General features: G+C 39.4%; 8 protein-coding genes and 1 pseudogene across 9 annotated transcripts in view; 7 read left to right on the top strand and 2 right to left on the bottom strand.

The window, feature by feature from the left end:
- Nucleotides 1-1,002, top strand: part of LOC137291205 (uncharacterized) — a 6,848-nt gene extending 5,846 nt beyond the window's left edge. The window contains exon 3 of the mRNA XM_067822493.1: nucleotides 1-1,002. This exon is cut by the window's left edge and continues 542 nt beyond it. Within this exon, the coding sequence (XP_067678594.1) occupies nucleotides 1-9 (9 nt within the window). The 3' untranslated portion in view covers nucleotides 10-1,002.
- A 5,050-nt stretch (nucleotides 1,003-6,052) lies between these two features.
- On the top strand, nucleotides 6,053-7,849 carry LOC137291745 (uncharacterized). Its single transcript, XM_067823244.1, has 2 exons — nucleotides 6,053-6,740; nucleotides 7,299-7,849. Exons 1-2 carry the CDS (start codon nucleotides 6,053-6,055, stop codon nucleotides 7,847-7,849), a joined length of 1,239 nt encoding a protein of 412 aa, XP_067679345.1.
- Nucleotides 7,850-30,361: 22,512 nt separating this feature from the next.
- LOC137291939 (uncharacterized) lies at nucleotides 30,362-32,582 on the top strand (annotated as a pseudogene).
- Nucleotides 32,583-45,730: 13,148 nt separating this feature from the next.
- Nucleotides 45,731-47,676, top strand: LOC137291367 (uncharacterized). Its single transcript, XM_067822684.1, has 2 exons — nucleotides 45,731-46,448; nucleotides 47,120-47,676. The coding sequence occupies exons 1-2, from the start codon at nucleotides 45,731-45,733 to the stop codon at nucleotides 47,668-47,670; spliced, it is 1,269 nt and encodes a 422-aa protein (XP_067678785.1). The 3' UTR covers nucleotides 47,671-47,676.
- Nucleotides 47,677-61,849: 14,173 nt separating this feature from the next.
- On the top strand, nucleotides 61,850-67,412 carry LOC137292208 (uncharacterized). Its single transcript, XM_067823774.1, has 3 exons — nucleotides 61,850-61,938; nucleotides 65,578-66,270; nucleotides 66,613-67,412. Exons 2-3 carry the CDS (start codon nucleotides 65,628-65,630, stop codon nucleotides 67,161-67,163), a joined length of 1,194 nt encoding a protein of 397 aa, XP_067679875.1. The 5' UTR covers nucleotides 61,850-61,938; nucleotides 65,578-65,627; the 3' UTR covers nucleotides 67,164-67,412.
- Nucleotides 66,664-79,517, bottom strand: LOC137292210 (uncharacterized). Of its 2 annotated transcripts, XM_067823778.1 has the most exons (6): nucleotides 79,347-79,517; nucleotides 78,527-78,614; nucleotides 76,451-76,585; nucleotides 75,390-75,480; nucleotides 74,367-74,782; nucleotides 66,664-66,752 (listed from the first exon to the last, which is right to left on the bottom strand). In XM_067823778.1, the coding sequence occupies exons 1-6, from the start codon at nucleotides 79,350-79,352 to the stop codon at nucleotides 66,706-66,708; spliced, it is 783 nt and encodes a 260-aa protein (XP_067679879.1). In that variant the 5' UTR covers nucleotides 79,353-79,517; the 3' UTR covers nucleotides 66,664-66,705. The 2 variants fall into 2 exon arrangements, with proteins under 2 accessions (XP_067679879.1, XP_067679878.1); XM_067823777.1 differs by lacking the exon at nucleotides 66,664-66,752 and having other exon boundaries at nucleotides 73,888-74,782.
- An 18,852-nt stretch (nucleotides 79,518-98,369) lies between these two features.
- Nucleotides 98,370-118,998, top strand: LOC137291938 (uncharacterized). Its single transcript, XM_067823493.1, has 6 exons — nucleotides 98,370-98,432; nucleotides 99,886-100,536; nucleotides 100,591-100,789; nucleotides 101,856-101,923; nucleotides 116,552-117,341; nucleotides 118,907-118,998. The coding sequence occupies exons 1-6, from the start codon at nucleotides 98,370-98,372 to the stop codon at nucleotides 118,996-118,998; spliced, it is 1,863 nt and encodes a 620-aa protein (XP_067679594.1).
- A 5,860-nt stretch (nucleotides 118,999-124,858) lies between these two features.
- On the top strand, nucleotides 124,859-126,052 carry LOC137291937 (opine dehydrogenase-like). The gene has a single exon (XM_067823492.1). The coding sequence runs from the start codon at nucleotides 124,859-124,861 to the stop codon at nucleotides 126,050-126,052; it is 1,194 nt and encodes a 397-aa protein (XP_067679593.1).
- A 2,171-nt stretch (nucleotides 126,053-128,223) lies between these two features.
- Nucleotides 128,224-142,110, bottom strand: LOC137291936 (high affinity choline transporter 1-like). Its single transcript, XM_067823491.1, has 8 exons — nucleotides 141,954-142,110; nucleotides 137,729-137,836; nucleotides 136,572-136,727; nucleotides 134,318-134,466; nucleotides 133,070-133,216; nucleotides 130,628-130,757; nucleotides 129,576-129,793; nucleotides 128,224-128,727 (listed from the first exon to the last, which is right to left on the bottom strand). The coding sequence occupies exons 1-8, from the start codon at nucleotides 142,108-142,110 to the stop codon at nucleotides 128,224-128,226; spliced, it is 1,569 nt and encodes a 522-aa protein (XP_067679592.1).
- Between the last annotated feature and the right edge of the window lie 2,069 nt (nucleotides 142,111-144,179).

The raw sequence follows: 144,179 nt of genomic DNA, 5'->3' as shown, positions 1-144,179 counted from the left end.
TTGTGGTAAAGCCTTGTTATGGTGTCATGTTTCCTATTTATTTATCTATAGTAATGGATGAGAAGCTCCGGTATACATTTGATGTGTAGTAATGTGAGATCATCGATATTACAGGAGTATTGCGTTTTGTATGAAAAAAGACGAGTACTTTCAGGAACTCATAGAATATATTCTCTCTGTTCGAAAGGGGAAATATTTATAGTGTACCCTGACACATAGCGAACGACTAAAACATCAGGTAACACGAGATTGGGTTTTACCTGAGTTTGGTGAATAGCTCAAGTGAGTGGTGAAATAGAAATAAAAACAGAAATTAATTTTAAGTGAGGCATGCGTCCATTGCCCATGTTCACCGGACCATGAACACATGGTTGAACCATCTCAATTTGTGTGACGCGTTGTGCACATCTATAGATACGCGTTCATTACTGTTGGATATTTGAATTTCAAGGTTTGGTGAATGGACACATTGAATATATTTATTTTGATTGTGGAATCAGGACATTGAATGTAGATTTATGGTTTGATCACATAACCATCTGATTGCATAGGAGTTATATAGGAGAATGACGCTGGTCCACATAACATCGTTTACAAACATCGATCATTGTACAGCTGTAATACTGCTGAAAGACATAGGTACTCATGATATAGTCATAATTGTGCAAAGGTCACTGCCTTTAGCGGGGATTTGTTCTGTAAAAGTCTTCTGTATGTACAGATATTATGGATTGCAAAATTCAAATAGAACCAAAACTATACATGGTGGCACATTTTGAGAAAAAAACTCAATATGAATATTCTAATCCTATTTCCGATGTTTATGATGTGGTTTAAAAATACGTACAGGTTAAATACATTAGCAAATCGCATGATCTATAAAAAGACATAAATGATGAACACTTGAAGTCAAGCAGAGAGATGTTGTTATACTACCATTGATGATGTCCATCAAGACAGAAACTCGTAGAACTTATGTCAACAAGAAAATAAATAACAAAATCTATCTAAAAGCCTTCTGTTGTACAGGCAGTTTTATAATAAATGATATTATCACATGTTGTAGTCATATGCTGCAAAAGATACAACACCATGCAACCTGTCCTATTCAACCTTTGATCACGGGGCTTCAAACATTAAATCACAGTCCGTACGTCCGTCACACCATTTGGAATAATTTGGGCAGTTCAAATATTTTTTCAAACGTTCGAACTGACACGTTGCCGTTCAATTTCCGGAAAAGGAGATTTGCATTTTTAAAATGTTTTGTGCATGTTTCGTATATATGCGATGCAATTTGCAAGTATCTGCATGTATTTGCATGCAATTTGTACATACCCATGGGCTCTGTATTTCCCGAAGCAGTGAGCTGTGTGTCACTGTATTTCTCTTCAAGACCATAACAAGCATGAATGCGTAATCAAACCAATATGGATGCTTTCGAAATATTAGGACATTTAACTTCGTGTATTTGCAACCTTAGTCACAGCTTATTGACGCAGACAAAGTACATAAGCGAGGAACATCTGATTTCATGGATTAGTCTAAACATAGTTATTTTATCACAGAGGAATCTTTGACGAAAACCTATTTCAACAAAAGTGTGTCATACATAATTTGCTTAGACAGCAAAACACTAAGTGCCAACTTTTATGGACAACTCACAAATATTTTAGATAATTTTTTATTAACATTTCACTTTTACTGTAACGTTCATAAACGTATGCAGGTGTCTAATCTAATTATATACTCAAATCTAATTTAATCTAATTATCTGCACAAAATATTTACACTTAACCTCGTCATGACATTATGAGCATTTATCAAGTGGTATATACCGCGTATGTTCCTTTTATGTCACCATGGATTACTGCAGAGTAATCTGACCCAGATTGTTTTATCTCTCACCATATGTGTGAACCTGCGAGAATGGTTAGTGAATACGTGCATAGTCGATCTCATGATATGGATTGTACGTCACACACCGTGGATATCAACTGGTCTCTGCATAAGTCGTACGGAAGGAATTGACAAATTAGATATTTTCACTATCAGCTATTAAATACACGCACATACGTTGGTATCGACATTGGCAAATGTGTAAGGTGCATAAGAAGTTTTAGTTAGGATATGGCTGAAATATTGCCGGTGTGACTTCAAATCTTAACTCACTTGTTACGGTTAATAAATTGCCGTGACAAAAGGTATAAGAAATCCCCCTTGAACCAGCAAAATATCACACAGACAGGTCTAAAATATTCAATAATATATTCAACAAACAATGAGCAAGTTACTGTGAATCGCAACACAGATTTCTAGTACAACTCTAAGGTAATGGGTCATATATATCACATATATGTCATATATATCACCAGAGTCTTGGCATTTTACAGTCAGATCAGATATATTAACTGAAACTTGTTTCCCCAGTGAGCAGTCAGGCACGGAGTGTCAATCTTGAATGTAGCGTCAGATGTTTATAAGACAGACGATGTCGATAGGCAGAGGCTTACAACTCCGGTTTAATATCCAAGTATAAGGCCGTGCTTCCCGTCAACACAACCAGCCTTTATATATACTGACACAGTGTCGTGGACATTCGAGCAAAAAGTGTCTGTATCGCCATTCACTCAGATTTTTTTCGATAGGCGGAAGTCAATTAAATAACCATCCAGTCAAGGGAGGCAACTCTGAAGCGATATTAAAAAAGACGTCCCGCTAAAATATTGTTGCCATTGAACACATGTGCCAAAGGTGACCCATACCAACTATCACCTAATAAATAATTATACAAATTACAAAATGCACACTCTCGTAACACACTCACTCATTTCTCATTTCAGTATGTCAGTGACTACGTTGAGTCTATCTATAATTATCCTCTCTGAAGGTCACATGCAACGTAAAACACAACTTTGCAGATACTGATACCTTTCGGTATGCACTTACCGGAACAAGTCATCAAAACTGCCAATTCTGCTTATAAAGTTGACAAAGAACGCTATGACGAAAAGCCTGAGGAATCAGAGTTCTAACGATGCAGTGGGGAAAAAAGTGGTTTCAACAGCTATTCAGCGCTGCGCTCATAACGCATGAAACAGCATGCCTGCCCGGAGTATGAGCAGCAATCTAATCTTTGTTGTGTACACAGATAAGTAAATAATCTACTCGTTACAATAATAAAGCACACGTTGAGAGTGATAAGCAGACTCTGTCACAGAGAAATATCAATGTCTGCCTCCTAATGACGAAATGCAATGCACAACTTCAATCTTTGACCACATGCAATTTGAAATTAAACACCCATCGGGCTTTTAAGCCACAAATAAAGAGCCCGCAAAGAGTATCGGCAAATGAACCAGTGGCCAATGAAAAGGCTTCTTTACACACCCACTGGCACTGACTGGGTTCAGTATCGCGGCTGCTTCGTTTCGAGGGAAGTAAACCCAAGTACAAAATATTGCACTTTGATTTGCGGTTGTACGCTAATAATTTTGTTTATTTGCTTTTTCTTAATCAGCAAGGCAAGGCATTTCATATGCCATGAATAAGTAATAACTGTGTTTTAATCATGTTTGATTTTTTATGGCATGTGACCTTTAACTATCTACAACTAATACAGACGCTGAAGCTACATGGACGTGTAAAGGATTAGTATGGTCAGTAAGATTCTCAGGAAGGTTCGACATGCAAGTCGTCTGTCACTTAGCCTCAGAACCTCGCTAGGTTGCCTTTACCCGAAATCCTTCCTGAAATTCAAAAGTCAAAAGTGGAGCAAGTCAAGACTCAAGCTGTTCTGAATCATCCAGCTCACTGGGACTAATTCAGCAGAAATGGAGTTATCTTTTCCCGTCAAAACGTCCTATTTTCAGAGACTTGCTGGGAACTTGTAATTATGGATCATAGCTTGAGTTGTTAAGTATGAGTGAGTGAGTACTCACGGTGGGTGACACCAGAAATAGGCTTCATGTATTGTACCCATGTGATCAAGAGTAATCGAACCCGGCCTTTTTGCTTGATGAGTGAGCGCTTTACCAACTGGTCTACATCAAAACCTGTGTGCATGTCTCATGTATTTTTCTTCCAAATATTATGAAATAATCTCAATGAACAGATGCTCGTATCCATCGACTTTTCGCTAACGCGTCCGGCTTTTAAATTACATTTAGCGGTCAAAAATCAACGACCGCAAGGATGGACCGCAAAAGTGTAAACAGAGTAACTTTACCTTCTAAATATGTCGTGGTGGGCGTGACAAGGTATGGGTGAGTGACAGGTCGCATATCTGCGTTTAACGTGGCCTGCATTGTTTGTTGGTGGGCAGGCATACAGCTTTGAAATAGACAGACACACCATACGGAACTGTTGTTTGAAAGGTGTGTTAGAAGTTGTGAGGAGGTAGGAAAACCAACTTCGGAAAGTCAACTTCTTTATTGCAATGACTGTGACGCTACCGTGTGGAAACTGTGTTCACAGGTGAGAATACTGACTATGTTTTAACAGTCCAGCTAGCATTACTTTGTACCTTTAAATGTTTGGTAAATACCAAAAGAGAATTTCTTAGCAGTTAAACTGTATGCTTTGAACACTTAAGGGGAACTATATCATGGCTGCAACCACTATATCATGGACGCTAAGCAAAGAGTATAATGAAGCAATATGTATCGTGCTACCGCTACAATTACAGATATTTCCAACAAAACAATAACCAAGTGACTATTCACACGTTTTACAAAGGTGAGTATTAAGCATAAGTATTTACTAACACCATAGTTTTTTACAATATAACATGCTTTACAAAGTGTAACGAAAGCACACACATTCAGAGCACGTTGAACCGAAATACTGACGTATGGCGACATCTAGAACGTGTGATGTCTGTACGTGGGAATACTTTCCTCATTCTATTGCATCTGCCTGCTATTGAAACAAACCAGTGGGCGGAAGATGGGATGTTTAAATTTGGTTCCTTGAGACATACTTATTGTCAAAATTTAAACGGACAGAACGAAATGCATAAAAATGTATTAAGTACACGTTAAGGTGGATTTCAGTAACATTTCGGACAAATGAAGAAGAAAAAATGAAAACGAGAGCTTTTGGGTTGTTCTTTTGGAGTGTTCTGGCAATTGATCCAGGTATAACTGCAATAAAGTAAGATTATACCTTTTGGGGGCATTGTTTCTACCACTTTACGTATACGGGTTTAGCGATACTTAAAACTACGAATACGGTCAATTATTGGGCTGACCTTAGGATCTAGGTCAATTTGTGGCTGGAGAGCAAGCTTATAGTGCTGATCATGAGAACTGCTCTTCAACAACCCTTATTTATCATGAGAGGCTACTAACTGATCTGGTGGTCAGGTTCTCTGACTTTGCTGACATGCCACTGTATCCCAATTGCCTAGATCGATACTCATGGTTTTGATCACCCTATTCTCTAGTCCAGATTTGATTATTTATAGACCGCTGCCATGTAGCTGGAATTTTGATGAAGTATGGCGTTGAACAACGCTGAAACACAGCAAAGAGGTGTGTATTACTATTGTAACACAACGTGTTTAGCAACAATTTGGTGTTTAGAGAAACCCATTACGTTGAAACTTACCACTAAACATTTTGAAGCAGTGTAATCCACAAAGAAAACGGAGGAAAGAGATTTACGCAGAGTACTGTTGTTATATGAAAAAGGTAGTTTATTGCTAAATAGTTTTGCTATTTCAACACACAAAGCTTGACGTATGTTTTGTGCAAAGTGTTTGAGCGATTAACAGGTAGGGCAGGGCAAGTTTCCCCTTTCCGGGAGTATTTAGTGCCATCGCTGGTTTTCAATTATCCATGACTGTACATATAATTGCCACCACCATTCTGCCTTTCTCATCCTATGGAAACTTTTGGCTTGATAAAATCAACACGACATATCAGTGAGATTGGACAATCTTTACAGAATCTATTGCAAATGCACAAATGTTCTAATTACATTACTGTCTGTGTATTTAGAATTTCCATTAAGTTTGGCTTGTTTTTATCTTGGTTTCAGAATCAGCACCATGAGTTCATACAAGAAGATATTCGTAGTAATGGTCCTGGTTGCGTCCTTTCTAGCTCTTGCTACAAACAAAAGCGGCTCTCAAGTGATGACTTTGAGCAACACATCGAGACATATTTTCCAAAAGTATATTCCAGCCAGCGGTAAAGCTTCACCTAAACCGATACCACCATGTGATCAGCATTCATGTATCCTGTCTCACTTGTTGAACGGACACTGGAAAACAAGACCTTTGACTAAAAAGGAAAATGAAGATATACTGAAATTCCTTTCGAACGTAAGTGTCCGCCTAAAATTTCCTTCGAATTATCAAAGGAGTGACGGTCTCTGTGGAAACGTCACCCACACGGGATCTAAAACTGCGGAGTGGATAAGGGCCTTGTGCGACCCTAAAGGAACAACCCCTTGCTGCTTCAACAACAAGTGTGTTTTGAAGTCTGTAGAGGAATGTGTGTGTCCGGATTGTTTTGACATGAGGATCCAGAAACATGCTGAATATTCCACCTGGATCCCATCAGACCCAAGACATGGCTACAAGGAACACAGCCCCCAAGAAGCTTGCACAATTCTCAAAGGCAGCACCATTCTGTTTGTTGGGGATTCCCTTGTTCGCCATGTATATACAGCTCTGTTGCTGGTTGTGACAGGGAATATGAAAGATGGAGCCATGAATGATAACGTACCACAGAGTAAGTACAAATGATTCACTGAGTAACTACTTGAGGTTTGAATTTGAGGAACATATGCATCTATATGGTCCAGGCAACGTTGGAATCACTGAATATTTTTTACTTACATTTGTATACATTATACGGCATTCATGTAATTAAGACTTTCACGTATTACATTTGACCATCGATGTGCTTGTGTTGAAATGAATTGAACTGATATTGTTTTGTAAATGGTATTTGAGATTACATTCATTCTTCTTTGATTATGTATTGCAAACGTCAACCTTGTTGTGGAAATATGCTGTGCGAGCATTTCACTGACCCACAATGCCTGCAACATATATTTACCAAAGAAACGTCCAAGAGCGGGCGGTACAGCTTGTATCACATAATAGAAAAACTATATGTCTCCACAATAACGCACATTTCTGCCTGGGTCAGTGAAGCCCAAACGCAGCTTACCGAGAGAACCGGGATATAAGGGGTATGAGCTATTTGCTTATAGCCAGCTGCTCAGCAATTAACCAAAATATATGTCAAGTGTATTATTGCCTTGACGTTAGTTTTGTGTTTCAGATGTTCGAAACGAGTGCAGTGGAATGTATATGTTCACGGAAACATCGTGTCGACTCCAGCTGAAGTATAGCGTCCGTCTTTGCAATGGCACTGTTCATCTGGAACTGAAGTACTTCTTCGCTGCATCATATGGAACAAAGTTAAAACAAATAGTTACAAAATTAAAAAGCAAATCAATCATTTTTGCAGGCATAGGCATACACAATAACTTTAATCATACGGAAGTTCAAAAGAAGTTCTTACTACCGACACTGTCCTACATAAGCAACAACAAAAGACCTTGGCCACAATTTCTGTGGGCAGCAAGTCACGCTCCGAGTAGCCTGAAGTCACCAAAAGTTTTATCGCAGTCGTATGAGAGTGTAAAACGCTACAATGGCAAAATGGAAACATTCCTTAGTCCTTGGAAAGTTCCCATTTTCAACACTTTTAACATGACTGCGGGAATGATGAGTTTTGATGGTCAACATTATGGTCTTGGAATGAATGTAGTGAAAGCAAATATAATTCTCAGCTACCTAAATGAATTGAAAAAGAAAGGATTGTGGTGAAAGCCTTGCTAGGGTGTCACAATTACTTTTTGTGTACCTTTACAAATTTGATACCAAGTTCATATATACATTTATTGGGTAGTTGTGTGAAATTATGAATGTTACAGGAGTATTACGTTCTGTATGGAAAAATGAACTCATGAAATATATTCTCAGTGTTGAAATGATGAGAGTATACACACACACGCGTGCTTAAATGTAGATTTACTCTCCCGAAGTCAACTGGACATCAAACTGTAAATAAAGAAACAAAGCAGGGAGAAACGTGTTATAATTAACAAATGCATTCTAACATTATAAAGCAATCATCAATAAAATCACGACATCGGAATTACACTGGCAGAACAAAATAGAGCGGCAGTACAAATCCAATAATCTTACAAATATTGTTTAAAAGCTGTAATTATAACAATAACGACACTGACGATAATATATAATCACACTGCCTAATTTTGAAGTTCAGAGAACTGTCCAGTTGAGACAGGCTGATGATTGAGCATTCCACGTGAAGACTGACATAGTCCACTTCGTGTTTAAAACGTTGTTGGAGTTTCATTTCTTGTTTAGATGTGAAACTCGCCTCCAACTGCGATATCAGTTTCTGAATGACAAATGCGTAGAATTTCCAAATACATGTATGTCTATCTTGAAGTAACTCTTATCCACTACCAGCAAAAGGCATCTTAAAGGCATTTCTAAATTACTGAATCACGTATTTAGTTCATTTTAAAAACGAAGTACAGGGTATTGTTGTTTATAAGCTGTTATATTGTATATTATACAAATGCATGAATGTATGTATCATGTGCCTACGTTGGCGTTGGTGGTCTCTCGAGAATAATGAGCTGCGTTTGGGTTGACAGAACAAAACAGAATGTGTATTACGCTCAGGCCAGGATACTCGGCATAAGAGGTACATGTACAAATATACACTAGAGAATACTTTGGATGGCTGGATGGTTCACATGGAATATTGTACAGTTTTCATGATGTATTACTATGTAGATTTTTTAGAAAACCCTTTTTACAGTAAAACTTAACACACTGGGCTCTTTAGAATAATCCTTCAATACACATGACGTTTCAAGAAAGGGGAGAAAAAAACGTAATGCCATTCATCGCCAGCATCGCACATGTCGCAAAGGTTACACATTCCATTTGGAGAATTATGTTCCACCTGTCTAATTCAATACGTAAACGATGACGCGGAGTTCTTACCAAGAGGAATTTGAGAGCCAAGGGGAAAGGGATATATGTCAAGAAGTTTTCAAAGACAAGTTCAGATTTGAATATTCGATAAGTAGTAAATTTCAGCATTGTACTATATGTACTTAGAATATTTGAATATGATTTATGAAATACAACAAACAATTAATTAGCAAATTAATTATGTACAGCATAGCGGTTATCAGTAGTGAATGTACTTATAGTGCATGCATTGGCAATTGTATAAATGTGGCAAATGCGGCTTACAGGTGCCAAAAGGGTACAGATAATAACACTCCAGATCGCCGCCATATAGTTAGGATATTGTTGAGAGCAGCAATGAAAAGAATTAAAACAAAATGTCTCCTTCAGACACCGTTCCAAATATCAATACTCTCTTACGCCCGTCACACATGCAAGGGCATATTCATCTTGAGCAATCACTGAGTCAAGTTTGAGATAAAAAGTTACATTTCTTTAGTTTTCGTTCAGAAGGTCGGTGTGACTTTATGACTGGGTAATAGCCAAGTCAGATAAGGTGTGGTAGAAAGCAGCCAGGCAACGGCGGTGTGCAGTGATACATGAGGCGTTGTTGACTGACGCTGTTGGGTGCAACAGGTACATATCGTAAATTAATAACTAAGGCTCCTTCCTGTTGCTTCCTTGTGTGTGTCACAGTCCCGAAACTGCATTATTATCATTATTTACTCAATTCACTAAAATAAACCTCCATTTTGACAATGTCACGACACCGACGCATTTGTAATACTCTGTGACAGTGCAGGAAGAAGAGGAGTCACAACACAAAATGACTAACGTTAGGAAATCCGTTTCATCCGGCGGCCACGTGAACAACGTTTGAAATCTACGTATCATGTGGCTGTCAGATTTACACATATTTAAAGATGTTTTAAAATAACTCAACTCTGCATGTACATGTATCTCGCTGGTGTGTAAATCTGGACATTGTTTTCATGTGTTTTCTAGCATTTATAACATATGAGTGAGTTAATATTTAACGTCATATGGGCAATATCTCAGCCATATCGTGACGAAAACAAGTGTATAGCATATGTAAATGCTGTGATTGTTAAGCACACATTTCACTACCTTCAAAATCTCATACGACCAGGGCTAGGCTTGTCATAAATTTCCGCCCGTTTTCACTAATGAGGTGCAAATGGGTTATAAGTAAAAAATCAATTACACAAAATCTGGCAAACACATTTTATTTAGAAATTTTTAGAAGACCCATGACTAATCCAAATGTTTTACACATATTTTTGTCTGATAAGCTACTAAAGTATCTTTCATTTGTAGATCACTCACCCCGTTAAACCATTATTCAAATCAACATCCATATCATCCAGAGGAGACCATGTCCGTACCAACACAAAGCTCATTTTGTCAAAATAAAACAAAATTAAATAACACTGATAGCCAGTTTAAGTCTTAATGTTTTGAAAAAATATATAAAGTTTCTAGCTTCAAATGATATGACATTTTCGTTTTAAACCTTCAGCAATTATTGTTACCTACGTACCTTACCATCGTTAACGTATGTGACAGTTGCTTTTGGATGCCTTGATGAAAACTGGGCCACGTGGCATCGTATCCCAGTTTGTTATGGTGGTAGTTAATACACATACTGACAATTTGACAGAATATATCTCACTTGCTTGACAACGATACAAGGAGCTGTATGGAAACGTCGCTCCACCTAATTAAAGAAGTTGCTCATCCATAAAATCTTGTCCTTATCTGATTCACCAGCTTCTAAACAGGCCTCTCAAAGGATTTGAAAGGATTAGACTTTGTAACATGTTTTGCGTGACATCTTAAATCATGCATGCTATCACCTAAATTGTATACAGCATTAACTCATAAAACTGATTTGGTTCTCTCTCAAAATGTATCTACTGTTCGATGACTGTCGCCACAAGAGGTAGGTATAGCAAAAAATAATCTTATTGTTTCGAACACTTAATTCGATAACGTATGTATTGCTTGCTTTCTACGCATCTTGTTTATGGTGTTGAAAGGCATTGTTTTCCAATATTGAACTGTATGTATAGTGAAAACCTATTCTAATTAAATTGGTAAATGTTTTGAGTATAAATAAGTCATATGGTACGTATACTCACCTTACGCTAGAAAGGTATGCTGCTACACTGTCATTCAGAAAAAAACACAACGTATGCATCCAAAGATCGACGACAACGTTTCAACACTCTGTAACTATTCCGATTTGGATGGTTTGCCTTCTTATTCAAATGAATGTTTCGTAAAGAGTATACTGTTTATAAATACTTAATCTGAAACCCAAAGTGCCATATCAAAATAGCAGTATTAACTTAAGTAGCGTTTTGACAACGTTGACCTTTCCTGCATTGCCAATATAAGCATAGGAAACCTGAAACTCTTTATTCGGTAGGACGAGTGTATGATTTTGTGAATAATGCAAATACTGGGCACAATGTTTGGTGGATTTTGAACAAATGGCTAGCGACATCAGTTGCACCTCATTGGTGAGAATGGGTGTTTAATGCATGCGTAAATGGTTGATATTGGGTAAATAGGGAGTTACAAGTTTGACACTACTTTAAAATGCATGTCAATGGTTGTGCAATATAGCTGTCACACGGGGTTCGTTACGTGTCCGACCACGCCATAATGTACTGAGATAAATAGAAACATATGGTGAAGTGATACCCATGATTGAGCACCATTAACGGGCGTTTCTTTCTTGACATAAACGTCATGTCTGTTTGAAAGGTTCAGATATCGGTCAGCAGGTCAAAGCGATGTGTATGTTATTGAGTGTGTTCGTATGTGTGTGAGAGAGGGTGTGGGATGTGGTAGGCCTTGGGTTTGGTTGTGGCGGTGTTGGGGTACTGATAGGTCTTTCTGATCAGTAGGTAGTATCGTTTATACTTGTTGTAATGGAAATTGCATTACTGTATAAATAACTTACCTTAGGTACACTTCTTACATGTGAATAAATCCAAGCCCTTAATTGTGGTGCTCAGTTATATGTATATACAACGGATCATAACCTCACAAATTTCATTATCTATAATTTCAAGAAAGATGATTACAACGTATTAATAATTCCCGCTGTAAATTACTGTTGTACATGCTTTGACCTCTTTGTGATTCGGAATACAGATACTATCCCACACGGACGTTCTCTCAAATGTTTGTTACCCGACGGAATATAATCCAAACAAATTGCCTTTTGATTGAAGTAGCGATGTGTTTGGATACTTGCAGTGACACCAATACCAACCCATCTAACCGCTTTGGGCACATAACCACTTGATATAAGAGCCATCAAATGTAACTGGACACTGGCGGAACGGAAGCCATGGAGATAGATTCCTAAGAATCCTCATATCACCGTGGACAGGCTGTCTCATTGTCACTAAACCACATTATCTTCCCACCAGCCCAGACCTTAACTTTTTTTCAGTATGCAGAAACCCTAAAGGACACAGGTAACTACATATCCAATTTCGACATACCCCGCATTTCGAATACTTGACGGACGGCAAGCGGTCAATTCCCGCGTACCACCCAACAAGCTGCAGGTATATGCTATAAGTAGGGTTAGGTCAGATCTTTGGTTGGATGTGAAAATAAACTGGTCGGTTTGCGGGGTTAATTACATAAATAAGTCGTCCAGGCCTGTTCTGGACAAAGGTCAATTTCAGTGTTTAATGTACATCGTAAAAACTGAACACGCTGTAACATGTAATTTTTATTTATGCATTCACTTGGACAGTAATTTCCATTATCTACGTGATAAGCAATGCATATATAAAAAACATAACACAAGAAGAAGGCAATAGTCCATGTTTGTTTTATATGGAATATTGTTATATGGCACATATCTTAAAATTAATAAATGTTGACACTGAACTATGTTCTTCACATTACTTTTATTTTGGGGTGGGAATTGTCCGGGTGGCAATTGTCCTAGACCCATAAAATGTTTATAGCACTACGAAAACCATTACCTTTTGAACATCAATGATCATTTCACCTAAATTAAATAAATGCAATTCATACATGTTACAACGTTTAATCTGCTTCACTCACTACAAGCAACACAGTTGTGCCAGAATCAAGAACCATAAGTTCAGCAACTTCACAGAATAGGATGTCGAGATACCCCATCAATGTCAGGTTGCTATTTTCGACCCTGAACTGGTTGTCTGGTCCTCTCTCCAAGCCCCTGGTTTTTTTTAGAGATTCACTCACATGCTGATGCACATGTATTTCGTTTCCTGAGAGAACATTTTGAAGAAAACCTGTGTCTTAATCCCTTTAAACAACACCGTTGTCACAACACCAAAACAATTTTATCTAGATACGAGTCACGGAAATAGAGCAGTAAGGGAAAATATCGGGTAAATAATAATTTACATATCCAGAATCTAAAACTATATCGTATACACCCATAAGGGATCAGTGAAGCGTTTCATGCGAGAAATGACAGATATAGTGATGTACAGAGCAAGGATTGGGTCTTTTTCATACCCACACACCAGTCTTGTTAACAGGTATACACCGTTCACGGTTGGATCTGATATGCCGCCCTGACTCAACGCATGTTTTGTGTTCTTGTCTGTACATCTCAACATATCATTCTCCCTGATTCGATATGTTGAGCAGTGTGTGAGTTACAAAGACAACCCGAGTGAGTTTTTCCATCCAGAAACTGTTTGTTTTAATTTAGACCAGGTACAGGGGGAAATCCGGAAAATAGACTTTGTAAAGATATTTACTAGGTTAAAAAGAACAAAAAAAAAACTATGAAATTTGACATCACTGAACTTATACCGAGAGACACTGAGGGAACCTGTAGGGTCGGCAAAAAGAATGATGAGTCATGACCGAAAATCGTTCGTATGAACCACTGGGAGGGTAAGTGGCACTCTGTCAAACCAGGGATACTCTATAACTCTCTATATAGGCTCCCTGGTCAAACTTAGGAGCGCGCTTAAAAAGCAGGGAGTGAATAGAATTCAGCCGATTGAGTGCTGCACACCCCGACATCCGCTTCTACTATACGGGTATAAGGGGAGCAAGATTAAGCAGGCTCGTAAGGAAGACCACAGCAGATGTGGAGACTCTCGGAGTAAACCAAGTCGGACACTCGCGGAGACCGAGACCGTGGGGGTAACAGGCGGGGTTTGAGATGGTCATCGCGACCCACCTTTTTTTCTTTTTCTTTTTTTTTTGTATAACTGAAAGTTGGTCGCTTGACTTAGACCTAGAAAATATTTTCAGTGATTTTAAGTTCATTTTATTAAAAACTTCCACAAAAAGTATCTAATAAAGGGAGAGCTTCCGGAGGCATCGTAGTACTGATAAAGGAACAGTTATATGATTACGCGAAATGGTCAAAAATATACAGACAACGCTATATTTATCATGTTTGACCATACACTTTTTGGCCTCGATAAAGATATTTTGTACTCTTGTGTATATGAACAACCTGAAACATTCACTCGGTATGATAAATACTCACCCCTATGTATTATATCAATGGTGTAAAATTATTTCAGGACAATCTGTTATCAACTGTTTCTTCTGCACCAAACTGCTCTATCTTGTGTGGCGGAGATATCAATGCCCGCACCGGAACTGATCCCGAGGATGATTTACTGGAATACACTGAAACCCCAAAACATTCGCACTGGGACCTTCTTACAGACTATTTCCATCTTAAACGGTTCTCCGTCGACAAGGTTATGAACAGGTTTGGTAAACACTTCTTTTTCATGTTTTTTAATATTCCTTTCATGACTTGTCCTTGTGACGGTGATTTTACTTTCATAGGTCTGAATGGTCTTGATTTTGCTATTTTGTCAGCAGCATTATTTAACTAAGTAAATGATCTTAGTATTTAATCGCGCATAGAATCAGACCATCTACCCATTATATTACCAATAAAATCAAATCATAATAGAATAATACTTACAGGTTTGATTGGGATAATGATAAGTCAAGACAGTTCAGGGAAAATTTGCTATCTGAACCATTCATGAATTGCTAGATAAATCTGTTGATTGTGCTTCACTGGTATAGATGAAAGTATAGCATATATGACAGATGTTATCTGTTCAGCGGGTTCATGTATTAGACAAAAAAGGTGATTGCATCTAAGACATACTTGAAAGGTTGATTTGACACAGATTACGAAAAACATAAAACCATAAAATTTAAACTTCTCAATAAGTTCCGTAAAAATAGAGTCAAGTATTCATTTGATCAACATAATACACTTTGCAAAAGAAAAGAATAAACATAAAAAAAATAACGTCTCGACTATTTTAGAGAAAAACCAATAACAAATAGAAAATACCATATTTAAATGCAAACATTTCTGGTCTGAACCTAAAGGTTTAAATAGCCATCAAGTAAGGCAAACAATATTCAGATAGAAGATTGGTTGGCACACTTTAGGCAACTCTTTTGTGGTGTTCATACAGTAGATCATAACAGTGACCACAATTATCATGACATGACAGAGCATGCCAACCTGAATCGGCAAAATTCAGAAATTACAGCAGCTATACTTGTTCCATCGATCAATAGAGAAGAGATATTTGAAAGTACTGACAATTTTAAATCAAACAAATCACCAGGAGTTGAAGGCGTGATTTCAGAATTCTAACAACACTCAGTGGACAATTTGTGGACAGTGTGGCTCACTTCTTGGTGACCTGAAGTGATCTTGTTTCTGAATGTGAAAGACTGATATCTTCTTTTGTTGCTTGAAATATGGAAATGTATCTGAACTATTAAACTGCTGACAAATTATTACTCATAACTTATTTTTAAAATTGTTGATATATATTTAATTTGTCTTGTGTTATTTATTATTTGACATGTGATACACCCCTCTCATGTCTCAAGATGGACTCTCCAATTCCCACACTGCCGAAAATATGTTAGTCTGTTAATCAACCGTGAACATCCCCTACCACCTACTTGTAATTACTTACCTGTACCTTATCTAAAATTTTTAAACAGTATGGGAGGACACCGCAGACATGGACATATCTCTACTGACAACATGGTTATTTTACAAAGTATAATTCAAAGATATTTGAATTCAAAAGGAGAAAAAATATATGCCCTATTTACAGATTTTGCGAATGGCTTTGATTCTGTCCAAAACAAGAAACTTTGGTCTCTGTTTCAATGTTATGGTCTCAGCAGCAAAATGAATACACTTTTGTCTAATATGTATGAGAACGTGAAGGCATGAGTTAAACATAATCAAGAATTTTCAGAAACGTTCGAATTACAAGTTGGTGTACGGCAAGGATGTATATTTAGCCCGTTCCTGTTTCATTCTTTATCAATGAGCTTGCTGTTCAGATCGAAACTAATTGCTCAGGTGGCACACAACTTCACTCAGAAGTAGTCAAAATCTTCCTTCTGTTGTTTGCAGACGATGTTGTGTTGTTTTCAAGCACCGTTAGTGGCCTCCAAAATCAAATAAACAACATTGAACGTTATTGCGACAAATGGGAATTAACGGTAAATAGAGAGAAAACAAAACTCGTAGTCTATAAAAAGGGAGGTAAACTTTCTAAGTAAGAAACGTGTATACATCTAGACTGCGTTAACTATTATAAATATTTGGGATTGTATTTTACCAATGATTTGTCTTGGGCCGTGCATGTCAAATGTGCTTCGCTCAAAGCCCTAAAGGCACTTGTCGGTGTTGTGAAGACAATAAATACACTTGGAGAAATAGGGTTACAAAACCTTTTTTAACATTTTTGATGCAAAAGTAAACCCAGTCTTGACGTATGGGGCAGAAATCTGCTGATTAGTAGACTTTTATCAATAGAAAGAATGCACCTGTATGTATGCACGAAATATCTTGATGGTAAATTGAATACAGTTAATGCAGTGGTTTACAGTGAATGTGGGAGATCTCCATTGCACTTGCAATTGTTTACAGACATAACTTTGTCAAATATTTTTTTTAAACTGCCTCTATATCGGTTACTGAAAAATGTCATAATATGTTGTTATTGTATGATGAAATTGGATATCTCATGTTAAGAACTTTTTATTCTCTACTGGCTTTGGAAACGCTTGGAATGCACAATCTGTAGAATCTCATACGTCATTCATTCAGCCGCTAACCACAAGACATACAGATACGTATCTTCAAACATGGTGTGAGAAAATACTGTTGTCAAGTAAATGTTTCTACCATTGAAAATGTGAAAAAAATCTATTCAGTGAAACATACTTACCATGTCTTAATATGAAGAAATTAAGGCAATCACTAGCAAGATTCTGATGTTCATCTCACGATTTGTTGATTTAAAACGGCAGATATAAATATTATAAAAAAGAGGATGGAATCTGTACACTTTTTAATTTAAAGGGGGTTGGGGTGGAGAGGGTGAATGTGCAAAGATAACAATATGATTACGAAGCCAATAAGATAAGATTCATGCACAAAGATAACTATGCGTTGTAAAATCAAGGCATTTTAGAAGTTTCCTTCAAACAATCAATTCGTTTGTCCATGAGGTTGTTGAACCCCATGCACGGCAATACTGCGGCTGTCTTCAAATGGTTGGTTCTGGAGCAGACTATTGACTGACATTATGGCCATCGATCTCAGGGATACGATCACCAAGTCAGCGAACCTGACCGTCCGATTCCGTTAGTCGCCTCTTTCGACAAGGACAAGCTGCTGAAGATCGATTGTAACGGAGTTACGGGCCTACAATCTGCTGTCATAAACATGTATGTATAACAGTACCAAATGAATAACATTAACATGCGGATTATCATGGTTACGTATTATGTTGTATCTTCACCATTCCTGGAATATTGCTAAAAACAGTGCATCAACATACTCACTTACTCATATTTAACGAGAAGAGCTCCGTGCATTTACTCCTAAAATACCAATACAAACACAGTTGTCTCGAAGCAAAACTCTACAATGCCACTCAAACAAATAATTCTGGTTTTGCGTATTCCTTATTAGTTATCTTGAGATTATGGCGACCTTGAATAACTCGAAGCATATTTGTAGGTCCCTTCTAATTCGACACAGATGTATATGACAAAAGCACAGTTTAGGTTATGCCGCGGAGGATTTAACAGAGAGCTTGTCACGAGATTGACAAAGAAGCAGGAACAGTAGGCAGTATCTCGAATATTCAGCCATACAGGATCAGCGCAGTCCATATCACCTGACTGGGCCAAATTAGCTAAACATGTCTCGACCAAGAAGTCTAAATGACCCGAGAATCAGATCAGCACGAACGCGACAAACGATCCATACACGCAGGTATCGAACGGCGACAGTTTGGAGCTATCTGAAAGCATATAGTCATACCCAAGCCTGGGCTTCGCTGAAACAAGTTGGCTGCTGTGTGGACACAATTTTGAAGGTCAGTACGTACAACTTCATGCACAAATTCTACCTTTTCCGAAGCATACATCCAAATAGATGTGGAAGATTTTTCCGGTGTCGGCACCCGAGTCGGCACCCGAGTCTTAGTCGTGAGTTCTCGAAAAGAATGATAACTTGAAGTTAATATGGTTAGGACGCTTGATGATAGGTATGTCTCAGGTATCGCTGAATTCTGAACCGAGTACATATTCCAACAATACGACGGCGGGGACACCAGATATGGGCTCCACACATTGAACCCATGTGTTGAATAAATCATATTTTACGTTCATGTGTATAGATACATGAAAATGATCAGTATCGATCAGTATATTGTTGTAACAAATGGTTTACTCTGTGGTATAAAATAACAATAATAGTGCCTTGATACAGTGACTGAGTTTAGTTTACGCCTCTTTTGGCAATAAGTCAGCGATATCACGGCGATCGAAGAGCGAACGTTTAACCACTAGGCTGCCACACCGCCCCATTCTGATGAGTTTAATTATTTCTTTAGTTTTTAACTAAATTTTTAACCAGAAATTTATCTATTTCTGTGTTTAGCTATTGTTCACGAACACTCAAGACAAAAACATTCCATAACTCATTCCAGACAAAACCAAAAACATGTCATTTCTTCTATTATAATATTGCTTATTGTTTATTATCATATTTGTCTTTGAAAGAGGATATGTGTTTTGTAGTTACTCAATTAGGTGCTTTTGTCCTCAAAGTATGTTTCACGTCGCATTAAATATGTCAATTTTTACGTTATTTTGCACGCACGCACGCACGCACGCACGCACGCACGCACGCACGCACGCACGCACATACATACATAACTTCCTACCCAACCTCCTCAATTACATACCCCTAACAACACATCCGTATGCTCACATCAGATCATACCCTCGGGCACCGTTGGCAGCTGTTGTATCGTTTAGATGCATTTACATACTATATGCGACCATGATATCTAATCCATGGAGACGATAAGGTTGTGCGAATCGTGGGAATATTAATATTCTTAATGACTAGTTCACATTTGGCCTGCGATGGGTCTATGGCTCCCATAAACTAGCTAAAAAATCCGACAGGTAGCGGCCATGCGATTTTCGCGTGATCTACGAACGACGTAGCCTCTACGATAATGTCATTTTTTTCAAATCGTAATTCCGCAGCCAGAGGGTTTTTGCACTCTAAAAAGTAGTACTCCGATAGTAGGATCATGGGATATCCGCACGGACATCACACAGCTTACCGACCTCCCCTCAGCCTAGATCTAGATTCCTTTGGATATCCGTGTGATTCCTGCTGAGCCACCATGCAATTTTGCCTTGGCCTGTCCCCAAGAAACCCGCACGATGCCCGTAGACGATGTGAACACAAACGGTGGCCACCTACGATGCCTACAAAATCGTGCTGAAAATCGTTGATGACTCTGTCGTGCGATGCGCGTGGCGAATGTGATCTGTTCTTCAGCCTTCAACAACCCATGCTTGCCGCAAAAGGCGACTCTGCTTGTCGTGGGAGGTGACTAACAGGATCGGGTGGTCAGGCTCGCTGACTTGGTTGACACATGTCATCGATTCCCAAATGCGCAGATGTATGTTCATGTTGTTGATCACTGGATTGTCTGGTCCAGACTCGACTATTTACAGATCGTCGCCATATAGGTGGAATATTGCTGAGTGCGGCGTAAAACTAAACTCACTCACTCACTCACTCATGATTACAACTAGTAATACATGATCATCATTACACAGTATACATAAGAGGAATAGTACTTGGTGCTATATCGCATACTTTCTTACCACATACTTCATTCGAGACCCGTGAAGGTCCCGGGTTAGAATAGGCCTTCAGCAACCCATGTTTGCCATAAAAGGCGACTCAGCTTGTCGTAGGAGGCGACTAACGGGATCGGGTGGTCAGGCTCGCTGACTTGGTTGACACATGTCATCGGTTCCCAATTGCGCAGATCGATGCTCATGTTGTTGATCACTGGATTGTCTGGTCCAGACTCGATTATTTACAGACCGCCGCCATATAGCTGGAATATTGCTGAGTGCGGCGTAAAACTAAACTCACTCACTCACTCACTCATTCGAGTTTATTCCTTGGCTGAATGGAACATGATATAATAGTTAGGACAAATTAACTATAATATGAGTCAATGTAAAATAGGTATATTTTAAACAACGTGTTTGTTTTGAAAACTTTGTTGATAGTATAGACTAAAGGACTCTCTTTGAGCCTCTTAAAAGCACCGACAGAAGGAATGTTAATTACATGGAAGAATTGCGCTTCACCCTTACCATGTCCTTTCGTATTTTTCAATAACGGCGAAAAGTGACATTATAAAGTGGCATTTGCTTAGGTTAGTATTTCACAATAAATGCAAATGCTACCTAGTAAAAAATGACGAACTCATATTTCGTTTGATGACTCACTTTACATGTAAGGCAGTTACTCTCACAGACCGTTTCAAGCTGTTTACAGAGACGTGTGTGGTAAGTACAATAAACATGTTGGTACGGCTGTCAGTAGTGAAGTGTTTAGCGAAACACACCGTTAGAGTGTCTTGACCCGATCCTCTTTTTGTACAACCCTAATTCGATAGCAATATTCAAGAGGCTTTGCATTCAATATGACCACGTTGAAAAGCATATTAATTATGAATCATCCCCTTGAAATGAAGGGATCAACCATCTGACGTTGCAATGTTTGGTTTATATAGACAATGTTTCCTCTTTTGTGCGCTTTGAGCATGTCACGGAAATGGCTATATGCTCTATATAGATAGTTTATTATTAGTATGTTTTACAGATTAAACTAAATATGCAGCAGAGAGGTTTCGGGTGATTCTGGCACAATCAGGCTGGTGCTACTCATCATCAGTTCATGGTCCCTGCCCGCTGTACACACAGCCCAGACTGCGAATGGGATTTGTCCCAGGAAACGCTGACTAGTCTCACCCACCAAACACTTTCCGGAGAATATGTATTCTCCCCAACACTGCAGCCTCCTGCATTACCCATTGAGATATGTTGTTTGTACAAAGGTAGGGCATCCACTGACAAGGTGTTGGGCAGTCTCTGTGAATTCATTACACAGTCGACATTTCATGTTAGTGTTTTGATTAAGAATCACATTCTGGCGACTGCGGGGGCAATGACTGGTCCTGAGCAGCAAAAAGGAAGCCCTCAGTTTCACAATTTAGACCAGCCGACTTCATCCAGGCAAAGGAGTCGGATGGATCGCTCTTCTGTTCCACACATTGCATGTACACACGACGCAAAGGCTTCTCAGAAAGCTTCTTCACAAATGACCGGCGTTTTATGACAGATCGAAAATATAGGGAGGGAATGCATTTGAATGGAGCGACCATTGTTTGTTCCCTTTAACTCACATATTTGAAGATAAGTGTGGTGCATAAGAGTGATAAGAGAGTGAGGCCAGTCCCCATACCCAGCATACTTGACTCTTATCTAGAAAATCATATTTTCTTTGTTTAGTGAGACATCTAGGCGTCCCCATTTTTCCATTGATCGCAATGTTAGATGTATTGGGTGACACACCTACGATAAATCTGCAAGCGCTATTTTATGTGTTGTAGATCTCACGATCTCCATACATTATGGAATCCTAGAAGGGACCTTGTCGCGTTGTCGCATCGTCGCCCTCTCACATTACATAACCCAAAACGGTGCACTATACAACAGAATGGACTCAAAAGTCGATTCGTACAGTTTCCTCTACACGTCATAGGCCATATCACCGCACATCCTGTACTTCGCAATAAGCAATAATAGGGCTCTACTTACACTTTTTGCCAGTTCCATCACAGCATGCTTCATATTTAAATGCTCGTGAAACCAAAGCCATAAATGTTTCTAGGCTTCAACATAACAAATCATATGATTATAACATCTGAATTGAACATCTGAACTAAATACTTCAGACTATTTGTCTGTACATTTTATACAAAGATTCACCAATGTACTTACGTTAAATAAAAACTACAAATGTAGTTTCAATGTGCACTACGTCTAGATACGAAAGTTTGTACAATACGAATGTTACCGGAGGCCACACATGCGGAATATACAACTGAAACTGGAGTCCACATAGCTTTTGTAGCGCTTCGACGTCCGTAAGCCTATAATGAACTATGGAGTCACGACAGATCGTAACTTTACGAAAGCTTTGTGGATCTGGATACTAAAAGTTATTATAGCTGCTCTGTGATTTAAAAACTCACTTCATGAATTTTTCAATTCCTAAATCGATTTCTGCATGACTATTCTGATTGTGGTTTGTATACATCACAACAAAGAATATCATTAACATTCGCTTTGCAGTGTGTATGTACTAAAATGAATCATATTTTTTTCAATTTGAATTCTTGATGTCAACCTGTTTGGTATAAGATAAGGGCTACTTCAGTTTATATTGAGGTGGCCTAGTGGGTAAGGCGTTCGTCTGTGCCGTGCCGTCTTCATCCTCTCTCGCACACCTGGCTTTTCCTTTCTGGATGTTTTCATTATGATCAGCGTTTCATTGAGTATTTTATGTTTATTAGTGATAAGGATTGCAATTCATCGGTCCACTTTTGAGTCACACGGGCAGTAGATATGGTTATAGATAGTTATATCATATACATCAACATGACAACACAACATATTCTTTACCGGATTCACAACATCGTACTTTCATGATTAGATTGCAACAAAAAGGGTTATTGTTTATCCGTAAGAAAAGTATCGTTAACATATGAAATAGACTGAACTAGACTTAATATAAAACTATACGTGTAGTTTCCCAAACGACTGTTCCGGGCCCTTGATGTAGTTACAAATGTAGAAATTCTTTTTTCAACATTAATATAGTTTTAGCGACACTATTTGGGATAATTGTAACAAAGAACAAGTAAGGATGGTAGAAAACCTGCACTTCGAACAATAAGTGGCGCAGTACGAGAAACCAGTCATGAAACACTTTATGGGGAAACGGTTTATTACTCATTGTCTGAGGGGCGGTGGGGTAGCGTAGTGGTTAAGGCGTTCGCTCGTCACGCCGGAGACCTGGGTCCGATTCCCCACATGGGTACAATGTGTGGAGCCCATTTTCTGGTGTCACCCGCCGTGATATTGCTGGAATATTGCTAAAAGCGGCGTAAAACTTAACTCACTCACTCACTCACTCATTGTCTAACAGGCGACATTACCAGAAACTGTGTATATATTATATAATGGTCAAGGTGCTGACTTCTAAATACCTTATATGTCCACCATAACAAGTTACAATCTTCGTTACGACTTTCACACAAATGCAGGGCGCTTATCCCAGTATAACCGATCTCTCCTGCCGCCTGTTGTTCAAGCATGGAATGCTCTTGATATTAATATTAGAGATGTAGATTCCTTATCTAAGTTTAAGCTTTCTTCAATTTTCACGTACATTGCTAGTTACGACCAGCGACGAGATCATGTTATTCTATCCAGAATTCGGCTACGTTACTTAAAAACACACTTATTTCACAGATTCATGGTTGATGATCCCACGCGTACGTGTTCATGTGGTCATAACAGAGAATTCGAAGATACTATCCATTACTTTCTGTCATGTCCCCATCATGCCCACTGTCGACTTGACAAATACTCTAATGTTAATCACTTCAACAAACGTGCCCGAAACATTTAGCAAGTTTTTATGCAGACTAAATCATAAATCCATATCCTACAAGCTGGCAAAAATATATGGTTAAATTCGGACACTCTCAGAGATGTGGTAGGTGAAATTAATCTCAGGTCAGGTTCAATACCATGTTTATCTTAAGATAGTAGGCTTGCATGTAAGTTGTTGTATATCAGTATTCCATAGAAATCTGTATACCCCCAGTTGATAGACAGTCCAATATTAAACAAAATATGGTACAGAGAACAGAAAAGCAGAGCTTGATCACTAATCATTCTTTGTTTCAAGCAGCTAAAATTACTTTTTATTTTACACACGGAACTCAAACAACACTCCACAAGACAGTTTGTTAAAACAATCTTGTTGTGAACACATTTTGACAAACAGAACTCAAGCTAAGTCCTGGATTAGATCTGCCCAGTTATCATTGTTCTTGGTTAATCAAGAGAATGGAATAGTGCAACTACCAGTGATGACGTCAGACACGTTGAACTATTAAGTGAAACTAATAGGGAGGCAGCGGTGCATTTTGTTTATATAATTACACAATAAAACATGTATTTTGATAATACTAAGTACAGCAGGGGAATATTTTAGTCATTTATTTATGAAATAATAAAAACACATGTATATTAATGAGCCTAGGTTTCTCTGCAGATACCAACACTGTAATTAATCAAATGATGAGCAGCATAATGCTCAGTGAGTAAGTGAGTTTAGTTTTACGCCTCACTCAGCGATATTCAAGTCTGTAAATAATCGTGAGCTTGCGCTTTTAACGACGTTTATGTAAATGGAAGGTTGCATTATTTAATTCGCATGGGAGTAACTTTGTGGTCGAGACATCTGGAAACATTGCTTGAGGCGAAAGTGGAATCCCTCCAAAAACAACCTACTCTCACCATTTAGTCCCCATTGACTTAAATATACTTTAATCCCTTACAACAACACCCTGATGTCACGAACTCAAAGGAATTTCATCGGAGACCGAAGAGCCTTGTTCAAGGAAATACCCCCATAACACCTAGTATTACTCACAGTGAATACAATGAATACAGTGAATACAATGTATTTGTATTCTGGATTTCCGTTTTTGAGGTGTGTTATTACAACATTCACAATGTGGTCTACAAATATAGAGATCCACTACAAGAGTTAATAGGTCTGCCGACATGCCAACCGGCGAAGGCGACCTCAAAAGCACTAAACTAACGAACGAACAAGAGTTAATTTGTTCACCCTTTGATACAGACCCCATAGAGAGTGCGGGCACATAGAACAGTGGCGAAGGATCGAGTTGATTGGGTAGGTGTAAACGTTAACGGTCTTTATAGTTTAAATTTTTAGTCAAATGTGACACTTCCATATATCATGCATAAGAAACAAAATGTGTATTTTGGGGCCGCGTTTATTTGATTCAATATCACGATAGTGGAAGTCAGAAAATGACTTCACCCAGAAAATACTGGCATGACAACTCTGTTGTAATGACAGCGCAAATATCTGTATTTTGGTTGAGATACATATGAACATTTGCTAAGTTTACAGCTATTCTATGTTATAATGAACGTGAAAGTCACTATCTTAGATTCAAACTTTGTGAGATGTGTATTCAAGGTGGGGTAGTCTAGTGGTTAAAGCGTCATGCCTAAGGGGCGACGGGGCAGCCTCGTGGTTAGGAAGCGTCCGCTCTTCACGCACGTATGAGTAGTCTCGTTTACGGATCACTGTTTCTGAATAGTCCCACGTCTTCATTTGTGTGACAATACCTTTCCAATCCTTCTCTGCAACATAAGCGTTTAACAACACATTCAAGTCCTCTCTCCTTGTAAATTTATTGTTTGTATTGCATATATGTATATAGCATGTACACTCTCATGGCCAGATGTAAATGTAGAATGGGCTTTTGGCAAGAAATCCAAATTGATTGATTGCCTAAAATAATTACTCATTTGCCTTGTTGCAACATCACCCGTACACTAAACATAGCCTGATTCGCATTACTTTGTTGAGCAACTCATTCAACGTCAGTGTTTTAACCTACTGGACACACTGCTAAATGTGTCACTTAGAGCACTATATCAATGAATGCACTTGCAGCGGTTCATTTCCAAGCAAATGAGCCTTTGGGTCTATTAAAATCAGCCGTCTCTTGGAGAATGAACAAACATTTGGAGTGAGTTAATATTTATCGTCACATCGGCAATATTGCATCCATATCGTGACGAGAACAAGTAATAATGCCATTGTAGATCAAGAATATTAGAAACTAAAACCCAGCTGACGACAAACATTAGGAGAGAGGGGGAGAGAAGCGGATTTCTCCCGATGATGTAAAATTCACGCACGTTTTGAAATGAACTTTATATTCTGATCCATCTCTATCTCTTCAACATACCCGTTTAAGTTTTCTTTCCTTTTTCAAGCCAGGTGCGTTGCAAGCTGTTGCACACGACTTTTTTTGGTTTTGTATACTATATCCAAAAAGAAACGCATAGGCGATATGTCTTTTTTCAAAAATCTATTAATTACCTATTGTGTTCAAACAATCGTCAAAATATGTAACAAAAGGGTTGATAACATGATTATACACGTGTAATAGTAAAAAATCAATTTTACCATAAAATTTTGATTTTGTTTAGATTTCTGATTAATTAAAAGGCATAGCCATAGATCAGAAATTACTTTTAGGTGATAGTAAGACCTACGTAGGAGTTCAGTTCTATGCTCCTAAAACTAACAACTGTCCATGGCTCTTTAACGATTATAATGTTGTTGTTTTTTATCATAAGACATGCGTAGTGAATAGGTTCGCGGAGCTTGAAACAGTATGCATGAAAGGAGTATGACGTCGTGAGCAGTAGTCTGATCTTGGTTTTGTACACAAACAAGTAAATAATCTACTCGTTACATTAAAAAAATTGTTGATTGTGGTAAGCAACATCTGTCAGAAAGGTCAATGTCTGGTTTATTGACACCTATATCTCTGCCTGCCTGTCTGCTAAAGACAATATGCAATAATCAGCTTCAATCATTGACCACATGCAATTGGAACTTAACACCTATCAGGCTATACGCCATAAACAAAATAAATTGATTTATGACCCGTGCACACGAGTCCTGTCTCTGCCACATTATGTAATTAGGCAGGTGTGATACATGTACACATGACATGTTTTCATATCTTTGGGTTGCAAACAAACTACATCCATTTTTCTCGGATCTGACGGAAACTGGTGCAAACTTTTGTCTGTTTCAAGTCCTGATAAAGTCCATAAAGAATCTTACTTTCTTGTGACTCGCCATACTTCTAAAATGCCCATCAAACAGATCAGCTTTCTGTACCCACAACCAGCCAATCGGAAGCCCTTCGTTACACTTGAGCGCACACCCACCTGCTATGACTGGGTTCTGTCTCCCGAGGGCTTCGTTTTGAGGGAAGTAAGCCCCAAGTACAAAATATTGCACTTTTGAATCGGAATTGTTCGCTTATAATTTTGTTTCTTTGATTTACAAACAGCAAGGTATATTACATGTCACGAATAAGTGATAATTGTGTTTTGGGTTTTTTTGTTGCATGTGACCTCGTAGTCGTCTACCCAGATTGCAGCTGAACTGAACCTTATTCACTCAGGCTGCAAACTGCAGCATAAGAGGTGCAACAAAGATATTTACATTTATGCAACGTAAAAATATATATAAAAACGGTATAATGGCGCAATGTACATTAAGTAAGTTATATTGTGAGTTATTAAAGTTACTTCTTTTAAATGCCATCATTATTTTACAAAAATGTTTTCTTATAGCTCTTAGATTATTGGTGTTAAATAGGATGTTCATTTTATACATATTTGATCTAATATAATAATATTTCTAACTGTATTTTTCTCTGAACGTGGAGTATAATATACTCTGTAGTGACTGGTAGTGATTGGTCAGTAAAAGTATGGCCATGAGGCCAATAGTACGTCGGCATTCATAATAGTCAAAACATCTACCGAAAGTCAGATATCTACAACAAGAATGTTGTTCGACAGACTTGTATACACTGAAAGTGTGTGAAGTCCACATGCAAACGAAGATCATCAACGTCGGGTGATTTTGTTAGGAATGTCACGGACCACAACCATGCCCTAGACTACAGAACGAGGATACGTCAGAACGACTAAACTCAAGTTTTTGGTACTCTTTTTACCACTGCATATGAAAGATGTCTGGTTAGTCATAAACGGAACTTCTCTCGCCCGCAAACGAAACCACAGACAGGTTACGTAACTGTGTCGCCAGAGCCCTACAGTGACGTCATAGAAGGAACGATTTTCACTTAGTTGTATAGAAAATGTGTAGGAGGCTCGTCATTTTGCTGATTTCTCGACGTCACCAAAGACATGCCGAATTGTTATGTTGCCGTCAGTTGCTCCTTGGGGTCGGGTGATGGTGTCACTACGGGCCCCGTAGTTTGTGCTTAAATTGGTTGTTTGTGTGTGCGAAGCGAGCGGTGTGGTATGCTGTGGTATATACTAAATCGCATGGTTCGCCCCCTACCTCGCTTCCAGGATATAAAACGGAGTTCAAGTTTCATCAAGTTTATAAAATAAAGACTGCTTACTACACATTGCTGACCAAAAGGAATTTGCATGAATATAACACTTTCTTCCTCGGACGCGAGTAATATTATATCGACCTCCGTTAAATTTATTGAGATTATGGTTTGTTTTCATGACACAACCTGTAACATAATGACTTCTTCCACGGAAGCAAGGTGGGGGTCGAAGTGACATTAATATTGCAAGTAATATTATATTGACCTCCACATCGTTTCCAAGAGTGAAATTGTTATGTTATAAGCAATGTCATGCAAAATCCTATTGTTCATCAAGAAAATACATATTTTACTACCAGTAGAAAGAAATTTTGTTTTTGTAAGTCGGTGAAAACAAACTTAAATAGCATTCATTCTCAGACAGGGCGCCGCTTGATTTGAAAATCGTGAAGTCACGGATTAAAGTCCATTTGAATTAATGAGATTATGGTTTGTTTTAATCAAGATAGAAAATCAAAACTACTTTCCACTAGTAGTTAAGTATGTATTTGAATCATGACCAAAAGGAATATGCATGACACAACTTGTTAGCGATCTGCGAATGTATAACAGGAATGTAATATCTAGACATTTTATACTTTGCCTATATGAATCATAATTCGCACGCACGCACGTCCTAGTGTATGTCGTCTGTATCATTACACTTCACGACGAGAACAATGATTCTGTTGAAAGCTACGACATCTTAATAAAAACAAAATGCAAATATTAAAATTAAAACAAATTAAAGTTATAGGAGCAATGCCATGGTCTTACCTTGATCCAGGAATGTATCCATCAATATCCAAACAAGTGATATATAATTCATCTGCATATTTCCCAAGTGATGTGTGTTTAACAGTCTAATATACAAAATGTATCGCTTCACATTCAGGTTTTTCACATTGCTGTATAGTCTCATTGGTCACCCAAGATAGCACACCTGGCAACTAATTGCATAATGTGCGTCATTCTTTTTTAAAAAAGTAATTTAGTCAGCCAATAATGAGCAATCAATCAATGTATTGGCGGTTAATACTTTGAAAGAAGGGTGTTGTAATCTAAGTTGCGTTACCGCTAATTATACCTGTTATAAACTCATTTACTGAGCATAAAGTGAATGCTGACAAATAACGTGTAGGTTTAGACCAGCTAACACGGATCACAACCTAGCGACACCAAGTTATTTTGACAAAATCGTCTATGAAAACAAGGGCTGTAACTCGGACACTAGGCAAAGCAAGAGATAAAATTAAATGATAAGAACATAGATCTTTCAGTTTTCACAACAGTTGTCGCTATTTCAGGGCTGTACAAACCTATAAACGAAATAGTCTACCCCCTGAAATGTAGATGAATTCAGCATAGACCCTCATATCTATACCTACTATTACGTGACAGAGACGCGCCGCTCTTTGATTGGTTGAAATTTCGTTTGCGGCTGAGAATTGTGCACCGTTGTCAAAAAGGTCGATTTAAGGTAATTTAAGATCGAAATGAGCAGTTTTAATGACGGGGTTTCATTTATAACGATGTCAATTAATGATTTATGCATTTGCCCCCACCCCTGGAGTATATGTGATCTTTAAGAAAGAGAGCCAGAGAAGAGACAATCCCGATGTCATCCCTATACAATGGCGAGGTTGCCAGACAGGATGACGTTCGATTCCTGCCATCTTTCCCCTCCATGAGCCGTGCCCTATACAGACAGAAAGAACATCCCAGCACTTCCACAGACAAAATCCGAGGTTGATCTCAATGGCGCCTGGACAGAGGCTTCTGATGGGAGACCTTTCCTTCTGTTTAGTGATGGGGATGACGACAAGATGCTAGTCTTTGCAACAAGTGAGCAGCTCAGCTCAGTCAGCTGAAACCCTGTATATGGACGGAACATTCACCTCTTGCCGTGAACTTTGGAGCCAATGGTACATCATTCATGCAAGGTCTGGATCGTCAAGTTATCCGCTAGTGTTTGCCCTTCTCCTTGACCGCCAGTCCACATCTTACACCAGACTGTTCAGACTTCTCAAGGCTGAAGTGCAAGAAAAGCTGAATCGCCCCCTAGCACCGCCCATATTCAAACTGACTTTGAGATAAGTGCCATCCGTGCTGTAAAAAGTACGTGTCCTGGTATCGAAGTGAAGGGATACTTCTTTCACTATTGCCAGGCCATTTGGCGCAAGACTCAGGACCTCGGACTAGTACAGTGAAAACCTTGCTGTCCAGGCATGGATCAGAAGAGCTGCAGGCCTTGCCCTTCTCCCCGTAGATGTCGTCCAGGACACTGATGCCATGGAGTCTGCTCCAGATGTGCCTCAAGCTAATGCCTTCAACGACTACATTGTCTCCACGTGGGTCGACGATGACGCCAGAACTTTGGAATCATCACCTGACAGTCTGACCCCGCACCAACAACTTGGAGGGATTCCACAGCAGACTGAACCAGACCTTGCCCCATCGCCATCCGAATATCTTCAGATTCACTGAAGTAATTAAGAAGACTGAGTCAGCAGATAAGGCAAAGATTGCTCAACTTGAATGTGGAGTAGCCCCACCCACAAGAAAACGTGTCTACAGGGAGACAGAGAATCGACTTTTGAGACTCACCAGGCAGAAAACACCACTGGAATTTCTAGATGCTGCCCCACCCCCCCACCCCCACCCCCCACCTCCTTAAACTTGCCTGATGACATTAGAATAATATTTTATGAAATCAATACCATGTATTTTTGAATATTGATATATTACATGTTTATGTATAATATTTTTATGCCAATAAACGGTTCATCGTACCTCATGTACTTTTATTCAACTTGATCAACTAGTCGGACTAGTCCATTCAGTGCACTGGGGGAAAGGGTCGGGGGAATAGTTGTGCACTGGACCATGTATTTTGTTGTTTTAGCCTGTAGAAGTTTTGACATGTAGAAGTTATGGCAGGACACCGCTTCAAATGTCCGCTTGCTGGGACGCTTCGGAGTAAGCGCAGAGAGACGACCGTTGTACGTTGTCTGTCACTATGACTACCAATGTCTCGCGGAATGCGGTGACCGATCTGTCGGCTCCACGACTCCACGACAGAGGCAAGAACAAAAGCCACTGAAGCGACCAACAACAGGGGTGTGGAATACACTGAATGTCAAATCAGCCATGAGGCTATTGCCGGATTATTGTTAGAGTTATATTACAAAAAGGATATATAACAAAAATCAAGAACAAAACAAATTATCCCCCCTGCCTAAAGCAAGTAAGGAGTACAAGGGAGTAATGAATAAATACATTAAGGTATTTATTATGTGTTATATGGAATATGCAGACAACGATGTCAGTAAGAACATAACAGAGTCCCTGCGTCAATGCATCTTTAAATCTAAACGGTTTTATAATTATTTTAGACACTTATACGCAAACGATTAATGAAGTGTATCTGCAGACTCGGGGTTTATAAGCACCAACAACGTACATATATAATTAAATACATTTTTTTCTTAACCCGTTCTTGTATAGTATGTTTAATGGCATATGTACTGGTGAGGTATTGATATGAGCAGAGTGTTGCTTGTTTGCCAAACAAGAATCTCTGGGAATAAAAATATATGTGTGTAAACCAAATACATTAAGAAAGAGAATAACTATGTAAGACAGAAGTTGCGTAAAACATATCGCACGTTCTTGGAGTTTGTTGAATAGCGGAGCAAACAATAGGAACTGTCCTGTGTCATTAGAGGAGTTCCACGATTATTTCAAACAGATAGATCAATCAGTTATTAATAAGGATATACAGAGCCAGATATTGACTCACAATATCCCAACTATAATGACAGTATACTAAATGAGGACATATCCCAAGTTGAAATTATTGTAGTTTTACAAAAGTTTAAGAGAAACGACTCATGAAGGTCTCGGGGTAGAATAGGCCTTCAGCAACCTATGCTTGCCATAAAAGGTCGTAAGAGGCGACTAACGGGATCGGGTGGTCAGACTAGCTGACTTGGTTGACACATGTCATCGGTTCCCAATTGTGCAGATCGTTGCTCATGTTGTTGATCACTGGATTGTCTGGTCCAGACTCGATTATTTACAGACCGTCGCCATATAGCTGGAATATTGCGGAGTGCAACGTAAAACTAAACTCACTCACTCAAGAGAAACACATCTCCTGGAATAGAGTTTATTCAAAATTTAACACCTGGCTTCAACCTCGTCAAATCTAATGGACTTTTATAGAGAATGTTTAATGCAGTACTAGAAAGCGGAGTATTGTCTGAACCTGTTTTGAGTGGCATCATTTGACCTGTTGATAAGAAAGGTTTTTGTATGGATCCTGCTTTTTATCGACCGATATCGATTTTAAGTTGTTTTGGTAGATCATTCACCAGCGTTATAAATGACAGGTTCATCAAATTTTGTGACAATAACGAGATAAATTGACAAACTCAATCTGATTTTTAAAAAGGCTTTTCCACGATGGATAATGTTTTCATCATTCGGAATCCTATTCATAAAATGTAACAAACGAATAAGAAATTATTTTGCGTTTTTGTGGCCTTCTCGAAATCTTTGATAAAGCGTGGAGGGAAAACTCACCCTGATTCAAAATGTATATACGATATCAAATCATGTGTGATGGTCCATAACGATAAACCTCCTTCATCTCATCTTTGACTGTTGTCAAGCAAGGGGAAAGTTTGTCTCGTTTACTTTTCTCAATATTCCTTAATGATTTAGAGTTATTCTTAGAAAACGAATCATGGAGAGAAATACAACTTCATTCTTACTCTGGAAATATACACCTAAAGTGTGCTTCTCACTATATATTAGATTATCTCTTGTTTTCCCAGAACAACCGCGTTTGAGGTTTTTGTTTTGAAGGGACAGGGTTTAGTAAGACCGCTTCCCAGGTTTTATTTTTTCTATCCTTATATGAACATTAACATTCAAATGATACATGAGTGTTTGAAATCAACTGAAAAATATTGTTCAAGATTAAACTCATAAAGCAAAGGTTTTCCGAAGCGATATTCGGCAGACGCTCTACCGCACGGCCACCGGGCCGACGAAATTAATGTGCTGGGGTTAAATTATCCACTTATAGTTACTGTCCTTAAATTGATTTTACGCACGCTTCGGTCATTGTTACGCAGCTTCATATAGCGTTATATTTCAAACTGTTTGTACTTCTATATGCTGATGACACAGTCCATCTTGCAAACACACGTGAAGTTTACAAAATGCACTTAATAACTTTTCTGCGTATTGTGCATGTGCAACATGGAAACATAAGTCAATAACACGTCACAATTTAATTCTGGACTCACAATAGTCCAGAAACTCTCATCACTGTGGCCACTCTCGCACAAGGGATTTCGCAAAATTAAACAGGCAGCTGTTATGTATGTGTGCAAAGGATGAAAAAATGAAAAAAAATTTTTTCGAAAACTCAAAATTTAAACTCGCTCGCCCATGGGCACGCCCATGGGCGAACAGTGGCCAATGGGTAGGCCCATGGGCGAAAGTGTTTCATTTCATCTAGAATGAATGTTTTGGAGGTTGTAAATGAATGAAAAAATGTTAATAAGTATCATGACACAAATTTCAGCTTGTTGTGACTTGACTCTGCTAACTGACAGCGATTTTGAAAAATCTCGCCCATGGGTGAAAAACATATTAGCCCATGGACGAGAATAATTAATTTCATTGAAACTACATGGTTTTTTTCCAGGCTGTGCAGTCTTTCAATACATGAACGTGTATTTATTATTGTCTTGACACGAAATTAAGCTTATTTTGACTTAATTCGGCTAATTAAGAGTGATTTTTCAAAAAGACTCGCCCATGGGCGAAAACCATTTGGCCCATGGGTGAGAATATTTACTTTTACTCAAAATACACCTTTTCCCATGTTTTGGAGGTTGTGAATGGATGAAAGTATGTTCATAAGTATCATGTCACAAAATTCAACTAATTTTGAATTAATTCCGTTAATTTAGAGCTATTTAAGAAAATCTCAACCATGGGCGAAAAACATTTTAGCCCATGGTCGAGAATATTTCCTTTTACCCCAAACACATCTTTTCCAGTATTTGGAGGTTGTAAATGAATGAAAGTACATTTATGAGTATCATGACAGAAATTTCAACTCATTTTGACTTAATTCCTCTAAATGAGAGCAATTTTGAAAACTCTCGCCCATGGGAGAAAGACATTTTAGCCTATGGGCGAGAATATTTGCCTTCACTCAAAATACATCTTTTCCTGTGGTTTGGAGGTTGTAAATGAATGAGGATATATATATGAGTATCATGGCACAAAATCCAACTCATTATGACTTAATTCTGCTAATTGAGACCGATTTTCAAAAACATCTCGCCCATGGGCGAAAAACACTGGGCCCATGAGCGAGAATATTTCCTTTTCACTCCAAATACATCTTTTCTAATGTTTTGGAGGATGTAAATGAATGAAAGTGCCATTATGAGTATCACGACACAAACTTCAACTGATTTTGACTTAATTTTGCGAATTCAGGAAGATTTTTTAAAATATGCCAGAATAATCACTTTTACTCAAAATACATCTTTTCCTGTGTTTTGGATTTTGTAAATGAATGAGGATATATTTATATGTATCATGGCACAAAATCCAACTCATTTTAACTTAATTCTGCTAATTTGTAACAAGTACAAGAATCTGGACTTCCACTTAAATTTTCATAGCTTTTCTTATTGTCTTGGAGGTTGTAAATATATGAATGAAAGTGTGTTTATAATTATCACGACCAAAAAAAATGAAATCATTCCGGTCTTAATTCGACTAATCTCTCTCGTGGACGAAAATATATTCGTTTGCTTGTTTTCTTTATTTTGCAAACATATAGATTAAAAATAGATGAAATTCTAATGACAATTCAGTTTAATTTCGTGAGTTTAGTTTTATGTTGCACTCAGTAATATCCCAGCAATATGGCGGCGGTTTGTAGATAATCGAGTTTGGATCAGACAATCCAGTGATTAACAGTATGAGCATCGACCTGCACAATTGGGAACTGATGACATGTGTCAACCAAGTCAGCGAGCCTGACCACCCGATCCCGTTAGTCGCCTCTTACGACAAGCATAGTCGCCTTTTATGGCAAGCATGGGTTGTTTAAGCCCTTTACTTCCAGCAACATATACAATACACTTAGAATACTAAGCCTTGAGATTCTTTTGAATGTAGGTATTCTATAAATATACCAAAATTCAACCTATATCTATGAAGTTGAAGTTATTTATGAAAGCCCTAATCAAGAGTGACCAAACTCCAGTGACTATACTGGGACACAATAGTAAACGGTGTTGTGAGATCTTTAAAGTGTATTGAAATATGTCTTGCCAATTCCGCTGACATTCACCAAATGTACCTACCTAGTAGTTTTAAGTGTACCTACCCAGTTTAGCATGTTTCGTTTGAATAGTGTGGTCTCCATTTTTAGTAATTCCCGTTTGCCCGTCCCGGCTTTTCCTCGTCCGAGGTTTTATGGGGTATTCTCCTATTTGTCAGACCAGAAATTGTCTACAACAGGGGTAGGTCACTCGCTTGTTTTCTTTACCATTTGTACTAATTAGTATGCGCCTCCTCCTGCTCCAATGCACACAGTGACCTGATTCGTCTCCATCGCAACTTAGGCTGCGTTTAACAGTACTTTAGCCAGTTTACTGTATCAGTCGAAATCTTACAATGAATGAATGAATGAATGAATGAATGAAGAGCAAGAAGTATATGTGAATGAATGAAAGAAATGATAAAAGAAAGAAGTGCATATGTGAATGAATGAGAAAGATATAATCAGAGAAAGAAGTACATGTGTGAATGAATGAAAGAATAAATGATACATCACGGCCATCCCTTCCAAAACATGCTAAAGAACGCAAAACTATCGTTAGATCACATGTGTTAACGTCAGCTTGTTATTGTCTCCCTGGTCAGGCGTAACAATTGTCAGACAGGTTAAAACAACAAACTATCTGATTGACTGCACAGCTACCTGTTGACGTAGTATACCCACATCACCTACTTTTCCTGCGTAACCTTCATCTACATCACCACCCTTAATATATTGAGCAGAGAGCAAGGAAGGCCCTATAGCTGTAACCACTGAACCGTGGCGTCTCTCTGCTCCCAAGTTCCCAAGTGGGGGTGTCCTTCTCTACCTCTTCCATTAATCTTAAAACATCTAACAAGCTCAACGCATGCATCTTTTTATTAAAATGTGATGTTATACATAATCATAAAAGTATTTTTATGTATTATTCAGTTGATTATTATTCTAGAATGTATGACACGCTGGACAGGTCTAGGGCATTTTGTGTTAATTTACCATTCCCATTTTCATAATGCTTGAAAAAGACACTCATTAATCTATCGCAGAGTTTTGTCATTCCTTCACTCCAACATGGTTGCTAAATCCCCTATGATCATAGTATATCGACTCTGCCATACCCAATTCACCTAATCCTGAGATATCAACCAGTCATGACATACCCACACCGCCTAATTAATTTTCCGTACCTATCGAGTAAAAAATACATAAAATGGGAGGACGCCTTGTTAACTAATGGGAGTGAGCCTTGCAGGGAGTACCCTCACTCTCACAAACCCACGTATTGAGGAGACGCGGCCGTGTTTGTCGGGGATTGTTCTGGCTTTGCTAAATAAATCGTACATAAACATGTAAAATATTTTGCTTTGATTCTGTAACTACCCACATTATGACATTGAGACCATTTTGGTTTATCGAGTAAAATACGATTGAATAGTTTTGAGTTTGAATCTTGCCACTTTAGCGCTCTATCTTTTTAAATGGGGCGTGCATACTAATATTTAGGTGTTTTTTAGTATTCCGTCTATTTGTTTAAATTAACTGATTTACCTGTTTTTGCTTTGTTTGGGTTTTTTATTGCAAGTGGCCCAGCGAGTGAGTCTGCTTTGATACCTGTAAATTTATTCTGACGTTTGACGAGCGGGACGTAAACAAGAACATATATGGAGCCCCTGCATCAATACGTATTAAAGTGTTTGAAACATTATTCGAGACCATTATTTGTACACAACTGATGAAATGTACCTGAAACATCAAGATTCATAAGAACGTACAGGGCACATTTCTCCTACCCCATTTAAGAATGTTCATTTCTGATTGGTTCACGTGGCCTTGCGAGGGAGAATAGATCATTAAGTTTTACCCCGCCACGTGGGAAAAGCCTGCATCCAGTCAGTGAACTGTAAAGCAGTGGTTCGAATCGACTATAGTTAGTACCATGTTAATATAATACATGGTTTCAGCTTGTTTTGATGCTCTTTGATGATCTTTTTACATAAAGTGATATTTAAACATTCGTTATGGTAAATACGGTGTAGCAATGTGATGAAGAGTATGCGGGTTTTCTTCATCCACCGATGAGAATGGTGGTATCCTCTTTTGGTTCACACCCGGATTGTCGATTGTTTTATCAAATACACAACAGGACTGTCGAAAAGCAGTGGAGTGTGACAGTGGTCAACACTGTTCTAATGACACCCGGAGCGTCGACTACCTTGGAGAACTTGTGCCCGAGAATAGCAGAAGACTCGTCTCTACGCTAATTAACGAGCTAAAACACATACACAAAGACTTCGGTGAAAGAATGAGCTGCGGAACCAATTCCTGAATGATAGTCGTCGCACGAACAGTAGTCGAGAAAGTTGGCGTCATCGGGAATCGAGGGTCTGTGAGCAATGTAAACTGCATATTGTGAGACAGTGGCCACAATAAAGAATATAGAAGAACTTGACAGAAGGCTTCAGCGTCTCAACGAGCAGCTCCAAAGACAAGAGATTTCCGTAATGAGCTGTGCTCATCAGACTGTCTGCCTCGCTCATAGTGACCACATTACTGTACTTTATAACGTATTTGGTTTTCCTTCATGTCCGGAGCGTCGAACGCCATAGTGTTGACACCTGATTACCTCCTTACGTAATACCCGAAACATCGAATTTACAAACATTTCAATTCAATTTTAGACAGCCCAGGCAAGTCGTTTGTTTAAGGAGTAAGAGGATTAGGAGGCATGGTCGACTAGATTTCTTTGTTTAACTAATCCCACACGGCCTTCACCAATAGAGGGAATGATTTCTGTTCAGTTATGACATTGCTGTTCTCCATAGGTCTCTATTTTCTCCACACATCTCCATGTTGTTGTATTTTTGTGTGTTTTGTAACTCTGATAGGGACTGGTGAACAAGCTTTACAGTACCTCACCCATACAGCATATAATACAAAATATAAATGAAGCATGTGTCGTCATCCATATGAACTATCATATAATAACATATGCATACATATCATTACATCAAATACATCTATCATATAAGTAAACATGAAAAATAGAATTATGGTTTGTTGTGTCTGACTAGCTCTTTGTAGAAACACTGAACATTTGTGAGAAGGTTTTTGACAAGTTAATTAGTTTCCTCTTAAAAATTAAAAAATCAAGCTTTGTGTTTTATGATAAAATCGTGGACGGATCAACTGGTTTTCACAGTGAATAAGTTCTTTTCCGTTCACCGAAGTCATCATAGACCACAGTGAGAAAAGGTCGATCTTCAAGCAGTAAGGAAGACCATGATAGCGTATGGAGTACGTGTGTCTTGGTCATCTCCTCCGTTATCCCCTCCCCGAATCCACACCCCACCAGGGCGTGTAGGACTTGTTTCGGTGAATGAAAAGGGACTCCTAAAACCCCATATACCCCTAATCACAATGCTATAATTTGTCGTTTTTGTGTATCCGGTTTTGTGTATTCTGTAATATTGTATAGTACTGGTGAAGCGTTAATCAAAGCAATATTTTGTTTGCTAAACGAACCACATTTTTTTGAGAATCAAAATATGTTTTAAGCACATTTCCAAAATTGAAATGCAGCATGCACACAATAACTAAATTGGAAGGAATATCGTGCCGGACAAGGTTTTCCAGAGCACCTGAACATAAATGTCAATGTCTTTCAAAGACTAATATGTGCAGGTCTTGCAAAAGGACAAAGCAGGTATGCTTGACAAAGTTCTTGCAAAGGAGGTTTATACACAACACCAAAACCAACCGGTCAGCTCGACGCCTTATAGAATAATCAATTCGAGATGTCCTTTGAATGTGAGATATTTGGCTGCGCGTCTTGCGCAATCAGTCTTTTTCATCCATATACACTTACGAACACCTGTTCATTTCAAAGTTGGTGTCTCCTAATGACCTAATGTGATCCATGGATGAATTTTGTATATGACAAGTAAAATACACATGAAAGCGGCAGCTGTTATACTCCAATAAACAAGACCAGCGGACGAGACATGACTTTTTCTGTGCAAATTGTCGTAGGCGCTTTGCGGAAATTACGTAAGTGAACGCGGAAGAAACAGAAAGCGTCATCGTTCCGCTCAGTTTCCATTGTCTTTGCGAGTTATGCTGAGATACTCAACAAACTGCGATAAAAGTCAAAATGATGAAAAAGTGGAAATCAGTGTGTGGATTAGAACTTGAAAATCACTCATGAAGTCTCTGACAAAGTAATATCTGTTCAGGTCATGATCATTTGGAAAAAAATACGAAAGTTCTATGGATATACAACTTCTTATAAGGTAAGCAGCATTTCGGCGTAGCTGTTAAACTCGTTCAAGAAAGGAATATCTTACAGGTAGTCCTGTAAGTTAAACCTTTGTTTTGGGTCGAGGTCAAAATCGTTTGATGTAGTGACAACGGTGTTGTTTTATGGGATTAGACACGGCTTTTCTATAAAAAAAAGTAAAATGTGTGTCCTCAGGAAACGAAATAAGACACGTGTACCAGAATGTAAGTGAATCGATGTTAGCGAGTTCAATCAGTGATTTCAGTTAATAAAATGGGCTTTCAGTTCACTCCTTCCAGTAGTAATGAGTTATTTAGTTTCTTGGTAGAATTGCTTGCAAGGTGAATGTTGAAAATGACAGTTTTCAGGATCATTTTAACAACTTCAGTTATGGCTTCAGTAAAGCTGCTATGCTTCACGTTTCGTCCTACTTATTTTACGGGAAGATACCTTTGTGTAAACAGCTATATGTTCATTCTGAGAACTGGTAAAAAGAGAGAATATATCTCGTGAAAATGAATTTTGGAAGACTGCAGATCAACAGTTCCAGATGTCTCAACAACATAATTTCTAAAATACTTAGAGACCACAATCACGGAAGCCAAAGTAAATCTGTTCGAGTGTAGCAAAAATAGGGAAAATTTATTTCAAAAATAGAAAAGTAAACGCAAAGTCAATCTTGATTACATTACGTATTCCTCATAGCCCGATATAATGATTATACATTAATAGTATGGATACGTTAATGTATAGTTTAAACTAATCTCCTCAAGTAATCGGGACTGGATTGTCAAGCATAAACATACATATCAATGCCGCTCCATACCAATAATATAATTACATAACATACATGATAACACCACTTCATGTTCCGCTCGTCAAACGTCAGAATAAATTTACAGTTATCAAAGCAGACTAACAGGCCCACTAGCAGGAAAAACAAAACAAAAACAAATAAATTAATATATCCAAATGAATAGATGGAATACTAAACACCACCAAAATATGCACACCCCCTTTAAAAAGGTAGAGTGCAAAAGTGGCAAACCAGTAAAATATGCCAAGATTCAAACTCAAAACTATACAATCGTATTTTACTCGATAAATCAGAATGGTCTCAATGTCATAATGTGGGTAGTTACAGAATCGAAGCAAAATATTGTACATATATGTATCATGAAATAATAATTTATCAACTGAATAACACATAAAAATACTCTTATGATATGTATAACATCACATTTGAGTAAAGAAATGCATGCGTTGAGCTTGTTAGATGTTTTGAAGATCAATGGAATAGGTAGAGAAGGACACCCCCACTTGGGAACTTGGGAGCAGAGAGACGCCACGGTTCAGTGGTTACAGCTATAGGGCCTTCTGTGCTCTCTGCTCAATATATTAAGGGTGGTGATTAAGGTTACGCAGGAAAAGTAGGTGATGTGGGTATACTACGTCAACAGGTAGCTGTGCAGTCAACCAGATAGTTTGTTGTTTTAACCTCTCTGACAATTGTTACGCCTGACCAGGGAGACAATAACAAGCTGATGTTAACACATGTGATCTAACGATAGTTTTGCGTCCTTTAGCATGTTTTGGAAATGATGGCCGTGATGTATCATTTATTCTTTCATTCATTCACATATGCACTTCTTTCTTTGATTATTTCTTTCATTCATTCACATATACTTCTTGCTCTTCATTCATTCATTCATTCATTGTAAGATTTCGACTGATACAGTAAACTGGCTGAAGTACTGTTAAACGCAGCCTAAGTTGCGATGGAGACGAATCAGGTCACTGTGTGCATTGGAGCAGGAGGAGGCGCATACTAATTAGTACAAATGGTAAAGAAAACAAGCGAGTGACCTACCCCTGTTGTAGATAATTTCTGGTCTGACAAATAGGAGAATACCCCATAAAACCTCGGACGAGGAAAAGCCGGGACGGGCAAACGGGAATTACTAAAAATGGAGACCACACTATTCAAACGAAACATGCTAAACTGGGTAGGTACACTTAAAACTACTAGGTAGGTACATTTGGTGAATGTCAGCGGAATTGGCAAGACATATTTCAATACACTTTAAAGATCTCACAACACCGTTTACTATTGTGTCCCAGTATAGTCACTGGAGTTTGGTCACTCTTGATTAGGGCTTTCACAAATAACTTCAACTTCATAGATATAGGTTGAATTTTGGTATATTTATAGAATACCTAAATTCAAAAGAATCTCAAGGCTTAGTATTCTAAGTGTATTGTATATGTTGCTGGAAGTAAAGGGCTTAAACAACCCATGCTTGCCATAAAAGGCGACTATGCTTGTCGTAAGAGGCGACTAACGGGATCGGGTGGTCAGGCTCGCTGACTTGGTTGACACATGTCATCAGTTCCCAATTGTGCAGGTCGATGCTCATACTGTTGATCACTGGATTGTCTGATCCAAACTCGATTATCTACAAACCGCATACTAATTAGTACAAATGGTAAAGAAAACAAGCGAGTGACCTACCCCTGTTGTAGATAATTTCTGGTCTGACAAATAGGAGATACCCCATAAAACCTCGGACGAGGAAAAGCCGGGACGGGCAAACGGGAATTACTAAAAATGGAGACCACACTATTCAAACGAAACATGCTAAACTGGGTAGGTACACTTAAAACTACTAGGTAGATACATTTGGCGAATGTCAGTGGAATTGACAAGACATATTTCAATACACTTTAAAGATCTCACAACACCGTTTATTAATGTGTCCCAGTATAGTCACTGGAGTTTGGTCACTCTTGATTAGGGCTTTCACAAACAACTTCAACTTCATGGATATAGGTTGAATTTTGGTATATTTATAGAATACCTAAATTCAAAAGAATCTCAAGGCTTAGTATTCTAAGTGCATTGTATATGTTGCTGGAAGTAAAGCTCTGTGTTCGGGACCCGTGAAGATCTGGAGTAGAAGAGGGCCTCAACAACCCATGCTTGCCATAAAAGGCGACTATGCTTGTCGTAAGAGGCGACTAACGGGATCGGGTGGTCAGGCTCGATGACTTTTGCTGGCACATGTCATCAGTTCCCAGTTGTGCAGGTAGATGCTCATACTGTTGATCACTGGATTGCCGTCGCCATATTTCTCGGATATTGCTGAGTGCGACATAAAACTACACTCACGAAATTAAACTGAATTTTCATTAGAATTTCATCTATTTTTAAACCATATGTTTGCAAAATAAAGAAAACGAGCAAACGAAAATATTTTCGTCCACGGGAGAGATTAGTCGAATTAAGACCGGAATGATTTCATTTTTTTTGGTCGTGATACTTATAAACAAATTTAAGTGGAAATCCAGATCCCATACTTGTTACAAATTAACAGAATTAAGTCAAAATGAGTTGAATTTTGTGTCATGATACTTACAAATATATCCTCATTCATTTACAAAATCCAAAACACAGGAAAAGATATTCTCGCTCATGGGCCCAATGTTTTTCGCCCATGGGCGAGATGTTTTTGAAAATCGGTCTCAATTAGCAGAATTAAGTCATAATGAGTTGGATTTTGTGCCATGATACTCATATATATATCCTCATTCATTTACACCTCCAAACCACAGGAAAAGATGTATTTTGAGTGAAGGCAAATATTCTCGCTCATGGGCCAAAATGTCTTTCTCCCATGGGCGAGAGTTTTCAAAATTGCTCTCATTTAGAGGAATTAAGTCAAAATGAGTTGAAATTTCTGTCATGATGCTCATAAATGTACTTTCATTCATTTACATCCTCCAAATACTGGAAAAGATGTGTTTGGGGTAAAAGGAAATATTCTCGCCCATGGGCTAAAATGTTTTTCGCCCATGGTTGAGATTTTCTTAAATAGCTCTAAATTAACGGAATTAATTCAAAATTAGTTGAATTTTGTGACATGATACTTATGAACATACTTTCATCCATTCACAACCTCCAAAACATGGGAAAAGGTGTATTTTGAGTAAAAGTAAATATTCTCACCCATGGGCCAAATGGTTTTCGCCCATGGGCGAGTCTTTTTGAAAAATCACTCTTAATTAGCCGAATTAAGTCAAAATAAGCTTAATTTCGTGTCAAGACAATAATAAATACACGTTCATTTATTGAAAGACTACACAGCCTGGAAAAAAACATGTAGTTTCAATGAAATTAATTATTCTCGTCCATGGGCTAATATGTTTTTCACCCATGGGCGAGATTTTTCAAAATCAGTTAGCAGTTAGTCAGTTGTCAGTTAGCAGAGTCAAGTCACAACAAGCTGAAATTTGTGTCATGATACTTATTAACATTTTTTCATTCATTTACAACCTCCAAAACATTCATTCTAGATGAAATGAAACACTTTCGCCCATGGGCCTGCCCATGGGCCTACCCATTGGCCACTGTTCGCCCATGGGCGTGCCCATGGGCGAGCGAGTTTAAATTTTGAGTTTTCGAAAAATTTTTTTTTCATTTTTTCATCCTTAGCACACATACATAACAGCTGCCTGTTTAATTTTGCGAAATCCCTTGTGCGAGAGTGGCCACAGTGCTGAGAGTTTCTGGACTATTGTGAGTCCAGAATTAAATTGTGACGTGTTCAATACTGATAAAAATAGTGATAGTGATAGTGACTTTAGCTCTGCAGCAAATTAACTCCCTCCCCCGCCCCGGTTTTTGTGATAATCCAGCATATTCGATCCTCTAGTTAAGTACAATGTGCAAGTCCCATTTTTCGTGTTCCCCGCCATGATACTGTCGGAATATCACTAAAAGTGGAATAACCTTACTCACTTACTCGCCCAGTGTGCGATCAGCACGATGTCAAACTATGTGATAGATCGGGATACCGTGTTCATATATTTTCTGGGGCAATATTGTCGTATGTTGACCATCCGTGAAGATCCGGGTTAGAATTGGTCTTCAAAGCTTGTCGTAAAAGGCGACTGATGGGATCGATGACGTAATTGACACATGTCAACGTATCCCATTTGCGTAGATTTAAGCTCATGCTATTGATCACCAGATCGTCTGATGCAGACCCGATTATTTACAGACCGTATGTTCACATGTGTTGCCGTTTTCATTGCAAATGTCATCGATGGGGCAAGATTGGGTCATCTATTCGCATGGTAATATCACTTACTTATAGCTACAGATGAATGCATGCATTTGATATAATTGTAAAGGATGTGGAACTATTTTGTAGATCATAATATTTCAGTGGGAATGTCAATGTATCTATGGCAAATAATAAATAAGTATTAATAGTTCAGTTTCAATTGGTTTCAGAGCTTACGCCATGGTTTCGTACAAGAGGATATTCGTCGTGACGTTACTGATGACACTGTTTGTAGCTCTTGTTACATACAGACACGGCTCTCATGTAGTGGCATTTGAAATGCTCAGCGATATTGCAGACAGCATTGTCGACATCTGTGAACAATTTCCACCTTCATCAGTTAACCTAACTTATTTTCCTTCATCTGGGAACATCACAATATATAATCAGCATTTGAACATTCTATCGAATTTATTAACTGGACAATGGAAAACAAGACTTTTAACTTCAAAGGAAGATGAGGATATATTGAATTTTCTTTCGAACGTAAATGCCCGCTTTAACTTTCCATCGAATTATCAAAGGAGTGACGGTCTCTGTGGAAACGTCACCCACACGGGATCTAAAACTGCGGAGTGGATAAGAGCCTTGTGTGATCCTAAAGGAACAACCCCTTGCTGCTTCAACAACAAGTGTGTTTTGAAGTCTGTGGAGGAATGTGTGTGTCCGGATTGTTATGACATGAGGAACCAGAAACATGCTGAATATTCCACTTGGGTCCCATCAGACCCAAAACATGGCTACAAGAAACACAGTTCCCAAGAAGCTTGCAGAATCCTCAAAGGCAGCACCATTCTGTTCGTGGGGGATTCACTTGTTCGTCATGTATATACAGCTCTTTTGCTGATTGTGACAGGGAATATGAAAGATGGAGCCATGAATGATAACGTACGACAGGGTAGGTTGAATAGTGGCATTGTTTGAAAACATATAATAGTTTGTGTGATTGAGAATTCATCAGACCTTTCACAGGACGATAGGTAATGATCGGTATATTTATTGATAACAACAAAGAGACCCCTTTTCTTAACAAACTATAAAACCGTAAGTAAACCTGGGACTTTATTTCGGGAATTTCACATACTGGATTGATTTTATACGAATTTTTCGATAGTTTGAATATGAAAGACACCCTATCCTTTGTTAAAACAGGTTCACAGACTCCACCCTCCCAATACACTATTTTGCGTCTTGATAGATACTGCATGAGTAATATTTATTTATGGTGTCTATTGCTGTGTTTAGTATCTGGTCCGCCTGGTATCCGTTGAGTCATTACACATGTAACTCCGTAATTGTACTTTGAACGTTGTAAATACAGATGTTCACTCAGTGCTCTTACCAGGGGACATCGCCCCATAACATTAAAATCAGCATGTAAAATCGGATCACGTGGACTGAATTTCGCATGGACTTATAGAAAATTTCGGTAAACGTGAAGGTAGAAACATATTACAATTTCATTGGTGATTTATATTCAAGTATAAATTTAATTTTATTTTTATGAATGTTTTTTTTCGCTCCTTTTTGCGTGCACAATTATTTTTAAAGGTGTGTCTTACCTTTCAGATGTTAAAGACGAGTGCACTGGAATGTATATGTTCACAGAAAAGGTGTGTCGACTACATCTGAAAATGAGTCTTCAAGCTTGCAATGGAACTGTCAACCTCGAAATGAAATATCTATTCTCAGCGATTTATGGGAAAAAACTAAAACGAATTGTTGCAAACTTAAAAAGCAAGTCACTTCTTTTCACAGGAATAGGAATTCACAATAATTTCAATCATACTGATGTCCAAAGAATGTTTCTGTTACCAACACTTTACTACAAAGACAACAATAAAGGACCATGGCCCCAAATACTGTGGGCCGCAAGTCATGCTCCAGGTATCATGAAGTCCCCGACAGTTTTGGCCCAGGCATATGACAGTGTCAAACGCTACAATGATAACATGGAACCTTTCCTTAAAAGATGGAAAGTTCCAGATTTTAATACATTTAACATGACGGATGGAATGACAAGCTTTGATGGGGAACATTATGGACTTGGGATGAATGTAGCAAAAGCAGATATAATTCTGAGTTACCTGAATGAACTGAAAAATAAAGGGTTGTGGTGAGAGGTGTACCCTTATTTCTGCTTATTTGATTATACACACGTAACAAAGGCCGTTGCAACGACCCATCTTTTTCATAGGAACAATATTCTACCCTTACCTGATGCAAACCTCACATTTCGTAGTGCTGATACCTGTGGTCGTATAAATTCAGTGGTCATGTTTTTCAAGTTTCTGACATACAACCCTAACAAAATTAGTATCAGTATGAGATGATTGTGACATGAATGGATGAAGTCTTACGATTCTGAGATGTATCCCTGCTTGGAGTTGTCACTTGTGGTGGAACTGAACGCTGGCGGTCCTAATTTTCTGGCCAATCAGCCAGTAGGCGATGGAGGACAACCAACAATTTCTAGCAATAACCCACACTGGCATGCCTGTTACTTGCTATTTCTGTGCAGTCATCAACTGAAAAGCCCCACATTTGCTTATTAACATTGAAGTTAATTCATTTTCCAAGTTATCGAGCTTTAAGAATAGTTTTAAAATTTAATGATATTTAGTTAATGATGGTAGCACGTGCATATCTATTGGGTGTTACGATATTTTATTCCACGTGTATACATACTATAAAATCGTTCCCGGTGAAATTACAGATATATACATCAATGTCTGCTGATGAAAGTAATAGAACTTTATGTGTCAAGAACATTTCCTCAAGAGCTTCAAAACACAAATACTTCGGGACTTCTGAATTTGTTCGTTGTAACCGGCAATTCATTGTAGGCGTGTACGTTATAAGTGAACTTTACTGTATGTGACAGTAATGAAGCACGTGACTCTCACCGACAAGCTGACACATTTAGATTCTACCATTCGGTTTTGAGCAGAAATTATGAGTTTGTACTGGTAACTAAGCGCTCAGGCGTATTTAGGCAGTCACCATGTCATGCATCAGGTTTTGATCGCACGACATTTGCGACATTCAAAGTATGAAATATTTATGTTTCCATATTGTCCATTCCCGAGCCACAGTTCAATACTACCCGAACATCTTTGACTCACTCGTGGCAACATTCATGTTGAGCAACGTTTCATCGTTGAAGATGCACGTAGAATTATAACATTCATACCCAAACCGTGGATTTTGCGCAAAATAATTTGTTATATATACATTATGTTAAAATGGATCCTTGTGCAGATTTTTTTCATTTCAACCAATAGGATACGTCGCCCCTCGACCTCCACGTGGATTGGTATTTTACAACACATGACCGAACGTTGCAGATCGTCGACTGCAGTGATCTTTTTAATAACGCATTTGTAGTGTTGAACGACAGAGCATTTAATGCTGAAATATGATTATGCTCACATGAAGCTGTAACGATAAACTCGTAGAAAGTAGATAGTAGAAACTAGAAGATAATGCGTATGTATTTCATTACACAAGGCCCATAACTTTCAAACTTTAACGGAAGTTTGATACTGGCTATTAAGTTATATCTTACTTTTAACAAAACACAGAATGCGAGGGCTTGTCAAAGAGTTCTAAGCCTACATAACTCCTAGACTGGTGATACCAGCTAATATTAAGAGTGTTGTTGGACAGTACCAGTGTTTTTCATCAGCATCATCAGCATTTCCAGTTATTTTACTCAAACAGATCATCTAGTTCGAAAGGAACAGGTCCTTTAAGCATACTGGGGTATACATACGAGTAAAGCAGATTTAAGCTCGTCATTACCGGCATAGCATTTTTAATCGCCCAGGGCCTAGATTTTTTATGCTCTTTTATCGTGAAGACAGTCGTAAGTTAACGTTAGTGTATGGCACTTACGACTATCTTAGCACTAAGAGAGCTTCGAAAATCTAGGCTTAGGATGTTAGCTTGTTTAAGAAGGTTTAATCACAATAAAGTGATCGGATAACATGGAACACTTGTTACATAGGTAGTATACATCATGTTGGACTATTGAAAGAAATTAAAACGAGAAAATGCACACATTTCATTTCAACGACATAATTCCTGACATAGCATACTAACTAGGGTTGATTTTGAATGAATTAACGAAGTGAAACCAAACATATGGAGTCATAAAAATAACCTTTCTTTATTTTTGTTTTAAAATATTTGATGAAAGCATGCTGACAAGGATTCTAAATTTTCTAATGCTGTTCCATTCATCCAATAAGATTTCAGGGGTAACTTGCAAATCCTCTGACGTCCCAATTGTCAGACAGCTTCCACATGGATTGCTCATGGTTGGTGAGCCACGCAACAATAATGAATACACAATGCCATTTAGGAAGTGGCAGTACAGATTTTGGTGTGCTGACGATTAAGTGCCTAACTTAGAGTATGGGTTTGGAGACTCAACCTAAAAAAATTATTAGAATCTGTCCTCTACTGAGAAAGCGTAATGCCAAATACAACTTGTGTTACATTTCCAAAAAGCTCTGTTGTCTTTCTCCCCAGCGATAGTCATCTTCTAGAGGGCAGGTTAGCTCTACCTGAAGCGACTGAAGTACTACAGGAAATCACAGACGTATACACATCTAATAAGAATGAACGAAAACAGCATGAAAACAGCCACTGTTTACTGGAACCCTCACTCCTATTCCAATAGCTACGGACAGTCGACCCCACCAGTATTGGGTGTGGCCTCCATTTCTTCAGTCGACACATATGGAATCCACTCTATTCGCTACCGTCTCTCTTTCGACACATCTCATACCTGTGCAGTCGTATGTGATAAAATAAAACCACTTTCTATCATACTGCTTTAACTGGATCATACTGCTTCATACGGCTTCTTACTGCTTCTAAATGGATTAAACATGGGATTCTCTCCTCAGAGAGTTTACTTCTTCATTTGACAATCACCCTTGATAGCTCTAGAGTATACGTTCCGATAAATCTCCACTATATGCTGAATGCACCTACGGCTGTCTGACTTTTATTTATCAAACTAGGTATCTACGCTGGGTAGCTGATCGTACCAATCACACCACACTTTCGCTTTTTAAATTAATAAATCTAACCCATTACACTTGGCAACACATTTCATGCAGAGGAATTCTGAAAGAGGTAGAAGGAGTTCGTGCATATATGTTTTTAAGCTTTGATATGATTTCACCCAAAACATGAGTGGCACTGCAAACAAACCTTTGTAGCTGCAACAGCTATCTTAGTTGACACTGGCAAGCCTGGTTGTAACGGCGGCGTAGCTGATTGGCTACTGTGAGAATGCGGATCCAGCAGAGAGAAGGAATAACATCATCGGGCCGAGCTATAGATGCATCCAGGGTATAGTGGAGATTTACCGGAACATATATCCTGGAGATATCGAGGATAACTTCTTTGAGTGGCATGTTTAGAAGTTGGTGAATCAGATAAGGACAAACCTTATGTGATGAACAACTTCTTTATTCAGGTGAAGCGACGTTTCAATACAGATTCTTGTATCATTGTCAAGCAAGTATGTATCGAGGATGTTTGACAATATGCATGATGATCGATTGTTTAAATGGAAATCTAGAAAGAGCACCTTTTGTCCCCATCAACTGTTAACAAACAGCTGAGGACACCGAGGAGCTTTATGGGTGCTACTCTATTGGTGTCAACAATTGATAACCCTAAAGGTGGGGTTAACCAGACAAAATGGAACGTATGCAGCTCTGAGGACCTACAGGCACCATCTTTTGCCATTCTGGATCATTTGGTACAGAGCTTAAAGGTCACATGCAACGTCAAACACAACTTTGCAGATTCTGATACCTTTTGGTATGCACTTACTGTAACAAATCATTAAAAATGCCGATTCAACCTATAAAGTTGAAAAAAGCGATGAGAAAAAGCACTCGAAATCGGACTTCATACGATTCACTAATTCTCACCCAGCGCTGAGGAAAATAGTGGTTTCAACAGCTATGCTGCGCTGCGCCTTACGCATGGGCAGTGAACAGGTTCGCAAACTGCCCTGAGTATGAGGTCGTTTGCAGTAGTCTAATCTTGGTTGTGTACACACACAAACAAATAATCTACTCGTTACCTAAAAAACAGGTTGATTGTGATAAGCAGCCGCTGACACAGAGATTTATCGACACCTATGTGTCTGCCTGCTTGCCTGCTAATGACAATATGCAATGCACAACTTCAATTACTGACCACATGCAATTTGAAATCAACACCTATCGGGCCTATACGCAATGAGCAGAGATCGGGCTAAGTGTACCGGCAAATGAGCCAGTCAATGAAAAGATTTCGATACACTTGAGTGCACACCCAGTGGCTCTGACTGGGTTCGGTATCCTGGGTCCTTCGTTTCGAGCATAGTAGACACAAGTACAAAATATAGCACTTTTGATTTGGGAGTGTACTCTTATAATTTTGTGTATTTGTTTTTTCTTAATCATTAATGAATATTATATGTCATGAATAAGTGATAATTGTGTTTTAATTATGTTTGATTTTTTTATTGCATGTGACCTTTAAGGAACAATAATAAACAGGTTTGTATAACATTGAAGCAGGGTAGAAGTGCTGAATAAGGAACTGAACCTCAAGACACTTTCGTAAGCTTGTGAATGTCAATCTCTGTGAGGTCATATACGACGCCACCCAGCGTACATTGATTAACAGGAACGTTCTAGTTCAGCTAGAATACTTGCTGGCCATAATTTCCCAGAGATGGCACAACTTTATGGATGATCAACTTCTTTATTTTGACAATTGCGACGTTTCGGTATAGGTTCTCATATGCTTGAAAACGGTATAAGACTGACCCTATGCCGAAACGTCGAAATTGTTAAAATAAAGAAGTTGATCCATAAAGTTGTGTCATCTCTATACCTGCAACTTCTAGAATGCCACTGAAACAAGTCAGTAATTCCCCTGGCGATGAGATTACATTATCATTGAAAATCAATGTCTAATCGATATTTCAAGAAAGAACCTTTCCTGATATCTGCAGGGAACGTTGTATGTATCATCTTTGAGTCTTGTGCTAATAGGTGGATTACTGACGAAAACGCCGAGTCAAACTGTTGTAGAATGAAATAATTGTATTCTAAATTATAACAGAAATAAAAATAAAATCAGATTTTTCTCTACTCACAACCATAAATATTGGTGCCGATTAATTGTTCTTGATAGAAATAGGCAACCTCGCCCACTTTATGTTAAAAGTTGGATATGGAGGAACCCAGGTTTTATAACCCAAAACTCCACTCGTTTAACATTATCAAGTTTCTCTGAAGTTAGCGTTTCCATATGCGTTTTCTACCCTATGCTGACAAGGTTTACTACACGAGGTAGGTGGTAACAAGATCACCTACCAGTGAACCATTACCAACTTATAATGTGGCTTCATTTTAGGCTTGTTATGTAATGAGCTTCCTCAGTATTTAAATATCATATTTGATTCAGGTGTTGCAATTTTAGAACTAGCCGTGGAAAGGGACAGATATTCTGATATTAACTATAATGAAAGATAATGTTATTTTATTAACTGAAGATGAATGTCATGTATTTTATGTGTGTGATGCATACACTAGTATCAGGAATAAGTATATTAAGAAATATTTTCGTCACTTCCCTACAATTATAAATTTTATATCTATTCTACAAAGTGAAAATATGGATATGATAAGAAACGTATGTTTATTCTTATATCATGTAAACAAGAGACACAAACCGTGCATACGGTGAAATGCGCTGATGTGTTACACATTATCATAATTGTATTCTGGACCGGTGGCCTGTTACTGAATAAAACTGCCTGTCTGTCTGTCTGTCTGTCTGTCTGTCTGTCTTACGAGGAGTGGCGTGGTAGCCTAGTGGTTGAAGCGTTGCTAATCGCACAGATAACTCGAGTTCGATTCCCCACATGGGTATAATATGTGAGTCCCATTTCTGGAGTAATACCGCTTTTGCTGGCGTATTGCTAAACGCGACATAAAACCATACTCACATTCATTTAATGACGAAATGTACATAGAAGATGATAATCATGTTTACTTGTATGTGAAGTAAATATCTCTCGTAGAAATAAATATATGAGAACTGACAAAGCAGCAGAAACATGCATAAATAAACACTCAAGACGCACAAACAACACATCGTATCTGTTTATGTCCATTTTGCATGCAAAAGGTAAGATCTAAGTTTGACAGCATAAAAGCCCCGAGTTTCAAGAATGTTTTGGCTCATATCAATCAATCAATCTTCGATGCCACTGGTCTTTAGTATATAAAATCACGCGTTACCAAAACAAGTTTAAACAACAGTTTATTTATATTCACCACCCATTATTATTTTCTCTTTATTATCATAAACGATCACCATTGTGTAACACATTTTAGGAAATGTATGTGCAGGCATCTTACAAAATCTTAACCAGTATTTCATAGCCTTAACTTGATAAAATATTACGCTGGGAATCTGATACTTTCACAATGAACCATAATAAAAGCTTTCGTACCATAAGGCCAAGACTTTTTTTACTTACATACAAATGAACTTTTTCTATGACATTGAAATGCTGTAAGCCCCAGATTTCAGATCCATACAGTGGTATTGGGCTTATTTTAACATCAAATAGTTTTAAAAGCTACTTCAATGAAGCATTTAAGTGCTTCTTGGTACATATAAAAGGCCTTGAGCTTTTATGGTCTGTATCTATTCAATGAACGGGTTTTGATGAAGCAAACGCTTAGGTATTTGCAGGTCTTTTTGAAAGCTGGGTTCATTGTGATTTTAAGAGTATATTTTATGCCATATATATATAAAGTGTTCCATTATACAATTCCAGTGACCATAGGAGCAATAGAGATACATAAACCATACCAGTCCCAAAGGGACAACTGGACTCATGTCACACATAACTGCATCTTTGTCCAGTGTAACTCATGTAATATAGAGTGTGAATAAATGATGCATAATGAAGTCACCAAATCATTTTATTTTCATTTCGTTTTGTTAAGATATTCCAAGTACGATTTGTGCGACGATCTACTCCTGGGAATCTTCTTCCCTCCAACTTGAAGATGTTTTCAGGAGAAACATCATTTAAAGAAAGTCCATAATAAGTTATCCAATGATAGTCACTAATTTTCCTCAATCAAGATCATTCTGGTTGTGACAATTCTGCCAGAAATTTCTGCAGCAAAAACATGTTCACTTTACATTTTCATAGATCATAGTTTATTTACTTTTCTACTCAAACAATGCAGTCGTAAAAAGGTTTCATAGTTTATTCTATTTACTGAGTCAAGTCAAGTCAAGTCTTTTATTTCGTATGAAGGCCATCGGCCCATATACAGTTATACAGATACATACATATATACGTTGAATGATACACAAGTATACTGTAAACACGCTTATGACAACATATGAGGCACCATGGGATACAAATGTGCTATCCATTAATCAACCGCTGACGTAGCTCAAAGCTCAAACATAAATATTTACAAAGACTATTCAATAACTCAGATGATGTGGAAGACAGCAATTCCTTGAATTTATAGGTAGACAGCAATTCCTTGAATTTATAGGAAGACAGCAATTCCTTGAATTTATAGGAAGACAGCAATTCCTTGAATTTATAGGAAGACAGCAATTCCTTGAATTTATAGGAAGACAGTAATTGCTTGAATTTATAGGTAGACGGATTGTGATTATACATTTGTGGTAAGTAATAGGTTCTTAGATTATTGTTGCATTCACATATAAGTATAAAGTGAAATCTTCTGTTCCCTTATTACATATAGAACAAATGCGTTGAATAGAATCAACTCCCAACCACCGTCCCTCATTAGCCTTTAGTTTTAGAATGCCCGCTCTGATCCTAGTAAAAATATTTCTGTATTTTTTATTTGTTAGCATAGTCAAATATTTTTCCGGCTCTAATAGGCTTTTGTATTGTCTGTATAGCTTATACCTTGAACTTTCTTCCATGGTACTATTCCATGTCTGTATATACATGTCAACTGTGACTCTTTTGAACATTTGAAAAAACTGGGATTCGTTACCAACACCTTGAAATAACCAAACATAACCAAAGCCATATGAAAACAATAAATTACGCACATGTGAAACATAGTTAACATAACCACAGTTATCGTAATACATTAACATATCATAAGCTTTTTTCATTCTTTGTTGATGCATATTTACCAGTTTAAGCCAGTATTTTATAAAACGACACTATGCATTTATATACAGTGGGTAACGTCCACATTCACCACAAACAATCACATTTGGTGTCTGGGGACCAACATTTAGGGACTTCTTACATGCAGTTAAATGTACATTGTCAATCTTATAAAATTTATTCATGCCCCACACTTTGGCACCAAACAAAAGAATTGGCTGAATTTGGGTATCAAATATTTTGAAAAATACAGACTAATCAACATTATCCAGTTTATGTAAGTGGTGTAGTACTTCTAGCAGTGCCCTTTTACCTCGAGATGATAAATCTAATGTACATTTATTGAATTTACAAGAAGATGAAAAAGAATACCTAGATATCGATAAGAGTCAACTGTTAAAACACGTTCACCTTTATAAAACCATTTCTCATTCCTGGCTAAGGGTCCACCTCTCCTGAAAACAACAATCTGGGTTTTCTCTAGGTTGACAGTCAACCCCCACGTGTCAGCATATGATTCTAGAATTGATAATTGCCTTTGTAACCCCGATATAGCGTCAGAAACTAGAACAACATCATCGGCAAATAGTAATAACAGGATTTCTAGCATATCTGGAAATAATTGCATACCACATTTTCCGTGTTGTGTGATTTCTAATGACAATTCATTGATAAAAAAACGAGAAGAGGAGCGGACTTAGAATACATCCCTGCCTTAATCCTATTGGACAATCAAAATAATCTGATAAAATATTATTACTTTTTACACAGGCTTTAACCGAACTATAAATACTTTTCAGTGCTCTAAGCATCTTTCCATTTAAACCAGTTGCATAAAGACAATGCCATAGTTTCTTACGGTCGATAGAGTCAAAGGCCTTTCGGAAATCGACAAAGGCGACATATACCTTCTTTTTCGTCTTCAGTAGGGTTTTCTGAATGATAGCATTTAATGTGAAAATGTGATCTGCTGCTGAATATCCGTTTCTAAAGCCAGCCTGAGTTTCTAGCCCAATTTGTCAATCTTGCATTAAGTATACATGTGTAAATTTTACTCAAAATGCAGAGTATAGATATCCCTCTATAGTTGTCAGGATTGTCTCTATTACCCTTTTTATGTAGAGGGGTGATAATTACCTTTGACCACTGGTCAGGAAATAAAGCATCATTGAACAACTTGTTAAATAATTTGCCCAAGAACGGGATAATAACGGCTTCTGAACATTTTAACATTTCAATTATGATATGATCATTACCTGGGGATTTACCATTCTTTAAGTGCTGGATTTCATCATGAATTTCTTTATTAGTTATGGGTGCTTCAAGAATGTCTAAATCAAGATCTTCAAGTAGATTGTCATCTTGGACGGATGTATCATTATTAGCGGCAAGTAGATCTATGCTTTGGAATACATTCTTAAAATGATTCAACCAGCTATCAAGTTCAATATTACAGTTTCTGTTATCACGTCTGGAAATATTCCTTAACTCCTTCCAAAATCTAGAGGAATTATTAACAGTATTTTTAAGAATATCTTTTTTCTGTTCTGGTAATCACGCTTTGATATTCGACAAACATTTTTATATTTGTTTCTCATCTTGCAGTAGGCACGTTTATTTTCACATGATTTGTGACGTCTAAATCGTCTCAAATGCTGTCGTGCTTCTTGCTTAGCTTTTTTACATTTCAGAGTATAAAATCCTGTGTTATCGCCAACTGACCCACTTTTAAGGGATTTTTTCATACATTCAGATGCGGAATGAACTGCTTTCACAAACATGTCTACACTGTTGTTAAGGTTACCGTCAACTTCATCCCATATATCGTGAAGTGAGGGACATGAGTTACTAAGGGAAATTAAAAATTCCGATGCCTTGAAAGTAAAACTGCCTTCGGCATATGGCATAGGCTTAAAAGATATATCATTCGCAAGTTTACGAGTAGAAGCTGCTACAGAGTCGACACAGAGAATCACCGGCATATGTTTAGATTCAACTATAGAATCGACTATAACATCATGTTGGATATAGAATAAATCAGCAGTACCAATAAAGTAATCAACTACGATACAACCTTGTTGGGATATATAAGTAAATTCTCCTGTATTGTCACTTGGCGTTCTGCCGTTAAAGATATACAAATTATGAGAAAAGCAAAAGTCAATCAGTTTACGACCAAAGGTGTTTACAGAACTGTCGCATGAATGTCTTTCATTTACAGGCACTGAGGGGTCCTCCGGGAATGCAGCTTCGTTTAGACCGTGAAGGTCAAGTGTGTCTGGTGGGTTGTTATGGACACCTACACGAGCGTTCAAATCTCCGCAAATGATGACGTCACATCCGTGGTCTGAATGGTCTATGAGCCACTGGTCAATATCATCGATAGTGTTTGTGCCGTCGGCTGCAACATAAAACGTTGAGCCGATAGGAGGTACATGTGTTGCAAATACAAGGACATCTTTATTGTTGCCAACTGTACTTTTATCTAGTTTGATACAGACAACATTGTCAATTTCTAGAGAAATGTGTTGGCATTTACTAGCTAGAGTGCTTTTCCAGAAAACGATCACTCCGCCAGATAATCTTCCAGCCTTTGCTATTCTATGAGCTTCGGATATGTACAAGTCGTAAGCAGAGAACTGGGTTATTACTGTTAAATTATCGAGAAATGTTTCCACTAGGCAGATAAACTCAAAGTTATGTATATAAGCAATAAAATCGAGGTTGTCGACCTTTGACAGAAAACCTCTATATTCCATGTTAGTAATTTAAAACTGTAGCTGGAACGTAGTACACCTGATATATGCTGTAGATCTTCAATCTGGGCCGGGCCGGCTCCCTAGCTCCCATCCATTGGGACGTTGCGGTCAGCAGATATCCCAGTGTCGGAGGGAGGCATGTCTCCAGGTCGATATACTGACTCCGGTATCGGTGTAGGCGTAGACGGAGATGCAGCTGCAGACCCTAAAGTTCCTTTTCTAGCAGCAAAGGCATATCTGCGAGTCCTGTTCAATCCCGACTTGTCAGGATTGCCTGGTCTCGTGATCAGGTTACCATTCTCGTGGAATGCAATGTGACCCTTGCTTTTCAAATCAGCAAGCGTTTCCCTTTGAAACTTTGTAAGGTCATTTGCATTTCTCTGAGATTATCACGATGCTTCAAAACAGTAATCTTGTCCTCTGTCAGAGAAAACCGAGCTATGAGAGGGCGTGGTCTCTCTTGATTTGTTTGTTTTTTTCCGATTCGACGCGCACGTATAATGTCAGGTCTCACCCAGTGCCTAGTTTTTACGAAGTTGTTAAGCACTGAAACCACCGTATTCTTACATTTATCAAATGACTCGTCTTGTGATTCTGCTTCGAGCTTATCAATAGCAGCATCTTGTTTCTCCATACGAGAATCAATATCATCAACTTTCTGGCTAAGGTCATCAATGTCGCTGTACATTGTAGCCTGTTCATCACTGATTTTCTCTTTGTCCTTGCGTCTGTCGGAAATAGATGTTTCGAGGGCCGTACACGTAGTACTGAGGACAGAGAGCTTAGTTTTAATGTCTCTCATATCTGAGACCATACTTTGTCTGAATTCTCTAATTTCGGACAGAATATCAGCTTTTATTTCAGATGTAACATTGTTCAAGTCTCTCATAGTCACTGTAGGTCCCGGATTAGTCTCCATGTCGTTTGATAGTAAGATTCGTAGTGGGATAGTATGAACAGAACTTTCATACTCACACAGTGAGACTTGCAAGCTCAAAAAACAAGCATCAGTGAACACGGGGTAATGGAGTGTGACGTCACTGATCAAAACAGTCATGTACGCTTGGGATAAGTCGGACAAAGTAGTGTAGATTTTCAGAGATCATATTAGCATTGGCCAAGACAAATGCTGACAACAGAAGATGCACAGTAATCAGTATAGAGCACACAGATAGCCGTAACGGAGTGTCTGAGGTGGATGAACGCGGTGTGTAATCACAGTCAGTGAAAACATGGCTCACCTGTCGTGACCCGGGTGGGTGTACAAATGTGTCGATCCTGGCTCTGTACGTTGCTATATCGATCATCTTGGCAGTGTATGATGTTCCAGGAGACTTTAGGAAACAATTGCGCAATCGAGAAATTCATAGGTCAAGTCACTAAATTGAAGTTTTGAAAAATCAAATACTTGCCACAGAAGACATTTACAAAAAGAGCATAAAATGTACTACTTTCAGTAAATACATATTTTTGTCAAAAAGGAATTGTCAAGCTTCCTGAACCCCGTTTGCTCTTCATTTATTTTATCCATAGTATCTACCCTTAGAATTAGTTTTTTATTTGTGATAAAAGTACCACTTTTACTGAATATTCGCCGGAGGTTTACCTCCTATAATTATACGTAATATTTATATCACCTTTATGGGTTTATGTATGGGCACAATTAGACCAAATGGCAAAGGATGTGGGAAAATACCAGTGTCGAGTATAGCGTTAAATTAGTTCAAAGCATGGCATTAATATATCCGCAGAATTCTTTAAGAAATCAGGAATAGATTGATACATACACAGGATTTGTTGAACTTGAGATGTTGAATGCATTACAGTATCGCTTCCGTGTCTGTGGTATATTAGATTTACCGCCTAGTACTTCATGAGATTATAGCTAAAATGGATAGAATTATCGTTGAAACGTCCACACGTTATGAGAAACGAGCGGGTCACTGTAACTTGATAATGCGCGCAAAAATGCTTTACGACGGGCATTATCAAGCCCATTGTTAGGTGACGTCATAAGTAGTTCAGCTGTTGACGTTTGAACTTGGGTTCATTACTGACGATATATCTGGCTCACATTCGTCACATGTAAATGTGTCAATATGCACTTTCTTGCCTGGTCCAACCATAAAAATTGTACCATAAATTACAACATACAGCAATAAACATATCGACTTGAAGTGTAGTGTTGTTGAGCACTGTAAACAATTGCGGTTGGTAGTATGCGGCTGGTAGTAAGGTTAAATGCATACTGGACACATTAAGTTATATTGGTATTTTTATGATTTGGTATTCCATCAATGAATAATAGATCAGTATTCATAATTTCAACATTTACATATATCCCTGGCTATTTTTGTTCAGTATATGTGCGGAAGAGGGCATGAATCATATTGTACACCAGATCAAAGCGTTTGGCAGGGCCTTCCGCAACATTATTTTTACAAAATGTGATATGTTCACACATCATCACCTGAACAAAGGACTAGAAGTAGCCCAGAAACCTCGTGTTATACAACAAAGAAGACGTTGCCATCGGAAATACTCGTCCTATTTGGAGAATCTGGAATATCGATCTGTCCTTCACTAAACAAACAGCTTAGCGTGTGATCTGGTGAGACACACGTCAGCTGCCGCGGGCTGCACAGTGGCAGGTCATGACAATCACAAAAATATATTTATTTGCAGACCCGTGAAGATCCAGGTCAGAATTGATCTTCAGTACCCGATGCTTGTCGTAAGAGACAACTAACGGCATCGGGTGGTCAGGTTCGCTGACTTAGTTGAAACATGTCATCGTATCCCATTTGCGTCGACCGATGTTCATGAGATTGATCACTGCATTGTCTGGTCCGGATTCGCTGGCATATTAATAGAATATTGCTAAATGCGGGGTTTAACAACAAACAACCATGTGTGTTCTGCAGCCACGAGGACGTCTCCAAATCTTGCCCGCCACTAGTCTGCACCATGTCCGTTTTTCAATGGGCATCACATAAGGTCATCTTAACATACGCGCCAGTTCCAATAACACAGTTGTCCGGTGGTCTTAATCCTCTCAATCTTGTATACTGCATTGCAGTTTACTTCACTGAAATCACTATGACACGGTCATGTTAACATTTAAGAGAGATTTTTCCAAAGTTTCATCGGATGTTCTATTCCATTATTTACTGGCAGGGTGCATGACGACACACCTGATACTCTCACCATGTCTGATTTTTACGAATGCTGACTCGTATCACAATGCAACTTAACGACAGTTGCTACGGAAATAATTGATTCACCCACCCAACCCACGAAGCCATGCCATCCGTATGCTTAGAGTAATATTAGCTCAAAAGGCCACCTAGTGACGTGGTATAGGAAAGACATACAATGAAGGTCTTCGTTTGATTTAAGAATTTTCTTCTGTACAGGTATGTGTTCTTCAATTTCCGTTTATTTTCGATGATACTTATCACCACCCGGACTCACTGTGTGACCTGACAGTGTGGACTGTTTGAAGCAACTGTAATGTCAGGCTAAGATTCAATCATGTCACATATCGCTGTATATCGATCTGCCACACCCATGTTTTCCCATTAAAGTACAAAATATATCGGGCTTTTTATCATGAACAATAACTCGTCAGGTCACGGGTATGTCAACTAAAGCGTGTAAGTTTAGCACTATGGAACAGACACGTCCAGACATTTGCTGGTCTAAGATATACATAGGTGCATGAGGCTAACAAAAGATCACATTGTAACAGACATTTTCCAGAAGACGAAGCGTGAAATGACACTTTCAGGTAAATTTGTCACAATTTCCATTCCGTTTCAAAGCAGTTACTTTCGTATGGTTGTCTCTTTCTATAGACAACTACTGATTTGAGCGCCCTGTTCATACCCAAGAAGGTGATTTTGTTTTGTATATGAAGACTTCTTGTACGGCGTGTCACACACATGTGGTGCATGTCCAATAAATCAAGCTCTTTCGTTGAAATATATTACGGAAAGACGATACTAAATGGCTAATTATAAACATCCAGACTCTCCAAATTCAAAATGACTGAACGGAAAGAGACATAAATCTAATCATTATCCTGTAAAAATGATTATCAAATGAGTAGAAAAATTGTACTTATTTCACTGTATTTGGAACGACGAGGCCAGACAGCGCACCTGTTACTTTCAGCTTCCCAGGCAGACACCATATCCATGGCCATACCCCACAGATGAAGCGTAACTGTTCGCTAGATTGCGGGTATTGTCTGTTATCAGTAGTAGTTGCATGGGCGGATCTAAAATCATGAGCTATTGCAGCTCTTTAGTTCGAACTCATTCATTACAAGGCACCAACTTTTTTTTGAGTGAACTCGATTCTAGTAACTAATTTGATTATATTCAGCTAAACTGAGTGAAACTTATTCAAATGAGTATTTCTGTCTTTGTGCCTGTACATGAAGAATGTAGACATTGATTCTGTCATCGTAAATTGGAGGGGAGGTAGTCCGTTAATCTATCTAGGTCACATATTTGGGGCTAAGAACATAAATGTGACCGAGTTCATTGGAAATGGTGAAAGACAGGTTGTCCTGCAACCGACAACACCGTCAGTGATATTCTCAGCTGTTCCTTGAACATACACAACCATCATCAAAATCAAGTTTAACTTTATTGTCACACAGAAGACCATGACTCTTGTCAGATTTTGCTGAAATAAACTCAGCAAAAATAAAAACTTGACACTCATTATTTTTTACATAGTGTTTTGAAACTTTCTTGAAAGTGTTCTTGTTGTGATTATGGTTAAATGCATTGTCAAGGGCATTACGTCACGCATTCATTCTAATGGTCGGGCCTACGTAGCAAAGGGGAGAGCCGTGCACGCTAAAATCACGTTTCCACGTGCCTCAAGTCACGTGACCTATTGATACACGTGCAATTGCTACACGTCGTATTGATCTCACGGTAGCAGAGTAGAGTGTCATCTCAGAAAAACACGGTTTTAGGGTTAATTATTCGTTAATTTGCTATGCCACGACTGTCCACTATTCAGCGTGAACGTGCCATTGGCATGCTGTCACTGATGTTGGGTTATGGGATGGAGTCGACAGACACGTGTCCATCAAACTGGCACCACGGCTGGCCGCCCCCGTCCTGGTCGACCACGTGTGGGGTGATATCAACTGTCCTGCTCGATCCCGACTCATTGTCATCCAGGGAAACCGTAATGCGGCAGCCTACAGGGATAAAGTGCTCGTTCCAGAGTTTTTGCCATTCATGGCAGCTCATGGCCCAGGTCTGACTTTACAAAAGGATAACGCCAGACCTCATACGGCCAATTAAAGAACGAATTTCCTCAGGAACGCTGGCACCAATATCATGAAGTGGCACTCAAGATCTCCCGACCTCAACCCCATAGAGCATGTGTGGGATGTGTTAGGCAGGCGGCTCCGTCAAGTAAGGAACCCTCCACAGAACTTGCAGGAGCTTGGTGCCATGTTGGTACAAATATGGCGGTGCATTCCCCATCTGTGTTCAGATGCATCATCCAATCCATAAGGAGACGTTGTATCGCAGTTATGAACGCCCATGGAGGACACACCCGAAATTGACATGATTTCATTAAGTTGTGACTCACAGTTTTTGATCAAGGACATTGTAGTCGCATTTCCGGTGGAACCGATTCCATGACAAGCATGATCTGTATGCTATAGCATCTTTAATGGCAACAGAATTTAATGCAATCGTTATTTCAAACCCATTTTCCAAAATGTACAAATTAGTGACTTTGAAACGAGTGTCAGGTTTATATTTTTGCTGAGTTTATAAAACATGAGAAAAATCGAGCACTTGTAGTGTGTGCTTTGATCGACATAGACTATCAAATAGACCATTATTGTTAAAGGGATTATCGCGCAGTGTCAGTGTCTGAGTAAATATCCGGTGGTGTAAAGAACAGTGGCAGCCGACACAAAACCCCCATGTCACTGACAAGATATCTAACGCGACCCTCACCTCACCTCAACTCACCACACCACACCACACCACACCACACCACACCACACCACACCACACCACACCACACCACACCACACCGCACCGCACCACAACACAACACAACACAACACAACACAACACAACACAACAGGGCGACTATGGAATAGAAACCTTCATTCATTATCTTATTAACCTACAACAATCACATACTTATCGTGCCCTATATTGCTGTGCCCCATGTGCCCCATGTTCCGAGACAAATAGGGGAAAAAAGGTTAATATGAAAACATCATAAGGTGCCTACCGGTACTCGGATAACGTGGACTTGAAATTAAAAACGACGAGCCATGAAAGAAGGCATTGTAGTCTCGTGTTCAGTAATGACCAAATCATGACTAAATCGGTAAATACAAACTTTTTTCATAGGACTCTACCTGACTGAAAATGTTCCTTTAGTAAATTGTGTGCAGGGCGTTTTGTGTGCATTGTACGGTGCACTTCTACTTCTACTGGTTAATTTATCACTTTGCACATTGATCGATTATGCTGTATTGTTACGCTGATCGGAACTATTTACCATGCATACATTTTATATCAACCCACCTGTCTACCGTACCGTGTGTGGCAGAACGACTAGCAGTCGTTAATGAATGAATGGAGGTCCTGCAGTTTACATAATTGTTTTGGACCAGAGAGAGTCCGAGTTAAAATACCGACCATCAATAACTCATGCTTGCCGTTAGAGGCGACTGACCATCGGGTGGTCAGGCTCGCTGACTTGATTCACTCGTCATCGGTTCCCAGTTGCACGAATCTTTTCTCATGCTGGTGATCCTGACTCGATTATTTACAAACCGCTTGAAAATAGCTGGAATACTGCTGAGTGCAGCGTAAATCTAAACTCACTCACATAATTGTGTAGCCTCTTAGCACTCTTTCATAGCCCATCTGTTACGATTGTGCTTGCATGTAACATACCAATTACAAATTTCCCTTGTCCATCGAATCTATTGTTTTGAATCTTATTCGAGTACAGCTTGGGCTGGCATTTACAGTTTTATATATTTTCAGAAAGTGACACTATCACCTTGAAGGATGTGTTTAATCTAATCCCGGAAAACATGAGATCCTGCAGGAAACTAGTGACAATTGCGGTGGTGACATCACTGTCAGTGTTTTATGTTACTTGGACCAAATTCTCCACCCACCAGCTTCCATCTGCTGAAAAAGAAAAACATCTCACTCCTTATCAGATGTCTTCCATGATACTCTCTCGTATGATGAATGGTCATTGGAAGACAAGACCTTTGACGAGAAAAGAAGATGATGACATATTGAACTTTCTTTCAAACGCACATGCTCGATTCCGTTTACCATCAAATTATCAAAGGAGTGACGGTCTCTGTGGAAACGTTACCCACATGGGATCTAAAACTGCGGAGTTTATAAGAGCCTTGTGTGATCCTAAAGGAACAACCCCTTGCTGCTTCAACAACAAGTGTGTTTTGAAGTCAGTGGAGGAATGTGTATGTCCAGATTGTTATGACATGAGGAACCAGAAACATGCTGAATATTCCACCTGGATACCATCAGACCCAAGACATGGCTACAAGGAACATAGTCCCCAAGAAGCTTGCAGAGTCCTCAATGGCAGCACCATTCTGTTTGTTGGGGATTCCCTTGTTCGTCATGTATATACAGCTATGGTGCTGGTTGTGACAGGGAATATGAAAGATGGCGCTATGGCAGATAATGTACCAAAGAGTAAGTTAGAATCTGTTGCATTTTAGTCTTGAAACTTTCAAAAGGTAACGTTTACATAATTGTCCGCACAATCATATATTCTCCTGGCACACGTTAACCTAGTGAATAAAACTTGTATATAGTGGGAGTTGTCTAAACCGGCACTCATCTGGACTGAAGAAATGATCCAGTTTAGACAATGTGCCGGATTGTAGACATGATGACAAAGGTACAAAACATGAACGGGACTCAGATTTTATGCCGGTGTTAACAACTTGCCGGATTGGACAGTTGTCGGTTTTAACAGCTTCCACTGTGTTTGCATTAGAATGGTAATCTGTTTAAATGGTGTTTTTTTTTCAGATATAAGAAGCACCTGTGGAGGAATGAATATGTTCACAGAGAAAGTTTGTCGACTGCATCTGAAGTATACTCTTCACGCTTGCAATGGTTCAGTTAGGCTGGAGATGGATTATCTTCATTCCGCGGACCAAGGCCAGCAACTGAAACAACGTATTATTCATTCAAACAGCAAGTCGCTGTTGTTAGTTGGTATTGGAATTCATAACAATTATAATCATAAGGTGGTCCAAACACAGTACCTTTTACCGACACTAACTTACAAGAATGACAGTAAGAGATATTGGCCCAAAGTGCTGTGGGCATCTAGTCATGCCCCGGGTTTAATGAAGTCTCCGAAGATATTAGCTCAGTCTTATGAAAGTGTCAAACGTTACAATGTAAACATGGCTCCTTTCCTTAAAACATGGGAAATTCCAGTTTTCGACACTTTTAATATGACTGACGGAATGACGAGTTTCGATGGTGAGCACTATGGACTTGGGATGAATGTGGCAAAGGCTAATGTTCTTCTGAGTTACCTGAACGAATTGAAATATAGACGGCTGTGGTAAAACAGCTACTTACTTTGTTACGTCTCCAAAGAACCCGCAAAACTGTTGTGTTTTTTTCAAGTTTCCAAATAGAAGACATACACAGCAAAGCTTACCTTTATGAGATTTCATTTTGTTGAAACTTGCGTTTCTTTTGCTGTTCATTACAGGTTGTACCATCGTATTTTCTTCGGCCATGTTCATGTGTCATATGGAGATATTTAACACCATATCTAATTTTCTTTTATGACGATTTGAAAAGCCTTTTGATCAGTCGATTGAATATGAATTGGTGAATAAGGTTAAGCCACGTCAGTTTGTATCAGCCTATGTGTCAATAAATATGAACAACAGTGTGTAATGAGCCAGATCTTACAGCATTACTCTCAAAAATGGAGTACCACAAGGATCTGTTTTGGCCCCTTTTCTGTTAATGCTGTATAATGGTCATGTTGCCAACATCACATCAAGCCACAACAGGTCGCATCATTCTTACGCTGATGGCAGCCAACTCCCTAAGAAAATACCACAGCAGAATCTAAATCAGTCACTTCAAGAAATCTCAACCTGCACAATTGAATGATGGACTCATTCTCAATGACAGTAGGAACTCCTGGTAAGTCACCAAGAAGCTGTCCCATTAAATGTCTAACCATCGTGATGATGTTCCTATAAGCTCATCTGTCAAACATCAAAGGAACGTTACAATGACATTCATGATGAATGTCATTGTAACGCTACTCAATGGGTTTTCTTTCTACCAGACTTCAAAGTTCAGGTTCCCCTGCTTCTTTTGAAAAGTATATATGGAGGAGAAAGACCGTGCTGTACATGTAGGTGAAGCAGAGGATTTTGTAGTCTGTTATGGTGTGATATGGTCATGCTTGAGAATACGTAGGATACGTAGGTGTTCGTCACCTTCTGAAGCTTTCCTTACAGCTTCTGACCGATCCCAAACAGCAAGTCGTTGTAGTAGTAGAATTGAACTAAACGGAGGTTCGTCTTATTACTGAGTATATGTTCATCTATTATGTTCATCATTCAAAAACAATGTAGAAATGGAGCCCCATACTCTTATGATGAGCTTGACTCACTGGTCATACTAATTTTGATCAATTTTGATCAATCAATATAATTACATGTAGTGAGTGACTTTGGTTTTACGCCGCAGTAAGAAATATTTCAGCTGTATGGCGGCGGTCTATAAATAGTCGAGTCTGAACCAGAAAACCCAGTGATGAACAGCATGAGCATCGATCTGCGATAACATGTGCCAGTGAAGTCAGCTTGACCACCCGATTTCGTTAGTTGCCTCTTACGACAAGCATAGTCGCAGTTTATGGAAGCATGGGCTGCTGAAGACCTATTCTACCCCTCATCTTCACTGGACATAAGGATACGTAGTTGAGTAGTGATGATTAGTACTGGACAAAAATAGTTAGGGATAAATGTAAATTTTGAAATTATGAATAATGATCTATTTATCCATTTACACACTAACAAAATATTAATCTAAAAATGCAAATATCCCTAACTTATTTTGTCCAGTATGCATCCACTAAAGTTACAACTGGGTTATAGTAAAACGAAACGGATTAATGCATAATTTTAATTGTAAAAGCAATGATGACAATTGATACAGTTAGTTCCTTATTCTCTGCTACTAATAGGCTTTAAACCAATTTTACCTTATAAAATAGCTTTTGCCAAATACTGAGAGTAATGATTGCTAACATGCACACACATCTATCTGTCTGTATGTATGTATGTCTGTCTGTCTACACACACACACACACAATATTTCTCCGAGAGGATTCATCTCTGAAAACTTTGGACACTCAGAGACAACGGGGCTCATGTCTAAGGTGAAATGAATGTACGTAACTCTGCCCTGTGTAACTCATGTAATACAGAGTGTGAATAAATGATGCACAAAGAAGTCACCAAAATATTTTCATTTTCACTTCGTTTTGTTAAGATATGCCTAGTAAGATTTGTGCCACGATCTACTTCCAGGAATCATTTCCCCTCCAACCTGAAGACGTTTTCAGGAGAGAAAAGAAAGAAAGAAAGTCCGTAAGAAGTTATCCAAAGTTATTCAATTAAGATCATTCTGGTAGTGAAGCGAAATATTCTGCTTGAAATTTCTGCAGGAAACAAAATCTACCAGAAATTTCTGCAGCAAAACAATGTTTCTACCAGAAATTTCAGCAGCAAAACAATGTTTCCGCCAGAAATTTGTGCAGCCAAACAAAATTATGCCAGAAATTTCTGCAGAAATGCATTTTCAGAGCCAATTTGTGAGCTTATTAACCCGTGAACACACTTGAAGGTTTTGTGTTGTTCTCTTCGCGATCTTTCGAATGATATAAAATACGTCTTTGTAGCTGGCCATTCCGAAGTTGTCCCACCCGGCATTGTATGCAACGTCATTTCATGTTATCACCACACGGAAACACAATGCATGGAAGCACGTGCACGTGGGAAGAACGTGGGAGCCTTCTGCACGTGCATGGGGTGTCATTATGAATCTTGTCGTTTCTCAGGCAGGTCGATAAATGTTTAATTGATCTATACAGCTGTCATGCTGGAGTGTGGTGATGTGGTTAATATCGTGTATTTAGAATGAACATTGTATTTTGCGACTTTTGACAATGTCAATCTTAAATGCTGTACCAATATACGGGGCGGTGGGGCACCCTTGCGGTCAAATCGTTCGTTCGTCACGCTGACGACCCGCGTTCCATTCCTCACATGCGTGAAGTCCATTTTGGGTGTCCGCCGCTATGATGTTACTGGAATACTGCCAAGGCTGCGTAAAACCATACTCATCAAATGGATATTTTTATAACATTATCAATACCCCAGTTTCCCTCATCTGATGATCATAATGATTAATATGTAACACGTCATAACGTCAGTGGTTTTCCAGCAGAACCCTCACAAACCACATGAACCTAGAAAATATATTAACGTTACACAATACTGGTTGTGCGGTCAAGGGGAGGCTACTCTAACAAATACACGTTTACTCGACCAACATTGGTTGTCTGGAGGACACGTGAAATGGGCTTTACACACTGTACCCAGGAATCGAACCCAGGTCTTCAGTGTGGCTAGCGAACGTTTTAACCAATAGGCCACCCCACTGCCCCCGGCGGCTAAGTCGTACATGTAGCAGCATATCTGATGCCTTCTACATTGATAGCTCATTAGTGGTAGCTGGACAGGACCACCTTTATCGATGTTGTGTGGTCCAGTGGTTAGGGCGTCCGCCCTGAGAGCGGAAGGTCGTGGGTTTGATCCACAGCCGCGTCATACCAAAAGACGTTAAAATATGGTACTTGTTGGTCCCTGCCTGGCTCTCGGCACTAATGGGTGCAACAAGGACTGGTCGGGTTGTTTTGTTTTTTTTTTTGGGGGGGGGGGTTGTCATTTTCCAAACTGAGTTCATATTTGTTGACAAGAATACGTTCTTTGACATAAAAGCTGACTGGGAATTACATGACGTGACGTAGTCAAATAAGTGAACACTGCGTCACCGAGTTTGTGACGTCACGTATTACTACGCATATATTGTGACGTCATAGATATGCTGGCACATCTCAGGGAAGCTTAGTTTCATGAACTGTGGCAAATGAAATAGCAAGGCTCGCTAAATACAATGTTTTTTTCCCAATGCAGGATATAAACCATCCCAAAACACACTCGCGTGATAACCTATATATATCTTTGTGTTTGTTAATTACTTATCAATATTATGCTGCATCGAAATAGCTAATCAGTTCATGATATGGGAAAACGTTTAACGTTGTTTTCAGTCATGTCTGAGACACCAAGAATGGGTATCATACGTTGTGAGACTTGAACCTGGTTTTAGCTGACTGAGGTGTAACGCCCACTTTGGTTTAACGTGACGGGATGTAAACAAAGTCTGGACCAGACAGTGCGTGATCATTAGCTTGAGCATCGATCTATGCAACTGGGATACGATGACATGTGTCAACCAAGTCGGCCAGCTTGACCACCCGGCCCCGTTAGTGTTCTAGTTACCAAGAGTCACTGAAGATGAATTCTAACCTGGATCTTCACAGGTATGTAGCATTATGAAATTATTCCCTTGGACGCATTGTCCGGTATTCCGTATTTATGTGTTTGCACCCTCATACTTCAAAACAGTAATAAAACGGCCGGGCGGAAAGAAATACATGTATACTTTAAAAAAGAAAATGACTGAATGCTTTTGTAACTTGTGTAAATTTCTTCTATTAAATTTTAAAATCAAAATCACTTGGTAATAGTCTATAAATTATTATATAATGTGGATCGAGAACACATGCATCCCTCTTGTATCGACTACTATAAATCTATTAAACTGAATAGCATGCCCCAGTATCTGTCATATTTCAATAAACATAATGAAAAAATAACATGTATTTACCCTGCATGAAGTTTCTACGCATGCATTTATTAATACTTGAAACTCATATAATTGCCAATGTCGGACAGACATCTGTATCTGTATAACTCTCGTGCATTAGGATTTACAATTTTGACCACGCGATAATAGTCTGTAAATTAGTATTTAAAACTTTGATCACGTCATAATAGTATGCAAATAAGTTTATGACGTAGATCGAGAAATTACTTCGGAAACATTTATGATAAATATAAAAGAATTAAGATCCAGGTGACCTGTATTGTGGTATGTACAAGTGTAAGGGTCTATTTCTGTCACCTTTTGGCACAAACTGTTTGCATAGCGGAAGGACATATTGACATATTGAAAAAAAGACAACTATATGTATTATTTTACACACAAATCCGAACATTATCTTATAATATAGAACAAACTTTATGGATAAGATTTTCTTTAATTGCGTTAACGAGACGTTTCGGTGTAGATTCTTGTACTGTTGTTAAGAATGTGTCAAAACGTCGCCCTCACGAAAGTATAGAAGTATATAGCCATGAAATTTGTTAAAATTGTACGAGCCAACTTTCAAAATGACACTCAAAGTCTTCAGAAGATTATATTACCCAGAAGCAAGATGTGCAAATACACGATGAAATCCTTAAAAATTAAACAGAATTCGTGTAATTTTCATAAAAGACATTATCATCTAACCACAGTATATACATGTATAGCCGTCTCTCTTGGCACCATGCTGTACAGCAACTGCATATATGGCCTCTGTAGAAAACTGTTCACACTTACTTGTCGAGCCTCTAGATATACAAATGTTTGTTTCCAAATACCGAACGGTGTCTTTCGCTACAAAGACGCTTTGAACGGAGCGGCTAGATCAGAACTGGATCCTTATTTGACAAATGTTTGAAAATTGTTTGACTACTTACATATCTGACATAGCGAAAAAAGAATCATTTCAACGTGTTTATCAAAATGATCATAATCACTCACTGACATCAGACATAAGAACATGAGCTGAAACAGTTTTGATGTTACAGTCTGCAGACAAAAGTACATAAATATCGTGTTGGAACGAATTCGAAAGTCGTATGGCAAGCCTTAAGAATCATGACAAGCATGATTGTAGAACACATGGGGAAATGCATTCCATAACGCATACTTTATTTTAGTACCTTCTTGGGAATATACTACCCATCAAAAGTTCAGACTCGCTAAAAGCATTTACTATATGCCATGAATATATGTATGATAACATCAAAGATGAATTTCTCCACTTATTTTTGAGAATCAACTCAAACCTTATGCAGATGAATTGAACTAAGGTGATCAAATTGCTGAAAAGCATTTGCAAACATCACACATGTGAACAGCTGCGTTTAGGTGTAATGTTTTGTAAAGAATGTAAAGAATCACTCCAGTATAAACTGCAATGTCTATAAGTCTGAATAGGATGTTCGTAAGAAGCAACACGTTTTACTTTTCAATACATATGATAAAAATCTACATTTACCCTGCGTGAACTTTCTTCCCTGCATATACATTTATCTGACAGTTTTGTCTGAAATTCTGATTATTGGTCATGTCGAATAGATCGGAAGAAAGCTGACAACCTCAATTGCCACTGACGGAAGTCAAATGATTGACAAAATAGTGAAATTTGTTTCCGGTTGAAGCCTACCTTTAACCATAATATCTTCTGGTATTTGGTTTTGATTTATAAACACATGCACGAAACTATTACAGGGATTATCTTCTCTTTTGGCATCGATTTTTATTAGGTACCAAGAGTTATCATGAAAGTTTGTGATTTAAGTACACTCAAATCCTTGTACTGGTTTAATGTTTGATGAGTTTTCTCGAAGGATTTAGCATTTGTGCAGGAACTCGGTTAACACGAAGTGTTTACGAATGTCCCACCAACTTCGATACAATCATGTTTGACTGTGGGGACATGGTTTTATACCGCTTTTGGCAATATTCCAGCAACATCACAGCAGGGGACACAGAAATTGGCTTCACATATTGCACCAATGCGGGGAATCGAACCCCGGTCGAGACGAGCAAAGACCAAGCTACCCCACTGCCCCAAACATATATCGTAGTGATGACTTAGATGTTTTAGATATACAGGTGTTATAGATGTTATAGATATATGTTATAGATGTTATATATATATATGTTATAGATGTTATATATATGAACTTGGTATATATATATACACGACAACACGGGGGATATATATATATATATATATATATATATATATATATATATATATATATATATATATATATATATATATATATATATATATATATATATATGTCGTAGTGATTTTATAGATATATGAATTATTATGTACTTGGTATAAATATGAATGGAAGAAAGTAGTCAACGTAGAATTAAGAACTTAGTGCATGTGTAGACTAGACAGATTATACTACTGTACAATGTATGCACTTATAAAGGAGGCTGAGCTGCGCTGAGCTCTCCGGACCACCGGGATGACCGGCTGATGACCCGTGAGGGTAAGCGGCGAGGGATATCCAGGGAGGTCCGAACGAAGTTCGGCAGTTGGGCTCTGGCCATGGAATAAACACGAAGCTACATCCCCCGTGTTATCGTAAATATAGAACAATACGATACATATATAGACACAAAGCAGAACAGTATATATGTGCAGGCATAAAATATCTATGGCTTATGGATTGCTGTTAGATAAAGAGGCCCACATTGCCTTGGAGTTGGAACATTCTGGCTTAACCAGTCTGGACTGTCAGAAATACAGTCACCATTTATCTCTATCCCGGATGGAAATGTGTTCAATGAGTCTCCGTTGTCACCGTCCCGTGTGATGCCACTGTTACTTTCCTCGGGGTTAGCGACAGGTTCAAGGTAATTGCTGCCAGAAGACCCAGCATCATCATCTGTGGGACGTTGTAATCTTGTGTAAGCTCCAGCATCTGCATCTTCTGTGTTGCTTCCATCGAAGGCATTAGCGGCTCCAGAGGTTGAATATGCATACTGGATGGTATTATCATCATCTTGGTTGGCACGCAATGTACTCGTACGTACAGTGTAGCCATTATCAACGTTTTCCAGCATCGTGGCGTCGTCTAGTTCGTGGTAGACCTCCTCGCCGTGTTCATCAAACCCATCGTTGGTTTGCTTGTCGTCAGTGTCTGGCTTATACACCTCTTTCCCTTTCCTGTGAAATACAACAAAAATTATATTGTCGTAAATACTTTACGATGTTCGTGGAGGGTTGGTTGGTTTGTTGTTTAACGCGACATTCAGCAATATTCCAGCTATACCACGATGGTCTGTAAACAATCGAGTCTGGACCAGGCATTCAAGTGATCAACAGTATGAACATCGATCTACGCAACTAGAATACCATGACATGGCATTCAACTCAGCGAGCTTGACCACCGGATCCCAATAACCGCCTTTTACGATAAGCATATCATGTTCATGACTTCAAAGACGGTATTACGTTACATCATCCAAACAACAAATAAAACAAACAACAAACGACAATAGCCAACCAGAGATACACAAAATCCTAAAAATGGTAAAGTAAAGTTAACGTTCTTCACAAAGTTTAGAAAATTACCACATTTATTCTCCCTTGTCAGACCGTTCTTTACTCCTTGTTAAAGTTAAAAGCTCTCTAAACAATCAATTCAAGTTTTGGTATGATAAAACAGTTGGTACAGAATAGCATAGCTTGCTGTAGTTCGTGATGTACCATTGCGTGTACCATTGAAAGACACGTAGCAGAATGACATAATTTAATAAACTGAAGTGTTTACCTTGACCTGTAGCAAATACAGGCCACAGTTACGCCAATGAGAAGTACCCCAACAGGAATTACACTGATGTAGATAATCATCCTTGTCAGATCTAGAAACATAACACTGCGTTATAACAACTTTTATGTATGTTAGTTACCTATGTGTGTTGGTCGATACATGACAGGCAGTCATGTTTAAGAAACCGTAACAATAAACAACAAACTTATTTTATATTATTTCTCGCATATAAGAAACAGTATTAAACATATATTGTAAACTGAATCAGATATATCCAGCTTCGTATATATGAGCATAGTATGTATGAATCCTAGCCTTTTGCAAAACCGACACGCTTGTGCAAGCACTGTACGTAGAAATACATATCTGGTGTGTCGAAAAGGCGTTAAATCAGTCTTAAATGATTTTACTACAAATGTTAATCTATTTACGGTAATTAATTACCTGAATGCGTGAGGAAAGGAATGACTGACTGACTGACTGACTGACTGACTGACTGACTGACTGAATGAATGAATGAATGTTTAAGACAAATCAACGGATTCATTTTAATCAATATATTCACCATGAGTGCAACATTCAACCTCATTAATATATATAAAAGAAAATAAACATATGTTGAGTTTATCTGTTTATATGAATCAACGTCTAACCCCATGTCAAAGGAAAGCTGAAATCCATAGGATGCTTATGTGTGCCGTGCACATCCTCCAAATACTTGAACAAACGCTTCATTCATTCAGTTGAAAAAGGAATGAAAGTTCGCGCGTGCTTATGATATAGGTAAGGTATAAGTCATGCTATTTCAAAGCGGAAATTTTACACTCGGTTGTCGACGAATACAATGCAAGCATCCTTTGAAGATGTTAAGCAGGTTTCATTATCTTGTTATTATGATTACTTTGATCTTCATTCTGTAACAATCAGAACAATAACATCACAACGATACTTTGATCATTTGAACGAATGAATCAGAGAGATACCGTGCAGGGGGAACGACAGCCAAGGGACGCAAATGGCGACTTAGTGCCACTTTAAAGTATTCCTGTAACGCTAGATACCTGATAACCCTGATGGTGGTGTCGAAGCATCTACTGGTGAAGCCGTCGTAGTTTGTGATGAGGATTCAGGGAGCGTAGTACTGCTAATAAGTGATGTGGTTGTCGTAGTTGGTGTTGTCGTGACATCAACACAGGCTGAAAGTTGCAGATCCTTTAGTTGTCATTTTTTACATCACATCAGTGCGCATTTAACTGATCCGTTACCCCAAGTAATGATTAGTGGTAAAACTACATCTGTTTGTGTTACAAGTCATTATGTCGAGGCTTTGACTAGAATGGACTTTAATAATATGACCGGAGGTCAGTCTTAGATGAACCTCTCATGGTCCCTAGTATGGTGATCTACCTTCAGTTGTTGGTGATATATAGCCCGTATTTTATATCGTCTTGTCCAAATAGTGATATTAGTTTTACCTTTCCACACTAGTTTTAAATTGTAACTGTGATATTCCAGTTGTTTACTGTCATTTAGCGACAGGTTTTTATGATATACATATATTCCATTTCAGTGTTAAATGTTCTCGCCACGATATGACTGAAATATTGCCAATGTGACGTTAAATATTAACTCGATCACTTACTCACTTAGACGGACCTGGGAGGACTTTCCAAAAAGACACTGAGGATGTAATAATTTCGTTATACTCGGAGGAGCATATCTGACTCAAATACACTTGCCGTTCCGAATAACAAAGGCTGCAATTTGTATGAATCATTGACAGCGTATACACGTGTATTTGAGAGCAATGGCAAAATGTCTGTTACCATGGTGATACGTGTATCCTGCACTTGACTTTTGCTGAGATCGGCCTTTACGAAGTTGTGACAAAATAAAGCCGAATCATTCTCGAAAGCAGTCTTACAGTCTCATGAACTCTTTGGACCCTTCAGTAACCCATGCTTGCCACAAAAGACGACTATGCTTGTCGTAAGAGGCGATCGGGTGGTCAGGCTCACTGACTTAGCCGACACATGTCATCGGTTCCCAAATGCTTATGTTGTTGATCACTGGTTTGTCTGGTCCAGACTCGATTATTTACAGACCACCGCCATATAGCTGGAATATTGCTTATTGCGGCGTAAAACTAAACTCTAGTTGAACATCAGCAGCGGCAGCATGATTTGGGTATACCCTATCATAAGATCGTATAATTACGTGGTTCCACACCTCGATCCGAAGTGATCACATTGATACAATGTACCTAATATTATGGGAGTCTATGTGACTCAAAGATCTAAGATGCCGCAGTCTGATATACGGAATTACGATCCTTTCTCGCGCAAGGATCCTATTAATGTCTGTCCGATTAAAAGACTAGGTGAGCATCGGAACCGTACTTATTGGGTTCGACAAAGTTGATAAACTGATATGACATTGTACTTGAATGTGTAACAAAACCACCTCGGTCAAACCCGCCAACCTGGTTATGGTCCTGATAAACAATGGATAGTAGCACTACTCATGATCAGCGCAGTCAACTCTGCATAGGGAAGGACGACGCCTTACACACCAGGGCCTTATTTCACAAAGCACTAATGTGATAGTAAGTCACTAAGATAACCTTAGTGTAATGTTAAAGAATGGTAGTTAAGGTTAACCTGTAGAAAAAGGCTGCGTCGTGAAAGAAACCCAAGGCCTTAGTTTCAAAAAGCGCTGAGGTGATCGTAAGTCACTAAGGTAACTTCGTGCAATGTTAAAGAATGACCTTAGTAAAGTTTGCTTCATAAAAGGAATCCCAGAACCACAGGTGCGACCCGTGAAGGTCCGGGGTAGAATACGCCTTCAGCAACCCATGCTTGCCTTAAAAGGCGATTAACGGGATCGTGTGGTCAGGCTTGCTGATTTAGTTGACATATATCATTTGGTCCCAATGGCACAGATCGATTCTCATGCTGTTGATCCCTGGTTCAGGCACAATTATTTACAGACCGCCTACATATATCTGGAATATTGCTGAGTGCGACGTAAACCTAAACTCACCACAGGTGCCTATCGCCCAATCTCATTCCAGAAGACACTTATGTATCACCTGTTCCTGTACCTGATGTTGGGGGATGTGATAGCCCTTTACTTACGTTCAGTGCATGCTGCATCTAACAAATTAAGATCATCGATAGCAATATCCCCTTGAATGTTGAAGCCAGACCATGCCGTCAATTGTATCTGAAACAATGCACATCTTTGTCAGTAATCTTGTTAATACAGGGTGATATATGTTCTCAAATTCTAATGAAACAAGTTGTGTTTGACATTGAGACATTGCCGAAGCAGTTTTACTGGATTTGCTTGTAACATCCCACGGTTAGGCGAGTATACTAAAAAGAAATATGTGTAGTTCCCTAGTTCAGATTCCTCGTTTAATAAAATATAAAAAAAAAACAAATACATAAATGTGAAAATTGTGTGCTGGCTAAAGTATACATTTACGCGATCCGAAGTGATCACATTGATACAATGTACCTAATATTATGGAAGTCTAAGTGACTCCAAGATCTAAGATACCACAGTCTGATAAACGAACTTGCGCTCCTTTCTCGCGCAAGGATCCTATTCATGTCTGTTCGATTAAAAGACTAGGTGAGCACCGGTATCGTATTTATTGGGTTCGACAAAGTTGATAAATTGATATATACTTGAATTTGTAACAAAACCTAGCACAACACATACTATAGGACTCACAAAATCAACTAAAAGTCCCCAAATTAAGCTTAGTACAATATATAGGGTTGAACCACTTAGTATTACCCCTTTTATTCAACGGAAGAAAGAAAATGGCGGAACGGGAGGATCTCTTACCAAGTTGTAAATGAGCAGGACTCACCTCTGTTGTGACATCACAAGACACCTGAAATAGCGACCAGTAAACCCAATTCACTCATTTGTTTTGTCATGTACCTTCATGTTATTCTTGTTTCCTTCGAGGGTAAACGATCCGCATTGCCACTCACTACCCTGTGGCCCTCTCCTTTCCCATTTATGGTAGACGATGTTGCTGAATCTTCTTCAACTGTTGCAGAGAGGTTACCGATGCCACTACCTCTCATGTTGTACCAGAACTGGAAACAGCCTCCACCGGAAGTGGTGTTAAAAGACGGACTCAAGAGAACACACCTTCCAGGTTGAACAATGCTGTTATTATTTTTGAAGTCATCTGCATCTAAATATATATAGTAACCTAAAAAGACAAAAGACATCCTACCTGAGAACCAAAACAAACTATATAATGACATTACAAAGTCAAAGTTTATAATGGTAAAACGAGTTGCAGGAATCAGTGATAGTTACACTGTTTTCGCAGTCTTCATAATACTATACAAACTAGCGCAGTGATATACGTGCAGTACTAGTTATCCTGCACAAACCCTGAACGACCCCTTCCCGACCCTTTCCCTCCCCTCCCTCCTCAACATCATGAGCATCGGTCTACGCAACTGGGATGACATGTGTCAACCAGTCAACAGGCCTGACCACCGGATCGCGTTAGTCGCCTGAGCATGGGCTACCGACGATCAATTCTAACCGGATCTTCATGGGTCGGCTGCTAATAGGAGATGATATGAAAGCTTCGAGGCCGAGACCACAAGGCTCCACAGTAAATGGGCAGCCGCAATTCAGAGCAGAAAACTCAAAATATACATTACTGATTCGTACTGGGACATACAGTGTACAGTTGTGGAGGTCACAGTAACACTTTGGTCGAAGATGTCGCATACATGTCAAGAAGTTAGACTTGGGTTGGAAGCGTTATTCATGAATCACCAGCATTATATTTATTTGCTTTTTTATCTATTCAAAGATGTTTTGCAAGTATTCTCGCCGAGTGAACCACTGTGGCTCACTGTGTCAATAAAACCACAGCCACGAAGTCTTTGAATGAATGGAATTAATAAGCCAATAAGTTGGGACCAGTTAAAGAGATACGAGTTTCTCTCACTATTTAGCGTACTGTACCTACCTTTTGTAAGTCATCAACAAACAATGACCCATCAGCTGGGTCTTCTAGCCCCTTTGAAATACAGTTTATTGCAGAGCTGAACAGTGTTATGGTTAACGGGATACATTGTGAGACACCAAAGTGTTGATTGCAAATAACCCAAAAACTTGTACCATCTCACACCCACGTGAAGAGTGCTCACCACACCATGTGTGCAGCTGATACTGTAAGCCTTTACAGCGTCGAATTAAATAGAAGTAGTTGATTTTACATGTGTGTTATGCATCTAAACCACGAACCGTTTCGTCCTGATTCAGGCCCGGTTCCCGGAGTGAGTGTCCCGAATTCAGATCTTTTCCATGGCACTTCTGAAGACTTCCAGCCACAAAAATCATTCTGAGATTCAAAACCACAGTCAATGCTTCCTTTCGCAAGCTGCAAATAACACGAAACTGAACATGAGGAACATATTTACCTTGAGGTTATTATAAACCCTGTCATTTAACACCAAACGATTACTCGTGTATCGTACAAAAACACAGTTTTCAGTTGCGAATACATGAATCAGAATCAGAGGACAATATTTAACATAAAGTTATTATAAACTCAGTCATATATTACCGGTCAGTTATTCGTACATTCGTCAAAAGTCACACTGCTTCCTTGTCAAGTTGCAAATAACATGAAACTGAGTCAGAGGAATATATGGATCATGAGGAGATCATAAACCGTTGGTTGGTTGGTTGGTTGGTCAATAAGCGATATTCCACTGACTGGTGTCAATAGAATATGGAACAGAAAATCCAGGAATTGACATCATGTTTATCGATATGTGCTATAACCACACCGTACAATACATCAACCAAGTCGGCAAGCCTGCTCATTTGATTCTGGGTTGTTGAAGATCAATTCTAACAGGATCTTCATTGGTCGAAAGAAAGCCAGGGAAGATGTGGAGCCACTGAGTTGTCCCCAGAGGGTGAAATTGTGTGTAGTTCGCATCTATGGTTGGTGTTTCCATAGTTTTATTGTCGCAAACATTAATGTATTCGTCACGTAGACGGGATTTGTAAATGTGCTCTTTGTTGCAATTAACATCAGACTGCTGGTATGTGGTATAGATGGTGAAATTTTCAGTCAGCTGACTGAAAAGGGATAGTTTCCAACCTTGTAAAACTAGGCTGAAATTTGGGATTATACACTGTATATTTTGGCTGCCTAACAAGTCTATAAAGAATGAAATTAAACTCGCATAACCAAACCCACAAGCAACACGGCAGCTGCTGTCTACTGACCACAGCAGTATATGAAAAACACGGGTACCTTAAAATCAAATCAGACATTTTCGATATCTTTTCCTCCTCAAATCAACCTGCTCTATTACGGAATGTGGAACGTTTTTCGATGAGATCCGATCTTCCTTAGCGACAGTCACCAATATGTCTGAAGTAAATGGAAGTGATGGTTGGTGAATTGGAGGACACAGGATAATAATTCCGGGCATAATTCGTCACAGCAGTTGATGGCCCTACGATCTAGACACGACAACCCAGCGGATTCATTTATTTTATCATTTGTAATTCACATTATTCTTTCCGTAATGGCATTTACGTGACATATCACGGCATATGTATATGCATATAAATGCATAATTTCATGTTACTACAAATGGGTGACAAATGGTTATGTCTCTCAATGTAAACAATTTTGGATAAAAAAATCCAAAAACCTTGAAGATTGAAAAGGAGCCTCAACTAGAGTAGAGATACAGGGGAAATATATTCTTGCTTCCTAGGGAAGGGAATATGGTGACTCCCTTGGTCGCTTGGCAAGTCGAGGTTTCCACTACATCCCTCCCATGTGCCGTTACACACATTATGTCCAAACCGTCGTCAAATATTGCCTGTTTTCTTACTCTCGCTGTCACTGAGCATCTTTGTTTGTTTGTTTGCTTGCTTGTTGTTTAACGCCGCATTCAGCAATCGTCTAGCTATATACCAGAGTAGAACTAAAACTCACTCACTCATTTATGTATAGGTGTGGTATCCCTTACAACCAGGTGATGGTTTCCCTCAGGGTGAGTGTGTGAGTGTAGATTTACGCACCTTTAACAATATTCCAGCAAAACCACGGAGGATAACACCAAAAACAATCTTTACACATTATACCCATGTGGGGAATTGAACCGAGGTCTTCAGCGTGAAGAGCGGACGCTTTAATCACTAGGCTACACTTCACTCTCTCACGGAGAAGAGAGGTTTGTGTATTTGGATGTCGCGGCTTTCGTACTCTCGGCGAATCTCTCCTTACTAAATGCCCTAGTCTGTAACATACTGTCCAGTTCCACGACAGCCAACAAGCGTGGCATGTTTCCCTAATGTCAGTTCTTTCGGAACCCATGTATGAACATGATACTGATTTTAGATGACTGTACGAATTATTCCCCTGTCCCACTATGTACACTGTTTCCTGTACACATGGTGCTGGTCACCTCTTTTTTTTTGCTGTTTCCTCCCTCGCGGTCTGTCATACCTGGTCACTCTTCCTTGAATGTAACCATCTTCCCGTAGTATTACCGGGTAGTATTTAAAACAACCCCTAAAAGTTCAATAGCAAAAATTTACCATGCTACATCTGTCTGAGGTAACATTATCTAATTTATATCCTTTTTATATCCAAAGACACCAATTTGCGATGGTTTCAATACAAACTCCTGCTCCACCTTTTACCAACAAATAATAAACTTTTTAAGATGAAGTACATTGATCATGACTTGTTCTGATTCTGTAGAGGCTATAACACGCCATTTGTTTATTGTAGCAAGTTTACTTCTATTTGGCAAAATCTTGAAAACTGCATCTGGATGTAAATTAAAAGGTCACTAAAAACAAATCGATGTGATCCTTATCCTTTTCAAAAATATCACCTTAACTGTAAAATGTCTAAATAAATGACAGCCTTTTACTTTTAACAAGGGTTTAAAAGACATTATGAACTGACAAAATGTTCTTGACAAGTTCAAGAATGGATCATTTTCCTCATGCTCGATCTGCCACCCTCTGCCTTCTGAATGATGTTTTAACTTCTACATGATGTGTTCTGTATCATGTTTTCTAACTGAAATCTACAATATGCATTTAAACATAATTAGAGTCCATGTACCAATGTAAAAATAGAATGATAGCACACCATTATATCATCTGTAACATACATATCACACAGTACCCCGGTATTGTCACACCATTATAGCATCTATAACACAAACATATCACACAATATAGCGGCATTTTCACACCAATATCACACCATTACAGCATCTATAACACAAACATATCACACAATATAGCGGCATTTTCACACCAGTATCACACCATTATAGCATCTATAACACAAACATATCACACAATATAGCGGCATTTTCACACCAATATCACACCATTATAGCATCTATAACACAAACATATCACACAATATAGCGGCATTTTCACACCAGTATCACACCATTATAGCATCTATAACACAAACATATCACACAATATAGCGGCATTTTCACACCAGTATCACACCATTATAACACATATACCACACAGAAAATCACACCAGTATATATCCTGCATAAAACTCACACAGTTATAAAACTATTAGCCTCTATTATCACGTCAATGTTACAAAAATGTTGACTAGGCTAGCCACTTTCCGGAATAGCTAGCTCGACTGGCTAGCAAAATTGGGGAACTATTTCACACATTGATTCACATATTACGCTCCACCACACCCTCATCACTTTGAAACATGAACTGTGTTACAGCTGTCACGCACCCACATCTATACCCGCCCTTATCACTGGCCCATTCTGCAACAAATGAACAATAAAAAATGTTCATTAATTACAGGACTAAATGAAGTTCGTCTGGATACACTCTCTTTAAACTATTTTTAAACCCTCCTTTATCTTTCATTTAAATGTTCCACGGTAATTCGACTTATAAAAATACTATACGCTATTCCGGGGAACGTGTTGTAATGATTTTTAAACCTTCCGATCTGACAGATAACTCTCCATAAATCTCCCATACATGTAATGATAAAGAGGAGATCGATAGTGTATTTAACGATCGCATTGTCAATTTACTTCCTGTTTATCTGGTCTATATTTCAATTTACTATTTGCAACTCATACAATTCTCGCCATGCTTTTTATCTGTTAGCTAGACAATCTTATCAATAATAAAGGATTTTTTAACATACTGTGTTTGAAGTATGTGTAACTGATAGGAAAGATACAAATGGGTGGTTTATCTTTGGGTGTGAGAGCGGAATTAGCTCCCTTTACATGTCATGAAATCGGCTTTACACGTTACGCTCTAATAAGAAATGTAAAACGTCGGCCCGACGCAGAAACGTATACGTACATAAGCATTCTTCATACACATTATCCATCTATCTATCCATCTTTAATTAACCTACCAACGTGTGACGTAAATCAGTGTTCAATCCCCACATTCCCACCATGTAGATTAACTTAAAATTTCATGAAATGAATGAAGTATGTTCATTATTGTTACACATAATGACGCAAAGTGACTGATTTCACAATCTGACTGTAACATATACATTATGTAGCCTATCTGTACCTACCTGTCTGATAAACAAGGAGCATGACACCGATCCACCGCGAACACAAGTACTTGCTCGCAGGACCAAATGCTGACATCGTCACACTTTTCCTAAGTCGGGTACCATGTCCTTACTCCAGTTGCTGAACGTTTGTTAACACTAAGACACTATTAAACCTTCAGTAGGTAAAATAACTGACAGTCGGATCTTTGCACCCGGTTATCTTTGCTGTGCATATGGAGGCCTTTTTAACTTCCTTGTTCGCGGGTAGATTACCTGTCACAGCCGGGAAAACACATTACGTTAACAGCGGCAGGGCCTCCAGGGCGAACACCACTGCCCCTGTCGAGTGTATTTATCGCTGGCTTTAGCGTTTGTTCAAAGGAAAATTCTTATCTACTAGCCTACCTCCAAGGCTGTACTGAGTGCTAAGCCCATAGATGTATAAAACTTCTGTGAATTTACACCTGTGTCGAACGTATGGTTGTCTTGAAGTAAAGTCTATGTCCTTGCGTATGTTGAAATGAGTTTATGGGTTGGGTTTTTCGTCGTTCGTAGCAACGGGTCACGGTTCGTTCTCTGTATTATTGAGGATGGACTCTTTACATCAACATTTAAGCGAAACAGAAGCCTCAATGAAGGCCGACAGCAATTGCAACTTACTTGATACAGATGCACGAGTTGTATGTGCCACTTACCTAGTTTGTATCATGTGTTTATTTGTGTTTAAACAACAATTCGGTTTAATCAGCGCCTCGGTAATATCAGATATCATACTGCGTCGCTTGCGTAAATATTTAAACTCTCGCTACATGCTCCACGATTTTATGATTGTAGTATTGAATGTCGAATGTTGGTAGAGCACGAAAGAAAGAGAGCAGCGATATTTGAGACACTGTAAACGTTGTTCCAGTTTATAGTTTCAAGGCTAACTTGATCCTGTTACGGCCTTTCTATGCGTTTTATGGTATATCCTTTCTGTGACGTCACGCACCAATATGCGTTAACATATGTATATTTAATTTACATATGGATATATTATATGTGTGCGGGTGGGTGGGTGTGAATGGGGTTGTCTGTTTGTGCCTGTGTCTTCATATTTGTATACACACACACTTACATCATACGGTTCGTGCATCATATGAATGAACAGGGAAAATACTGTCAATTCTTAACTGATGTTACTCCCCAAATATTTCTTAAATATAGCTGAAGCAAACATTACATCGATACATACGCAGAGCTGAGGGCAACCATACGCCTGAGACAGGAATAAGGTGATTTTCAAAAGAGTCAAGTTGCAAAAGATGAGACATCTGCTGGGTTTCGCCCCCAATCTACTTGAATAACAGCGACAATCGCCTTACACCAGTTTGTCTAATAAAATCATGCGGACACTTTTACCTGGATGACAGAAAGATCATACACATTTTCATAATATTGCACGTAGTATTTCCTCTGTGGGATTCCACACAACAAATGCTGTGTTTTCTATTTAGTTGAGTATATAACTGAAACAGTATTCAAAACTACCTTAAACCATAGAAATGGAGAATGGTTAAACTAAATGTGTTCACCCGTTCACACAGTCACTCAGTTAAAGATAGATATTATACAGCAAAGCAATGTTCTGTACCTAAAGTCGGCAGAGTTGTCTGTCAGATGACCAGGGTGTATAACTACCTTAGCGCTAAGACCACCTTAAGTCTCTGTTAGGGTATAGGAGTCACGGTCACCTTAACGCTAATATCGCTTTATACAAAGGTACCCTAGTAGATGGATTCCATTTGATAGTAGAGGACAGTATCATATTGTGTAATGCATGTTATTTCAGTTATGTTCTTAGTAAGGAAAAACGTTCATTCCTGAAAACAATCAATCTCGCCCAACGTAGATTTGCTTGCAGAATGTACATTCGTGCCACTACCGATTAAGAGAGAAGTTTGTACGTGAAAATACAATGTTACACTAGAATGTCGGTTCAGAAATTCGCTACCATTGCATCATGCATCAAACAGCCGGGTACACTACGAATTCAAATACCATAACTATACATACAGTTTAAAATACCATTACAATACACCCATTTCAAATAATTTTACATTACACCCACTTTGAAATATTATTACAATGCACCCATATTGTTTCATCTTAAAAGATCTCCAACATTTTATAGCGAGCACGGAGTCATCTCTTTTCACATAATCTACCAGTAAGGTTGTCAAGACCAATATTTTTTACAATTTACCAACCTGAACCAGACATGAAACACGCCAGTGAATCCACCTCTACTGTCACATGTTCAGATCTATGTCTTGGATAAAACATAAAAACACCTTCTTTCAACAATATTCCAGCAATTCTCATTCCAACATTTATTTTAAAGTGATCGTGATAATGGAATCTGGAAGGACGCTGAAATCGTGTAAGTTGTCTCTGAAAACTTAATGACAAATTGCCTCTTCTCTCGTTTTCACAAAGCACTACTTTCCCAGCTTGATAAATATGGCATCTACCGGAATTGAATTACACACTGTATTACATCACCTGGCTAAAATCCATATGATTTAATTCCGAAATACGTCGTGCTTGTATTCAATCTTCTCAGTGGTCTTCAATGTTGCGTAATAAGATATGTAAACATCCATTGCGACGTGATGCTTCAATGACCGTTTGCAACTTCTCATTAACGAACTCATAACATATGTTGACTTGGGGCTCTGTCCATTTCAGCATTTTATACAATGAACAATGCACGTCTGAAACCGGAGAGTCATGTTTTAGCTGGCAAAACTGTCTCTATGACAATACAAACAATAACACAGTCATCATTGGTAATTACTGAGATGTAATGAGCAGTCATCTGGATTGGGATTGGAAGCGTATAAAAGCTGTGCTGTTTCGAGACATCAGCATCACTCACATCATGAAGGCTTTCGTTGTACTACTGGCGCTCTCGTGCCTTGCAGTATGTTGGACCTATCCTCAAGGAGGTGGTCCTCCAGGTGGTCGAGGAGGAAATGGAAATGAAGGCCCCGGTGGTCCAGGCGGTCAAAAAAGTCAAGGTCCCGGAGGAGATGAAATTGAAGGCCCCGGAGGTCCAGGAGGTCAAAGAAGACAAGGTCCCGGAGGAGATGAAAATGAAGGCCCCGGTGGTCCAGGAGGTCAAAGAAGACAAGGTCCCGGAGGAGATGAAAATGAAGGCCCCGGTGGTCCAGGAGGTCCAAGAAGACAAGGTCCCGGAGGAGATGAAAACGAAGGCCCCGGTGGTCCAGGAGGTCAAAGAAGACAAGGTCCAGGAGGAGATGAAAATGAAGGCCCCGGTGGTCCAGGAGGTCAAAGAAGACAAGGTCCCGGAGGAGATGAAAATGAAGGCCCCGGTGGTCCAGACGGTCAAAGAAGACAAGGTCCCGGAGGAGATGAAAGTGAAGGCCCCGGTGGTCCAGGAGGTCAAAGAAGACAAGGTCCCGGAGGAGATGGAAATGAAGGCCCTGGTGGTCCAGCAGGTCCAGGAAGACAAGGTCCCGGAGGAGATGAAAATGAAGGTCCCGGTGGTCCAGGAGGTCAAAGAAGACAAGGTCCCGGAGGAGATGAAAATGAAGGCCCCGGTGGTCAAGGAGGTCAAAGAAGACAAGGTCCAGGAGGAGATGAAAATGAAGGTCCAGGAGGTCAAAGAAGACAAGGTCCTGGAGGAAATGAAAATGAAGGCCCCGGTGGTCCAGGAGGTCAAAGAAGACAAGGTCCCGGAGGAGATGAAAATGAAGGCCCCGGTGGTCCAGGAGGTCAAAGAAGACAAGGTCCAGGAGGAGATGAAAATGAAGGTCCAGGAGGTCAAAGAAGACAAGGTCCTGGAGGAAATGAAAATGAAGGCCCCGGTGGTCCAGGAGGTCAAAGAAGACAAGGTCCCGGAGGAGATGAAAATGAAGGCCCCGGTGGTCCAGGAGGTCAAAGAAGACAAGGTCCTGGAGGAAATGAAAATGAAGGTCCCGGTGGTCCAGGTCAAAGAAGACAAGGCCCCAGCCGTCAAGGAGGACAAAGGGACTAAGGACCCAAGTGTGGCGGAGAAAGGAACTAACTTTCAAGGTGGGTTTCTTTTAATTTCATGTCTTCGTTTCTTGGACATAACTTCAAGCAACCTAACAAAACCGTGGTTTTGTTTAACAGATAAGTAACATGAAACTTTATACAGCAAACTAATCTAATTTGTCTCACTTTCAGTTTTGCAAACATAGTTATTTGAAACAGTACCTAAACACAAGCTAATAAAATACCTTTTATCAATGAAAAGGTAACGAATCATAAATAGCAAACCCAATTTTGACGTTACGCAAACACATTTGATTGAAACAGTAGCTATGTTACACTGAACACAATACAACGCAACGCAATGTGTTTGAACGAAAGGTTTCTTTCCTTTTCAGATGACACTTCAGGCTCACTTTAATATGATCAATAAACATGTAGACTGAACCATATCGTTGTACATTTGTTTTGCTTCGTGCTTGATATCGGGGATGTGTGTATAAGTTGATACACGAGAAACGAGTCGAGCGCCTGCAATTGGAATTAGTATTTTCAAAACCAAACGAAGTGAAACTCAGTTTTGCTAACACGGATTGCCTTTGTAATTTCATTTGATGTGGCAGAGACAGGTAATCATGGGTTCAAATTTTAGAATCGCACTGATTTCTTTTCATGATTTGTCAGTGATTACACGATGCCATTTAGAAAGTGGTCAAATGCAACATATGTCATATTTGGGATTTCACTTTCTTAGCAAAGTACAAATTCTAGTACTTTTTTTCGGTTGAGTCCCATCCGGGATTCGAACCCGCACGCTCAGAGCGGGCTAGGCGGCTGACTTTGTGTGCTGGCGATTAGGTGCCTGACTCTGAGGGTGCGGGTTCGAATCCCGGATGGGACTCAACCGAAAAAAAGTACTAGAATTTGTACTTTACTAAGAAAGTGAAATCCCAAATATGACATATGATGATTTGTCAGCTCCGTAAATTCATTCACTGGTTTTGCCAAAGTGGAATCGTCATTTCTAACAATCCAAAAATGTCAAGCTGATACATGGTGGTGTAAAGATAATTGTGAAGTGGAAATTGTTTATGTTTTTCGTCTTTACATACTGCGTGAAATAAAGACAACAGTCATATGAGGGAATATTATTTCTAATCTTGGGCAGTGATACTGAAAATTGGGCATTGATTTGAGAATAACTTACATTGAATCATAATGTTTCTAATGAAACATATATTGCATACAATGCAAATTGTGATTTCTGCCTGATCATGGACTCACATTTAAACATTTAAACGTTCTGACGGGCAACTTGAACCTAGTCATATACCTTTGGGAAGACGAGTAAGAGAGCAGATGACTCAAACCATGACCTTGCAGAAATTTGACCAATCACTCGTTCAACAATGGCGATAACTTGCGTTTGTGCAGCCTGCTTCCCGGAGTCTGTTGTTACTGTCACCGTTGCGGTGTTTATTCGTTTCACCAATGTGGTAATTGTTACTTCGGGCATCAAGTGACCCGTGAAGGTCTCGAGGTAGAATAGGCCCTCAGCACGGGTTCGGGTGGTCAGCCTCGCTCACTTGGTTGACCCATGTCATCGGTTCCCAATTGCGCAGACCGATGCTCATGTTCTTGATCACTGGATTATCCGATCCAGACTCGATTACCTACAGATTGCCGCCATATAGCTGCAATATTGCTGAGTGCGGCCTAAAACTAAACTCACTCACTCACACTCACTCGGGTATCAAGTTGACAAGCTGTGATATACTCAACAAAATCAGAGACTAGCCACACACATTATTGCCAATGATGTTGTATTTCAGTTTTGTGTAATGATCTATGGGCAGTTTCAGCATTGTGTGGAGCACCCTTGTAAAACGGTTGGTCATAAAACACAACAATCACATGATCGCCTTAACAGTTGCATAGAATCGAGCACACACACTGGGCTTAAAAGGAAATGCATGGACATTTGTGATATGTGGTATTGCGACTTGTGGCATCCTTGTTAGACGACCATACACATGGCCTGCATTGACCCATTCTCATCTTCCTCAATGTTTCTAATGTCAGTGATGTGTCTTTTAGTAACGAGGCATGCTTCGCCCATGGTAAGTTACGGAGTGGCGCAGGCATGGGAGAACATCATGCAGATGTTGTGTTCGTGAGGATGCCAAATTTGTAGGGTACAGTTACAGTTTAAGAAGCATAGTGTGTCGGTCTTAACTGATCGTTGTCCAGGGAAATATATGTACCATAGACATTGCCATGGACTGATATTTCAACATAAGAACACCACACCAAATATGCAGTTCTGGTGCGCAGCTCCTTTCGTGCCATACACTTTACTAACAACGAGTGTGATAGCCAAGAAAAGTCCAGAAATTACAAACACCTGGACAAGAACTCGTTGACCAATGGCTGACACTACAAGTTTCAGTTAGAAGGTTTCAGCAGGTTCTCCAGTTGAGGTTCTCCGAGGAATCGCTATATTGCCACAAACATGTCAAAGCTTTGTCAAAACATAATTATCAAAACCTGACGAAAAGAAATGAATGCCTTCGGATGTTTCTGGGTGAGTTAAATCACAGCTTGATATTGTCAGTGATAAACTGCAAACTGAAAAGGGGAAACAATGCCAGACTCCCTTGCGTGTAAATAAAACAGGCTTTAAATAACATATCCATTTTAATGGATTAATTAATCCTCTCAATGCTGCCGTCGAACCCATTCGACAGTAGCCTAATGACGTCCCTAAACATAACTTGCAACAACTATTTACCAAACTTGATTTACGTATGGCTTGAATTACTTATGGAATGAACAATTTCTCAGCTTTCTGAATATATCAAGTTTAAGAAGTTTTTGTACCTCAAAACGAAACGCCCACGAACTAATTTTATCGGCACAAGGCTCCCGCAACGGCCCTTGTTTATGCGACGGCCATTGTTTATGCGAGGCGCTTCACGTTCAGCTACATAAAGTCCGATTTTTTCATCGCAATGTTATAATTTTTTTTTAACTGACCAAAATTTGTTATTTCTTTATAATACAGAGTCAGAAACAAAACTTATTTTCGAAAAGTAATCACTTTATGTGAAGATATTAATCACCAAAACGAGAACGGTTGTTACATCATCGACTGGCTGACACGGAAACTGTCATAGCAACGGTGGTAAACAAACACATCAACATATTTGGAAAATCCGTTTTTCGCCACATTAGAATTTTAATTTTGTTTTCTGATTTCAGATACACATATTTATCAGTTTTCTTCTTAGTGAAGAATAATATTCCCCATTGATTTTTTGACACATTTCGTGAAAACATCGGCAATGACCAGCTGTTGACGTGCGTGGATGACACGTGTGGGCGTGGCAAACTCGCTAATTTGTTGTTTCACACATAACCACATATCCAAGCTAATAAATGAAAACGATTGATAAAATCTAAAACATAGATGCAACGCAATAACGGCTATAGGTTGCAATGACCAAGTGTTACATATATCTAAACGTTATTGCAATACTTGCATTGTTTTCGTCGATTGTGGAAACCGGACCACCACGCCTCTCGCTAAATATGGATGCCTTCGAGAAATTTCCCCAATTATTTTCCCGCCAAATAATTAGGAAATGACGTAATTAGCAATTATATACAGCCTCACTTGTTTACTTTTCATTGACCTGGGTAGTCACGGTTCATAGAAATCTCCCTCAGTCTTAATATTTTTGTATTTTTGTAACCCGCACTTGATCTGGAACTTAGATTTGCATGATGGCTTCAGCGATCGAAGATTTTCGCGAACTTTTCGGAAACTCGGATAGTGAAGGTGAAGAAGACTTTTTCGGGTTCGAGGACATGGATTTAGAAGAAGTTGAAAATTTGGATCTTGGGGACGATGAAGAAGATTTTTTGGAGGACCCCTCAGTCGGAGTGAGTGAAACGCCATGGCTACAAAATTTTGTCGATCGATCTGGGCCAAGAAATACAGGTGAAGATTTGAGTGAGTATGATGCTTTTTCTCTCTTTTTCAGTGATGAAGTGTTTGACTTGCTTGTCACTGAAACGAACACGTTTGCAGCACAATTTATAGCTGAAAAGATGGACACGTTGAAGGTACATTCACGTGCTAAGAATTGGAAAGCGGTTGATACTTCCGAAATGAGGGCTTTCATTTCTATACTTTTAGTGATGGGTTTGTCAAAGAAACCATCGTATGAATCTTACTGGTCAAGTGACCCACTACTCGAATGTAAAGGGTTCAAAGCTATCATGGCAAGGGATGGATTTATTCAGATACTTATGTTTTTTACCCAAATGACAATACCAAAGATTTCCCCAAAGAGCACCCAAAACATGACAAACTTTTCAAAATAAGACCACTCATGAAAATTCTTGTTCCAGGATGGCAGAGGCACTTCCACCCAGGCAGGGAGGTGTCAGTGGACGAGAGTACGATTCATTTCAATGGACGAACAGGTTTGCTGCAGTATATGCCAAATAAACCACATAAGTGGGGTATCAAGTCATGGGGTCTGGCAGACAGCAGTACTGGGTACATGTGGAACTAGCAAATATACACTGGCAGACAGGAGGGAGGGAGACCACATGGTTTGACGTACGAGGTTGTTACGTCATTGTGTCAGCCTCTGTATGGTAAGGGTCACCATGTGTACATGGACAGCTTTTTCACTTCTCTATTCCAGGAACTAAGTGACAACCAGACTGGTGCGTGTGGCACACTGAGGGCCTCCCGACTGGATGTACCACAGCCTGTCAAGGATGCAAGACCAAAAGCTGGTGATGATCCGCATTTATATAGGGATAATGAATTCTTGTATATTGCATGGACTGATAAAAGAAAAGTAAACCTTCTGACCAGCATTCACAATGGTTCTTGTTTTTTGAAAAGAGTAAGATCTAGGGCATCACCAAACAACTTTAGACATGTAAGAAAACCCAAAGCAGTTCAGCTATACAGTCACCACATGGGAGGAGTGGACCAGGCAGACAAGCAGTTGCAATACTACATGGTGCTCCACAGGTGTTGTAAGTGGTGGAAAAAGGTGTTTTTGTACCTGATGGAAGTTTCATTTAGTAATGCTCTGATAATCTTCAAAGCTGCAAGCCCAGGTAAGAGAGTAAGTTCTGAAAAGTTCAGACTGGTCATTGTAACCAAGTGCCTGGAGGGTTATGAGCGACAGGGAAGAGCACGATCTGGACGTCCTGCAACCAACCTGGGGCGTCCTGCAACCAACCTGGAGCGTCCTGCAACCAACCTGGAGCGTCCTGCAACCAACCTGGAGCGTCCTGCAACCAACCTGGAGCGTCCTGCAACCAACCTGGAGCGTCCTGCAACCAACCTGGAGCGTCCTGCTAGACTAACAGCTCGCCATTTCCCAGGTAAGACCCAGGATAAAACTCCTAAAGGTAAGATCTCGTGCAATGACTGTGTGCTTTGTTCGTTCAGAGGTGCCAAAAGACATCAGACCACTTTCATTTGCAAGAGCTGTAATGTTCACATGTGCCCTGTACCATGCTTTGAAAGGTACCATACCTTAATATATTATAAAATCAAGTGCTGTCCAGGTCTCCATGATTACAAATATCAGTCAAAATGTCCAGTACCTATTACTACCTTTGTCGTTGTTGTTGCTGTGAAAACAAATACCAAAAACAATTTCATGCCAAAAGAATGTACATATGTTTAGGGACTGTTCATAATGTGTGTGTGTGAGAGAGAGTGAGAGAGAGAGTGAGTGTGTGAGTGTGTGTGTGTGCGCTCGCGTATATGTGAGAGCGAGAGATATTTATTTGTAAGAGGGATAGGGGTGTCACCAATTTTGTACTGAGGAGGAAGAAAGGTCATCAGTTTTGTGCACATGTACTGGGGATACAGATGTAATCAAACGTTTTACATGTAGTACCTGAAGTTATGTTTAAAAATTGGGAATTGGGGCAGGAGTGTCACTTATTTGGTATGTAAATCATAGGATCGTAGCAGTCACGTTGTTCATGCTCCTCCATGTAAATCATCATCTCCCCACAGCAATAAATTATGAACAGTCCCTCAGTTGGTGTATTTATTCTGTAATTATTTATTTTAGTACTTATTCAATTGTATATAGGACATATATATTTATTTGAAACATATTAGTAAACAATATTTAATTGTTCAAATGTTGTATCATATTACACCAACATGTATAGAAATCCATTCAAACACATTCTGCTTCTTTCGCGCACTTGTCAACAGCTGGTCACCTTGGGTCGTCATGCCGCTCGGTATGAAAATGTTACTTGTTTGGGACAGAATATAATTCAACATATTGTGCAATTGTCTCCTTAACATTATTATCTATAATCAATGATATTCCTATGGGCGTCTTTAGAGTGATCAACATGCGGTATTTCGTCTAATACATCTTCAAACAAATGATACTGACGAACTTCCTTTTCGTGTTGACATATACAAATCAGAACTACCGCTTCCGGGTCACGGGAGCATTGAAGGTCAAACTGGTATAGAAATGTGCGAATTTTATCGCCTGGACCATATCGTTATCCATTATGATTTATCATACTTATATTTTTTGTGTATTCTAAAAGATACAAACGAAATACAGTGCTACAAACATACCTACTTATTTTCTGTAATCAAGGAATGAATCGGTTGACGTCTCCCCGTGAGTGAAATCACATCCGGCAACTTTTGCCTGAACGGTGTCGTGAACATGTTTGATCTTTCCTATCGTTTATGCGTCGTTCTAATAAAATGATTATATCAAATCGAACACCTATCGACTAAGGAGATCATCTGCTTTCTATCGATAACACATAAACGATAGAAACAGCAACTTTACTGAGGATTAAATAACAACATTTTAAATCGTGTACAGCGAAGCACGCCATGTTTGATTTTGGTACGTCTGCTTGCAGTACGAGGCGGGTAAATCTGCTTGAACATGGAATATATGGAACCAAACCCCCCTGAAACTTGAGTTGTAGCGTCCTTAATTGTCGTTTGTTATGTCCTGTATTTTTTATGGCATGACACGTTGAATCAAACTAATTATAGTCATTTGAACATATGGCACGATGACATCGAAAATACAAATGTATTTTGACGACAATTTTCGTACGATATATTCCTGTTACAGTTGATAATTTGCCTTCGCGTCGGTGCCATCCAATGAAAAAATATGAATTTTAAGTCAGCTATATTTGAGATATTGGAGAATTGATGGATGGAAGCAACAAGCGCTGATTTCACGATTTAAACAGATTCCTGATACAAAACGTATTCCACCTACCATCACGTAATTCAGGGAACTTTACGAATATTTACAATTTTCAAGTTCGCGTCGGCCTTAACCTCTGTGTGTTTGAAAATATTTGGAATTTTTTTTATAGTTATGTTCATTTTTCTGTCTATAATTAATGTTCACAATATTGCTTCCCTTGTCACGTTTTTAATGGCACACCATCTGTTTGAAATCACCCACCCTCTTTACAACGCCTTACGCTGAAATTTATTCAGCAGGCTAAAGATTACGCATTGCTTCATTAGGTGTGTTATAAAAGAACTAAGTGTGCACTAAGAGCACGACAGGTTACGTTTTGGAAGAAATTGGCAAAAACGCACACCTCAACACAAACAACTTTTGACATGACTGGAGACACGGCTATTCCTATTTTCATACTGGATTCCATATTTTCTTAAAGGTCCGAAGAAATATAGATGAAAAAGCTAATATCTTTCACGATTTACTAACAAGAAGAAGAAATAGATGCAACCCACGAAAAGGCCACTTTTCTCTCTTACGTAGATCTAGGTATGAGGATTCTGGGTAATATTGTTGCACTGGGAAATGTGTAATGCGGAAAATATTACACAACGTGTTGAGTAGTCAATGCATCTTTTAACCTTCTCAACCTGAAACAATGGGGAAAACCTACAACCTACAAATATCTCTTTAGGTAAGACTCACCGAGTAACAGATTGAAAAACCATTTCTATGTACTGCCACAGCAGCATACTATATACCTACACCCGATATTGTATGTTATACACAAGGGTCATTATTGATATTCACTTACAAGTGGACGGAAGTATAGATATAAATCGACAACTAGTTCAGCTTACAAATAATACAAAGATGAACACTGAGCATTTCAAGATATGGAAATATGACTAGAATTCAAGATACGAAACAACTTTGTTTACTTTTGGACTGACACATATATGACTGCAATGAAAATGAATTTCTATTTTACAGTACAATTAAGAAAAGTACCAACAAATTCTAAAACACTTGTTGATACCAAATTCTGGAATACATATGAATAAACAGTATACTTTACAGACTGATTAAATCAACCCCAGGACACTTGCTCAATAGACATGACAAGCTTGGGTGACATCAGTCACCACGTACTGGTGTTCAAGTTACCTAACAATAACAATAACACAAATACACTACTAGAAGGTTCCAAGCTGGAACAGATACTACAATAGCTAAAGAACAATGATTAGATTTGAAAACAATAAAAACAGAATCCTGAGAAATGAAATGTAAACGTCACATTTTGTCGACCCGAGTATGTTCACATTTCCTACTCTTACTGCCGCCGCATAGCGTGTTGGCAAAAAGGAAGCAACTGATGTGGGCTTCCAACAAAGAAAGGATTCCCTTTTGGCACAAAGATAACTCGGCGACAGTGATACCAAAACACAATATACGTACACTTGGTAGGTGCATGTAAGACAAATCAAAACTCACAAAATGCATCCGTATTACATAAAATAAAATCATGTTAATTCATGACTTGTAGTTCGCATCTTTCACTTGATACTGAGCAATGTACTTTCATCAGCCATTAACACATGCACTACAAATACCAACAAGTAATTTTCATCTCTACAATCTTTGATGAGAAATGACACATACATCAACAGTGTTTCCTGTAATCAATTTACAACATACATATAAAATAGCTCAGGGACTGAACTCACATTGAAATATAGTTGGAACAATGGATGAACGTAAGCGGTAATTTCTTCGCGACCTGACTCGGCAAGAGCATACTTCCTTCTCCCGCATGTCGTGAGGATTTTTCCAACGATAGTTTACGAATGAAATTTAATAGTGAAAGAGGAACCAATTTCCAGCTGAATTATTACAACTGTAAAAGATATGGGAAGAAAACTTGTTGGAATTAACTGCAAACTGACGGAATTTGCCGAAGATGGGCGAAGTCTACAAGCTATTTATAAGACACTTAAAACTCTCTCCACAAATGTCTGTGTCATTCTTCCACAAGTAGATAGAATGGAGAAAGATTTAGTCCTCACACGTCTTGACAAACACGCTAAAGCACAGCCCCTTAGTACGGTCAGAAAAGTATTACAAATGTCCTGTGATGTTAACTTTGGAAGAAATCTGCAAAAGAAACACGCTATCAACATTTGACATGACACTAAACCCGAAAACATGGTCACTTCCGTTTTGTGTTTGATTTTCTATCTCCTTCAGCATATTTACAAACCTAATTCGGAAAAGACACCAGCCAAACTGCCCCTTCTTTATCGTTGACACGGTTACTCACTCAGTTAAAGATAGATATTATACAGCAAAACAACGTCCTGTATCTAAGTTTTCCACTGAGGCTCAACAATTAAACACAGTCATCAAAGCTGTCTGGCACTAAGACCACCTTAAGTCTCTGTTAAGGTATAGGAGTCACGGTCACCTTAACGCTAATATCGCTTTATACAAAGGCACCCTAGTAGATGGATTCCATTTGATAGTAGAGGACAGTATCATAACGTGTAATGCATGTTATTTCAGTTATGTTCTTAGTAAGAGAAAACGTTCATTCCTGAAAACAATCAATCTCGCCAAACGTAGATTTGCCTGCAGAATGTACAAATTCAAATATTATAATTATACATCTAGTTTAAAATACCATTACACTACATCCATTTCAAATAATGTTACAACACACCCACTTTGAAATACTATAAGATGTCCATCATTTTACAGCGAGCACGGGGTCATCTCTTTTCACATAATCTACCAGTAATGTTGTCAAGACCAATATTTTCATACTCGTTTACAATTTACCAACCTGAACCAGACATGAAACACGCCAGTGAATCCACCTCTACTGTCACATATTCAGATCTATGTCTTGAATAAAACATAAAAACGCCTTCTTTCAACAATATTCCAGCAGTTCTCATTCCAACATTTATTTTAAAGTGATCGTGATAATGGAATCTGGAAGGACGCTGAAATCGTGTAAGTTGTCTCTGAAAACTTAATGACAAATTGCCTCTTCTCTCGTTTTCACAAAGCACTACTTTCCCAGCTTGATAAATATGGCATCTACCGGAATTGAATTACACACTGTATTACACCACCGGGCTAAAATCCATATGATTTAATTCCGAAATACGTCGTGCTTGTATTCAATCTTCTTAGTGGTCTTCAATGTTGCGTAATAAGATATGTAAACATCCATTGCGACGTGATGCTTCAATGACCGTTTGCAACTTCTCATTAACGAACTCATAACATATGTTGACTTGGGGCTCTGTCCATTTCAGCATTTTATACAATGAACAATGCACGTCTGAAACCGGAGAGTCATGTTTTAGCTGGCAAAACTGTCTCTATGACAATACAAACAATAACACAGTCATCATTGGTAATTACTGAGATGTAATGAGGAGCCATCTGGATTGGGATTGGAAGCGTATAAAAGCGATGCTGTTTCGAGACATCAGCATCACTCACGCCATGAAGGCTTTCGTTGTACTACTGGTGCTCTCGTGCCTTGCAGTATGTTGGACCTATCCTCAAGGAGGTGGTCCTCCAGGTGGTCGAGGAGGAAATGGAAATGAAGGCCCCGGTGGTCCAGGCGGTCAAAGAAGACAAGGTCCCGGAGGAGATGAAAATGAAGGTCCCGGAGGTCCAGGAGGTCAAAGAAGACAAGGTCCCGGAGGAGATGAAAATGAAGGCCCCAGTGGTCCAGGAGGTCAAAGAAGACAAGGTCCAGGAGGAGATGAAAATGAAGGCCCCGGTGGTCCAGGAGGTCAAAGAAGACAAGGTCCAGGAGGAGATGAAAATGAAGGTCCCGGAGGTCCAGGAGGTCAAAGAAGACAAGGTCCCGGAGGAGATGAAAATGAAGGTCCCGGTGGTCCAGGAGGTCAAAGAAGACAAGGTCCAGGAGGAGATGAAAGTGAAGGCCCCGGAGGTCCAGGAGGTCAAAGAAGACAAGGTCCCGGAGGAGATGAAAATGAAGGCCCCGGTGGTCCAGGAGGTCAAAGAAGACAAGGTCCCGGAGGAGATGAAAATGAAGGTCCCGGAGGTCCAGGAGGTCAAAGAAGACAAGGTCCCGGAGGAGATGAAAATGAAGGCCCCAGTGGTCCAGGAGGTCAAAGAAGACAAGGTCCCGGAGGAGATGAAAATGAAGGCCCCGGTGGTCCAGGAGGTCAAATAAGACAAGGTCCCGGAGGAGATGAAAATGAAGGCCCCGGTGGTCCAGGAGGTCAAAGAAGACAAGGTCCCGGAGGAGATGAAAATGAAGGCCCCGGTGGTCCAGGAGGTCAAAGAAGACAAGGTCCTGGAGGAAATGAAAATGAAGGTCCTGGTGGTCCAGGTCAAAGAAGACAAGGCCCCAGCCGTCAAGGAGGACAAAGGGACTAAGGACTCAAGTGTGGCGGAGAAAGGAACTAACTTTCAAGGTGGGTTTCAAGGTGTATTTTCTTATCTTCGTTTCTTGGACATAACTTCAAGCAAACTAACAAAACCGTGGTTTTGTTTAACAGATAAATAACATGAAACTTTATACAGCAAACTAATCTAGTTTGTCTCACTTTCAGTTTTGCAAACATAGTTATTTGAAACAGTACCTAAACACAAGCTAACAAAAGACCTTTTATCAATGAAAAGGTAACGAATTATAAATAGCAAACCCAATTTTGACGTTACGCAAACACAGTTGATTGAAACAGTAGCTATGTTACACTGAACACAGTACAACGCAACGCAATGTGTTTGAACGAAAGTTTTCTTTCCTTTTCAGATGACACTTCAGGCTCAATTTAATATGATCAATAAACATGTAGACTGAACCATATGGTTGTTCATTTGTTTTGCTTCGTGCTTCATATCGGGCAACTTGAACCTAGTCATATACCTTTGGGAAGACAAGTAAGGCAGCAGATGACTCAACCCAAGACCTTGCAGGAATTTGACCAATCACACGTTGAAAAATGGCGACAACTTGCGTTTAAAGCTCAGTTTGCTTCCAGGCATCTGCTGTTCCTGTCGCCGTTGCGGTGTTTATTCGTTTCACCAATGTGGTAATTGTTACATCGGGCATCAAGCTGACACGCCGTTATATACTCAACAAAATTAGAGACAAGTCACACACCTTATTTTTTGCCAATAATGTTTTATTTTAGTTTTGTGTAATGATCTAGGGTCCGTCTCAGTATTGTCTGGGGCTCACTGTAAAACGGTTAGTCACAAAACACAACAAACACATGATCTCCGTAACGATTGCATTTGAACCGAGCACACACACTGTGCTGAAAAGGAAATGCATGGAAATTGCAGAATAAAAAAAACCCGTTTTATTCTCTTGAACCACGAACTGACTCACATCAAGTCCACCAAATGTACCTGACATTGGATTTGTGGTATCCTTGTTAGACTACCAATATGGCCCGCATTGACCCATTTTCATCTTCCCCAATGTTTCTAATGTCAGTGACGTGTCTTTTAGTGACGAGTCCTGTTTCACAGAGCACTTTGCCAATGGCAAGTTACGGTGTGGCGCAGGCATGGGAGAACGTCATGCAGATGTTGTGTTCGTGAGGATGCCAAATTTGTAGAGTACAGTTACGCTTTTGGGGGGCATAGTGTGTCGATCTTAACTGATCATTGTCCAGGGAACTATATGTACCATTGACATTGCCATGGACTGATATTTTAACATAAGAACACCACACCAAAAATGCAGTTCTGGTGCGCAGCTCCTTAGACGTTAGGAAAAACGAGTGTGATAGCCAAGAAAATTCCAGGAATTACAAACACCTGGACAAGAACTCGTTGGCCAATGGCTGCCACTACAAGTTTCAGTTAGAAGGTTTCAGCAGGTTCTCCAGTTCACGAGGAATCGCCATATTGCCACCAACCTGTCAAAGCATATGCCAAAACTTGACCGAAAGGTACCATGAATGAATTTGCATGTGTCTGAATGAGTTAAATCATAGCTTGATATTGTCACTGGTAAACTGCAAACTGAAAGGAGGAAACAATGCCAGACTACCTTGCGTGAAAATAAGACAGACTTTAAATAACATATCCATTTTACTTAAGCATTGCTTCGTTAGGTGTGTTATAAAAGAACTAAGTGTGCACAAAGAGCCCGGTAAATTACGTTTGGAAGAAATTGGCAAAAACGCACACTTCAACACAAACAACTTTTGACATGACTGGAGACACGGTTATTCCTATTTTCATACTGGATTCCATATTTTCTTAAAGGTCCGAAGAAATATGGATGGAAAAGCTAATCCCTTTCCCGATTTTCCAACCCGAACAAGAAATAGAAGGAACCCACGAAAAGGCCACTTAGATCTAGGTATGAGGATTCTGGGTAATATTGTTGCTCTGGGAAGTGTCTTGTCATTCTTCGACAAACAGTTAGAATAGAGAAAGCCTTAGTCCTGACAAGTCTTGAAGAAAACATTAACGCACAGTACGTTGGTACAGGCAGACAAGTATTGCAAATGTCCTACAATGTTAACTTTGGAAGACATCTACTAAAGAAACACGCTAGCAACATTTGACATGACACTAAAACCAAGAGACACGGTCATTTCCGTTTTGTGATTTGATTTTCTATCTCCTTCCGCATATTTACCAACCTTATCTTGACAAGACACCAGCCAAACTGACTTTTCTGAAGCATATTTAGATCCATATTTAAACATTACAATTGATATTGCAACATCTGAACAATATGAAACAAAAATCGTTTCTCCACATGATGATCTGTTTCTTCTCCAGTTGTCACAAACGTTTCCAAGTTTGAAACTAGCAATACTCACATGCGCTTGTCGACAAATATAACTGCTATGGGAATAGGCGGTCTTTATACACCACCTGTTTAAATCCGTATGTTTTAATTTACAACATGCCACGCTTATATTCAGCGTCTTCTCGTTAATATTTCATGTCGCAGATGAAGAAAATGACATGTTATAAGACCCCGATTGCAACGTGATGCTTCAATAGCAGTTTGCAGCCTAATATTAACGAAACGTTTAATCATAGCCAAGGAAGATTTACATATGATGATAAATAAATGACTGAAACCGGAGAGTCACGTTTTAACGAGCACAACTATCTTAACGACAATGCACAGCCAGCACTGTTAATTACTGCAACGTAATAAGGAATCATCTGTTTTGGGACGGGATGTGTGTACAAGTTGTGATGTTTCGAGACATCGGCATCACGATGAAGGCTTTCTTGGTACTACTGGCGATCTCGTGTCTTGTTGTAACGCCTAGGTTTATACCACATAACACTGATACCAACCTAGCGACACCACGTGATTGTAACAGAATCGGCTATGAAAACAAGGGTTGTAACTCGGAAACTAGGCAAAGCAGGAAACAAAACTAAATGATAGTAGATTGTGAGAACATATAGTTTTCATTTTTCACAACTTTAGCCCGTGACTTCACGATTTTCAAAAATAGCGGCGCCTTGCCTGAGGATAAATGCCGTTTAAGGTAACCGTTGTTTTCACCAACTTTCAAAATCAAATTTACTTTTCACTGGTGGAAAAATATGTATTTTATAGATGGAAATTAGGATTTTACATGACATTGCTTATAACATAACATTCTCACTCTTGGAAGCGAGGCGGGGATCGATATAAGATTACTTCCGATGATATTGTCACTTCGAGGAAGTTCCGTTAAGTTCATGTAAAATCCTTTTGGTCAGCAATGTGTAGTAAGTAGTCTTGATTTTTATAAACCCCAGGAAACTTGAACTCCGTTTCCTATTCTGGAAGCGTGGTAGGGGGCGAACCATCTGATTTAGTATATACCACAGGCTCCCACAACGCTCGCTTTATACACACAAACAACCAGTTTAAGCACAAGCTACGGGGTTCGGTGGAAATCTGTGCATAGTGACACTATCACGCGACCCCAAGGAGCAATTGACGGCAACACAACAATTCGGCATGTCTTTGGTGACATCGAGAAAACAGCAAAATGACGAGCTTCCTACTCATTTTCTATACAACTGAGTGAAAATCGTTCCTTCTATGACGTCACTGCAGGGCACTGGCGACAGAGTTACGTAAGCTGTCTGTGGTTTCGTTGAGGGGCGAGAGTCAAGCAGATGGCTTTTGGGCAACTTTTAATCGCTCGGTATGCATTCGCCACAATTATTTTTTAAGAATGAGTTTGGTGTTCCCCTTAAGACTAACCACATGTCTTTCATATGTAATGGTTAAAAGAGTACAAAAAGTTATGAAAGAGTTTATTCGTCCTGTAATAATATTTGTGAGATGATTATTCGTTAATATAGTTTCTCTTTGAGCCATACACACGACAATGACCAAAATGCCGATGGAACATATTCTTGGCTGCCGCCATGACAATGAAGGCAATCAAGTATAAAATAAACGTGAAACGCACAATCACGTGATCACCTTAGTGGTTTGAACCCAGGCACACAGAAAAAGGGCAAAGTGTCAAACTTGCACAACAGGGCAAAGAAAAACTCTTCAAAAACAGAAAGACATAAGCCATTTTGAATTATTTTGCGTTAGTTTAAGTACAATTCTTTCATGTGATCGTAATGGTGAGAAGGTGGAAATTCATGCGTCTATAGACAGACAGTTGGCCAAGACAATAGCACAGCTGAAGTACACTTCACTAGTGTTTTTCGTGATTTATGCATGGTCATGGACTGGCATCTTAGCACAGATACGATACACCTCACAGTCAAATTCTGACACGCAACTTCTTCCAAAGAGACGGTGTTTCCCAGACTTAAACCGTTATTTCTCATATAGCGTCGGTAGATTTTTTATAAATAGATAACCCTGATCAATGGGCACGGGGTTTAGATGTCCAGAAACTCTGTAATCCGGATAATGTTTCAGAAAATGCCTTTTTACGGATTAGAGAGATTGAGTTTAGTTTTAAATCGATCTAAACAATATTCCAACTATATGGCTGGAAATAATCGAGTCTGGTCCAGATAATCCAGTGATCAACAACATGATCATCGATCTACGCAACTGGGATACGATGACAAGGGAGCGTGATCACCCGATCTCAAGCATGGGTTACTGAAGAGCAACTCTAACCTGCACCTTCACGTGTGGTTTCCATACTATTACACGCACGGGTTGTAAAGTTATCGCAATACAAAATGGTCTAATTTATGAAAACACATAATAAAACATATGACAGCGTCGATTGTAAAGCTTCAAGATTTTCTAAACCTGGATATTAGAATGAGTGTAGCGGTGTAGATGTTAGTAGCATTAATAAGCTGCATGTCCATTCAGTAAATCCTCTTATTCCCCATGTGTAGTCTGGTCCAAAGGGGCAATATAGTAAGCACATGTATATATAATGACGTCCTTTCGTAATAAATGGAAAATAATTATACTATCCAAAAAGAGAAACGCATAGATTTGTATTTACAGAAATCTATTAATTACCTATTGTGTTCAAACAAATACATGTTGTATTTAACAAAAGTGTTTATGACATAATTTTACACAATTGCCCAAGAAGAAAATCGATTTTACCTGAAAACCTGATTTTGATAAGATTTCTTACAAACATTAGAAAGGCATCGCCACAACGCTACAGAAATCACCTTCCGGTTGACATTGTGCAGCAAAGAGCATTCATTGTCTAGCAATAAAAATCCAGATTACTTTCAGACATTGGCATTCGTTTTGAAGGAGTTTCAAGGTGAAATGACTACATCACTGCTTGACTCTGCGACACGGAACATAGCCATTGAAAGAATGCCAGATTGTATCACCTATTGCAGCACGGCTCCCTTGGGAGCTGCATTCGCCGCGCATCCTGCACGTCATTGGATAGCGGGACCCTTGCGCGTCACGTAGAAATTTTCCGTTTCTTTTTTGGCAAATTTATAGCCGAGCAATTAAGGTTTCCGTGATTTTAGGCCGTCTGAATTTCTTCCACAGGAGTCTCGGTGGAAGATTTTTCTTCCACCCAGCCTCCGATGGAAGTCGCTCGCGCCATTGTATTTTGGAAGCCTTTTACTTTGTGATATCTATGCATGTTATACATGGTTGGAAACCCGATCCAACGCTCTATCCAAAAATGCAAACGTGATTCTAATGGTGCCCCTGGTAACCAGTCCAGATTGAATCTCCGACATGATGGTTTGTGTAATTTTGTTGAACTTCAATTCTTCTATATCGCAGTAGTCATCATGCCACCATAGTCTGGTCATGATGTAATGGCAACCACTCTTACGATTCACCTTAGAAAATGCATTTCTATACTGCGTTTGAAAGCCAGTTAAAGCGTGTGTCAGACAGTGTATAAAACGCACACGTTGCGCATTTAGTGGTGGAGCTACATGGGTATTAATGTGCGAAATGCCAAAAATACCCCAGGTGATATAGATTGGCGGAATTTACATGAATCTGTTCACCGGCTATACCGGCGTCGTTAATATTTACAACTACAAAGCATTTGCAAGCTGATTCATGTGGGATTCTGGAAATGTGCAACATGCTGGTGTGCAACATTAGACATTCGCTCTACGCAGGAATCAATATACGTGACAGAGCTAAAGTTGCAACGAATTGGAATAAAGCCATAAAAGCAACGCCTGTGGTCTTAATATATAAACTTTTACTGTGGTTGAAAGCCCTTGAAAGTGCGGTTCTGCCAAAGTGTAATGTGCATTCGAGTCGCGTCTGAGAGTCAAGCAATGCGCCCCATTATGTAAATGCATTTGCGCCAATGGCGGGTAAAGTAGTCGGGGATCCGGCGCTCGTCTCCCGTCAGTGTTACGGCAGCTATAATTTCACAATCCACCATCCAAAATTTAATGTTTAACATGCATCTGAAAGCCCTTGAAAGTGCGGCTCTGCCAAATTATAACGGACATTCGAGGAACATGAGATAATCAGGCAATGCGCGTCATTACGTAACTGTTCTTGTGCGACTGGTAGGTAAAAACGGGGATCTGGCGCGTACCTTCCTCCAGCTATTATTTCATTATCCTTCATCCAAAATGAAAGATTTAAAATGCATTGGAAAGCCATTGAAAGTGCGGTTGTGCCAAGGTGTGACGTGCATTCGTGTCACCTCAGACAGTCAAGCCATGCGCGTCATTATGCAACTGCTAATGGCGGGTAAAGTCGGGGGTCTGACGCACGTCTCCCGTCAGTGTTACGGCACCTATAATTTCACGATCAATCATCCAAAATTTAATGTTTCAAATGCACCTGAAAGCCCTTGAAAGTGCGTCTATGCCAGGTTATAATATGCATTCAAGGAACGTCTGTTAATCAAGGAATGTGCGGCATTATGTAACTGTACTTGTGCGTGTGGCTGGTAGAATTGGGGATCTGGCGCGCATCTTTCCTCAGCTGTTACTTCAGCATCAGAAATCAAAGGTGTAAAAGGGGTCGGTAATACCTTGACAATGTGGATGTGCCAAGGTATACTGTGCATCCGAATAAACGTTCCATTATATAACGACGCGCATCAAACAGACAAGATGGCGCCATGCTCTGACAACTGTAACTTATCACAAAGGCCGCCTCTGTCTGGCCACTTATTTACTGAGTTGCGTTCGCAACTCCTTATCATCATTATTTTCATAACTTCTTTCAGATCTGTCCGCATGGACTGATTATGTATACACGTTCTTCTCTACCTTCCTGTAAACTTAATTATTACCTGATTAGCTGTATATCACTCGTATGTGTTCACATCTTCGTACCCTGGAGATGCTACTTATCAGCAATTGTAATTTCGTCACCTGCCTTGCTCTCTTATGGTTATAATCACTCAGCTTGGGTCACTTCCTTTTGACATGCCGCTACTTTGTGATTTTAAACCTCGTCGCCCCACTGACTTCAACTTTGCGTATAAAATTCCTTTGGCATGGGCAATTCACACCTTTTGGCATGCTCATGTCCCTCCAAATGGACATCACGCGTGGAATGGAGATGGACAATTTCCAGTTCCCTCCTCCCCCGTAGAAACATCCTGCTTGGCCACGTGAACTTCATCTAAACCATTCCATTGGTTGTCTGACCGCGACGTGGTAATATAAGGGAATGCATTTCACTGCAATTTCATCATCACAGACCAAGTGTCTTAGTTGATCACTACCAGTCAGCGCTGGCAATCATCATTGGCAAGTGAACTTTACTTTTATTTCTTCTCGTTTGTTCTTAATTTCTGCATTCTTCAGTCATTTACGTTGCTCACTTTATCAAACTGATACTCAACATTACATTTTTCCCTAAATAGACATATTGTATAAGCAGTTTATTTCTTAATTTGTCCAAGACTGTGACATCCAGACCCTCCTCTGTAGTGCCCAGTCATTCCCAGAAAGTAAGTGTCCCAGCAATATCATAAAGTATGCCTTCCACAAACATTTCGGTCGTTTGTCAAAAGTGTAAAACATATTACAAAGGCATCGCGCATTTAAAGCAATGTTATCCTGGTAGTTCTACTCCTGGTCTACACGCCATACAATCGCCGCCGTAGCGAGTCCTGTATTGCTACACGGCTGGTGTCAATGTCGGCTCTATTGGCATTTTGTGGCACATACAGTGTCAACAAAAATCAAATCCCTGATTACATCAGAGTACTTAAACACTTTGGCCACACAATTCAAGGAGACGACGCATCTGCAGCCTCTCCTTCAACTGGTAATCCAATGCCGAGTACCAGTGCTGGTTTAACTGGGTCTACCAGAAGTGGTATTCGGTATAATTACAAACAAAACACAGTCAGGGCTAATCTTACAAACACTGGCTTATACGATAGGTTCCCTGAAAGTGAGCCGACACTTTCAGGGTTTTATCAATATTTAACCAATATTCTTAAAAAAACATGTTTTCCAAAATTGTAATATGGCTTGTATGAACTTTGATATATTTGAGCACGTAGATGAAATTCATTATTTTAACACGGTCCTTTCACAAAATGGGGTATCTGCAGGTGGCATTAAAAATTACATGTCAGCTGTCAAATCCTTACTCAGTTACTGTCAAACGTGTGTTCAAATGTCACCAAGGGTTTTCGATAATTTGCGTAGGTTTACAAGTGCTACGCATTGTTCATATACAGGTGTCTGTAGCCAGTATAAACGCGAAGAGGTCCGTAAATCTGTTACAGAATTCAGAGATGAAACCAAACAACCGCCGCCCATTTCCGTTGTTCAAAAGGGGTACACCGATCCTGCAACCAGACAAGAGGTGAGGGACATCCTGGACCGGGCCAAGGCAGATCAACTTCCATCTGAGGACGATCAGCGCCTGGTGATGCGGTACTTGTCTTGTGGGATAATTCAACTTGGACATGCCCAAAGACCTTCAGTGGCGTCGTGTATGAAGCTGGCAGATTTCAATAAGGCACGGTGTGTTGCCGGGAGGTACCAACTTTCTTTCATGGACCACAAGACGTCCATGAGCTTCCTGGTCACCCTAAGCTTGTCCAAAGAGGATTACGACATGTTCAGGGATTACCGTCAATATGTACGTGGTGACATGCCTGAAGATGCTCTACCGGACAAATCGCCTTTCTTCAGGAGAGTGGACGGCACTGAAGGGGGGGAATATGTGTCTCGAGTTGGCCCGCTATCAGAGAACAAGAGGTTTCCTTAAACCCAACTTGGAAAACGAACGGAGGACATTTACGGCCACGGATGTTCGGAAAGCTTTGGAGACTGAAGTGGCAAGGCAGCATCCCGATGATGATGCAAAACGTAAGATGGCCAGTGACTATCTTGCACATGGCCAAAAGACTGTCTGTAGGTACAACGCTAAGAAGACTCCCATACAGGCTGCTAGTGAGTGTGCTTTTGTGCAAGATGTTATGCAATAAGCTGCGGGTACATGAAACGCTGAGGAATCTGCATCGGCGTCAGTTCCAACAGATTCCTGCACCCAGCTCCAGCCCTCCCCAACACCCTGAAGGTAAGGGGAAGGGAAAAGGGAAAAGCAAAGGTAAAGGCAAGCTCATAAAGCCCAAAAGGTGAGAAACAAGTAGATGAAAGTGAAAGTAGACCGGAAAGTAGATAAAGCCAAAACCGTAGGATAGAAGTAGTAGGTTATAGCCTGTAATTCCATAACCTTATGTCTCGACCCATTAGGTTTATACAGCAGTAGTAAAGGGGTTCGCTGTTCGAAGTTGCGGTTGTGGGAATGGTGCAGGAGAAGAAAAATGGCACTCTTAAATGAGCAACCTCCACGTGGTGAGTGCTGGTTAACACAAATAGCTCATAGTGTATTTGGTTCAGTTATACAATTCTTTATGTATCTAATGTGTTATGTCTTTTTCAGCTATATTTTTCTTTATCCGTTCTGCAATGCATTTAAAACGATGTTTCGTTCATGTGGTTCCGCAAAAGCCTATTTCATGATATATTTGGTTCAAACATATAATTCTTTATATATCTAATATAGTATATCTTTTTCAGCTATATTTTCTTTCTATATCTATTCTCTGCTTTCAAATGCAAGGCACGAAGTCCACGCACATGTCAAGCTGCAACATCTGCGTATTATGCCGCGTGTCCTGTGCGTCGCCAACACCATCAGTGCATGATTCGTTGGTTAATCATGTGTACATGTCTGATGCGACTTTCAATATCTTATATTCATTAGAAAGAGCATTTCAATTCGCTTCTGGTGGTGTATGGCATGTGCATGTGCGACGTTGAGCAAAGATGCTAGGCATGTCCGTATGTAATGCCGCATGTCAGTTCCGTCGCAACGGCGCCGGTACCGGAAGTAGACTTTCGTTCTAATTTCGTTGTCCCTCATTGGATTTCTAATATCTATGATTCATTTGAAAGGTCTTTTCATGGGGTCTCTGGCGATGCATAACATGCACGTCTGCAATGCTGTGCACAGCTGCAACCGTCTGCATATAGTGCCGCTTTTCTATCCGGCTTGACTTCCGCCGCCGACTCATGTCGACCCCGCCAATAACCCCTTATAATATCTCTCTCCTTTCGAAGATCCCTAACATATAGTGCATGTGAAAGCCCATGGAAATGGGCTTCAAGACGATGTACGACATGCCCATGTGCACTGGCATGTCAAGCTACATAATACAGCTGTAATGTTCACATGTGCCCTGTACCATGCTTTGAAATGTACCATACCTTAATATATTATAAAATCAAGTGCTGCCCAGGTCTCCGTGATTACAAATATCAGTCAAAATGTCCAGTACCTGTTACTACTTTGTCGTTGTTGTTGCTGTGAAAACAAATACCAAAAACAATTTCATGCCAAAAGAATGTACATATGTTTAGGGACTGTTCATAATGTGTGTGTGAGAGAGAGAGAGAGAGTGTGTGTGTGTGAGAGAGAGAGAGAGTGTGTGTGTGTGAGTGTGTGTGTGCGCGCGCGTATATGTGAGAGCGAGAGATATTTATTTGTAAGAGGGATAGGGGTGTCACCAATTTTGTACTGAGGAGGAAGAAAGGTCATCAGTTTTGTGCACATGTACTGGGGATACAGATGTAATCAAACTTTATACATTTAGTACCTAAAGTTATGTTTAAAAATTGGGAATTGGGGCAGGAGTGTCACTTATTTGGTATGTAAATCATAGGATAGGATCGGGGCAGTCACATTGTTCATGCTCCTCCATGTAAATCATCATCTCCCCACAGTTGAACAGTCCCTCAGTTGGTGTATTTATTCTGTAATTATCTATTTTAGTACTTATTCAATTGTATATAGGACATATATATTTATTTGAAACATATTAGTCAACAATATTTAATTGTTGAAATGTTGTATCATATTACACCAACATGTATAGAAATCCATTCAAACACATTCTGCTTCTTTCGCGCACTTGTCAACAGCTGGTCACATTGGGTCGTCATGCCGCTCGGTATGAAAATGTTACTTGTTTGGGGCAGAATATAATTCAACATATTGTGCAATTGTCTCCTTAACATTATTATCTATAATCAATGATATTCCTATGGGCGTCTTTAGAGTGATCAACATGCGGTATTTCGTCTAATACATCTTCAAACAAATGATACTGACGAACTTCCTTTTCGTGTTGACATATACAAATCAGAACTACCGCTTCCGGGTCACGGGAGCATTGAAGGTCAAACTGGTATAGAAATGTGCGAATTTTATCGCCAGGGCCATATCGTTATCCATTATGATTTATCATAATTATATTTTTTGTGTATTCTAAAAGATACAAACGAAATACAGTGCTACAAACATACCTACTTATTTTCTGTAATCAAGGAATGAATCGGTTGACGCCTCCCCGTGAGTGAAATCACATCCGGCAACCTTTGCCTGAACGGTGTCGTGAACATGTTTGATCTTTCCTATCGTTTATGCATCGTTCTAATAAAAACGATAGAAATAGCAACTTTACTGAGGATTAAATAACAACATTTTAAATCGTGTGCAGCGAAGCACGCCATGTTTGATTTTGGTACGTCTGCTTGCAGTACGAGGCGGGTAAATCTGCTTGAACATGGAATATATGGAACCAATCCCCCTGAAACTTGAGTTGTAGCGTCCTTAATTGTCGTTTGTTATGTCCTGTATTTTTTATGGCATGACACGTTAAATCAAACTAATTATAGTCATTTGAACATATGGCACGATGACATCGAAAATACAAATGTATTTTGACGACAATTTTCGTACGATATATTCCTGTTACAGTTGACAATTTGCCTTCGCGTCGGTGCCATCCAATGAAAAAATATGAATATTAAGTCAGCTATATTTGAGATATTGGAGAATCGATGAACGGAAGCAACAAGCGCTGATTTCACGATTTAAACAGATTCTTGATACAAAACGTATTCCACCTACCTTCACGTAATTCAGGGAACTTTACGAATATTTACAAGTTCGCGTCGGCCTTAACCCCTATTTGGAATTTTTTTTTGATGGTTATGTTCATTTTTCTGTCTATAATTAATGTTCAAAATATTGGTTCCCTTGTCACGTTTTTAATGGCACACCATCTGTTTGAAATCACCCACCCTCTTTACAACGTCTTATGCTGAAATTTATTCAGCAGGCTAAAGATTACGCATTGCTTCATTAGGTGTCTTTTAAAAGAACTAAGTGTGCACTAAGAGCACGACAGGCTACGTTTGGAAGAAATTGGCAAAAACGCACACCTCAACACAAACAACTTTTGACATGACTGGAGACACGGCTATTCCTATTTTCATACTGGATTCCATATTTTCTTAAAGGTCCGAAGAAATATAGATGAAAAAGCTAATATCTTTCACGATTTACTAACAAGAAGAAGAAATAGAAGCAACCCACGAAAAGGCCACTTTTCTCTCTTACGTAGATCTAGGTATGAGGATTCTGGGTAATATTGTTGCACTGGGAAATGTGTAGTGCGGAAAATATTACACAACGTGTTGAGTAGTCAATGCATCTTTTAACCTTCTCAACCTGAAACAATGGGGAAAACCTACAACCTACAAATATCTCTTTAGGTAAGACTCACCGAGTAACAGATTGAAAAACCATTTCTATGTACTGCCACAGCAGCATACTATATACCTACACCCGATATTGTATGTTATACACAAGGGTCATTATTGATATTCACTTACAAGTGGACGGAAGTATAGATATAAATCGACAACTAGTTCAGCTTACAAATAATACAAAGATGAACACTGAGCATTTCAAGATATGGAAATATGACTAGAATTCAAGATACGAAACAACTTTGTTTACTTTTGGACTGACATATATATGACTGCAATGAAAATGAATTTCTATTTTACAGTACAATTACGAAAAGTACCAACAAATTCTAAAACACTTGTTGATACCAAATTCTGGAATACATATGAATAACCAGTATACTTTACAGACTGATTAACTCACCCCCAGGACACTTGCTCAATAGACATGACAAGCTTGGGTGACATCAGTCACCACGTACTGGTGTTCAAGTTACCTAACAATAACAATAACACAAATACACTACTACAATTTTCCAAGCTGGAACAGATGCTACAATAGCTAAAGAACAATGATTAGATTTGAAAACAATAAAAACAGAATCCTGAGAAATGAAATGTAAATGTCACATTTTGTCGACCCGAGTATGTTCACATTTCCTATTCTTACTGCCGCCGCATAGCGTGTTGGCAAAAAGGAGGCAACTGATGTGGGCTTCCAACAAAGAAAGGATTCCCTTTTGGCACAAAGATAACTCGGCGACAGTGATACCAAAACACAATATACGTACACTTGGTAGGTGCATGTAAGACAAATCAAAACTCACAAAATGCATCCGTACTACATAAAATAAAATCATGTTAATTCATGACTTGTAGTTCGCATCTTTCACTTGATACTGAGCAATGTACTTTCATCAGCCATTAACACATGCACTACAAATACCAACAAGTAATTTTCATCTCTACAATCTTTGATGAGAAATGACACATACATCAACAGTGTTTCCTGTAATCAATCTACAACATACATATAAAATAGCTCAGGGACTGAACTCACATTGAAATATAGTTGGAACAATGGATGAACGTAAGCGGTAATTTCTTCGCGACCTGACTCGAAGATGAAGATGGGCGAAGTCTACAAGCTATTTATAAGACACTTAAAACTCTCTCCACAAATGTCTGTGTCATCCTCCACAAGTAGATAGAATGGAGAAAGATTTAGTCCTCACACGTCTTGACAAACACGTTAAAGTACAGCCCCTTAGTACGGTCAGAAAAGTATTACAAATGTCCTGTGATGTTAACTTTGGAAGAAATCAAGCAAACGAAACACGCTATCAACATTTGACATGACACTAAAACCCGAAAACATGGTCATTTCCGTTTTGTGTTTGATTATCTATCTCCTTCAGCATATTTACAAACCTAATTCGGAAAAGACACCAGCCAAACTGCCCCTTCCTTATCGTTGACACGGTTACTCAGTTAAAGATAGATATTATACAGCAAAACAACGTCCTGTATCTAAGTTTTCCACTGAGGCTCAATAATTAAACACAGTCATCAAAGCTGTCTGGCACTAAGACCACCTTAAGTCTCTGTTAAGGTATAGGAGTCACGGTCACCTTAACGCTAATATCGCTTTATACAAAGGCACCCTAGTAGATGGATTCCATTTGATAGTAGAGGACAGTATCATATCGTGTAATGCATGTTATTTCAGTTATGTTCTTAGTAAGGAAAAACGTTCATTCCTGAAAACAATCAATCTCGCCAAACGTAGATTTGCCTGCAGAATGTACAAGTTCAAATATTATAATTATACATCTAGTTTAAAATACCATTACACTACATCCATTTCAAATAATGTTACAACACACCCACTTTGAAATACTATAAGATGTCCATCATTTTACAGCGAGCACGGGGTCATCTCTTTTCACATAATCTACCAGTAATGTTGTCAGGACCAATATTTTCATACTCGTTTACAATTTACCAACCTGAACCAGACATGAAACACGCCAGTGAATCCACCTCTACTGTCACATATTCAGATCTATGTCTTGAATAAAACATAAAAACGCCTTCTTTCAACAATATTCCAGCAGTTCTCATTCCAACATTTATTTTAAAGTGATCGTGATAATGGAATCTGGAAGGACGCTGAAATCGTGTAAGTTGTCTCTGAAAACTTAATGACAAATTGCCTCTTCTCTCGTTTTCACAAAGCACTACTTTCCCAGCTTGATAAATATGGCATCTACCGGATTTGAATTACACACTGTATTACATCACCTGGCTAAAATCCATATGGTTTAATTCCGAAATACGTCGTGCTTGTATTCAGTCTTCTCAGTGGTCTTCAATGTTGCGTAATAAGATATGTAAACATCCATTGCGACGTGATGCTTCAATGGCCGTTTGCAACTTCTCATTAACGAACTAATAACATATGTTGACTTGGGGCTCTGTCCATTTCAGCATTTTATACAATGAACAATGCACGTCTGAAACCGGAGAGTCATGTTTTAGCTGGCAAAACTGTCTCTATGACAATACAAACAATAACACAGTCATCATTGGTAATTACTGAGATGTAATGAGGAGCAATCTGGATTGGGATTGGAAGCGTATAAAAGCGGTGCTGTTTCGAGACATCAGCATCACTCACACCATGAAGGCTTTCGTTGTACTACTGGTGCTCTCGTGCCTTGCAGTATGTTGGACCTATCCTCAAGGAGGTGGTCCTCCAGGTGGTCGAGGAGGAAATGGAAATGAAGGCCCCAGTGGTTCAGGCGGTCAAAGAAGACAAGGTCCCGGAGGAGATGAAAATGAAGGCCCCGGTGGTCCAGGAGGTCAAAGAAGACAAGGTCCCGGAGGAGATGAAAATGAAGGCCCCGGTGGTCCAGGAGGTCCAAGAAGACAAGGTCCCGGAGGAGATGAAAATGAAGGTCCCGGAGGTCCAGGAGGTCAAAAAAGACAAGGTCCCGGAGGAGATGAAAATGAAGGCCCCGGTGGTCCAGGAGGTCAAAAAAGACAAGGTCCCGGAGGAGATGAAAATGAAGGCCCCGGTGGTCCAGGAGGTCAAAGAAGACAAGGTCCCGGAGGAGATGAAAATGAAGGCCCCTGTGGTCCAGGAGGTCCAAGAAGACAAGGTCCCGGAGGAGATGAAAATGAAGGTCCCGGAGGTCCAGGAGGTCCAAGAAGACAAGGTCCCGGAGGAGATGAAAATGAAGGTCCCGGAGGTCCAGGAGGTCAAAGAAGACAAGGTCCCGGAGGAGATGAAAATGAAGGCCCCGGTGGTCCAGGAGGTCAAAGAAGACAAGGTCCCGGAGGAGATGAAAATGAAGGCCCCGGTGGTCCAGGAGGTCCAAGAAGACAAGGTCCTGGAGGAAATGAAAATGAAGGTCCCGGTGGTCCAGGTCAAAGAAGACAAGGCCCCAGCCGTCAAGGAGGACAAAGGGACTAAGGACCCAAGGGTGGCGGAGAAAGGAACTAACTTTCAAGGTTGGTTTCTTTTAATTTCTTATCTTCGTTTCTTGGACATAACTTCAAGCAAACTAACAAAACCGTGGTTTTGTTTAACAGATAAATAACATGAAACTTTATACAGCAAACTAATCTAGTTTGTCTCACTTTCAGTTTTGCAAACATAGTTATTTGAAACAGTACCTAAACACAAGCTAACAAAAGACCTTTTATCAATGAAAAGGTAACGAATTATAAATAGCAAACCCAATTTTGACGTTACGCAAACACAGTTGATTGAAACAGTAGCTATGTTGCACTGAACACAGTACAACGCAACGCAACGCAATGTGTTTGAACGAAAGTTTTCTTTCCTTTTCAGATGACACTTCCGGCTCAATTTAATATGATCAATAAACATGTAGATTGAACCATATGGTTGTACATTTGTTTTGCTTCGTGCTTGATATCGGGAATGTGTGTATATGTTGATACACGAGAAACGAGCGCCTGCAATTGGAATTAGTATTTTCAAAACCAAACGAAGTAAAACTGTTTTTCTAACACGGATTGCCTTTGTCATTTCATTTGATGTGGCAGAAACAGGGAATCATGGGTTCAAATTTTAGAATCGCACTGATTTCTTTTCATGATTTGTCAGCTCCGTAAATTCATGCACTGGTTTTGCCAAAGTGGAATCGTCATTTCTAACAATCCAAAAATGTCAAGCTGATACATGGTGGTGTAAAGATAATTGTGAAGGGGAATTTGTTTATGTTTTTCGTCTTTACATACTGCGTGAAATAAAGACAACAGTCATATGAGGGAACATTATTTCTAATCATGGGCAGTGATACTGAAATTGGGCATGGATTTGAGAACTTACATTGAATCATAATGTTTCTAATGAAACATTTATTGCATACAATGCAAATTGTGATTTCTGCCTGATCATGGACTCACATTTAAACATTTAAACGTTCTGACGGGCAACTTGAACCTAGTCATATACCTTTGGGAAGACAAGTAAGGCAGCAGATGACTCAACCCAAGACCTTGCAGGAATTTGACCAATCACACGTTGAAAAATGGCGACAACTTGCGTTTAAAGCTCAGTTTGCTTCCAGGCATCTGCTGTTCCTGTCGCCGTTGCGGTGTTTATTCGTTTCACCAATGTGGTAATTGTTACATCGGGCATCAAGCTGACACGCCGTTATATACTCAACAAAATTAGAGACTAGTCACACACCTTATTTTTTTGCCAATAATGTTCTATTTCAGTTTTGTGTAATGATCTAGGGTCCGTCTCAGTATTGTCTGGGGCTCACTGTAAAACGGTTAGTCACAAAACACAACAATCACATGATCTCCGTAACGATTGCATTTGAACCGAGCACACACACTGTGCTGAAAAGGAAATGCATGGAAATTGCAGAATAAACAAAAACCGTTTTATTCTCTTGAACCACGAACTCACTCACATCATGTCCACCAAATGTACCTGACATTGGATTTGTGGTATCCTTGTTAGACTACCAATATGGCCCGCATTGACCCATTTTCATCTTCCTCAGTGTTTCTAATGTCAGTGACGTTTCCTTTAGTGACGAGTCCTGCTTCACAGAGCACTTTGCCAATGGCAAGTTACGGTGTGGCGCAGGCATGGGAGAACATCATGCAGATGTTGTGTTCGTGAGGATGCCAAATTTGTAGAGTACAGTTACGCTTTTGGGGGGGGATAGTGTGTCGATCTTAACTGATCATTGTCCAGGGAACTATATGTACCATTGACATTGCCATGGACTGATATTTTAACATAAGAACACCACACCAAAAATGCAGTTCTGGTGCGCAGCTCCTTAGACGTTAGGAAAAACGAGTGTGATAGCCAAGAAAATTCCAGAAATTACAAACACCTGGACAAGAACTCGTTGGCCAATGGCTGCCACTACAAGTTTCAGTTAGAAGGTTTCAGCAGGTTCTCCAGTTCACGAGGAATCGCCATATTGCCACCAACCTGTCAAAGCATATGCCAAAACTTGACCGAAAGGTACCATGAATGAATTTGCATGTGTCTGAATGAGTTAAATCATAGCTTGATATTGTCACTGGTAAACTGCAAACTGAAGGGAGGAAACAATGCCAGACTACCTTGCGTGAAAATAAGGCAGACTTTAAATACCATATCCATTTTACTTAAGCATTGCTTTGTTAGGTGTGTTATAACAGAACTAAGTGTGCACAAAGAGCCCGGTAAATTACGTTTGGAAGAAATTGGCAAAAACGCACACTTCAACACAAACAACTTTTGACATGACTGGAGACACGGTTATTCCTATTTTCATACTGGATTCCATATTTTCTTAAAGGTCCGAAGAAATATGGATGGAAAAGCTAATCCCTTTCCCGATTTGCCAACACGAACAAGAAATAGAAGGAACCCACGAAAAGGCCACTTAGATCTAGGTATGAGGATTCTGGGTAATATTGTTGCTCTGGGAAGTGTCTTGTCATTCTTCGACAAACAGTTAGAATAGAGAAAGCTTTAGTCCTGACAAGTCTTGAAGAAAACATTAACGCACAGTACGTTGGTACAGTCAGACAAGTATTGCAAATGTCCTACAATGTTAACTTTGGAAGACATCTACTAAAGAAACACGCTAGCAACATTTGACATGACACTAAAACCAAGAGACATGGTCATTTCCGTTTTGTAATTTAATTTTATATCTCCTTCCGCATATTTATTAACCTAATCTTGACAAGACACCAGCCAAACTGACTTTTCTGAAGCATATTTGGATCCATGTTTAAATATTACGATTAATATTACAACATCTGAACTATATGAAACAAAAGCCGACGAAATCGTTGTCTCCACAAACTGCATGATGATCTGTTTCTTCTCCAGTTGTCACAAACGTTTCCAAGTTTGAAACTAGCAATACTCACATGCGCTTGTCGACAAATATAACTGCTATGGGAATAGGCGGTCTTTATACACCACCTGTTTAAATCCGTATGTTTTAATTTACAACATGCCACGCTTATATTCAGCGTCTTCTCGTTAATATTTCATGTCGCAGATGAAGAAAATGACATGTTATAAGACCTCGATTGCAACGTGATGCTTCAATAGCAGTTTGCAGCCTAATATTAACGAAACGTTTAATCATAGCCAAGGAAGATTTACATATGATGATAAATAAATGACTGAAACCGGAGAGTCACGTTTTAACGAGCACAACTATCTTAACGACAATGCACAGCCAGCACTGTTAATTACTGCAACGTAATAAGGAATCATCTGTTTTGGGACGGGATGTGTGTACAAGTTGTGATGTTTCGAGACATCGGCATCACGATGAAGGCTTTCTTGGTACTACTGGCGATCTCGTGTCTTGTTGTAACGCCCAGGTTTATACCACATAACACTGATACCAACCTAGCGACACCACGTGATTGTAACAGAATCGGCTATGAAAACAAGGGTTGTAACTCGGAAACTAGGCAAAGCAGGAAACAAAACTAAATGATAGTAGATTGTGAGAACATATAGTTTTCATTTTTCACAACTTTAGCCCGTGACTTCACGATTTTCAAAAATGGCGGCGCCCTGTCTGAGGATAAATGCCTTTTAAGGTAACCGTTGTTTTCACCAACTAACAAAATCAAATTTACTTTTCACTGGTAGTAAAATATGTATTTTATAGATGGAAATTAGGATTTTACGTGACATTGCTTATAACATAACATTCTCACTCTTGGAAGCGAGGCGGGGATCGATATAATATTACTTACGATGATATTGTCACTTCGAGGAAGTTCCGTTGAGTTCATGTAAAATCCTTTTGGTCAGCAATGTGTAGTAAGTAGTCTTCATTTTTATAAACCCGATGAAACTTGAACTCCATTTTCTATCCTGGAAGCGTGGTAGGGGGCGAACCATCCGATTTAGTATATACCACAGGTGGCAAGCAGATGGCTTTTGGGCAACTTTTAATCGCTCCGTATGAATTAACCACAATTATTTTTTAAGAATGAGTTTGGTGTTCCCCTTAAGACTAACCACACGTCTTTCATATGTAATGGTTAAAAGAGTACAAAAAGATATGAAAGAGTTTATTCGTCCTGTAATAATATTTGTGAGATGATTATTCGTTAATATGGTTTCTCTTTGAGCCATACACACGACAATGACCAAAATGCCGATGGAACATATTCTTGGCTGCCGCCATGACAATGAAGGCAATCAAGTATAAAATAAACGTGAAACGCACAATCACGTGATCACCTTAGTGGTTTGAACCCAGGCACACAGAAAAAGGGCAAAGTGTCAAACTTGCACAACAGGGCAAAGAAAAACTCTTCAAAAACAGAAAGACATAAGCCATTTTGAATTATTTTGCGTTAGTTTAAGTACAATTCTTTCATGTGATCGTAATGGTGAGAAGGTGGAAATTCATGCGTCTATAGACAGACAGTTGGCCAAGACAATAGCACAGCTGAAGTACACTTCACTAGTTTTTTTTCGTGATTTATGCATGGTCATGGACTGGCATTTTAGCACAGATACGATACACCTCACAGTCAAATTCTGACACGCAACTTCTTCCAAAGAGACGGTATTTCCCAGACTTAAACCGTTATTTCTCATATAGCGTCGGTAGATTTTTTTTATAAATAGATAATCCTGATCAATGGGCACGGGCTTTAGATGTCCAGAAACTCTGTAATCCGGATAATGTTTCAGAAAATGCCTTTTTACGGCTTAGAGAGATTGAGTTTAGTTTTAGATCGATCTAAACAATATTCCAGCTATATGGCTGGAAATAATCGAGTCTGGGCCAGACAATCCAGTGATCAACAACATGATCATCGATCTACGCAACTGGGATACAAGGAAGCGTGATCACCCGATCTCAAGCATGGGTTACTGAAGAGCAACTCTAACCTGCATCTTCACGTGTGGTTTCCATACTATTACACGCACGGGTTGTAAAGTTATCGCAATACAAAATGGTGTAATTTATGAAAACACATAATAAAACATATGACAATGTCAATTGTAAAGCTTCAAGATTTTCTAAACCTGGATATTAGAATGTGTGTAGAGGTGTAGATGTTAGTAGCATTAATAAGCTGCATGTCCATTCAGTAAAGCCCCTTATTCCCCATGTGTAGTCTGGTCCAAAGGGGCAATATAGTAAGTACATGTATATATAATGACGTATTTTCGTAATAAAGTGAAAATAATCATACTATCCAAAAAGAGAAACGCATAGATTTGTAGTAACAGAAATCTATTAATTACCTATTGTGTTCAAACAATCGTCAAAATACATGTTGTATTTAACAAAAGCGTTGATGACATGATTTTACACAATTGCCCAAGAAGAAAATCGATTTTACCTGAAAACATTGATTTTGATGATATTTCTTACAAACATTAGAAAGGCATCGCCACAACGCTACAGAAATCACGTTCCGGTTGACATTGTGCAGCAAAGAGCATTCATTGTCTAGCAATAAAAATCCAGATTACTTTCAGACATCGGCATTCGTTTTGCAGGAGTTTCAAGGTGAAATCACTACGTCACGTCTTGACTCTGCGACACGGAACATAGCCATTGAAAGAATGCATGCTGGAGATTAGCAGTCTTCTGCTGCCAGGCGTCTGAATGTTAGTCTGAGCAAGACATCATGGTTGAAGCTCATTGCAACCAAACAGGTATAACAAATGATCGTCCGAGTACAGGCAGGCCTCGAGTTACCACTGCAGCCCATGATCGGTACATCCGGGTACTATAGTTGCGTAGTTACTGCCCCGGGTTAGAGAACAGCAGATAGGATGCCTGGATATCCTGTTAAACTGTACAGAACAGGTTGAAAGAGGTTGGTCTGAGAACCAGGAAACTACATTATTTTCGCAACAGAATTCGTATTTGTGCGTTTCTCGTTTTTCTTCACCCCTTCCCCTCCCCCCTTCCCCCTTCCCATTTTTCTACAGTATATGTACTTTGTTGTGCGCATGTATCAATTTGGACGTAAATGGTTCACATGGCATTGAAGATGAGGTTACCACTATATTTTCATTTGGAAAAGTTTCGGGTCTACAATTTGACATTTTTAATACTCCATTTGTCGTCTTGCTACTGGTTGAGTGATTCTATATCTGCCAAAATATACATCTCAACGCAAACATTAAAATTTGCAGCGGAATATAAACTGATTCGCGAACACGACTGCAGTTAACTTAGTTTTAGTGTAATCAAACATGCAAGCTCATGAATAGACGCACTGCCATCTACTTGACCTCTCATTGTAAGCCGCCTCGACCTAGTTAGTGCTGATTTAATCAATGCTTAATCAGGAAAGGCCAGCTCATGCCATTTAACATTGTTCATCCATTGCTTTCCTATTCAGTTTCAGACTGACGACCGGTGTATGACTATTCCACGCACTGTACGGTGAGCTTTCAGACTATACACCCTTTTTAATTCACGATTTACTTATGAACCAAGATACTTTGGATAAATCCAAGCTAATCTAGGCGTCTCTCTTCTCAGAAATAGTAAATTCAAGTAATCTTCATATATAATGACAAAATTGCAAAATTATTCGTGTATACTTTTAACATAGTGCTGCTGTCAACTAACTTTGCCATGTATCGCTCGTTCCTGAACGAAAAAGGTTACAGTATCTTTGTCCCGAGTCGAATGAGACCCATTATCATTGATGTTGTGAGTGAGTTTAATTTTACGCCACACTTACGCAATATTCCAGTTATATGGCGTCGGTCTGTAAATAATCGAGTCTGGACCAGACAATCCAGGGATCAACAGCACGAGGAACGATCTGCCCAATAGGGAACCGAACCGATGACATGTGTCAACCACGTCAGTGAGCCTGACAGCCCGATCCCGGAAATCGTCTTTTGCGACAAGCATGGGTTATTAGATATCAGTTATATCCCATATCTTCTCGAGTTAATTCTACTGTAAGTAATAAATGGTCGTACATAGCCATAAATTTATATCGCCACTACAATTACCTTCCTGTCCGTTGATATTAAACGCGTGTAATGCAATAATATTTTAAGCATTAGTGTGTTTTTATTTCTTTCCCTTCTCCAATCTGATATAAATGTTTATCAATAATTGTATAACTTATTTCATGACAATTTATGGTCTTTAAAATATGTATGCAGTTGATGGAGTTGTTTTGCTTCAAGAGTAAGCTGGAACACATAATGTAAGTGAAGAACGATCAAACTAACCTTAAAGGGGAAATGTGTACATTTTTATCGCATTTGCACATCGGTGGGAAAACTTGAGTAAGATAACTCTTTTTATTATAGCACGTTGGAATGGAAATTCAGGGAGAACAGGAGATTAGAAACAAAATAGGACAGTCGTAGTTTTCAGAAGGAGCGTGCTATTTCAAAAAGAATTTATCTCCTTCATACATGTCTACCATCTACTGAATATATCAAGTTTTACCTCCTTTTTTGAATGTGTACTTATAGCTAATTATGTTGTTATATTTCAGTAAACATGTCATCGAAAACGCAAAATATCTTGATTTGTGGAGGTGGAAATGGTGCACATGTTCTCGCTGGAATCCTATCTTCACGTGAAAACACCCAGACCAATGTACTGACACTACATGATAATGAGGCTGACATTTGGAACAAAGCTTTAGAAAATGATGTGATGTGTTGCACATTTCCGAATGGATCCGAAACCAGGGGGAGACCCAACATGATTTCTAAAAACCCAGCAGACGTTGTCCCTGGCACAAACCTAATCCTAATCTCGGTTCCTGCGTTTTCCCATGACAGATATCTAAAAGCCATTGAACCATACATATGCTGCCCAACAACCATTGTAGGCCTTCCTGGGCAACCAGGGTTTGAATTTCAGTCTCGTGACATCTTAAGGAAGAAGTCCCAGTTTGTCAGTGTGATGTCAGCAGTAACCCTTCCTTGGGCTTGTAGGATAGTTGAATATGGACGAAAGGTTAAAATTAACGGGACAAAGAAATCCGTAAATGTAGCAATCATTAAAGATACATCCAAGGGCACCGTCAACCCTCTCCTACAATTGCAGTCCGTGCTGGGAACTCCCCCTGCTTTAAATAAAATCAACCACTTCCTGGAACTAAGCCTCATGTTCGCCTCGGTCCATCCAGGCTTGATGTATGGTCGCTGGAAATACTGGGACGGCATTCCCTTATCAGCTGAACCGCTTTTCTACCAAGGAACTGACGACTTTCAAGCAAAATGTGTGACTGATCTGGACGATGAAATCCAGTTGGTTGCAAAAGAAATATCAAAACGGACTGGTGTTGACTTTCAAGGATGCGCATCAATGTATGATTGGCTCACTAGAAGCTATGGATCTGCAATATCAAACCCATCAAACTTAAAGACCACCCTTGTGACCAACAAGGCCTACGAGGGAATGGTTCACCCAATGATCAAAGTCAAAGGGGGATATGTGCCAGATTTTAAACATCGTTATTTGTCTGAAGATGTTCCTTTCGGTCTTGTTGTTGTGAAAGGTATGGCAAAGATCGTTGGTTTGAAGACACCAGTGATTGATGAAGTAATCAGATGGGGACAGCAGAAACTTGGCAAAGTGTACATTGAAGGAACTGAGCTGACTGGGGAACATATCTGTGAAACAAGAGCACCGCAAGTGTATGGAATTAAGACACTTAAAGATCTCCAAGCAATGATGAAATAGAGAGAGGAATTTACCAACAGAAAATATTCGTATTCATGTTGATGCATCAGTATAATGTGCTAATAATTGTTTGATAAATTGTATTACATTGGTGGCTGCAAGTACGTGTTGATATTGCTAGCAATCATGTATTCAGTGATCCATTAGGGTGTCAGACTTTTAGTAATATCCAAGTACTGTCAACATGTATGAGCCCACAAAACATTCGGGACGGCGGCACCCAAGACAAAAGGGATCTGATCTGATGATCGCTGTGTTAACCAGGGTTTATAATGTTAGTCGAGGATACTTCTGGTGAAGACTCAACGTTTCACCATCTCCGCCACAGAGCTGGTATTTTGCGGAGTACATGGTAAAACAACAAACAAGACTTCCAGGACTGTTCTTTCCAAACTTGAACAAGAACACAGCTTTTGATCATTTATATTAGAACACTTTCCAGCTGTGTGCACTGAAATATATTCAGAATCATGTATTCAAGTTTTTAGTTTATCCGTCCGACATTCCTCTCCAGATGTATCTCATATAATTAAAGCAGTTCATAACTTCACTGCACATATGTTATCAGTCTCAACATATAAAAAAACAGGGGACCTCAGTTATCACGACCATTAGATCTGACCATTAGAGATACCGACCACTGAAACAAGTCATTTGGTGTCTCAACTACATGTACAACGCAATATGAATAAGTGGTATAGCGACAAAGCCATATGTTGTTGACTGCTGTTCTGCCCAATTAGGTGAGGCTAATTAAGTTATTATTCTCTCAGCAAGGACAAATACGTACGGCTCAATATGCTTGGACATAACATCAGTAATATTCACAATGTTTTTATTATAAGTTAGTGACGTCCATGCACATCCGGGTTCATTGAGTTATCAACGTTTGCAAACAGCTCAATGATTATTTTATTTGTTACTTGCGAACTATGTCCAGATAAAGCTCTTAACAAGTTATACTCTGCGTGGTATCTAACGGAAACGTATGTAAGGTCAGGTGAGTGTTTTCATAGTGGATCATGCTACCAGTCTTTACACAAGCTGACAGAGAATGTCTTGTTTCAAACGGCGGATGTGCAGACTTGATTATATACTCTGTAGTGCATTGAGCAAATAATGCACTGTATTACATGAGATAAATTATAAATCTACGTGCAGTTACACACACTGTTGATCATTAGACAATCCCACACCGATTTGAGCGTGTAGATTGCATGTAGTGTAGTACATACAACAAATTATAAATCTACGTGCAAGTTACATACACTGATGGACGTAGGAAAACCAAAAACCGAATTGAGCGAGAGGAGTACATACACTGTAGTGTATGAGACACATTATAAAGCTGTGTGTGAATTACATACATTGTTGGACATCACCATCATCATTATCATCATCATCATCAAAATTATTACTTATGAAGACCACATGTCAATATACATACTAATATACATACTATTAGTTAAACGGGCGTATGAGGCACGAAGGAAAAGAAAATTTACCTGTCTGCTTGCATAGATTATCTTACACACCAGTGGAAAATATCAGTAGCATATATATGACTTCTTTGAGTGGCATGTTTAGAAGTTGGTGAATCAGATGAAGACAAACGTTGAGGATGAGCAACTTCTTTATTCAGGTGAAGCGGCGTTTCGATACAGCTTCTTGCATCGTTGTCAAGCAAGTATGAGGAGAAGGTTTGGCCTTATCAGCAGATGTATGTATAGCTGCACTGGGAGTTTTTAGCAAAATACTCATCATATGGCATAAACGGTAGATGTTGCCACCTCTTACGAGTATATATAAAATGAAATGAAGATGTTCCTTTCGGTCGTCTTGTTGTGAAAGGTATGGCAAAAAGATCGTTGGTTTGAAGACACCAGTGACTGATTGAAGTAATCAGATGGGGACAGCAGGAACAGTCACAGCTAGGCAATCAGTAAGCGAGTGTAGTGAAATTTCAATTTTACATGTGCAACTCGCACGTTCTACTAGCATGTGCCCCCCTCGTGAAAACAACGCAAAGGGACAAGAAATTATTGATTACAAATTATTGATCGTTTGCTAAACAACTGTATTATTCGGGCGTCCAAAGCCAAGAGACAAATCATCAGAGTGTGATTTCGAGATCTGTCCATTTCGTTATTATTATTACTATGCAAGCGGTCCTATAAGGCAATTTCCTCTGAGCTAAGAAACTTCATTCCATTTTTTTCTGTGTTTGTCGGGATACTGGTGTGTCTCCCCGAAGGATTCAAGACGTCGCGACTGGCTGGCAGAATCCGATTTGTAAACAGCAAATTGGTAATAGCGGATATGCTCAATATTGTAGCAAAGCTGACGACAGCGATGAGTGTTCTGAAGGGAAACAGCTGCCCGTACACTTCGTCGTAAAATGGGAAGCGAATGAATGGCTTAACGTTCAGTAACGGCTCTCCAGCTCCTATCCTCAATATCAGAGCCACGATGAAGCCAATGACTGACCCATAGCCGTTGGCCCAACTCGCCCACAGTGCGCATGTGAACTGGGGGAACTGAATTACATACATCAGGTCACTACACGCGACGAAAAGACCGTAGACGCTTTTGCTGACAATGGCTAAAGCACAAGCACCACCAGCGAATATAAGGCTGCTGATTCTCATGACCCACAAAACCTCTCGATCACTGGCCTGAAATAACATGGAAGAACATGTGTAGTAATGGTTTCCGCTCAATTTTATTATCATATGACAAAAGGCACTGTAATTGACGGGGTGAATTTATTTTTCCGACGCACCCAGCACTGTCCAGCTGGCTGTTAATAACCGAGTCTGGAATAGACAATCCAGTGATCAGCATCATGAACATCGATATACGCAATTGGGATATGTTGATATGAGTCAAACACGTCAGTGAGCCTGACCACCCACGCCCGTTACAACAACCATGGGTTTCTGACTGGAGGTCACTTCTCACCCGGAATTGTACTTGTTGGATACGTTTAGAGACAACATAGCTGCTGTCAGACTCATCGTCTGAAATGTTAAGGTGACGTCTCAGTGTGTACGAGGTCTACATCCTCTGGATGGTTGTCATGGAGACTACGAGCCAGGCTAGGTGAAGACATGTTGAGAAATCTCAAGCCGGATCTTCTCATGTTTGCTACAGAAGGGCCTGATAATCTACTTGTAATCCATATTTAAACTAACTGCACATGGAATGTGAACGGTTTTGCAGATTATCCTTCAGTTAATAATGAAGGCTTACCGAGTCCACTCAGGTCAACAGTTAGAATGAATCTATGTGACGTGAGCTTAGTCTCCACTGAATGTTTTCAAATCAAATACAGAAATTCCCTATGTTTTCCTTTTGTGGTGTAGACGTTACGTCGCTTGTGGTTCTGATGTTACGTCGTATGGGACAAAGTTAAAGCCATGTTACGTCGGTTGAAACCAAATTAGGTTTCCTTCCTTCCTTCCCAAATATATAACTGTAATTACGCTATCAAAATGGCACAAATATTATCGCCAGAACCTACCTTTGGTCGAAATATATCATTATAGATATTTTTTGCCGCTACGGAAGACGCGGCCAGGTTCACAGAGTCAGCAGACGACATGACTGCAGCAGAAATTGCCCCGAGACCGACCATGGAAACCGGAAGTGGGCACAGGTAATTCAGGACAAGTGGCAGGATAGAACTTTGCATCTCTGGCGAGAGAGGAATCGTCCCTTCATACGATGTCTGGTTCCAATCTGAAGTAATTTTGAAAAAATGAAAACATTGTCGTGTTTTTATGTTAAGCCACGAAATATAGCTGATCTCGCTGATGGCTTCCTGGCTTCCTACTCTATACCCCTCGTATGTTTTTCTTGATGTGAACATGTGAATGCATCTTCTTCAATTATGACCCATATAGACATTGAATGAAAAATGTTTTCAGTTCACACTTGGTGGGGTAGCCTAGTAGTTAAAGCGTTTGCCAGAATCGATTCCCCTCGTGGGTACAATGTGTGAAGCCCATTCCTAGCGTCCCCCGCTGTGACATTGCTGAACTATTGCCAAAAACGGCGCAAAACTACATACAAACTCACCCGCTCAATTCACACGTGTGTGAAACTATACTGTTTTTCTTCAAACAGGCATTTCGTATAAGATGAAAACACTTTCACGAATTCACGTGAACAACTGAATATTATTTAGGACCTTCGCAGTGCTTAAATGTGCAGACACAAAGCCCCTCAAAAGGGAATTCATTGTATAAACAAAACAAAATAATGAAATTCAGTTTGATTTAATTCTAAATATATGAAATATTAACGACACTCCCAGCAAGCCTGACCACCTGTTGATGGTGACAAAAATGATAGAAGCTAGAAATTATTGTGTTTATACACAACTGGACTGTAGCCGTTTGAGTAAGTGATTAAATGAGTGAGTGAGTGATTAATTGCGTGAGTGATTAAGTGAGTGAGTAAGTGAGAGTGAGTGATTAAGTGAGTGAGTGATTAAGTGAGTGAGGGAGGGAGTGATTAAGTGAGTGAGTTTGTGAGTGAGTGAGTGAGTGAGTGAGTAATAAATTAACATACCTGTAGCTGCTCCAATGGCGCCCATTATAAGAGGTGGGACCCCAAGCACTATTACTAGAACTGATGCTAAGGCAATGGACACCCTGGCTACTTGGGCCGTTCTGCATGCGAGTACTCGTTGGTAAAAAGCCTGCGAAGGTGATTGTGAAAGTAGCTTTGACGCCGTTTCGAATAATATTTAACTGTATCAATGCAGAAGTTAGAAACGGTTTATGTATAACAGGACAGATACAATAGAAAGATACATATTGCAAAGTATGTCATTCTTTAGTGAGGTGGGGTAGCCTAATGGTTAAAGCGTCCGCTCGTCAAGCCAGGTTCGATTCCCCACACGAGTACATCGTGTGAAATCCATTTCTGGTGTCCCCTCAGTGATATTTGCTGGAATACTGCGGAAAAACGACATAAAACCATACTCATTCACTCACTCACTCACTCATTCACTCTCTCACTGATTCACTCAGTCGCTCTACTGAGAAAGTGTAATCGCAACTATAGCACGTTCTAAACAATTCACTCTATATTCACAACTGAATGGGAGCCGCTGAGCGGTTTATATTGTTGTGTGTTGGAGGCTGACGCTGAGAATGTGGGTTCGAATCTTGGACTGGACTTAACTAAACAAAAGTATGAGAATCATTACTTTAGAGCGAAGGTGTAATCCCAAATATTGCACGTACTTTCAATCATTTTCTACATGGTTAGTTCTTTCAAAGATAGGTTATTTATATTGAATAGAATGTTTGTGACGTAACATATGAAACATATGGACCTCAAACTGTTCGCCGTTAGTCGGAGTGCGCTGGGACCATTCGTAACAACTCGTCTGTTTCCGTGACCTACGAGATGACTCTTACCCTCTCGTACGTCATTATTGCCAAGAATCGCGGCAAACCAATCCAATCGCGTGTAGTAAAACGCATTTTAAAACATGAAAATGGCGGAACCGTTAAACTTTTAAACTTCTCTAAACTATACCAAGCACAATTTAAACATACACTTTGAGCTAGTGGATGAACAACATTCAACACTGAAACATATTTGCAAAGGAAATGACCGTACTGCTGTTTTGCCCACGGGACGTAATATATTCTAAGAGCCATGTTTAGAAATTCAGAGTTATCTTTCCTTGATAATAGTGCTAGACTATTTTCATCCCCAGGCCCGTTTGCGCTTAGACATGACCCAGTCGTAAACATGGCCACGAGATGAGTACGAGACGACATCCGGTTTGTCGGAGTGACACGAGTAGTTACGAACGCGCTGGGATGCCAAGCCACGTGATGATCTTAAATCTTTACCATGTAATAATCTATGTAAATTTAGTTTTGATTTTATGGACTGTCCAAATGAAATTTTGGAAAACAATTGATATTCTAATGACGATTTATGTGAAAAGATGATAATTTCAACGAGTACTTATTATACTAACTACGTCACATACATGTGATTTGTTGGTTATACAGTGTCACAGTCTGCTATATCTCGTGTATATATAACTTTCTAAATCATCAAGTTTGGATATGTCTACACATCATGGATACATTCCTTGCATTACGTACACGATGACATGTCATCAAGTTCAAAGTGACCTACGTTCGACCCAACATGTCGGGCGGCAGTGGGGTAGCCCCATGCTTAAAGCATCAAGTTGTCAATTCACAAATCTCAACTCACACTTGGTAGGGTAGTGTAGCGGTTAAAGCGTTCGCTCGTCACCCCGAGGACCCGGGTTCGATACCGCATGTGGATATGTGACGCCCATTACTGGTGTACCCCGCCGATATATTGTTTGAATATTGCAAACAGATGCGTAACACCATACTCACTCACTCCAAGTGGTCGCCAGTTATAAGTAATGGCAGCTCGGGACAGATAGTTCTGACAAACAAACAGGATGTTTTTCGAACCATATTGCATTACATTAGTCATTCCATTTTCTAAATGCTAACACGAACAAAACGCTTGAAACTAAAATGAATGGGGTTTATGTCGGTTGGTTGAAAGCGTTCGCTCGTCTCACAGAAATCAAGGTTTCAATATTTACCTGGTTTCAATGTGTGACGCTCTGTATATATGGACCTTTACCCCTGAGATAAAGTGTTGAAATAGAGCTAAACGCGACATAAGTCCACTCACTCAAAAAATAGGATTAGAAAGTTTTTGGTCATATTTTTCGTTCATGGGACCAATGCAAACCTACCTAAGAGATTGAGAGAGTGAGTATGGTTTTACGCCGCCTCTCGCAATATTCCAACAATATCACAGCGGAGGATGGACTTCACACATTGAACTCATGGGGAGAATCGAACCCGGATCTTCTGCGTGACGAACGCACGCTTTACCTATTGCCCCTCAATATCTCAATCAATCTCCGAATGACGTATCCAGTGGGTTACCAAACTCCTGCTTTAGTTGTACAACTGACATGCAACATAATACCTGCCATGGTATAGCTCCAAAGACTAGCAACAGACACACATCGATGTATGATCCTATCATGGCGACAGGGACTTGACCTGTCCATGTGGAGGTGATGCTTCTGAAATCTACAGCCGGGTGCTGCATCGCAAATGGGAAGCTCACAACCTGAAATGTCAAATATATTCATGACAATTTAGTGTAAAATATGCCAAATACATATATTTTATGCTTTATATACAAGACAGAGTTCACACAAGTAGATATTACTGTTCGTCGTCACAGCTCCTCAATGGTATGTTAGCGTGCGTGTTTTGGTGTGTGTACAAAGCCAATATTCAGCAATATTCCTGCCGTGTGGCGGAGGCCTGTAAATAGTCTGAAGTCACAGACTATCCAATGATCAACAGCATGAGCAACGATTTTTCCAACTGGGATACGATGGCATGTGTCGGATCTTCATGAATGTGTAAAGAGGAGAGTTTTGACCAGCACCAATATCTGGACAGGACATTTTATACATATCCAGTGATTATGTCCTTGAAGAAATCATACACAAATACTGAACAGCAAGTTTCTGAAACAATAAATGTCAGGAAAGTATGTTTACGTCTTCTATTTAAAACTTGACAGAGTTGCATTTCTTTTGCTGTTCAGTATATATACACACATTTGCCTGATTTGCAGGCCAATAGGGCCTCTAAAAGTGTATAAGGTAGTGATTTCCTCAAATATTTGAGGTATATACATTTGATATCGAGATGGGATGGGAGTTTGGTTTATGCACAAAAAATACCAGTAAAAACAGAAGTGAATTTGTCATTTTTCACTTCAGTCGTGGCATGTCGATTGTGTCAAAAAACAAATGATTGTATTATAAACAATATTTTTATCATATATGTCTTGGTGTTTTCTTTATGAGCCACAACATAAGTTGATAGGTTTCTTCTGTCCATGAGTTTATCAAACCTGACCAACCCGTGAAGATCCGGGTAGGAATTGGTTTTCAGCAGCCCATGCTAGTCACAATTGGCAACTAACGGCATTGGTCGGACAGACTCGCTGACTACATCAACACACATTACCTAGATCGATGCTCATGCTGTTGACCACTGGATCATCTGGTCCAGATTCGATAATATACACACCGCTGCCAATATTCCAACTGGAATATTGCTGGGTATGGCGATAAACAACAAATCAAACCAACACACGAGCCACCCAAACTCGGCATCCGAAGGTAAGCAACAAAGAAAGTGAAAAACATACCAGACCGATGATGATGAAGACGAGCTGCAAGATGTCCGTGTAAGCCACTGATTGGAGGCCTCCAACACACGTGTACACTGCGGCTACCACCCCCGACACTAGAATCATAATCCAGGACTGCACGTCCAGCACAATCGCCATCGTGGAACCTGGAATCATAGAATGGTTCCTGGTGCAAACCGTGTGCATCAATATGTTGGGGATTTCAATTTTAGTCTAGGATTGAAAACATTGGGAGACACTCGTATATCGGTCAATAGATGTTGATATGATAATGAATGTTTGAACATCGGATCATCACTTGCACTTAATTATGACCATAGCTGTTTGTACAGTAATCGCTCTTAAAAGAGTGAGTGAGTTTAGGTTTACGCCGCACTCAGCAATATTCCAGCTATATGGCGGCGGTTTGTAAATAATCGAGTCTGGACCAGACAATCCAGTGATCAACACCATGAGCATCGATCTGCGCAAATGGGAAGCGATGACATGTGTCAACCAAGTCAGCGAGCCTGACCACCCGATCCCGTTAGTCGCCTCCTACGACGAACACAGTCGCCTTTTATGGCAAGCTCTTGAAAGATGACATGACGTGAAATGTGCATGTGTACGAGTTTCATTTTTAAACGACACAAAATATGATTACATCAAACAGTTAAGTAATGCGAGATGCTTGTCAAAATGGTCCACAATGATTTAAGGACTTTCTTGAAAACCGTCAAAATCAAGAATAACACACCATGTTCGTGTATGGGGCTACTGCCTTGTGCACGTGCATCCAAGTGCCGTGTTTAGGAATGGTGATGAAGAGAAATGGTGTTCCCTTTTAAGACATCTGTTTTTGAAAAGTTTGTTAACGTTTATACGTCCTATACAAATTGAAAGTTCACCTTCCCTTATTTTTGTGAAGAATATAGATCGTAATATTGGTTCATTTGGAATTCATGTATTGAACGAGTCGTAGTTTGCTGCAGAAATGTTTCTAGTGGTCAAAGCGTTCACTCATCAAGCTCAAGATTCTCTACTTATTATAGGACTACTACAGGTGCAAAAAGCAAATCAAGCTTTGTGATGGTCACACAAATCCTTTAAAATGTATTTTGTAATAGTTTCAGCTTAACAACTGCATAATTATCGAACAGAAACTTTGCCCGCATTCAACAAGCTGCTTTTCAATAGAATGTCAGTGGCTTTTACGCACCACTATTCCTGCAATACTCCAGCTATATGGCAACGGTCTGAAAATAACAGTCTGGACTAGACAATCCAGTGATCAACAGTATGAGCTTCGATCAGTGCTACTGGGATAGGATAACGTGTCAACTAGGTCAACGGGTCTGATCACCTGCTCCCGTCAGTCGCCACCTGCGACAAGCATGGGTTACCGAAGATCGGTTCTAACAAGGGTCTTCACGGATAATGGAATGTCAGCCACCAATCCATTCGTAACTGTTCGTCTGTTTCAGTGACCTACAAGATGACCCCTTATTGCCGAGAATCATGGCAAACGAACAAATCGCGCATAGTAAAACGCATTTCAAAGCAGAAAAATGGCGGAACCGTTAAACGTCGCTAAACTATAACAAGCACAATTTAAACAAACTTTGAGCTACCGGATGAACAAGTTTCAATACTGAAACATTTGCAAATCGAATGACCGCATAGCTGTTTTGCCCACGGGATGTAGGATATTTTAAGAGCCATGTTTGGAAATTCAGAATTATCTAACCCATAACAGGACAAGACTATTTTTATTTCCATGCCCGTTTGCACTTAGACAGGACCCAGTTGTAACAATGGCCACGAGTGGGGTGGCCTAGTCGTTAAAGCGTTCACTCGTCACGCTCAAGATTCTCTACAATGGGTACTGTGTGTGAAGCCCTTTTACAGTGTACCCGGTCATGATATTGCTGGAATGTCGCTGAAAGTTGCGCAAAACCTAACTTGCTCACTGGTTTGCTTCATATAATGATACAGCGAGGGGAGACTTTGCTCTACTGCACAATTTCATACCCTATTCCTGTCTCATGATGCTGATCACTGGATTGTCTGGTTCAGACTAGATTCTTTGCTGCCATATAGCTCGGTTATTTCTGAGAGCGGCGTTAAACAACAAACAAAACCAAAACTTTAGTCTCTTACAGCTTTTCATCATGCAGAAAATAGAAAAAACATGAAAAATGAGATCCGGTACAAAACGACAATAATTCAGTTGACTTCCTCATTTGTGATGCAACAAACAAACAAAACTTACCCAACGCTGCAAGAATGGCCGCTGCCCAAAACAGGTCCCCCATCACCTCGGGGAAGAACAGCAGTCCTCCCACATATTTGCCGTACTTCTTTTGCAACGGGTCAAACATTGTAACACAGCCCAACCTGTGCAACTTCGGCGCATACACGAATGCCACTAAATGAGAGAAAGGAAAAGGTAGTTTATTTTTTGCTTTCCAAACAATTACGTCACGGAGAATCAGCTGCATGGTGGCGATCTGTAAATAGTCGAGTCTGAACCAGACAGCCCAGTGATCAACATCATGAGCACTGATCGTACGATAGCTTGTTAGATGAATACTTTTGTAAACGCGTTGCATATATACCGATTTCTTATTGAACTCGCTTGTCGTAAGAAGCGACTAACAGGATCATGTGATCAGACTCACGGCCTTGGTTGACAGATGTCGTCATGGCCTAATTGCCTAGATCGATCACTGGATTGTCTGGTCCAAATTTGATTATGAACAGCTCAAATATTGCGACGTTCAAAAACAAATGAAATGTCATCGAGATCTAAACAGAAAAGTGAAATAAACTATTTCCGTAATTATACGATATCTTATCTCGAACGTCCATTGTACGATTCTGCCTGTATTATGAGTAGGGTGGGGTTTTTGACAAACAATGATGATTCCTGGGGTTCGACATAAAATTCTGGCTTTTTTATGTACTGGTAAATTAGGTTAATGCAAATATTTGGGGATGTAATGAATTTCAATATCAAAAGAGAATCGATAAATATATGATCCCCGTGTTATGTCCTACACCATGCAAATTCTGCAAATAGAAAGTGTCGGGACAGAGATATACTGACAGCAATAGAAACGCAAGTTTCGGGAAAAAATATAGCCTAATAAAAGTATGCATTCTTGTTAATGTTTTCTATCTAAAAACTTGACTAAAAGCAGTTTGGGTTTCTTTTGCTGTTCAGTATATCTGGATTCACGAAAGAGTTCCGCCGTGAGATTTCCAAACGTACATTATGCTTAGTGTAATAAATAAATTATTCGTTTCTGTAAAATACTCTTGTATTTCTCTGGAAATGTGTTAAAGCGTGCTACGATGACAAACACATACAGAATTGCTGTCCTAAAAACAAGCACAACTTTTCGTACCCGCACACATTTTCCTTACCAATCAATGCTCCCAAGAAGAATCCAGGAGGCACCAGTGACCATGCTAATCCCATGGACGCCATCGATTCGGCAGTTCCGTTGATATATGCACCTCCAACAACTGTCGCTGCAATGTAAAGTGAGTGAGTGAAGTTATATGAAGCGCTCAGCAATATTCCACCTATGCGACGGTGGTCTGTACATAATTGAGTCTGAACCACACAATCTGTGATCCACAGCATGAGCAGCGATATATGCAGTTGGGATACGGTATGTTTCAATCATGTCAGCGAACCTGCCCACAAGATCCCGTTAGTTACCTCTTACAAGAATGGGTTACTGAAGATCAATTCAAACCCGGATCTTCACGGGATGGAAGTTACAAGCGTCATCACTGGAGATGGATGTTGATTCACAAGTTGAAACTAAAACGTTAACCGGGAAACAGTCTTTAAGCAGAGTAACTGTTGGTGTGGCAACACGACACACACACACACATACACACACACACGCATGCGCGTTCACAAACACATACATTTTTGTGTCTGGATCTACATCAATGCGTTTACAAGGCATAGGCAATAAACAATTCATTTGGTTGAATGGATAGATGCAGGTAGGTGCACGTGTAGTGCATGACGATGAAATTGATTCCGCACGTGGCTGCACACGCCTTGCTCATAAGGCTCTCGCGTGGTCGTTGTATCAAGTCAGTAATATTCACACTACCTAAGGCCAGTGTTTGCGATACGTCAATTTACGAGTTGACCATCAGGGCCTGCTGCTGTCTGCAAATGTGCAGGCCCTGAAATTAAATCTGCAGGCCCATTTTGTTAAAGTCAGCCCCATAAAATCAAAACAGACTTCACTGTACACAGTCACACTCTACAAAATCACTTAGCGAGCCCTATGACGTAGACGTTTTTATTTTTAATGCGCTGAAATAACATAAAATGAAACTGTGAGCTATCGTAACACGATCGATCGTGGACGATTCCCGAACGCTAATAAAGGGAAAAAACGAGGGAACGATTCCAGTTGTGAAAAAGACAGATAATTTACTGAAGGCCGCAAGAGCCTGCAGAAAACCGAAACTGCCGGCTCTATACAATAATAACCGTCCCTGGGCCTTCGGGCCAGCAATTATTTCGAACGCTGCCTTCGGCCCCTTACTCACAGTGGCAAGCGCCAGCGGGCGGCACACATGCATGCTAACACAGGTCAGTTATCATGCCCAACTTATCCTTGTTTGCCAGTAATGATAGTCGATATTCATATCGGTCCATGTGACGTAGATATTAAAATTACAATATCTGCCATGGAATATACCAATATTAATCTTTCACCACACATACAACCCTGAAACGATTTAGCTTGCAACATCCTGTCAGTTTGCATGATGTTGTTCATGTACCACCGATCCGGGCACAAGCTATGCAATCGGAATATGACTCGTATCCAACAATAGCTACAAGCTGAGTTGGAGAATAATGCAGATCAGGCAATCTGTGCTATCGATATGCAATATCTCTAATCATCATATGATTTATGAATTTATATCAAAATTGACATTATGGGTGTTTTCCACTTAAATTGCTTCTTGTGTTTATAAGCACACATTTCGGGAACTTAGTATCATAATAAGGTGAGTGAGTTTAGTTGCAGCAATATTCCAGATAATCCGGTGATCAACAGCATGAGCAAATGGGATACGATGGCATGGTTGCGCCAAAAGCCATAAATCGTTTTGAGTAAGCAAATTAATGGGGATTTGGCGGCGCGATGACCGTTGCCCCAATGAAAACGTAACAGCAGTTTCGTTGACGCCTCAATGGATTTGTGATACCTACTTTGATGCTGTTGAACAGATTGGGGATAGTGGGATGTAAGCTGCATTTGCCCATTTTTCAGTCAAAGTTACAATTTCTCGTTCGGCTGTAAACACGAATTCCCATTGCCGCTATTTTGGTTTGATTACGAAGCGACGTAGCCAACGACTGGTGCGACTGTAAACCCCAAACGTTTACAAAGTAGCCAAGAATTCTTTGATAGCATGTCCAAACACACATATCCGTGACAGACGAATACGTATCAGTGCTTGAATATTTGTTTGTCTGTTTGTTTGCTTGTTTGTTGATTGTCATCGCTACACTCAGCCATACCATATATGGCAGCGGTCTGTAAAATAATCGAGTCTGGGCCAGACAATCCAGTGGTCAACAGCATAAACATCAATTCTAATCCGGATCTTCACGGCAAGATGACCCAGGCAGATGGACTTGATGTCATCCACGTGTACCGACAAGACGGAATGCAAAGTCATTCTAATGTCAACTGGACCTTACTCTTCAGAATCACAGAAAATACCAGTGTTCTCGGAATACAATTTTTTTTCGAAACTTGTTTTTAAATATACACCCTACGCATATTATACACACGTATGCGTCGTTTATATTTTCCAAAGCACTTTTCACATATTTGCAGCAAAATTCTCTGCCATTTTTCACAATTCACGCATCGTTTCTAGTTTCTACAAAACCCTTAATGGAAATTACTAACATAATTCTGAAAATCAGTTGATTGTCTGGTTTGTTTGCAGACACCGTCTGAAAGCAGGTTCATTTCTGTGCGGGGTCGGGCAAAAACATACATACTTTTATATATATACTGTGAGTGAGTGAGTGAGCGAGTTTAGTTTTCGGGAGTATTCCAGCAATATCACGACAGGGAACACCAGAAATGGGCTTCACACATTCTACCCATATGGGGAATGGAACCCGGGTGTTAGGCATTAGGAACGAACGCTGTAACCATTAGGTTACCCCAATGCCCCTTAGGCCTAACTAAATCAAGGTGGTAAAACTATACCCTTCAGCCTTGATTCACTAAATAGAGATAATGATTATACTGCGATACCTGGATAACTACTAATGAAGATGGCAAATACAGATACAGGGCCACTTAAAATCCTTAGTAGACTGGTGTCTGGGTATGTCACCATACCACCACCGTGTCATGGTTGTGCGTTGACATCTGCTGTGTCGAGCTGCTAGTCTACACCCCACACCTCATTAAGATTGTGGGACTGATATGTGAAACAATGCAGCCAGTGATGGAGTCCAGGGTTCAAAATTTGGTCTCTACATATACAAAAACTTATGATTTGACACCCAGATCGTTCAAATAGGCTAGGTTTTTGCGGTTTTATTGTTAAATGCACTATTTGTTTTTATTCAATGGCGGCCATCTTGAATGTTTAGATCATGGCTAACGGGTTTTACCAAAAGAACAATCCCTGGGAGTATGCGTGCCAGTTTTGATGCTTGTTTCCGGAAGTTAACGATCGTTACAGTCATCTGCTCCACTATTAACGGTACATTTAGTCACTTGCTAGTTTCATTTTCACATACATCTGTGGAATTAAATAACAATGGCCAAATCGTCTTTTTACGTTTCAGGAATTTCCGTAATTAGGACTGCACAAATTCTATAATTAACATAAACTGGATATCTTATCGCAAAATATAATTTGCCGACTGTGCACTGTGCGTTAGAGGAATTTCCGTAGTTTCCTATCGTACAAGGTCTTAAAAATCTCATGCACATCGCAAAGGGTCCACAGAAATGATTCATATGCATGAGGTGCACTATTGCTTAATGTATGGACTGTTTTTTGGTCAGTTGTGCCCAGTGTGCACACAAAGCTGACTCCGAGGTTTTTACAGCCAGTCAGGAATGGGCTCAATCCCGACACCTCAATCTCTCTGGATCACAGGCCTGGGGCTTTAGCCACCTTGTCCAGCTGTATGGACTGTAAATAACCCAGACAATCCGGTGATCAACACCATGTGCATCAGTTGGGATACGATGATACAAGTCAACCAAGTCAGCGAGGTTGACCACCAAATCTCTCTGGTCGATAAGCAAGTATTGCGTAGGCCGCAACTCTGTGAAATAGCCGTCACACTATAATCGAGTTACGATGCGGGTCATTTTATCACCAGAGTTGAGTTGAGTTGAGTTTTACGTCGCTGCTAGCAATATTCCATAAACATCAATTCAGGGGACACCTGGGCTTCACACATTGTAACCACGTGGGGGATCGAACCCGGGTCTTCAGCGTGGCGAGCGAACGCTATAACCACTAGGCTTCACCACTGTAAAGAACCTGAATATATGGTTCAAGTAAATGCTCAATTATCGTCAAATGAAAGTTCTTCAGTCGTCAAAATAATATATTTTACCTGTTATAGAGAACACAGACACAAGCGAGTTCATACTACGTCCCGCCAAAATGAAGTCATCTGTGCTCCGTTTCTTTCTTCCAGCAACGATGCCGACGAGAAGAATGATGACGTAGAACACCAACACAGCCACCAACCCTGGGATGTTAACTGCCATAACTCTTTGATGCTTCTGTTCTCAATATCTGTGGGGATATCAGACCAAGCAACCAATACTGATGAATATCATTATGACCAGCACATACGAACTATCGTTGGTCATATTTATTGGATTGTTCGGTCAGTTCATTATAAATTATCCATGCGCGCAACACGTGCATCGTTATCCACTGAAGCTATAGTAACGTGTTAGAGCAATTATTAATATGTCCTTTTCCAATCTGATTAAACACGGTCAAACCGTATTCATTCGTCCCTGTTGGGGTTGATTTATACACTAAAATAGAACAGAGAGCATTATAAATTTGTAGAGGTACAACACTGTATCATCGCGGACTACATCATATTGGACTGTTCACTTGATTAATTATATTGAGTCTGGTATCATTTTATACCCTATAAATTATAAGTGAAAACAAATTTAATCGTTTTACTGTAATTCGATAGCTGGAATGAATTGCGTTTATAACGAACTTTTCTGTCACGGAAATTTGTTATATATCATATTCGAAATGCTTACTGCATGTATGAACAACGGCTGTGGCGAACTGATACTGGTGGTCCTGTCGACATAAACGTTGCTCACTGTGCATTTCTGCATCACAATATAGAAAGAATCCGAGTTTGTCTCACTACTGGTGTAAACACATCATAGTCATCAGTATACCTGAGACTATTAGCATGCAGTATCAGTATTTGGTTGGAGAAAACTGATAGGGATGTGTTTAGGTTGAAAAAAGTGAATCTTCGGGCGTGATCTAAAGTTGCAGAAAGTAGGGATGTGTTTTCAGTTTGCGAATGCAGAGATGTGTTTTCAGGTGGAAGAAGTTGAGATCTGTTTTAAGTTGGATATTTTATTTTAGTTGGCGAAAGTGGTTTTTATTTAAAGAAACCATGAATGTGTTCAGCTGGAGAAAATGGGAATGTGTTTTTAGTTAGAGAAAGCAGAGATGTGTTTTAGTTCAAGAATGTAGGAATGTGTTTTCAGCCGGTGAAAGTATGGATATGCTTTAAGTTAGTGTAACTTAAAGTTTTAAGTTGGAGAATATAGGAATGTATATATGGAATATGGGAATATATATTTGGGGAAAATAGAGAAATATTTCATATTAAGTAAATTGAGATGTGTTTAAAGATGGAGAACGAAGTCGTGCTGGGGAAAGTACGGATGTTTATTATGATTTAGAAAATGAAGATGTGTTTTGGTGTGTCTGTAATATTTGGAAAAGTGTCCTCATTGTGACTTATAATACTTTGCCTGGAACATCATGAAAATCATGATATCGTGCAAAAGTATTGAGGATTTCGCTTATTTCGAGATATGTCAGTAACCCTTCAGCATCGTGGAGGGGTGCCAGGACCGTGACCGCTACTACCATTTCTGGGCAATACGTAGAAGAGGTAGCACAGTTGCCCGTGACTAGGCAATTCGCTTTGCATGCAGAGTTATGTCACTCGTTCTTTTGTGCTTATAAACCCAGTGCAGTAGAAATGTGATCGGCACGGACACAAATTCGACCAAACACCATAAAAACCAAGACTCTCAAACAGCTAGCAAAACATGCGCTTAAACGCGGAAAATTCAAGCAGCCAAAACACAATACCGGCATCAGAAAACCCCCTCCAAAAACACTACTGGCGGCACCTACTCGTATCAAAGGTATAATCATGGAATAACTATTTCTATTTTGTTTCTTTTTTACCTGTAGCAAGAAATTATCGTATATGACTGGTAACATCAGTTACTTACCTCGTCTAAATTCGTATATTCTACATATATATATATGTTTCTTACCGTCCACCCAAAGACAAGTGTAACTCTGAACCTTTTCCGCTTGTGAGAATTTTCAGGAGAATGATCTGTCGAAAATATAACCGACCCTTGTGAAGCGAGCGACTGACTGGTTCCATACCTTTGTCATTGCTAAGGCTGACCTGTTCTGCGGCTTAAGGTCCGGTCCACTGATCAGGTCAGTAGTTCATGGGTCTGACTAGAACACACTCAACAATAAATGATCACTGGCGTGTAAACATATTTGGTGACTCCAGTCCACACTGGATAAAGAA

This window comes from Haliotis asinina, chromosome 7 (assembly GCF_037392515.1).
Source record: "Haliotis asinina isolate JCU_RB_2024 chromosome 7, JCU_Hal_asi_v2, whole genome shotgun sequence".
Classification (NCBI taxonomy): domain Eukaryota; kingdom Metazoa; phylum Mollusca; class Gastropoda; order Lepetellida; family Haliotidae; genus Haliotis; species Haliotis asinina.
Note: the sequence above shows the minus strand (reverse complement) of the source record. Positions and strands in the feature narration are given on the sequence as shown.

Excerpts from the sequence above, each read along its gene's own strand:
- LOC137291745 (XM_067823244.1), top strand. The coding sequence starts at position 6,053 with ATGAGTTCATACAAGAAGATATTCGTAGTAATGGTCCTGGTTGCGTCC. Across the intron at positions 6,741-7,298 it reads GAATGATAACGTACCACAGA|ATGTTCGAAACGAGTGCAGT; the intron begins GTAAGTACAAAT and ends TTTGTGTTTCAG.
- LOC137291367 (XM_067822684.1), top strand. The coding sequence starts at position 45,731 with ATGGTTTCGTACAAGAGGATATTCGTCGTGACGTTACTGATGACACTG. Across the intron at positions 46,449-47,119 it reads GAATGATAACGTACGACAGG|ATGTTAAAGACGAGTGCACT; the intron begins GTAGGTTGAATA and ends CTTACCTTTCAG.
- LOC137292208 (XM_067823774.1), top strand. The coding sequence starts at position 65,628 with ATGAGATCCTGCAGGAAACTAGTGACAATTGCGGTGGTGACATCACTG. Across the intron at positions 66,271-66,612 it reads GGCAGATAATGTACCAAAGA|ATATAAGAAGCACCTGTGGA; the intron begins GTAAGTTAGAAT and ends TTTTTTTTTCAG.
- LOC137292210 (XM_067823777.1), bottom strand. Across the intron at positions 76,586-78,526 it reads AGATGCAGCATGCACTGAAC|CCTGTGTTGATGTCACGACA; the intron begins GTAAGTAAAGGG and ends TGCAACTTTCAG. Across the intron at positions 75,481-76,450 it reads ACCACCATCAGGGTTATCAG|ATCTGACAAGGATGATTATC; the intron begins GTATCTAGCGTT and ends TTATGTTTCTAG.
- LOC137291938 (XM_067823493.1), top strand. The coding sequence starts at position 98,370 with ATGGAGAAAGATTTAGTCCTCACACGTCTTGACAAACACGCTAAAGCA. Across the intron at positions 98,433-99,885 it reads AAGCACAGCCCCTTAGTACG|TATGTTGGACCTATCCTCAA; the intron begins GTCAGAAAAGTA and ends CGTGCCTTGCAG. Across the intron at positions 100,790-101,855 it reads GAAAGGAACTAACTTTCAAG|AGCACTTTGCCAATGGCAAG; the intron begins GTGGGTTTCAAG and ends CCTGTTTCACAG.
- LOC137291937 (XM_067823492.1), top strand. The coding sequence starts at position 124,859 with ATGTCATCGAAAACGCAAAATATCTTGATTTGTGGAGGTGGAAATGGT.
- LOC137291936 (XM_067823491.1), bottom strand. The coding sequence starts at position 142,110 with ATGGCAGTTAACATCCCAGGGTTGGTGGCTGTGTTGGTGTTCTACGTC. Across the intron at positions 130,758-133,069 it reads TTGGAGCTATACCATGGCAG|GCTTTTTACCAACGAGTACT; the intron begins GTATTATGTTGC and ends TCACCTTCGCAG. Across the intron at positions 128,728-129,575 it reads ATGATATATTTCGACCAAAG|GCCAGTGATCGAGAGGTTTT; the intron begins GTAGGTTCTGGC and ends ATGTTATTTCAG.